The 144,179-nt window shown below is 42.5% G+C and overlaps 1 protein-coding gene and 2 non-coding genes across 3 annotated transcripts; 2 read left to right on the forward strand and 1 right to left on the reverse strand.

Annotated features, from left to right (window-relative positions):
- Positions 1-6,231: 6,231 nt before the first annotated feature.
- LOC126458142 (nanos homolog 2) lies at positions 6,232-69,858 on the reverse strand. Its single transcript, XM_050094994.1, has 2 exons — positions 69,732-69,858; positions 6,232-6,694 (listed from the first exon to the last, which is right to left on the reverse strand). Exons 1-2 carry the CDS (start codon positions 69,835-69,837, stop codon positions 6,267-6,269), a joined length of 534 nt encoding a protein of 177 aa, XP_049950951.1. The 5' UTR covers positions 69,838-69,858; the 3' UTR covers positions 6,232-6,266.
- A 27,483-nt stretch (positions 69,859-97,341) lies between these two features.
- On the forward strand, positions 97,342-97,414 carry Trnav-cac (transfer RNA valine (anticodon CAC)). Its single transcript has one exon. It is a non-coding gene; the product is annotated as a tRNA-Val (tRNA).
- Positions 97,415-97,572: 158 nt separating this feature from the next.
- On the forward strand, positions 97,573-97,645 carry Trnav-aac (transfer RNA valine (anticodon AAC)). The gene has a single exon. It is a non-coding gene; the product is annotated as a tRNA-Val (tRNA).
- The last annotated feature ends 46,534 nt before the right edge of the window (positions 97,646-144,179 follow it).

Genomic DNA, 144,179 nt, shown 5'->3' on the forward strand with positions numbered 1-144,179 from the left:
AGTCTGCACTTATCTGTTGTGGTATTGGGATCTTTAACAATATGCTTGCTGTAATATCTGGTGTTAATTGTTTGATCCTGTATCGCAATCATGAATCCTTCCATCTCACTGTATATATTGCCTTTTCTTAGCCATGTGTTGGATGCGTCTTTATCTATGTGTTGCTGTGTTAGATGATACGGGTGCTTGCCATGTAGTGTTTTCTTTTTCCAGTTTACTTTCTTCGTATCTGTTTATGTTATGTGATCTAAAGGGTTGTAGAGGTAGTTATGAAATAGTAGTGGTGTAGCCGATGTATTTATATGAGTGATTGCTTTGTGTATTTTGCTAGTTTCTGCTCGTTCTAGCAAGAATTTTCTTAAATTGTCTACCTGTCCATTATGCAGGTTTTTTATGTCGATAAATCCCCTTCCTCCTTCCTTTCTGCTTAATGTGAATCTTTCTGTTGCTGAATGTATGTGATGTATTCTATATTTGTGGCATTGTGGTCATGTAAGTGTATTGAGTGCTTCTAGGTCTGTGTTACTCCATTTCACTACTTCAAATGAGTAAGTCAATAATGGAATAGCATACGTATTTATAGCTTTTGTCTTGTTTCTTGCTGCCAGTTCTGTTTTCAGTATTTTTGTTAGTCTTTGTCTATATTTTTTCTTTTAGTTCTTCTTTAATATTTGTTTTATCTATTCCTATTTTTTGTCTGTATCCTAGATATTTATAGGCATCTGTTTTTCCATCGCTTCTAAGCAGTCGCTGTGGTTATCCAATATGTAATCTTCTTGTTTAGTGTGTTTTCCCTTGACTATGCTATTTTTCTTACATTTGTCTGTTCCAAAAGCCATATTTATATCATTGCTGAATACTTCTGTTATCTTTAGTGATTGGTTGAGTTGTTGCTGCCAGTAGTTTCAGATCATCCATGTATAGCAAATGTGTGATTTTGTGTGGGTATGTTCCAGTAATATTATATCTATAATTTGTATTATTTAGCATGTTGGATAGCAGGTTCAGAGCAAGGCAGAACCAGAAAGGACTTAATGAGTCTCCTTGGTATATTCCACGCTTAATCTGTATTGGCTGTGATGTGATATAATTTGAATTTGTTTGTATATTAAGTGTGGTTTTCCAATTTTTCATTATTATGTTTAGGAACTGTATCAATTTAGGATCTACTTTGTATATTTCCAATATTTGTAGTAACCATGAGTGGGGTACACTATCAAAAGCTTTTTGGTAATCAATGTATGCGTAGTGTAGCGACCTTTGTTTAGTTTTAGCTTGATATGTCACCTCTGCATCTATTATCAGTTGCTCTTTACATCCTCGTGCTCATTTGCAACAGCCTTTTTGTTCTTATTTATAATTTTGTTCTGTGTTGTATGTGACATTAATTTCTGTGTAATGACTGAAGTTAATATTTTGTATATTGTTGGTAGGCATGTTATGGGGCGATATTTAGTTGGGTTTGCTGTGTCTGCTTGATCTTTAGGTTTCAGATAAGTTATTCCATGTGTAAGTGTATCAGGGAATGTGTATGGGTCTGCAACGTCGCTGTTAAATAATTTAGTTAGATGTGAATGTGTTGAGGTGAACTTCTTTAGCCAGAAATTTGCTATTTTATCTTTTCCAGAGGCTTTCCAATTGTGAGTAGAATTAATTGCTTGGGTGACTTCATGTTGCAAAACTATCACTTCAGGCATTTGTGGTATCATCTTGTATGTGTGTGTTTCTGCTTGTATCCACCATGCATACCTGTTATGTTGTACCGGGTTTGACCATATGTTGCTCCTGAAGTGTTCCATGTCTGTTATGTTTGGTGGATTGTCTATTTTAATGTGTGTGTTATCTATTGTCTGGTAAAATTTCTTTTGGTTTGTGTTGAATATTTGGTTTTGTTTCCTATTTTCACTTTTTTTGTATCTTCTAAGTCGTTTGGCCAAAGCTTGTAGTTTCTGCTTCTTTTCGTCTAACTGCTCTATTGCTTCTTGTTGTGAGATTTTACCTAACCTTTTTCCTTTTTTGTCTGATATTTCATTTCTTATAAATTGTGTTAGCTGTCCGATGTCTTTTCTCAGTTTTTCTATTCTGATCTGTAGCCTGTGTTGCCATGCTGGTTTTGTGGGTTTCTTCTGTGTGTTGGTTCGTTCTGATCTCTGCCTAGTGTGTATATTTAGTGTAGTGAGTGCTCCTACATAAACCAGTAATTGTAACTCTTCCGTAGTTGTGTATTCATTTATTTTGTTGTGTATGATTGTGTTGATAGTTTTTATTGTTGTTTCGACTTGTGGGCTATTTGGTGGTCTATGCAAGAATGGTCTAATGTCTGTATTTGTGTCTTTGTATTCTATATATGTCAACTGAAATTTTTCTTCTATATCTAACATGTGTGTCACTTCATGTTCTATTTGTGCTTGTGTTGGTGACTGTCTTAAGATTTCGTTTTCCTCTGATTGTTTAATTGATGCGTGTTGTTCTTTGTTTGTTTGCTCTGGGATGTTTGAGTCAATTACTGTATTTTCTTCTTCTTCTGATTGCAAATTATTTTGTTCCAGTATTTGTTGTACTTGTTGTTTGATGTTTTCTAATTCTGACTGGGGTATCCTGTTATTTTTTATTATGACACGAATCTGATCAGCTAGACGTTGTTCTGTTAAAAATTTTAATTCTGGGTATCTGGTAATAAATGTTGTGTATACTTGTGATCTGTATCCAGTTGTGTTGGTTCCTAGGTTTGTTGCTTGGTAATAACAGAACATGAGGTGTCTATTGACTTCATCTGACCATCTCATCCTCTGTCTGTTTTCCTTCTAGGGTGGTTGCAGGAAGCATATCCTGCAAAACACCTCTATTTGGATTTAAATCATTTTCCGTGTGGCTAGTAGTGTCGTTACCATTGTGGGCGGGCATAGGGTTCAAGCGTCGTCCCCGACCATGACGGCGCTTGTCCGAGGCTTCTTTCGTTCTGTCCTGAACCAAGTAATCACACTAAAAGGGGGGTTAGCCCTATTAGTGGTTTGTTCTTTTCGTCGCCTTTTACGACTGGCAGAACATACCGGAGGCCTATTCTTTTCCCGGGCCTCCACGGGATTTTTTATTATTATTATTATTATTATTATTATTATTATGTGTGAGGTTCACCCACCTAGTAGTCCAACACCGTAACAACCAGGATGCCATTTGTGTTCCCAGCTGCTCTATATTATACTTTTTATTCTTGAACTGTTCACTATTTCTCTTGCTTTTTTCCCCACAGTCCAGTACATCATCTTCCTGTTTTCGTAATTTACTGGTGTTTAGTTTTTGATGGGCTGTCCACTGGGCCCTCTTACCACCAAATTTGACATTGTTCTCCCTTCAGGCCCATCAAAAGGTAAGCACAGTTTGCATTTAACTGGCAGAGCGCAAATATCGAGTTTTGCAAGAAACTTTTTAACACCCTATAGCAACAGCAACTATATGATTTTTAACACCCTATAGCAACAGCAACTATATGATTTTGAACAAACCATTTCAACAGGTCATGCATGACAAACTTTACTTGTAATGGCAAAAACTACACATTTACTGACCTGAAAAAACCCTCTTCAATTGTTGCTACAAATGGACTATTGCAAAGTCCCATCTCTCATTCTGATTCGAATCAAAATATACCCTTCATTTTGGGACAAAGACAAGAATTAATTGGCTGCCATTTATAGTGTAAATGGCAATACACAATAAAACCAGCGAGACTATTGTGCAATTCAAACACTTGTCACCACAGAAAAAAATTTCAACACACTTGGAGATTCTGTCTGTTGAATTATGCTAAACCTACATTAAACAGTAATCATTTTCTATCCTGTTACATTGAACCCTCCATGTACCATGTGGACTTGCAGCCCTGGCAATAACACCATTCAATAGCTCTTCTGAAAGAAGTCTTATCAGTGCCACTATCAATTTTGAAATACTATTCTACTTTTAGCTATATTTCACTCTCAATAATGTGTGCTCTAAATCATCACAAGTGTTACGATATAAACAATTATACTTTTTCAATTAATGTTTGTAAATCGATCTCGACACAAAGTAATATTCCGCGATGACTTCATTAGGTTAACTTTGATATGTTTGAAGTTAAGGTACACTCCGATACATAAAAAAATCAAGTTACCTGACCCTTGTCTTGAGGGATGGGGGGAGAGAGAGAGAGAGAGAGAGAGAGAGAGAGAGAGCGCAAGCATCTGCTGAAGCTGGCCAGTGTAACTGGCAGCTGGCCTAATCAGTCAGTGAGGGTACGTTATTCTGTGTACCCAATTAGTTCACACTATGTGAAACTGCTGAGATGAATAAACTTAGCTATGTGTGCTTGGTGCTACATTGCTGTCACACATATGAGTTACGCTTCAATTTTACTGTCAGTTACACTTACTCCATACAAAAGTAAGTACAAACAATTGAAATCATTGCCCTTTATTCACCTATTTATTACAAAACATCCCTCCAGTTGTGTAATGGGATAATGTTTTAGACTGACTGAGCAGTTTAACACATTTTAAAGCTTCACATTCAGCGACAGCTTGTCTTCATTGGAGATCACACCAAAACACAAATTCAAGACAAACAGGGAAAAAGAAAAACATTTTTAACAATTTTACTTTTTCATTAAACTGTACACAGTATTTTGAATTTGAAAAAAATTCTAATTCACAGAAAATTTTATAATAAAAGAGAAATTGAACATTCTTTTTACTTAGCACAAGCAGAAAAGTTTAAAACCCTGATCTATTCTCCAAATAAGTGAGGTGTAACATTTTGAAGGCTTCTTTTATTCCAGTCTATTTTGAATTATTCACAGGACTTTAGACCTAGACTCTCATGTGATTGTTGCGGAAGGGAAATTACATTTCATTAAACGAAAACAGGCAACAATAGGAACACAAAAAATTGCATTATCTTACAAAGCCAATTTCATTGTACTAAAATGTTTACCAGTCAGTAGCATTCATGCCTAAAAAATTATTTACATAATACTGTTTAAAACTTCGTGACCTGTGAGTTATATTCATACTTGCACGACCAGTTCTAGATTTTAAGTGCAACATCAGGTTTTACAAAATGAAATTCTAAACAGATCAGAAGCACTTTGAATAATTTAAGTATTTTAAGCATGAAGAATAAGTTTAGAACTAGTGGCCTAAGCTTACTTTCATGTTCATCACTATTTGGATAGTTTTATACAGCTGATGACACATGTGGAATGGCAATCTCTCTTGAGAACAACAGCAATTTTGGTAAGAAATAACTTGTCAAATTCAAAAACTTTGGTGAAAATTTGTTGTAACATTACAATTCATGTCTCATCTGACCCAATAGTAGTGACTACTCATATCACCAAATTTCGGAGCATTATGTATACAGCATGATTGAATCTACAATTTGCTTCCGATATTTTAATCACAAAGGACTTCCACATTATCAACAGTAAAATATTAACAGTATTTCACAGGTACACTAACTTTTTTCATACAACTATAAAAATGTTATCAATGTCAGAAGTTAAATTCAAACTCCGTTCTTCCTCAAATGAATCAAAAAGTGGTCAAAAATTTAAAAAAATATGATTTCTGTCAGCAGCAATTATTTCTTAAAGTCTACCATCTGAAAAAACTTCAGGTGAATTTATTTCACTGTTACTGCATGAAACATTTAAAAACTGTTTCCAAATGACTGCATAACAGCAAGAAGATTTTTGCCTACAAATAAATGTACAAAAACTAGCAGTTCTGGTGAACTAATACAAAAGCCCTATACAAAACTGTCAAATTTATAGGAAACTGGCTGCTGTTAGGATATGAGCTACTGTACCTGTTATCTCACTCCATATGAAGCATTTAAAAATAATAAATTTCATAACGGATAACTACATAAAAACACTTAAAATACGTTTGTACAAGAATTTTCTTCAGTGATCACTATAAAGCACTTCATGTTGTCATTAAATAGTAATGTTAACCTAAAGTTAACAAAAGCAACATTTTGTCATGTAGTTTCCAATATTCAAGGACGCTTTTTAATATATTTGCATGCCTACTACAATGCACAAATCAACAAGTACAGCATACTTATAAAATTAAAAACAAAATTAAACATTTTACTTCAGGCTAACAATCTTGATATTTTAATAAATATCTTATCAGTAACAAATCTAAAAATAATCCATGTACTGGTGTTTAAACACGGCCAGTACATATAAAAAATAAAACAATACAGTAAACATCGAGTGACTAGTATCGATTTCTCTTTACACGAGCTTTGCTTGTTTCTGACCTTTGTGCTTTCAAGACATTCATGAGTGCCACAGGAAGAGGATTGGGGTTTTTTGGACAGTACTTCACTGTATGAGCCTCAGGACCGGTTGCTTTACAAAGTGGACATACATACTTTTGAAGAATGGGACAAACTGTTTTACCATAGTTATCCTTCAGCTGATGGCTTCTAAAAATCTTATCAGATTCACCATTATTCCTACAAAATGCACACCATATGCCTTTCTTTGCATATATGCTTGGTGAACAATCTTTCTGCAAACAATATTGTGTTTCAATGTGTCTACTATGTGCATACAACAGATTAAAATTAGACTCCCATTGCATAGGTGAATCATCAATAGGAACCTCTCTTCCATTTCTTCGGAATTCTTCCATGACATCACCTAAAAATATTTTAAGAAGGATTACTGAACAATTTAACTTTAAAGTATTTTATAGTACTATCTTTGAATATGCTTCTTGTTATTAAAATGCGAATGACCTAATTAACATAATACTACCTTATAGCACCTTCGATATTTCCTCAATATTCAAAGCAATACCCAGAAAGAAACAATCACTCCTCACGAAAGAATACTCTCACACAGATTCTAATGACAAATTTGAACTTTCTGCTTGAGCAGGATTACATTCTACATTGATTTTTTAATATAATATGCTCTACCAACAATCATTCATAACAGTAAAAGCATGATGGCTAAAAATGTAATGGACATCATTTGTAGTGTCAAAAATGACGGAAAGATGAAGGAGAGAGAGAAGTCAGCATGTGAGCATCCCTGGTGCTCCACATGCAACAGGAAACATCCCACCCACAGCTGTCACACTCTTAATACATTACAGTCAAGGGCACTCATTATTCAACAAAGTGGAACCCAGCAGAGAAAATTGGATGCAGCAGAAAGGAAGCAAACTGAATCCAAAAGCAATTAGAACAATAAAAGGATGAAAGAGTAGGCCAGTCAAGGAAGTAGGGTCAGGAATCCCCCAGAACCTGCACACAGCAGGAGATGCCCATCCCCAAACACACTGGACCTGCTCCAGAGGTAGATTGAAACTGCTCCAGAGGGAGATTAAAAGCTACTGTCTCTAGGGCTCCACAACCACAATCTGAGAGGGGGGTGGCTCCATGCTGTGTAGTTGCTCAGCACCAATGATAGAGCCTAGCACAGAATTCTGTACATTTTATTAAGAGCAGGAAGGGACCATTAGGTCCCTATTACAGGATGCTAATTATATAAAATAGTATCATAGAAAGAAATGTCATCAACAAAAGACAACATAGGGTTGTGGATTCCTTCCAGGAGGAGTGGAAGGAAAGCACCATGCTGCAGCAGCCTCTCTGACTGGAGAAAGAGTATTAGATGGGGCTGTAGCCCATCAGATATTCCATTTCCAAGCAAGTGTAGTCTCTTTTGCACCCACATATCTGCACCTGGGGTCGGTAAAGTGACCAGTGAGCAACTAGGTGCTCCTCTAGCCAAACCATTTGCCAGTTCAATCCCAGGATGTCCACATAATTTGAGACACAAAGAAAGACAACTGAGCAGGCAGCATGAGAAACGTCAGCAAGAAGGATAGATAGCACTCGTCAATAGCCTGAGACTGCTCATTGAGACACTACATATTAAAACATGGTGAAGACACACCCATGTAATAAAATGGTGGGCCATACCGACATCTGCTGCCTCTGTGTGAAAACACTAGATGTTACCGGCAGTGAGTGGCATTCCCTGCAGCAGGAAATTTAAAAGCACACCATATCTAACCCACAGTTCTACAGTCATCAGTGTATAAGAAGATGATAAATTGGAACCCATAGAAGTGGACATAACAGATGCTGAAAAAAAATGGGGGCGACCAACTTTAGGAAGAAATCAGTCCTAATCCATGACCTGGGCACCATCCAAAAGGTGAGAGCATGAGAAAATAGGGAACACAATCTAAGGAGGGGAGATGGGGATTTTGACAGAGGGAAGCTAGGCGCATTCCAACTGCTAGGCCCACCTGTGGGCAGGTAGCAGGACGATGACACCTAATATATCAAGAGAATGAGGCACAGAGTGATCAAGGAATTGTCAAATGGGGACTGCATGTAGGACTAAACACTGGTACTGTCAAATCTGAAGGGGGATTTTTTTTTTTTTTTTTTTTTCCGGTTGGGTTTAAGGGCGCTCAACTGCTGAGGTCATTAGCGCCCAGTCACTGTTGTTAGAGCACATGGAATCTGGGAAAACTCAAGGGGATGGGGGGGACACCAGAAGGACCTGACAAAGATGCAGATAAAATAAGTAAAAAGGTTAAATGTCTTTGGACAAGCCAGTTAAAGTTATAAAACGCAGAATACAAGCAGCTGCTCGAGCGTCATCAGCTAAAACATCCGGTAAAGTAGATGGCAGGGACAGGACAACACGAAATTGACTAAAACGGGGACACGACAATAAAACATGGCGCACTGTTAATGCCTGACCACAAGGGCACTGCGGGGCTGGGTCACCAGAGAGCAGGTAGCGGTGGCTAAACCGGCAATGCCCAATCCGCAACCTGGTCAGAAGGACCTCCTCGCGCCGAGATGGTCGGGAGGATGTTGTCCAAGCAGTTGGGAGCGGTTTTACTGCCCGGAGCTTGTTTCCTTGGAGGGATGACCAAGCATCCCACCACAACGACACGAGCCTCTTACATACATCCCCACGACCGTCAGATGACGGGACACAATGGGAGGCTGGCCGAGGCAGGAGGACTGCAGCCTTGGCTGCAACATCCGCAGCCTCATTCCCAGGCACTCCTACATGCCCGGGAACCCACAGAAAGCTGACAGAACCACCATTATCAGCAAAAGAATGGAGGGACTGCTGTATCCGTTGAATCAAGGGATGGACCGGATAGGGAGCTCCAAGGCTCTGAAGAGCACTGAGTGAGTCAGAGCAGAGTACATACGATGAATGGCGGTGGCGGCGGGCATACTGAACGGCCTGATGGAGAGCAAAAAGCTCAGCCGTAAAGCTGGAACATTGGTCGAGGAGCCGGTATTTAAAGGTGGCGGCTCCGACGACAAAGGCACAGCCGACACCATCGTCAGTTTTGGAGCCATCGGTGTAAATAAAGGTGTGACCGGCAAGTCGAGCACGAAGTTCGACAAACCGTGAGCAATACACTGCAGCCGGAGTACCCTCCTTCGGGAGTGAGCTGAGGTAGAGATAAATATGAACCGGAGCCTGGAGCCAAGGTGGTGTCGGGCTCTCACCCTCTCTGAAGGTGGTAGGGAGAGCAAAATCCAATTGTCGAAGCAGGCGACGGAAGCGGACTCCGGGGGGCAGCAGGGCAGACACATACAACCCGTACTGACGGTCGAGAGAATCGGCGAAGAAGGACTTGTAAGAGGGGTGGTCGGGCATAGACAACAGCCGGCAGGCATACCGACACAGCAGTACGTCGCGCCGGTAGGTCAATGGTAACTCGGCAGCTTCAGCATAAAGACTCTTGACAGGACAAGTGTAGAAGGCTCCGGTCGCAAGACGTATCCCCCGATGGTAGATGGAGTTGAGCCGGCGTAAAGAGGGATGGCCGAGCGGACAAGTAGACGAAGCTCCCATAATCCAGCTTCGATCGGACAATGGACCGATACAAGCGAAGCAGGACAGTGGGATCCGCTCCCCAAGATGAACCGCTAAGAACTCTGAGGACATTAAGGGAACGTGTACAACGGGCCGCCAAATAAGAGACATGTGGAGACCAACACGGTTTCCTGTCCAACTTGAGCCCTAGAAACTTAGTTGTGTCCATGAATGGGAGAACAACGGGACCGAGATGTAAGGATGGCGGAAGGAACGCTTTATATCGCCAAAAGTTGATACAAACCGTCTTCTCTTCAGAGAACCGGAAGCCATTTGCCACGCTCCATGAGTAGAGGCTGTCTAGACAACGCTGAAGGCAGCGCTCCAGGAGGCATGTTCTCTGGGCACTGCAGTAGATCGCGAAGTCATCGACAAAGAGAGAGCCTGAGACATTAGGTGGAATGCAATCCATAATTGGATTGATCGCGATGGCAAAAAGGGCTATGCTCAAGACGGAGCCCTGAGGCACTCCGTTCTCCTGGAGGAAGACGTCTGACAATACAGAACCCACACGTACCCTAAACTTTCAATCCGTTAAAAAGGAATCAATAAAAAGGGGCAGGCGACCGCGTAGGCCCCACCTGTGCATAGTGCGGAGGATACCTCCTCTCCAACAGGTATCATAAGCCTTCTCCAAGTCGAAGAACACGGCTACCGTTTGGCGCCGTCGCAAAAAGTTGTTCATGATGAATGTCGACAAGGTCACAAGGTGGTCAACAGCGGAGCGGCAGCGACGAAAGCTGCATTGGACATTAGTAAGTAGTCGTCGAGATTCAAGACTCCAGACTAACCGAGCATTAACCATGCGCTCCATCACCTTACAGACACAGCTTGTAAGAGAAATGGGGCGGTAACTAGAAGGAAGGTGTCTATCCTTCCCGGGTTTGGGTATAGGAACAACGACGGCGTCACGCCAACGCATGGGGACCTGATCTTCGGTCCAGACGCGATTGTAGGTATGAAGAAGGAAGCTTTTGCCCGCCGGAGAAAGGTGTGCCAGCATCTGAACGTGAATGGCATCTGGCCCCGGAGCAGAGGACCGGGACAGTGCAAGCGCACGTTCGAGTTCCCGCATAGTAAAGGGGGCATTATAAGTTTCCAGATTCAGCGAGTGGAAGGAAGGTCGCCGAGCCTCTTCTGCCTCTTTCCTGGCAAGGAAGGCAGGGTGGTAATGAGCGGAGCTTGAAACCTCCGCGAAAAAGCGGCCAAAGGCGTTGGAGACAGCCACAGGATCAACAAGGACCTCATTACCTGAGGTCAGGCCAGGTACCGAGGAGTGGGCCTTAATGCCCGACAGCCGGCGCAGGCTACCCCAAATGACGGAAGAGGGAGTAAAACTGTTAAAGGAGCTGGTGAAAGAAGCCCAACAAGCTTTTTTGCTGTCTTTGATGACTCTACGGCATTGCGCTCAGAGTCGTTTGGAATACAATTCGCCAACGTAGGATGGCGGCGAAAGGTGCGTAAAGCACGTCGTCGAGCACGGATAGTGTCCCTACAAGCCTCGTTCCACCAGGGGACGGAAACGCGACGTGAAGAAGAAGTAGTACGAGGAATGGAACGTTCGGCAGCATTGATGATAACAGCCGTGAGGTATTCGACCTGACTGTCACAACTGGGAAAATCGTGGTCCGGAAAGGTCGCCAGGGAGGAGTAAAGTCCCCAGTCAGCTTTCAGTATGTTCCAGCTCGAAGGACGTGGGGATGGGGTGTGGTGCAGGAGACTAACGACACAGGGGAAGTGGTCGCTCGAATAGGTGTCAGAAAGGACATACCACTCGAACCGACGGGCAAGAGTGGTAGAACAGATTGAGAGGTCCAAGTGGGAGTAGGTATGAGTAGAGTCCGAGAGGAAAGTCGGGGCGCCGGTATTGAGGCAGACAAGATTGAGATGGTTGAAGACATCCGCCAAGAGTGAGCCTCTTTGACAGGATGCAGGAGAGCCCCAAAGGGGATGATGGGCATTGAAGTCGCCAAACAATAAAAACGGCGGGGGAAGCTCAACGATCAGGTGCATCATCTCAGCCCGACTAACAGCAGATGACGGTGGAGTGTAGATGGTACAAACTGAAAAAGTAAAAGCAGAAAGAGTAATGCGGACAGCTATTGCTTGGAGTGGGGTGGTCAATGGGATGGGATGGTAATAGACATCGTCCCGAACGAGCAACATGACCCCACCATGAGCTGGGATACCGTCCACAGGGGTGAGGTCATACCGCTCCGGGGTATAGTGGGTAAAGGCAATATGGTCAGTCGGGCGCAACTTGGTTTCCTGGAGACCAAGGACGAGCGGACAGTGCAGGCGGAGGAGCAGTTGTAATTCCTCCCGATTAGATCGAATACCTCTTATGTTCCAATGAAACAATGCCATCGCTAGTCAAAAAGTTGGGGGAACGAGACGGGGGAAGAGCTGGTCACCTCGACGGCCGCGGAGGGCCAGGTTTCGAGGGAACAACGTTACAACCGACGGGAGGCGGATCCGGTTCCATCGACTCGTCACCAGCTGCGGCCGCTGTCCCTGGTTGTGTAGGAGGGGCAGCATCATTTGCCGACGAAAGGCCAGCTGAGCGCCTGGCAGCAGAGCGTCCCAGCGAAACTGAGGACAGCCGGGAGCAGCGACTCACGGATCGAGCGTCAGACGAAACGCGCCGGGGTGGAGAGAGGGATAGAGATTTCTTCTTGGAGGCCTTCTTGGAAGGCCGAGGAGGCACAGGGATGGTGGGCTGGACCCGAAGAAGGTCCTCACGCACAGGGTCCGTTTTGGAACGCTGGACCTCGGAAGCTGGGGTCCGGAACGTTTCCCCGATGGACGCCTGAGAAGAGGATCGCTTCTCAGGTGGCGTGGGGGAAGGAGGAGGAGGAAGGGTGGCCCATGGGGCAGAGGGGGTGGGGGCCACCGGGGAGGAGGATTTGGAAGGGAGGGATTTGGGAGGCGGAGGCAGAGCCCCCTGATGGGCGGAGGAGGCGGAGGGGGGGGGGACAGGATAGGGGTGAGGATACTGCGGAAGGAGTGGACACAACTGAGGCAAACGAAGTGGTCAATGGCACGGGATGGAGGCGGTCATACTTCTTCCTGGCCTCAGAATAAGAGAGCCGATCCAAAGTTTTGATTTCTTGTATCTTCTTCTCCTTCTGATATGCGGGGCAGTCTGAGGATCTAGGCGAGGACGCCAGGACAATTAATGCACCGAGGTGGTGGGGTGCATGTATGTTCCTCACGAAGAGGACGTCCACAATCGCCACAAAGAGGCTCAGCCTCACACTGTGACGACATGTGCCCAAAGCGCAAACACCTAAAACAGCGCATAGGAGGCGGGACGTAAGGTCGCACGTCACACCGGTAGCACATCACCTTTACCTTCTCCGGGAGAACGTCCCCCTCGAAGGCGAGGATAAAGGCCCCGGTGTCGATGCGACGGTCTCTGGGGCCGCGCTAGACTCGCCGGACGAAATGCACGCCTCGGCGCTCCAGGTTGGCCCTGAGCTCCTCATCAGATTGTAGCAGGAGGTAACGATGAAAAATAACCCCCTGCGTCCTATTTAGTGCCAGATGTGGGACAATGGATACTGGGATGTCTCCTAGGCGGTCGCACGCCTGGAGGGCCGCTGACTGTGTGGCGGAGGTGGTCTTGATAAGAACGGACCCTGAACGCATCTTGCTGAGAGCCTCGATTTCCCCGAAGATGTCCTCAATGTGCTGAACAAAGAACATGGGCTTGGGGGTGGCGAATGTCCCCCCATCGGTTCGAGAACAGACCAAATAGCGGGGGACGTACTTCGCCCCAAGCCGGCGGGCCTGTCCCTCCTTCCATGGAGTGGCCAAGGGGGAAAGGGCAGGAGAACCAGAACTAGAAACGGTACCTTTTCTTTTGAAAGACTCGGCCGCAGAGCGACCTGATACGTGTTGACGTTTCATCTGCGAAACGTCCACCCCGATACCACCCACCCCGACCAGGGGCTCTCCCCACGGGCGCCACCCAGCCGCAGCAAGGGCCACCTGGCAGGATGACCATTGCCGGGAGTCCTGATGCCCCAAGGAGACGGGCATCTACTCCTTGGCCGACGTGGGGAAGGTGCAGCTCAGGTATCGGCAGTACGATCCCTGTGTTGTCAGGGGGCTACAACCTAGAGGGTACATGACAACCCCACCACAACGGGCTGGCTACCGTGCTGGATTTCTGGTGCCATGGGAAGTCCATCATGATCGTAGGTGCAGATGGAGACGCACTATGGGTGTAACTTGGACAACCCATCAGGCATTTAGGCCCAATTTGAGGAATAGTGGGTATGGTTACAACGCCGGTACAATGCTGAGTGCCAAGGTCTTAGTGCACTTAGGACCAGTGGCACACCACGTAAGGTGTCCTTCCCCAAAAGGCTCGTACTTCTGTAGAATTTTGAAAAATGGAGGTCAGACCCCAAGGGGGACCATCACATGGAAGGCCGAAACGGTTGAAACTCCTTTTAGTCGCCTCGTACGACAGGCAGGAATACCTCGGGCCTATTCTTACCCTGGACCCGCAGGGGGGCTGAAGGGGACCCTGGACCCGCAGGGGGGCTGAAGGGGGAAGATCCATGCTTCAGCAAGAAGGCTATCTACAGGATTAGTGTGAAAGAATCTAGTGGACAGATGCACACTAAGGTGACTAACTGGGTCAAACAGTTTTAAAGCTGAAGGGAACTGCCAAGCGATAAACCTGGCAACCATAGTCCAGTTGGGATGAAACCACGGCCTTATAAATCTACATCAACATTTATACTCTGCAAACCACCCTGAGGGGCAAGGCAGAGGATACATCCCATTGTACCAATTATTAGGGTTTCTTCCTGTTCCATTCACGTATGGAGTGGGGAAGACTGACTGCCTAAATGCCTCTGTGCATGCAGTAATTACTCTAATCATCCTCACAATCCCTGTGTGAGCAATACAAGGGAGTTATATTTTTAGAGTCATCATTTAAGCCCGGTTGTTGAAACTTCATTAACAGACTTTCCCGGGACAGTTTACGTCTATCTTCACGTCTTCTATTTCAGTATCTGTGACTCTCCCACACAACAAAGAAACCAGTGACCCTTCATGCTACCCCTTCTCTGTATAATAATAATAATAAAATAATAATAATAATAATAATAATAATAGCTTTATTCAACATCGAGTGGTACACTGCACATGTACAAAGAAACAGTAATGATTAAAAAATACACAAGACACATTCTTCTGAATAAGTCATTAATTACAACAAAATTACAATAAGGTGTGTACTTATTTCTATTCACATAATTTCACAAGCATTTGTTGTTCTTCATATAAGTATGGTACAAGAGCCATGACTGCTCTAGGCAGTCCATTAGCTAATTTCATACCTGCATACTGAGGCCCCTTTTCGTAAAGTGCTGTTCTGTGGCTGCCAATGTAAAATCTTTCTTTATTTCTAGTATTGTACTGGTGGAAATCTGAATAAGTGTTTGGGTGCAGTCTTTTCACAAGCAATATGGATTTTAGAATGTATGTGTTTATAACAGTTAACACCTCCGTTTTTGGAAACAAGTTGCGACAAGATTCCCTATATTTTGCTCCACAGATTATTCTCGCACCCCTTTTTTTGAAGAATGAGTAGCTTATCTAGATTAGCTTTGGTTGTTGCCGCCCCCCCCCCCCCCCCCCCAAATTTCAATACCGTAGTTCAAGTGAGAGGAGAAAAGAGCATGGTATGCAGTCTTTAGGACTACGGTGTCTCTACAGAACTTGCTAATAGTACTGATTGCAAATATATTTTTTGACAACTTAGTTGCTAGAGCGTCAATATGTGTGTCCCATTTGAGGTTGCTTTGGATTGTTGCGCCAAGGAATTTTACCCTAGACTCTTTCTTTACCAATTCGTTGCCCATGTATAATTTAATTTCATTATTCAAACTACTTTTGTTAAACTCCATCAAACATGTTTTACTGGTGCTTACTTTTAAGTGGCTTTCATTAAAAAACTGAACAATTTCTTTTGTCACATTATTACACTCAGTCTCTAGTTCATTACACAATTCCTTTTTACATACAATGGACTTGTCATCGGCATACAGAACAATTTTGGAATTTATAGTACAGTATTTAATATCATTTACATAGATCAAGAACAGAAGGGGGCCCAATACCGAGCCCTGGGGCACCCCATATTTTATGCAGGTGATCTCTGATTTGTAGACACCACTTTCTGTTGTAAGTAGAACAAACTGCTTTCTATTGCTCATATAACACTTTATTAGGTCATAAGCAGCGCCTCTAATGCCCATGTTCCATAGCTTGTCTAATAGGATGTCAACATTCACACAATCAAAGGCTTTTTCCAGGTCTAGGTATACACCTGCCACATGTTCCTCACTTTCGATACCCCCAACACCTCTTCAATTAGTTGAGCAGCTGCAGTGCTAGTTGATTTACCTTTTACGAATCCATTTTGATTTTCGAACATCAGGTTGTGTTTGTTAAGAAAGTTTATAATCCTGTTGTATATAACTTTCTCAACTATTTTGGAAAAGACAGGAAGGACTGAGACTGGTCTGTAGTTTTCTATTTTGTTGTTGTCACTTTTCTTAAAAATGGGTGTTACCTGTGCTATTTTTAGTCTGTCTGCAAAGGTGCCTGATTGTATTATATTGTTGACAGCTGCAGACAGAGGTACAGAGACATTTTGGCTACAGGCTTTTAAAACATCAGTATTTAGGCCTTCATGCCCAGCTGAATTAGAGGGTTTTAGAGAGCTAATGATGCCCATTATTTCTGCACAGTTTATGGGGGCTAGATATATACTATGGTCACATGTATTACCTTTAATACTGTAGTGCATGTTTTTATGTTTGTCATTTGTGGCTTCCCCTACAGAAGAAAAATATTCATTAAAAATATTTGCAATTTCCAGTTGGTCTTTTATGAGCATGCCATTGTGGTTAATAGTCAAGTCCATACAGGATTTGTCATTGCCGGTTCTAAAACTGTTTATGACTGCCCAGATGCCAGTAGTTACGCTGTGAGAGTTTTGAAGCTTATTTGCAACATAGTTGCTCCTGGTCTGTGTAATATGAAAAGCTATTATTTTCAAACCATTTTATTTGTGCTAGCATCCAGTTTAGTCTATTTATGTTGTCATTATACATTATTCTTTTAGTTACAAACTGTTGCTTTGTGGTGACAGTGGGGGCCTCATGGCGTTCCAATTTAAGCTGTACTGCATGGTGATCTGAGATGGCTAGTTTTAAAACCAATGCACTGTGGGATAGGTGGGTCATGTTTGTTATTATGTTGTCAAGACATGTTTTACTATTGCCAATTTCTCTAGTGGGTTCCTGAATGAGTGGGGTCAGATTAAGTTCATCACACAGACGATGTAACTTTTTGGCGCTGACATAATTTGTTAATAAATCTATATTTATATCCCCTGTAACTATAATATTTACGTGACCATTTGGCCCAGAAAATGTTGTGTCTATGTATTCAAGCAAGTCAGAAAGATTTACAAAAAAGGTATCTGTATTTGCTGCAGGTGGCCTGTAAACACCGATAACTGTTATCTCTACCCCATTTCAGGTTTATTGCAGCTAATTCTGAGACTCCTTCCAAGCAGAAGGCACTCATCAATAACATTAAAATTACTTTCATTTACAGTGAAAATTGCTACACCTCCCACAGTCTTGTCTTTTCAACTGAAGGCTGTGCAGAATTTCATACACAGTGGTTGACTAATGATTATCAGAGCTTCATTATACCAATGTTCAGTTACAATTAATATATCGGGTTTGTCAATCCGTGAAATTACAGCTAGATCATTATGCTTATTTCTAAGACTACCAAGATTCTGGTGTATGATTTTAAGGCTGAGTTTTACCTGCTGGACCTTAGAGGATAATTTCGGACTAGCAATGAGGCCAGCAGGCTTCACAAGTTTCCCTAGCTTGCCAGCGGTGGCTGGTGTTGTGGCAGATTTTGTTGAGGTGGGTTGTACCACCCCATGGCAATGGACTTCTTTTCATCACTTTGTGAACAATGTCGCCTGACTTCCTCAATAATTTTGCTACTAATGATCTTTTTGCCTCTTTTGTTCATGTGCAGACCATGAGATGTGTGCAGCTCCCTTTCTAGATAGCTGACATCTACTAGAGACACATTCTGAAATTTACTACATAGATCTTTAATCCTGTAATTTGTTTTATGAACTTCCCGGTTCACAATAGACTGTTTCATAAGATCATGCCTCTGTGGAATGTTGGTTGGTTGGTTGGGTTAAAGATTAAAGGGACCAAACTACAAAGGTCATCGGTCCCTTGTTTCATAAAAACACAAAGCACAGGGGAACTATCCACCAGTCAAGCGAAGCACTAAAAGAAAAACTCCAGGGGAAGAAAAGCCCCATGGTCCATTGTAAGACAACATGGAAAACAGAGCACAGCAACAAAAACAACATAGAGAACAAAGGCAGATGGAATTAAAACTGCACAGCAGAGAACTGTGGCTGGCTGATCACGAAAATAATAGGATGAGCCAGCCACTCTGCAACACGTTAAAACCTCCAGCCTAAAAGTTTAGGGCGGAGTCGAATCACAACACAAAACTAAGTAAAAGAGAGAGCTCAAAAGAGGGTGATGTTAAAAAAAATTTAAATGGACCTATAAAAGCCGCTTGCGCGAATAAAACTTAAAACCCGATCTGCCATAGAGACATTGTCACCTAAGAGAGATGATAAAGCACCCTGGAGATTAAAAGTTCGCCTGAGGGCGGTTAAAAGAGGACAGTCCAACAATATATGGGCCACCGTCATAAGCGCACCACAGCGACAATGAGGGGGGTCCTCTCGACGCAGCAGATGACCATGCGTCAGCCAAGAGTGACCAATGCGGAGCCTACAGAGAACCACAGAGTCCCTCCGAGAGGCCCGCATGGAGGAACCCCACACAGTCGTGGCCTCCTTTACACGCCGCAGCTTGTTGGGTACAGACAGGGTGCGCCATTCGTCGGCCCACATCCCAAAGACCCGACGGCGTAACACCGATCGGAGATCAGTTGCCGGGAGGCCGATCTCCAACGGCAGTTTGCGGGTGGCTTCTTTAGCTAACTTGTCGGCGTGTTCGTTGCCCGCTATCCCAACGTGTCCCGGGGTCCATATGAACACCACTGAACGGCCACGTTGTGCAAGAGCATGAACGGACTCCTGGATGGCAACAACAATGGGATGGCGTGGGTAGCACTGGTCAAGAGCCTGGAGACTACTGAGAGAGTCACTGCAAATGACAAACGACTCGCCAGTGCTGGTACGAACACGCTCAAGGGCACGAAAAATAGCTGTTAGCTCTGCAGTGTAAACACTGCAGCCGTCCGGCAAGGAGCGCTGGTCGACATAGTCCGCATGAACATAAGCGTACCCCACACGGCCATCAACCATCGAGCCATCGGTATAGATAACCTCCGAGTCACGGGATTCGTCGAGGAGAGCAAGAAATTGGCGGCGCAAGACTGCAGGAGGAACTGAATCCTTTTGCCATTGGGAGAGGTCCAGCTGAAGCTGCGGCCGACGGATACACCAAGGTGGTGTATGTGGGCGGACCTGAAAAGCAGATGGAAGAGGCAAAGACTCGAGTTCACTAAGCAGGGACTGAACACGGATCCCAATTGCATGGCCTGATCGCGGCCGCCGGCGTGGAAGATGGACTGCCGCATCAGTGAAAAGGAGACGGTAGTTAGGGTGACGGGGAGAACAACGGACGTGGGCAGCATAGTTGGCTAGGAGTTGTTGACGCCGAATGTAGAGCGGAGGAACCCCAGCCTCAGCAAGTAGGCTATTAACAGGACTGGTGCGGAATGCTCCTGTCGCCTGTCGAACCCCACAGTGGTGAATGGGGTCCAGCAGTTGCAACGCTGAGTGCGACGCTGAGCCATACGCCACACTCCCATAATCCAGTCGGGACAGCACAAGGGCTTTGTAGAGCTGCAGCAGCGTGTTACGGTCTGCACCCCAAGTTGTGTTGCTGAGGCAGCGGAGGGCATTCAGATGCTGCCAGCACTGACGCTTGAGCTCACGAATATGTGGAAGCCAAGTAAGCCGGGCATCGAACAGCAATCCCAGAAAACGGTAAGTGTCAACAACCCTGAGCTTAGCATCCTGAAGATAAAGCTCAGGGTGGGGATGGACAGTGCGACGCCGACAAAAGTGCATAACACAAGTCTTCGCAGGAGAAAACTGAAACCCATGGGCTAGGGCCCACGCCTGTGCCTTGCGTATGGCTCCCTGCAACCGACATTCTGCAACGCCAATGGTGGAGGAGCTGAAAAAGATGCAGAAATCGTCAGCATATAACGTGGGCGAGACAGACGACCCTACTGCTGCTGCAAGGCCATTAATGGCCACAAGGAAAAGGGGCACGCTCAATACAGAGCCCTGTGGAACGCCGTTCTCCTGGATATGAAGTGAACTATGGGATGTGCCAATTAAAACGCGGAATGTCCGAACAGATAAAAAATTCTGAATAAAAATGGGGAGAGAGCCCCGGAGACCCCACCCGTGCAACGTGGCGAGAATATGGTGCCGCCACGTCGTGTCATATGCTCTGGAGAGGTCAAAAAAGACGGAGACGAAGTGTTGGCGCCTGGAAAAAGCAGTGCGGATTGCAGACTCAAGGAGGACCAAAGTATCGGCGGTGGAACGGCCCTGACGGAAGCCGCTCTGGCATGGAGCCAGGAGACCCCGAGACTCGAGACTCGAGCAGCCAACACAGCGTCGACTCACCATGCGTTCCAGCAGCTTGCACAGAGTATTGGTTAAGCTAATGGGCCGATAACTATCCACAGTAAGCGGGTCCTTACCAGGCTTCAGCACCGGAATGATGGTACTTTCTCGCCACTGCGACGGAAAGACACCATCACCCCATAGGCGGTTGAAGATGGCAAGAACACATCGCTGACAGTCCGGGGACAGGTGTTTTAGCATCTGATTGTGGACGCCATCTGGCCCAGAGGCTGTATCGGGGCACTGTGCCAGGGCGCTCTGGAGTTCCCACAAACTAAATGGGGCGTTATACGCCTCAGGGTGGCGAGAAGCGAAAGAAAGCCGTTTGCCTTCCTCCCGGCGTTTGAGCGCGCGAAACGCAGGCGGGTAATTCCCCGACGCAGAGGCCCGGACATAGTGCTGAGCGAAATGCTCGGCGATTGCATCGGCATCGGTGGATACTGCCCCGTTGATGGTAAGCCCTGGGACACCTGTAGAGTACTGCAATCCAAAGATGCGCCGAATCTTCAGCCACACCTGGGAGGGGGAAGTACGGGAACCAATCTTGGAAACGTACCTCTCCCAACACTCCTGTTTCCGCTGTTTGATAAGCCTCCGTACCTGAGCACGGAGACGTTTGAATAAAATGAGGTTCTCCAAAGACGGGTGCCGCTTATGTCGCTGAAGAGCCCGCCGACGTTCTTTAATGGCGGCAGCGACCTCTGGAGACCACCAAGGCACCGACTTTCGCCGGGGGCACCCGAAGGAACGAGGAATGGTACGTTCCGCAGCGGAAACAATCGCTGCAGTCAGTGTCTCAACCGCCACATCGATGGTACCATGGGGGAGAGAGTCAACAGTGGCAGCAGAGCAGAACGTGTCCCGGTTTGCCTTGCTAAATGCCCATCTAGGCGAGCGCGCAAAGGAGTGACGCTGTGGTAGTGAAAGGAAGATCGGAAAATGGTCACTACCACACAAGTCCTCGTGGACTCTCCAGTGGACCGATGGTACAAGCCCTGGGCTGCACAACGACAGATCTATGGCCGAGAACATGCCATGCGCCACACTGAAATGTGTGGCGGCGCCAGAGTTTAAGAGGCAGAGGTCGAGTTGGGAGATGAGATTCTCGACCTCCCTGCCTCGGCCAGTAACCTTCGTTCCACCCCACAGGGGATTGTGGGCGTTAAAATCCCCCAGGAGAAGAAAAGGCGTGGGGAGTTGGGCGACAAGCGCAGCCATTTCGGTCAGGGAGACTGTACCACCTGGAGGGAGATAGACACTGCAGACGGTTATGTCCTGGGTAGTCCTTACACGGACAGCCACAGCTTCCAATGATGTTTGAAGGGGCACAGGAGCACTATATACAGAGGTAAGGACATACACGCAGGCTCCACCTGACACACAATTGTAAGTGCTACGGTTGCAGTAATAGCCCCTGTATCCACGAAGAACAGGGGTCCGCATTGCCGGGAACCAGGTTTCTTGGAGGGCAATGCAGAAAGCAGGTGTCAGGCTTAGGAGCTGTCGTAGCTCAGGGAGATGGCTAAAATAACCGCCACAATTCCACTGGAGGATTGTACAAAGCGTGTCCGGTAGGGGCATGCAGGCACTGAAAAGGCAAATTACTTGGCAGGGTCACATGCTGCCACCGACTGAGCGACGGACGTCACTACGGCCATCGTTTCTGAGGAGACGGCGAGATCCAGGTCATCAGGGGACGCAAAGAGCTCGACCTCGTCCTCAGAGGCTGAGCTGACAGGGAGCGTTGGTGCGGGAACCACTGGGTCCTTATCCTTCTTGGAGAGCTTCCTTTTCTCTCTCTTGTCTTTGGGAGGAGGGTTGTCATGCTGGGAGGGCTTTCCTGACGCATCATCAGGAACAGAGGAAGAGCGTGAAGCCCTTCGACCAGCAGCTGGTGGCTTCTTCAGCCACTGGCTAGTGTCTGGTGAGACACTGGGGAAGTCCTTGGAAGGGACGCCCCCAAGGGATCCCTTCCGAACAAGTGAGGCCGGAGGAGGCTGTTGCGTCCCCGGCTGAGCAGCCGGAGGGAGCTGTCGCTTCCCCGGCTGAGGAGCCGGAGAGGGCTGTCGACGCTCCGGCTGAGAGGTGGGGACCAACGTCCCCGGTTGCTTGGGGTGCACTGCTCCCAAACTCGGTGTTTTGGGAGCAGTGGAAGAGAGAGCGGCCTGTCCCAGCGGTGGGGCAGACGTTACCTGATTTCTCTGTGGGCCAACAGAGAAGGGAGTCTGTGTAGGAGCTGGTGGTGGCAGTGTGACAGTAGCATAACTCCTCAACATAGGTGTGGGGTTGAGTCGTTCTAATTTCTTCTTCGCCTCTTGGTAACTTAAACGGTCCAAGGTCTTAATTTCTTGTATCTTCCGCTCTCGTTGATAGACTGCACAGTCTGGTGAGCAGGGAGAATGATGCTCCCCACAGTTAACGCAGGTGGGAGGCGGAGCACATGGAGCATTAGGATGTGGAGGTCGTCCACAATCACGACACGTGGGGCTGGAAGTGCACCTGGAGGACATGTGTCCGAATTTCCAGCACTGGAAGCATCGCATAGGGGGCGGGACATAGGGCTTGACATCGCACCGGTATATCATGACCTTGACTTTCTCAGGCAAGCAGTCGCCCTCAAAGGCCAGGATGAAAGCACCGGTAGCGACCCTATTATCCTTCGGCCCCCGAAAGACACGACGGACAAAGTGTACACCTCGTCGTGCCAGGTTCTCACGTAGCTCGTCATCAGACTGTAGCAGAAGATCTTTATGAAAAATAATCCCCTGGACCAAATTTAAGGACTTATGGGGAGTGACAGTGACGGGGATGTCACCGAGCTTCTCACAGGCGAGTAATGCCTGGGACTGCGCAGATGAAGCTGCTTGTATCAAAATGGCCCCGCTCCTCATTTTGGAAAGAGATGCCACTTCCCCAAACTTATCTTCGAGATTGTGCACGAAGAAAAGAGGCTTAGTCCCCAAAAACGAATCCCCATCAGTTCTGCTGCATACAAGGTATCGTGGCGAATACGGCTCCTGTCTGTCTGCAGCCCGACGTTCCTCCCATGGTGTGGCTAGGGAAGGGAACGACTTCGGGTTATATGTCACAGCGTTAAATTCCACCTTACCACGCTTAGAGACATTGGCGGTCGGACGACCACCAGATTGAGATTTCACCCGCTTCATTGCGGGGCATCCGCCCCGATGCCACCCACTCCGACCAGGGGCTCTCCCCACGGGCGCCACCCAGCCACAGCAAAGGCCACCTGCCGGGAGTCCCGATGCCCCAGAGAGACGAGCATCTACTCCTTGGCTTACGTGGGGAGGTGTCAGCTCAGGCATCGGCAGTACGATCCCTGTGTTGTCAGGGGGCTACAACCTAGAGGGTACATGACGACCCCACCACAACGGGCTGGCTACCGTGCTGGATTTTGGGTGCCATGGGTAGTCCATAGTGATCGTAGGTGCTGGTGGTGACGCACTAAGGGCGGTACTTACACAATACATCAGGTGTCTATGCCCAAAATGAGGGATGGAGGGTGCAGGTATGACGCAAAGACGATCAAGAGTGCCAAGGTCATAGGGCACAGAGGACTGATGGTGCACCACGTAAGGTGTCCTTCCCCAAAAGGCTCGTACTTCTGTGGAATTTGGAAAAATGGACGTCAAACCCTAATGGGGACCATCACATTAAGGCCAAAACGTTTGAGACTCCTTTTAGTCGCCTCTTACGACAGGCAGGAATACCGCGGGCCTATTCTTACCCCCGAACCCGCAGGGGGGCTGTGGAATGTTGACAACTGTTTTAGTGTCATTTAACTTACCCAGTACCATTTTCATATGTCTAATTGCATCATTTGCTTGATTTCTTGCTACATCAAATTAACCTCCCATAACAACAACACAGTCATTGGATGAGAAGGAGTCACACTCCTGCATGCACGGCTTCACCACAGCAGAAAGAGGGGCTCCAGGCTGGATGTGGCCTACAGCTGCAAAGTTGTCTTGCATGTTTGCGATGTTTTGCGCTATTTCACGTCCATGGCTGTCTCCATATAATAGAATCCGGCCCTGCTTGTGTTTCTGATTGTCATCGTTTCTTCTGTTTTTCTCTAGGGACGATTTCTTGCATGTAATTTCACAGATTCCACTTCCTTGGACGGTTTGTTTACGTTCAGTTTAACATTTTGCACACGAGTTTGGGACTACGTGTTTTCTGAACTTATCACAGACAGTTTTTTTGCTGCTTGAAGGATTACTTCTAGTCTGCATGGACTGAACTTGTTCTTGTTCCACTAATTCCTTCAAGAATTTGAAACCTGCTTTGAGTATTGACGGCAGGAAAGCTTTCCTTGGTTTTTAGTTTAGGCCTGCAGTCGTTCATCAGGCGCTGTTGTTCAAATTCACTCACCTTCTTATTTAAGAGAGTAACGTCAGCCTTTAGGCTCTGGATTTCACTTACCATATCGCCGACTAGAACAGATAATTCACACCTACAGTCACAAATTTTTGCTTTATGATAATTATCTGAGTTCTGAACGCAGCACTGACTACAGTTTCAGCATGTTATAAATTAATTATTTCCTTTCACAGATGAGTCCACTTTTGCACATCGAAAATGATACAAGTTATTACATTCCTTGCACGTGATTCCGGTTTTCAGTACTTTTCCGCATTTTTTACACTTTTCCGCGTCAAAACAAGAGTTTTTACGTAAGCTAATAACTTTACCACTACTATTTGCCACCCTGTGATTCCTATCTGTTACAGATTCCACACACTTGAGCAATATTCTAGAAGCAGTTGCACGAGTTATCTGTAAGTAATCTCCTTTGCAGACTGATTGCACTTCCTCAATAATCTGCCAGTAAACCGAACTCTACCACCTGCTTTACCCACAACAGCCCATGTGATCATTCCATTTCATATACCCAGAGCATCTTACAACTGCGTACTTATACGAGTTGGTCGATTCCAGCTGTGTCTCACTGATGTTGTATTCATAGAATAGTAGGGTTTTTTGTTTTGTGAGGTGTAAAATTTCGTATTTCTGTACACTTAAAGCAACTTGCCAGTCTCTGTACCACTTTTAAATCTTCAAAATCTGACTGAATATTTATGCAGCTTCTTTCAAATAGTACTTCATTATAACTGCATTATCTGCAAAAAGCCTGATGATACTATTAAATGGATAAGAGTAGCATGAACCACACCCCAAAATGATTAGATTAGATTAGACTAATACTTGTTCCATAGATCATGAATACAACACTTCATAATGATGTGGAACGTTTGTGAGCAAGGTAGCAGAAGATATTAAGCTTCTGCATGCAGCTAGTCTTCAAGTGACTAATACGGGGCAGCCAAGTCAGCTTTTTATCAAAAAGGTCCAACAAGCAAGACACTACTACAATATCCAAGTACTAGGTACTGAAGTAGAGTTATAGGTCAGGATGGACTGTAGTAAGCCAGCACATATGCATGAGCCACATTTTTGTAGGAGAGAATTGGATGGAAACCATGGGAAACATCCCCTACAGAAGCCTGCCAGATGGCACTTTGGAGCTGACTTTCAGCAGAGACAATCAAGTGGGAGATGTACTAAATAGAAACATCGACATAACAGTTGTGACCAGTACCCCAACAGAGGTACCCCATTAATGGTGACTACGAAAAGAATGACACCCAACAGCACTATGGGATACCAATCTCTTGGACTTGCAGGGAATTGAGTGAAGTGCTGACTAACCTGCCAGTCGGATAAAAATTGACTAATAAAATTGGTAGGGTGCACTGAAAGCTCCGTTCATGCAGGGAAAATAAAACGTGATGAAGCCGATCGGTGTCATATGCCTTATGCAGGTCGAAAAAAAGACTGCAACAATGTGATTGTTTTTAAAACAAGCCTGTTGGATTCCCACTTCTAACCTAAGCAGATGCTTAGTTATGGATCATCCCTCCAGGAAACCACACTTATGGGGGGGGGGGGGGGGGGGGGGGCACAAAGATGTTAGAACACAGTATAATCTGTCAGCAACCATCCTTTCAAACAGCTTATAAAGTACATTGGTCACAATGATCGGCCAGCAGCTATCTAGAGACATTGCGTTCTTGCCTTGCTTAAGGATTGAGACAACTATGCTGTCTCACCACTGCGAGGGGAAGGCACCTTTGAGCCAAAGATAGTTGAAGACCCTGAGGGGATGTTGCCTTTGGGGTACAGTCAGGTGTTGGCTCATCTGTACATTGCATCAGGGTCTGGAGCAGTGTCATGGGTCGAGGCAAGTACTAGAAGTAGATCCCAGTAAGTGAAGGTTTCATTACAGGATTTAGTTTGGTGGGGAGTGAAACATAAGGGGATGTCTCAGCTCATCACTTCTGTAGTCAAAAAGTAGGAAGAGGACACCGAGAAGCTGGTCTATTAGAAGGTCCCTACGAGATGAGATGGTACCACCACCACCACCACCACCACCACCACCACCACCACCACGGGCAGTGTGCATTGAAGTCCCACAAGCACGAGAAAAGGGGGTAAAGTCGTTTGATTAATATCATGCCTGGAGGTATGTTAGCACTGCAAATGGTAATTGATGACATTGGAAGGTTTAGTCACCTGTAAGCTAGCAAAGCTCTCAGCTATAATTATATGCCTATTGACAACTCAGCACCTGAATTCTTGAGTTGTTACTTTCAAACATTACGTTATTTATGTTGCATTTCTGTAAGATGATAGATTTTGCAGTGTTCTTCATTCTAAATTTAATTTAACAATTCTTTTAGCACAAGCAGAGTAACCCGTTTTGATGATTATGTTTGGAGAGCCAAATTAGTGCAATACCAGAATTTCAAACTGGATCCTGGTCACTGGGGGAGGGGGGGAGGGGTGGGCTCTGCAATACTAATCATGTTTTACAGGAAAGGGAAATAGTCTATAACAAATTTGAGTTTTTAGTAAGGTAAGATTATAAAAAAGGGCAACACTTCAAAATAAATCAATTACTTTTGTTCACTGTATTCCTGACTTATGTTTTCATTCATTTTACCATAAAAACATTTATAGCAAATTTAATAAAAAGACAAAGTTTTCAAAAGCAGACACGGTAAATTAAAGGTTTCCATTAGTAACTGACAATTTTTTTATTTCCTGCTTTGACATTTAAACAGAAACCAAGATTAATGAACAATCTTCACAAATAAATATTACCTGTCTATTGAAAAGTGGTCAGCAGACTCAATCATGAAAGAGGAACAAGGGTGCAGGCCGAACCAAACTTTCGTTAACCTAGAGAAACCGTTGCAATTCTGCAGGATGTACCATATCATTACATGCTACTTTCATTTCCCACAAGCTGAATGTCGATACACTTTGGAGGAAAGAGGGCCTTTCCATGCAAAATGGTCTAATTTCAGAAAAGTTCCCACATGTTCCCTATGAACAATGGCAAAGTTTTCCTTTCACTAATTTAATACTTGCAGAGGCAGTCATTTGTTTGACCCCATAGCACAGCTACAAACCGTGCACCCATAAGTTTTCGGCAACTTTGATACACGATATCTCCAGCAACATCTTCAAAGAAAACAAGACTAGGCCACCGTGTACAACTTTTTGTACTCTCTTAAGAGAAATAAGATTTCTTGGTCAATTTTCATATTTATAATTGGAAGCAAATTCAGCCAAAAAATAGATGCTTGGAAAAAAAAAATGAAGTTTACCTTTTTATATCTCCACAAATAATTGTGATATAAACCCAAAACTTTACATGTTTGCACTCTTAAACCATTCCCATAACAAATACTATGTTCTAAACTACCTACAAACTAGATCTGGTTGTGAAGTGCAAGCACAGAACGCTCTAAAAACACAGTGATTAGGTGTAAGTGCAGTAAAAATGGGCCTACATTCCACTGGTACTCAAATCTGTCATCTTTTCATATGTTCTACAATTTCTGAAATGGCTAATAAAAAGAACAAGTCTCTGTTCGTTGTGGCTCTGATAATTTGAGGTAATTAAATATGAACAGTGCAATTTCTTTGGGTTCTGTCTTATCGCAATTTTTTGCCAAACAATCCCATCAGTGTCATCAGACCAGCAGTATAGTTTTCTTCTTTAGACTCTACAACAAACTGATGAAAACTGCAAAAAATAAATAAACAAAAAATAAACATAAGCTTAGGATCCTGAAGGAAGCTTCTTCTAGCTTTTGCCTCTGACACTTACAGAAATATCTTGGGAACCTGTGGTAAAGAAACCTGCCAATAGCTGCTGTTACACAGCTATCAGGTGGGGCCTGTATGGTGACGGCGATACTGGTTTTCTCACTTTAGAGGGAACCAGCAGTGATTAAGCCCCCATGGACCAAATCGACAGTTATACAATTTTTCATCAGTACACTAATGTTCTGCATAAACTGCAAACTATGGAAATCTAACTTTTTCCTATCTTAAACGGTGGTGCCGCTACATTATTCCCCCTTCGGAAAGACCGGGTCAACCTCTAACTACTAAAACTTTTTTGGGTCAGCATGTACTTTTGACATATTTACTACTACTATTAGAAAACTTAGATGTGGTCTTAAAACATGACATGAGACAAAATGTAAAAATTCCTTACTGGATGACCACTCCACTTAATGCTCGATCAACCCCTTACCTACCCGTCTTGTGCCCTCGGTATCCAATCCACTGGGATTTGGACTACCGCTGGTTCCCTCTTGAAATTGGCTCTCCACCTGATCAGAATGAAAAAAACAGACAACAAGGTTACGGCTGCAATGGCACTTGGCACAGAGGTGCTCAAAACGATCTTTACTTGTCGTTGCCTTTCCCTATATTAAGAAACATGTTGCACAAGCTGTTTGGCTGGTATGTGCCCCTCGTGCTCTGAAATGAACTGGTTTACGGATCTCAACAGACCTGACTCCAGAGTTTGATTTAACAAGGTCAGATTCTGCCTTGGCAAAAACACTGAAGTTGCTTCTGGCCAGTACAGCTGCGGCTATGTAAAATTCAATTGTGTGACTGCTGAAATTGACGCTAGCAGATGGGAGGTTGGTCCTATTATGTTACATGCAGTTCCACTGATTAAAATTCTGCTCCCTTTGAGCTCTATACATTCTGCTTAACTGCAAATACTCCCTTCTCAAAACAACTTGCTACTATTATCAAATCTTTGTATGTGGAGAACATCCAATGCATCCCGACCTGTTGCAAGCTCAATTTTGGCCCCATGATGTCCCTTGGACAGTCTATGTCTTTCCTCCTGGCTAAAAATAACTGCACCGTGCACGTGTCTGGATTGGTACTTATCATCCTGTTTGGATATACCGTTGCCTTCCCTCTATGGCAGCTCTGTAATTCCTCTCTTCATCTTGGTGTACCGGCTGTTAACTGCCGAGATCTGTTTCTTACTTCTACCAACTTGCTCAATGCTCCCTTTTCAGTGACCTGAGGACAGTGATCACCATCACCCATCCTCCCTCTTCAAAAAGACTGCTGTCCTCAGCAGGCTCACAATGCTCTATAACACACCACGACACACACACACACACACACACACACACACACACACACACACACACACACACACCTTATGAAAATACAATGCCTAATCTACGCAAACCCAACGCATACATAACAAGAAAACAAAAACTACAAATACTCTACTACTTTCTGGATCAAAAGGCATACGGTGCATCATGTTGTACTCTTATCTTCCTGGTTTTTCCTGCACTTAATACCTCATTTTTGCTGCACTTAACACCTCTCTCCACTCTCTTTCCTCCTCTTCCCTTCCTGTCACATGCCTGGAATCACATCTGGAAAACCCTTAAATGGTCGCAATCATCCAATGTGTTCTATCATTCTAGTTGGCAGTTAAAGCGTAACATTAACGAGGGATATGGTTTCAACTACTTTGTATGGCCCTTGATATCTCATGATCATCTACTTCGTTTTCCCTTTTGGCACATAGGGGCTGGATAGCATTACCCATTGCCCTACTCTATACTGCGGTAAACTTTCTTTCCACTTCACTGCGTCTTCCTGACTTTCCAAAGCCTTCGTATTCGCCTTTTCTACCCGTTTCCAAACATGCCGAATTGTCCTCCAAATTGACGTACATATTCACCGGTCCTTCCTTTCTGTAGCTTCGCTAAATCAAACGGTGACGGCACTTTTCGCCCGTACGCTACCAAAGTAGGACGAACTGGTACTGGTATGGACTTTTGCATTGTATGCACATACAATGCAAATACTCGTCCCACTGACGTGACGAGAACTCACATAGAAACTCAGCATTTCCCGACTGTTCTGTGTACCCGTTCTGTCCTTCCGTTCACCTGTGGATGCAATGCACTCGTCTTCAATTTCTGTATGTTAAACAATTTACACAGTTCGTTCATTAAATCCAACATGAAGTTGGTCCCTTGGTCAGTAATTATTGTCTCTGGTACACCAAAATTCAAAATCCATTTGTTTATAGACACTCGCGCGACCACTGCTGCCTGTTGATTTGGCATAGCCACCATCTCCACATACCTCGAAAAATCGTCTATTATTGTCAGAACGAATCCATTCACCAATGGTGTTCGACTGCAAGGTCCTAAGACATCAATTCCCAACATAGAAAATGGACATGTCACTTCCGGCAATCGCTGTAGCTGTATCCGTTTCCAACTCAAATCTGCTCTCTGCACTCATGGTATACAATTCTTGACATACTGATCCACATCTGTTTTCCTACCATTCCATCAATACCTCTCCACCACTCTCCTGTTCATCGCTCTACTCCCACCATGACCAGATAACAAATGATCATGTGCTTCTTTTAAAACGTCATCTCTCAGCTTTGCTGGCACTACTACCCTTGGCCCTAACTTCCGTTTCCCTGCACAGAAGACCATCATACATATTAAATTGTGGCTGTGTCCAATACAATTTACAATCTTTGTCAGCTTCTTTGATTCAGTCTCTGGGACTGTCATTCCAAGTGCATGATGTCATCTTATGCCACCACTGTCACCCCTGTTACAGCTCCATCCGTTGCACCACACACAGTCAGCTCTCAGATCCGAAGGACCAGACCTGCCCCCTTGATGGTGGTTGGGGGGGGGGGGGGGGGCACTTCCCTCCCTGTTGCCGGGACCGCAAAGCCCTACAACCAGCTACCTGGGGCTTCTTCAGCCCCTGGCGGGTGTCTGGTTTGCCACTGGTAGGAAGCTGGGAAGGGAGGGACCCAGGGATCCTTCACTAGCAAGAGAAGCAGAAGACGACTCACTTCTCTGCAGCCTAGAAGTGGGGACGGGGGTGCTGCTCCCAAGGTAGGTGGACCAGGAGCAACAGGGAGGGAAGTGCCCCCCCCCCCCCCCCACCCCCACCATCAAGGGGGCAGGTCTGGTCCTTCGGCTCTGAGAGCTGACTCTGTGTGGTGCAACGGATGGAGCTGTAACAGGGGTGACAGTGGTGGCATAAGATGACATCATGCACTTGGAATGACAGTCCCAGAGACTGAATCAAAGAAGCTGTCCCAGCAGGGGCAACCAAAGAAACAGCATGAGAAATCGAAGACCCCTAAGACCAAGAGAAATGCGGTGGCAGCCACTCCACCGCTAACTACAAGCTCTGTGTCTGAGGATGCGGTGGAGATTCTGGCGTCTGCTGAGGACCTAGGCCTCGCCGGTCCCTCAGACATGATGGGATGTCGCTCCTGTTGGTACTCAACTGGTGGCAGCAGGTGACCCAGCGGCTGCCTCCTTGGTCCCTTCATGACTTTCTCAGCCATGGACATTGTGATCATCCAGTGGGACTGCAGCAGTTTTTACCACCATCTTGCTGAGCTCCGACAACTTCTCAGCCTTCACCCTTTCCTCTGCATTGCTCTCCAGGAAACTGTTTCCTGCGATGTGAACCCCTGCCCTCCATGGCTATCGGGGTTATTACAAGAACCGGGCAGCTTATGAGAGGGTATCTGGTGGAGTCTGCGTCTATGCCCTTCTCTCTCTTTACAACGAGTCTGTCCCTCCACAAACACCTTTAGAGGCCATTGCTGTTCGGGTGTGGACGCCTCAGGCCGTTACTGTCTGCAGTCTCTATCTTCCACGGGATGGTGATGTCCTGCAGTGTGTCTTGGCTGTGCTGACAGCCCAATTGCTGCCACCTTTTCTGTTACTGGGTGACTTCAACGCCTATAACCCTGTGTGGAGTGGATCAGTGGCAACAGGCCAAGGCAGCATCATTGAGCAAGTATTGGCACAGCTCGACCTTTCTATTTTAAATAATGGTGCCTTCACACATTTCAGTGTACATATTTTGGCCTTCCGTAATTATGTGAATGTATTTTAATTCACTTGGTAGCTTCCGGCCACAGAAATCTGTTGTTTTCATTTGACGTGAGAGCAATAAACAAAGAGGAAACAGCAAAATCACTTAACGCAAACACGGGTCACGTGGAGACTACCACCTCCCCACTGCAACTCAGACTGCTCTGTGCATCAGGTCCAGATCTACGATATTTCCAAACTGGGGCAATATTAGATAGGGGCGCTCCCCCTCCCTCTATCGTTTGTGGTAGGATGCCAAAAACCGACTTTTCAAAAATATCTTCATTTTGTAGCGCACATCTTTCTGAAAATTTCTGATACATAAAACATATATGTTCGAGGAAACGTAACATTATTTGGTCTTAAGTGTGCCAAAGTGCAGTGTCACGCCTCTTCACAGAACATTCTTCCATTGCACATCTCTGATTTCGCTCTGTGGAATTCACACATGTAATATTTTGTAATGGGTGCCATCAAACTATTTTCACGCCAGTGGAAAATGTTCTGTAGTGCCTCTCTTGCTCCCAGTCAGCCAGTTTGACACCCTGCCCTTCTTTTAAAAAATCTCGCAATTAATATTGGATGGGGTTATTTGTAACTGGCAGAAAAGAACTCTTCAGAAAATTTGCAGTCGTTACTGCCTATTAGCTAATAAATTACTGTTTTGTGTGATATAAAATTAAATATAGGATACATAAAATGAGTAAAGACAAGAGACAAGCAAGACAGTACACATTCCTTCAATCCTTAAGCCCTAGCTTTTTTCTCTCTAATATGGCCACAGCTTTATAAGGCGTACTTTCCTTTCTGGGAAAGAAACTATTACCTCATCAAAGTTCGTCAACGTTTTGCTACATGAAGAAATGAAATGTCTTTGTCTAATACTAGAAAAGTTGTTAATACAAATTGTACCCTAGGCTGGTTGTGGTTTCTCGACCCGATGACGTGTATTTTGTCACTGCTGGATAAAACGAAATAGGCCTGTCTAATATTGCAGCAATTGTTACACACACCAAATAAACGAGACTGTTTTAGCACAAATGGTCATTTTTATAACACAGCAGAATATAATTCATGAAGTACCAATATCAAAATGCCTATTAGGCCTACAACAAGAAAAAGTTGTGTGTTAGGAAGTAGTTTCACATTTCATTCATACTCTCAAGCTTCTGAAGCATGTGAGTCCCCATTTCTTCTTCTTCCTCATTCTAAGAATCTTGTCACTAATTCTGTAACTATTCCTGCCAGTGTCAAAACTTATTCTTTGGTTAACTGCAATAACCCTGCCACAATCACTGTTTTAGGTATCCCGCATTTATTCTCTGGTTAGGCATTATTACATGTTCGTACAACGCGTTTTCCACACTACTCCAAGAATAGAACTTTAGCGGCTGTTAGACAGGGACTGTACAACTGGCCCTTAGTGGTGTAGTGGTCTCGTCAAAAATTTTCTGTCAAAATTTCATTTTCTCGGATACACGGAGGAAACAATACGCAATCTTTGTTGCCTGTTATTCCTGTTAGTCATTTTTTTCCACTCTGGTAGTCTGAATCTATGGAATTCGCTAGTAGTTATAACAATGCTGATCATTTGCAAACCCAGTCAACCACATAAACAGAGATTGGCATTCACCCGTTCAGCTTTATTCCGCTCAGCTCGTATAGACCCGTCCCGTTTTGTCTGCAGGAAAATTTATTTCTAGATGCGACGGGGATTCCGCTGGCAGAGACATCACATACACTATGCATACATTCAAAATTCAACTTACGATTCTTTCAGAAATCAACTTAGAATTTGTTCTAAAATGTTCAAAAACCAGCAGGCATGCGTTCAAAATCATATGAGTAGTCGATAGACCAATGTGCGCTGGACGCTAGATGCTTTGTGAAATAAGGTCTTTTACCTCAATAAAATGAATTTGGCGCCCTCCCCCACAGTTCATCAAGAGTAGTGACTGGCGTATTGTGACAAGCCAGTTGCTCGGCCACCATTGACCAGATGTCTTCAATTGGTGAGAGATCTGGAGAATGTGCTGGCCAGGGCAGCGTCTAACATTTTATATATCCAGAAAGGCCCGTACAGCACCTGCAACATGCAGTCGTGCATTATCCTGCTGAAATGTAGGGTTTCGCAGGGATCTGACGAGTTCACTTCGAGATAATAGTATCTATCTCCTCTGGTTCAAAGATTATGTAAGCTAGCCAGTATCGATTATGTCTTGCACTGGCTGGGTATATAGTGCATGTCCGAGGCAAGCAGTGAGGCTGATGGAACTGAGCGACCAGGAGGCGCAACTGCCTTGCGCTGCGGCTGCAGCACAGTGTGCGAGAGAGGCGAGTGACGGCTGGACTGCCTTGGTGTTAACACCAGACGTTGATCTGCTCTCTGGCCCTCAGACGTTGGTTATGGGGCTCCGTTTCCATCTCCTGGAGTTTCAGTCTTACCAATAATCTTTATAGTGAGCATCATTCCAACGACAACTGTGGTTTTCACAAAAATTAAAGAATTGCGCAGGCTCATTCGTCGTATAAAAACTTTCTCAGTTCAGATTATGATACTGGTGCTGCTCATTACTTGTCGTTAATTTATATTCGACTAAGCTGGGATATGCTAATTGGTTGCAAAAGAGGCATTTTGGTTTTCGTATGTGTAAATCAGTCAATGTTCTTTTCATTAGTTAAAGAGAGATGCATAATTGTTGAGGTTTTTTACTCATAATTAAGTTGCGGGGTTGTTTTCTTAATTGTATGTATGTATGTATGTATATATAAGGCCGTGGGTAGAAATGTTTCTAATAGCAGATTTCTGTGTGTTCTAGAAGGGTTTCTTGTTCTGGTTTCAATGTTTATGTACCTTGGCCCGGAGGAGTACGCGGGTCATGTGGGTCCGTTCGGAGAGCAAGAAGGGCATGTGTCCAGAGCAGGACTGTACAGTTCTAAATTATATTTTCTTCCTGTAATTTAGCACTCTTACTGAGCTACAATTGTCTGAGTTGCTTATGCTTAAATGTGTGGTAATTAAGCTTGCAGAAATTTTGCTTTGTTCAAGGTTTGCTAAGATAATGTTGAATGTTCAATAATTATATTATTGGGTAAACATTTTTTTCAAATGCAATTATGCTTGTGTCTTTAATGTTGAGTTTTTTTTAGTGTATTTTATTTAAGGGAAAAGTAAACTTTAACCTGGTTGTGAGGAGAGTTTCTTTCAGAGTTCACTTTGAAAGCCTTTGCTTAAATTTTGGGTGTTACTGAAATGGTTTAAAGAAAATTTGATAGTGATCGTATTTATTCCAAAATTTGTTTGCTAAAGGATAAAGAGTGTAATGAATGTAAATTGTACAGTATATTTTTTTGAGTACCAAGGAATGTGAACATGTGCTGAGGAACTACACGATAATACAATTTATTATATGTGCAAACTTGGGCCTAGTCCTTCCTTAATCAAAAGTAAGAGCCTGTTCTGAAAGATTTTAAGTCTTCACTACAGGATCGAATGAAGGGTAGAGCCACGGGTCTTAACACATCTGAAATGTAACGTCCACTGTTCACAGTGTCGTCAATGCCAACAAGAGGTGACCGCAACGTGTAACCAATGGCACTCCATACCATCACGCCGGGTGATACGCCAGTATGGCAATGATGAATACACGCTTCCAATGTGCGTTCACCGCGATGTCGCCAAACACTGATACGACCATCATGGTACTGTAAACAGAACCTGGATTCATCCGAAAAAATGACTTTGCCATTTGTGCACCCAGGTTCGTTGTCGATTACACCATCGCAGGCGCTGCTGACTGTGATGCAGCGTCAATGGTAACCGCAGCCATGGTCTCCGAGCTGCTAGTCCATGCTGCTGCAAACGTCGTGTAATTGTTCGTGCAGATGGTTGTCGTCTTGCAAATGTCTTCATATGTACACTCAGGGATCAAGACGTGGCTGCACGATCCTTTACAGCCATGCAGATAAGATGCCTGTCATCTCGACTGCTAGTGATACGAGGCCATTGGGATCCAGCACGGCATTCCGTATTATCCTCCTGAATCCACCGATTCCATATTCTGCTAACAGTCATTGGATCTGGACCAACATGAGCAGCAATGTCGCAATTCGATAAACCGCAATCGCGATAGGCTACAATCCACCTTTATCAAAGTCGGAAATGTGATGGTATGCATTTCTCCTCCTTACACAAGGCATCACAACAACGTTTCACCAGGCAACACCAGTCAACTGCTGTTTGTGTATGAGAAATCCATTGGAAACTTTCATGTCGGCACGTTGTAGGTGTCGCCACCGGCGCAAACCCTGTGTGAATGCTCTGAAAAGCTAATCATTTGCATATCACAGCATCTTCTTCCGGTTAAATTTCACGTCTGTAACACGTCTTCTTCATGGTATAGCAATTTTAATGGCCAGTAGTGTATGAATAGTGGGCACAAATTAATAAAGCTAGGATAGTATTTCCAAAACAAATTTCACAGAGTAGTATATGATTTAACTTAAGGAGAATGCACAAGAAACACTAGATTTGGTGTGTGATCTATAACCCATAGTGTGTGCCAGTGGGTGGTGAACTCAGCTTGGGATGGACATTATGTTACAAGTAATGGAAGCAGCTTATGATAAGGAAAATTCTGACAGTTCCCTCTCAGCTTTGTTGACTTCCTCATTACATTACATTAAATTACATTTTTATTGGTCCTTTTGATCATTTGTTGTATAAGGTATACAATATGATATTGGACAAGTTACTGATTTACAATGAATGTTTAAATCATACAAGGATATTTGTATTGATTTAGGTTTAATATTATCACAACTGAAGGTTCAGCTTCCATACATTATATTTAATCCAAGTAATTCAACGTGGTTTTTTTTGTAGTAGTATTTGGCAATAAAATTTTATGCTTCAAGATATTCATCTACACTAATATTTTTGCAATAAATATTGATGGACAGCAGTTTTCAATTTTGAAGTGTCTTATTGTTTTAATGTCTGTATGTAGCTTATTGTATAGTATGTTTCTTGTTTGCAGTGGTCCACTGTTTTAGTGTTGTGTGTACACATTGAACATGTATGTCCTGCTTTCTCCTTGTGTAATACAGATGCACTCTGGTTAGTTGACACAAGATTGTTGATATTTTCTAAGATTTTCCTTACGAACGTGATTACTTGTGAAATGAACAGACATGGTAATGGAAGGATATGTAGTTTCTTGAATAACGGCTTGCATGAGATTCTTGATGCAGCATTTTCTATGGATCCAATTCCCCTTTGGCATATAAAACAACTTTTGCTAGCAGACGCATTTCCCCAAAAGATTATGCCGCATTGCAGTAAGTATTATGCCTGGGCGAAGTACACATCTTTTGGTGCCTCTTTCGATGTGCAATCAGAAAGAATTTTGATTGCATAGCAAATGGTATTTAATTACTTTGTAATTTATTTTGTATGTTGGACCCATCTTAGACCATCTTGGATCCATACCCCAAGAAATTTTGTAGAGCTTACATTTTTGAGTGTTCTAGTAAACAATTATGTCTGGTGCTAGTGGACATTTATTTTGCACTGTGTGTATATGCATTGTAATTGTTTTTCTGTTTATTACTAAGTTGTTTCCAGAAAACCAGTCTGTAATGTGGGTGGTACAATTTTTAATCTCATGTAGCCTAGTAATTCTTCTTTGGTCCTTCCTTTTATTATCACATTTGTGTCATCCGCAGATTTTATGTAATTCTGTTATGAGCCAGTCGGTTCCAAGTCATTTACACGGAGTAGAAACAGAATTGGTCCTAGAATGGAGCCTTGTGGTACACCATACTTTATGCTCTGCTTTTCTGAGCAGTAGGACTTTTATCTTGTTGCCTTCTTGGATAGTAAGCTCAACTAATTGCTCTGTTTTGGAGATACGATTTTATCCATTCATAGGCCGGGCCCCTGATACCTACAGATTCAAGTTTCTGAAGCAAGATGATGTGATTGATGACATCGAGTGCTTTGGAGAGGACTAGAAATATGGCTGAGATATGTTCTTTATTGTCTACTGCATTTAAGGCTTCCATTTAGGAATACAAAGATAGCTGTCTCAGTAGATTTAGATTTTCGGAACACATGTTGAGTACAGTATTTGAGAAATAATTATTTTTTTTCTATGAAAGTGATTAGTCTTTTATAATAGATTTTTCAATTATTTTGGAAAAACAATGCAACAGTGAGATTGGCCTATAGTTTGATACTTCTGTTTTCATCCCTTTCTTGAGCAGGGGTTTTACTTTCACTATCTGCTGGGAATACCCCTTCTAATAAGAAACCAGTTACAGATGTTGACAAGTGGACTGGCTATGAGGGAAACACATTTCTTCAAGATATAGTCAGGGATATTGTCAGTACCAACAGAGAATTTGGGCTTCAGTTCTTTGATTATATTAAGTATTTCTTTTTCGTTGGTGGGGTATAGAAAAATAGATTTGTTATTTATAGTACATCTGGATTGATTTACAGGAGTATGCTGTAAATTTTGATTTATAAGATGTTCAGGTATCTGTGTAAAGTAGGAATTAAATTTATTTGCAATTTTCATAGGTTCAGTTATCACAGCTGAGTTCTCCATTAGGCAGTTAATGTTATGGAAGTCTATCTGTTCTGCAGTTTCTTTCCTGACAATATTCTATATGGCTTTCATCTTACTGGTGGAATTATTTATGTATGTGTCATTTGCCATTATTTTTGCTTGTTTGACAACATTTTTAAATATCTTTAGAAGTTCTCTAATAAGAGTCTAATTCTGGTGATGTGAGTTGTTTGGACAATCTGTGCAGTAATCTTCTTTTGTTTGAAGATACTAGAATCCCAGGAGTAATCCATTTATTGTTTGTTTTCCACGTGTATGTTTTCCTCTGGGTTGGAGGGAAGCACAGTTCAAAATAGTAGGAAAAATTGTTAATAAAGTTATTATATTTTCCATCTGTGTGTTCGCAGTTATAAATCTCTTCCCAGCTTTCTTTGCTCAATTAAAGGAGAAAATTATATATATTTTCATAACTGTAGTTTCTACTGGTGGTGGTTAGGCAGTGTTTAAGCTGTAGCTCCATTTCCATACTCAGTTTTTGAGCTGTGTGATCCCAAAGCCCCTGTGTTTAGTGTTTCTATTGTATAGTTATTTCTACATTTACAAATATCTGATAAATCGTGGTACGTGAAGTCTTTGTGAATTAGTTGCTGTTTCTATGGTGGATTTCATGTTAAAAGTTTGAAAGAGATTCAGTAATTCATTCTTTTCTTTGGTGTCCTTTGCAAAGTCAATATTAAAATCATCACATAGAATAACTCTTCTGTTTCTTTGTGTTAGTCTGTTAAATAAATATTCCAAACTTTTTAGGAGAGCATTTATATCACCTGTTGGAGCTCTGTATAAACAAATAACAGCTACTGTACACAATGCCACTGCTTATAATTCAAAAGTAACATTAATTTAGTTTTCAATTCTCTTTTTACACATGTCAATTTCCTGAAATCAGGAAGTGTAAACTGAAGAAGCATCTAGTCAGCATCATGTAAACACTCCCAATGACTTTTCATTGCAATAGTTTTTCTTTCCCAGCTTCAGCTTTTATCGGCAGCATATGGAAGAGCAAAAAATGCGACACCTCTGCACTCCACATAGCAGGCCATAACAGGTGGCAATATCCTCACGTATGGCCCATAGCTGCTAACGTCATCATGGACAACCTCTGATACATCTCTCATATTTTCTCGCGACCAGAAAAATGTCTGTCTCCTTCCACCATTAAAAACAATTTTGATATATTATATACAGGGAACACCCACCGTTTACTATATTCTCCTATACAAACTCTCCAAAGTACGCCTGGTAGTTTATTTAATTGTAAAGTACCATGATAACTGAACAATAGTAAGAACACCAGTTCTTTATCAAGCTGTAATGTGGGACTAAGTTGTGTAAAAAATCAATTTTGGTATCTTATTGCTGTGGTCAGTGTGGTTTTTTGTGTGGGGTTTTAGGGCACTCAACTACTAAGGTCATTAGTGCCCAGTCACAAACCTAAGTGCACATATAATCTGGTAAAACTCAAGGAGGGGCGGGAACACATCAGAAAGTTCTTACAAAGATCCAGGTAAAATAATTAAAAGAGTTATATGTCTTTGGAAAAGTCCGTTAAAGTAATAAAACGAAGAACACGAGCAGCTGCTCGAGGGTCATCAGCTAAAATTTCCTGTAAGGTAGATGGCAGAGACAGAACAACACGAGATTGATTAAAACAAGGACACGACAATAAAACATGGCGCACTGTCAATGCATAACCACAAGGTCACTGCAGGGCGGGGTCACGGGATAGCAGGTAGTGGTGGCTAAACCGGCAACTCCCAATCCGCAACCTGGCCAAAATGACCTCTTGCTGAGATGGGCGGGAGGAGGTTGTCCAAGCTGTTGGGAACGGTTTTATGGCCCGGAGCTTATTTTCTTAAAGTGACGACCAAGTATCCCACCATAATGACACAAACCTCTTACAAACAACCCCACTAATGTCAGACGATGGGACACAAAGGTAGGCTGGCCGAGGCAGGAGGACTGCAGCCTTGGCCACAGCATCAGCAGCCTCATTCCCAGGCACTCCTACATGGCCTGGAACCCACATAAAGCTAACAGGAGAGCCATCAACAGCAAAAGAATGGAGGGATTGCTGGATCCGTTGCACCAGGGGATGGACTGGATATGGAGCTCCAAGGCTCTGAAGAGCACTGAGTGAATCAGAGCAGCGTACATACGGAGAATGGCAGTGGCGACGGACATACTGAACGGCCTGATAGAGAGCAAAAAGCTTGGCCGTAAAGCTGGAACACTGGTCAAGGAGCCGGTATTTAAAGGTGACGTCCCCGACAATAAAGGCACAGCCGACACCATCATCAGTTTTGGAGCCATCAGTGTAAATAAAGGAGTTACTGGCGAGTCGTGCACGAAGTTCGACAAACCGTGAGCAATACACAGCATCCAGAGTACCCTCCTTCAGGAGCGAGCTGAAGTCAAGATGAATGTGAACCGGAGAACCAGAGCCTGGAGCCAAGGTGGTGTCGGGCTCTCACCCTCTCTGAAGGTGGTAGGGAGGGCAAAATCCAATTGTCGAAGCAGGCAACGAAAGCGGATTCCAGGTGGCAGCAGGGCAGATACATACAACTCATACTGACGGTCGAGAGACTCTTCGAAGGAGGACTGATAAGAGGGGTCATCGGGCACTGACAACAGCCGGCAAGCATACCGACAAAGCAGTACGTCACACTGGTAGATCAATGGTAATTCGGCAGCTTCAGCATAAAGACTCTCGACGGGTCTAGTATAGAATGCTCCGGTCGCAAGACGTAACCCCCGATGATGGATGGAGTTGAGACGGCATAAGAGGGATGGTCGAGCAGACGAGGCTCCCATAATCCAGCTTTGATCAGACTATGGACCGATATAAGCGAAGCAGGACAGTGCGATCCACTCCCCAAGATGAACCACTAAGAACACGGAGGACATTAAGGGAACGTGTACAACGGGCAGCCAAATAAGAGACATGCGGAAACCAACAAAGTTTCCTGTCCAGTGTGAGCCCTAAAAACTTCTTTGTCTCCATGAATGGGAGAACAATGGGACCAAGATGTAAGGATGGTAGAAGGAATGCTTTATATCGCCAAAAGTTGATGCAAACCGTCTTCTCTTCAGAGAACTGGAAGCCATTAGCCACACTCCATGAGTATAGGCTGTCAAGACAACACTGAAGGCCGCACTCCAGGAGGCATGTTATCTGGGCACTGCAAATTGGATTGATCGCTATGGCAAAAATGGCTACGCTCAAAATGGAGCCCTGAGGCACTCCGTTCTCCTGGAGGAAGACGTCGGAAAATACGGAACCCACAGGCACCCTAAACATACGATCTGTTAAAAATGAATCAATAAAAACGGGCAGGCAACCACGTAGGCCCCACCTGTGCATAGTGCGGAGGATACCTCCTCTCCAACAGGTATCTTAAGCTTTGTCCAAATCGAAGAACACAGCTACCGTTTGGCGCTTTCACAAAAATTTGTTCATGATGAATGTCGACTAGGTCACAAGGTGGTAAACAGCAGAACGGCGTTGATGGAAGCCGCATTGAACATTGATAAGTAGCCGTAGAGATTCAAGAATCCAAACCAACCGAGCATTAACCATGCACTCCATCACCTTACAGACACAGCTTGTGAGAGAAATGGGGCAGTAACTAGAAGGAAGGTGTCTACCCTTCCCGGGTTTGGGTATGGGAACGACGACGGCCTCACACCAACACATGGGGACCTGACCTTCGGTCCCAACGCATTTATAGGTACGAAGAAGAAAACATTTACCTGCCGGAGAAAGGTGTGTCAGCATCTGAATGTGAATGGCATCTGGCCCCATAGCAGAGGACCGGGACAGTGCAAGTGCACGTTCGAGTTCCCGCATGGTAAAGGGGCATTATAATCTTTCAGATTCAGCGAGTGGAAAGAAGGTCGCTGAGCCTCTTCTGCCTCTTATCTGGGAAGGAAGGCAGGGTGGTAATGGGAGCTTGAAACCTCCGCGAAAAAGCGGCCAAAGGTGTTGGAGACATCCACGGGGTCCACAAGTACCTCATTACCTGAAGTCAGGCCAGGTATCGAGGAGTGGGCCTTAATGCCCGACAGCCGGCACAGGCCACCCCAGACAACAGAAGAGGGAGTAAAACTGTTAAAGGAGCTTGTGAAAGAGGCCCAACAAGCTTTTTTCGCCGTCTTTGACGACTCGATGACATTGCACTCCGAGTCGTTTGTAATTAATATAATTCGCCAGCGTAGGATGGCGGCGAAAGGTGCGTAACGCACGTCGTCAAGCACGGTTAGCGTCTCTGCAAGCCTCATTCCACCAGGGGACTGAAACGCAATGTGAAGAAGAGGTAGTACAAGGAATTGAACATTCGGCAGCATTGATGATAACAGCCATGAGGTATTCGACCTGACTTGTCACAGCTGAGAAAATCTTGGTCCGGAAAGGTCGCCAGGGAGGAGTAAAGTCCCCAATCAGTTTTCGGTATGTTCCAGCTCGAGGGACGTGGGGATGGGGTGTGGTGCAGGAGACAAATGACACAGGGGAAATGGTCACCTGGATAGGTGTCAGAAAGGACATACCACTCGAACCGACGGGCAATAGTGGTAGAACAGATTGAGAGGTCCAAGTGGGAGTAGGTATGAGTAGAGTTCGAGAGGAAAGTTGGGGCGCCAGATTGAGATGGTTGAAAACATCCACCAAGAGCGAGCCTCTCTGACAGGATGCAGGAGAACCCCAAAGGGGATGAGGGGCATTGAAGTAGCCAAACAATAAAAACAGCAGAGGAAGCTGAGCTATCAGGTGCATCATGTCAGCCCGACTAACTGTGGATGACAATGGAGTGTAGACAGTACAAACAGAAAAATTAAAGGCAGAAAGAGTAATACGGGCAGCTATTGCTTGGAGTGGGGTGGTCAATGGGATGGGATGGTAATATACATCGTCCCGAACAAGCAACATGACCCCACCATGAGCTGGAATACCGTCCACAGGGGCTAGGTTACATCCCTCAGAGGTATAGTGGGTAAAAGCAATACGGTCAGTTGGGCGTAACTTCGTTTCCTGGAGACGAATGACGAGTGTACTGTGCAGGCAGAGGAGCAGTTGTAATTCCTCCCAATTGGAACGAATACCTCTTATGTTCCAATGTAACAGAGCCATCGCAAATCAGAGAAAAGGGGGAACGAAACGGGTGAAGAGCTTGTCACCTCGACGGCCGCGGATGGCCAGGTTTCGAGGGAACATCGCTACAACTGTTGGGAGGCAGATCCTGTTCCATCGAGTCGTCGCCAGCTGCGGCCACATTCCTGGGTTGCGCAGGAGGGGCAGCATCGTCCGCCAACGACAGGCCAGCTGAGCACCTGGCAGCAGAGCGTCCCGGCGAAACTGAGGACGGCCGGGAGCAGCGACTGTCGGAGCATCAGACGAAACGCGCTGGGGTGGAGAGGGGGATGAAGCCTACTTCTTTGAGGCCTTCTTGGAAGACCGAGCAGTCACAGGGATGGTGGGCTGTGGGGGCTGGACCCAAAGAAAGTCCTCACGCTCGGGGTCCTTTTTTGAATACCGGACCTCGGAAGCCGGAGTCCGTAACTTTTCCCTGATGGACGCCTGAGAAGGGGATCGCTTCTCAGGTGGCGGCGGAAGAGGAAGGGTGGCCCCTGGGGCAGAGGGGGCAGGGGCCGCGAGGGAGGAGGATTTGGAAGGGAGGGATTTGGGAGGCAGAGGCATAGACCCCAGATGGGGTGAGGAGGTGGACGAGGGACAGGATAGGGGTGAGAATATTGCGGAAGGAGTGGACACGACCAAAGCAAACGACGTCAACATCACGGAATGGAGGCGGTCGTATTACTTCCTGGCCTCAGAATAAGACAGACTGTCCAATGTTTTCAATTCTTGTATCTTCTTCTCCTGTTGATATGCGGGGCAGTCGAAAGATCTAGGCGAGTGGAGGCCAGGACAATTGATGCACCAAGGTGGTGGGGTGCATATATGTCCCTCACGAAGAGGACGTCCACAATCGCCACAAAGGGGCTCAGCTTCACACTGTGACGACATGTGCCCGAAGCGCAAACATCGGGAGCATCGCATAGGAGGCGGGACGTAAGGTAGCACATCACCTTTACCTTCTCCGGGAGAACATCCCCCTCGAAGGCGAGGATAAAGGCCCCAGTGTCAACGCGACGATCTTTGGGGCCGCGCTGAACTCGCCGGACGAAACTCATGCCACGGCGCTCCAGGTTGGCCCAGAGCTCCTCATCAGATTGCAGCAGGAGGTCCCGATGGAAAATAATCCCTGCGTCCTATTGAGCACCAGATGTGGGACAATGGATACTGGGATGTCCCCTAGTCTGTCGCATGCCTGGAGTGCCGCCAACTGTGTAGCGGAGGGGGTCTTTATGAGAATGGACCATGAACGCATTTTACTAAGAGCCTCGATTTCTCCGAAGATGTCCTCGATATACTATACAAAGAACATGGGCTTGGAGGTGGCGAATGTCCCCCCCATCGGTCCGAGAACAGACTAAATAGTGGGGGAAGTATTTCGCCCCAAGCCGGCGGACCTGTCCTTCCTCCCAGGGAGTGGCCAAGGGGGGAAAGGCAGAAGAACCAGAGACAGAGACAGAACCTTTCCTCTTAGAAGACGCGGCCGCAGAGGGAGCTGATGCATGTTGACGTTTCATCTGCGAAACGTCTGCCCCGATACCACCCACTCCGACCAGGGGCTCTCCCCACGGGCGCCACCCAGCCTCAGCAAGGGCCACCTGGCACGATGACCATTGCCGGGAGTCCTGATGCCCCAGGTAGATGGGCATCTACCCCTTGGCTTACGTGGGGAGGGTGCAGCTCAGGTATTGGCAGTATGATCCCTGTGTTGTCAGGGGACTACAACCTAGAGGGTACATGCCGACCCCACCACAACGGGCTGGCTACCGTGCTGGATTTCGGGTGCCATAGGAAGTCCATCATGATCGTAGGTGCAAATGGGAACCCACTATGGGCGTAACTTGTGCAACCCATCAGGTGTTTAGGCTCAAACTGATGAACAGTGGGTGCAGTTACGACACCGTTATGATGATGAGTGCCAAGGTCTTAGTGCACTGAGGACCGGTGATACACCATGTAAGGCGTCCTTCCCCAAAACGCTCGTACTTCTGTAGAATTTTGAAAAATGGAGGTCAAACTCCAATGGGGACCATCACATTGAAGGCCAATATGGTTGAAACTCCTTTTAGTCGCTTCTTATGACAGGCAGGAATACCTCGGGCCTATTCTTACCCTGGACCCACAGGGGGTGTGGTCAGTGTGAACTAGTTTTGCTGCAGTCGGTGTGAACTAGTTAAATCACTTCAACTACTTTTCTATGGATTCCACAAATGTGGTATGCTTATGCACTATACTGCATTGAATACCTTATTGCCTCAAGGAAAACGGTGCCTACAAGTCATCTCATTGCTATCCACAATAGCCACTGGTTTGTCTATTAAATAACTTCTCTCTGAGCTCTTTTGACATGAACGTTACCAAAAAAGAAGTCCTTGAATTTGATACCTGGCCCTGGCTTAGTAGGACAACTTTTAGAGCCATAGCATATGGAGTAGCACATTGTAGCTACCACTAACAAGATAACACCATAATATTCTACAACTACATTGATGTTTTCATGCAGAATATCCTGAAGAGACCTGAATTAATTGCTGCTTCCACATCATCCACACCAGACTGAATCAAAAATATATGGTTAAGCTTGCCACACCACCTTATTGCAGTGTTGTGTTCCTTTAATCAGTGGAACATATTAAAATTGTTCCCAACTTTTGTCACATTAAAATACACTGATACTAGCTAGAACCAATTTTTACTACTATTGTGAAAGCAACATATTTAGTTTTACTCTTTATGGGACAGTGTGTCTTGTATACTCCTGAATGTAATAATTGGGTCATGTTTGCCCCTGGACAGAGGTGACAGCCTCAGCCCCAGGAGACTTCTAGCTGACCAGTTGGCCTGACCGCACCTCTTAATTTTCTCATTTTAATTTAACGTTTTGCCTTATATACTCCTACCATTTTATTGTGCTGCCTCCCATAACAATCTGGGGCCTGACAATTTGACACAGGCGATGTGCCCGACAGTCCTCTGCAGTTTTTGCCCAGCACACTTTCGTGTTATACAGTACTATACCTTTCAACTTTTTTTACCCTTTGCTCCCTCATCCACTTTCCATCCCAGACACACACTAATTGTGGATTTTAGTTGCTCGCCTTCTTTCAGAAGAATTTTATTTATTTGACCCTACTAGAATAGAGGGTCCAATGACCTAGTAGTTTTGTCCTTTGAACACATTCATATGACAGTGCCATCAGATAGTATATGCTGTAACCAAACATCATAAAAATCAGTGGGTCTATTTATAAGGCTCATCCAGACATCAAATGCGAGTTTATCCCACAATTATAAACTGGATCTACTACACACAGCACCAATGATGGGACTAGACGGCGAGGTTATCAGTCTCGCAATTCCAAAGTTACACTCAGAAGAGAGAATCTGCTAATAGTGGGACTGGTCATGGGTCCCAGAATAAGAAAACACTAAGAGAGCCAGAACCACAACCACCCTGCCCCTGCTCCAGGGCTGAAGCAATACCTTGTATCTGAAAATAAAAGCCACTTCAACGGAGGAAACTGAGGACCAGTTCAACCAACAGTGAATCTTCTGCTAATATTAAATGTAAGCAATCTGGAAGACTATACTTAGTACGAAGGACCAAAAAGGAGATATTTCGCCAATATATGGGATACCATCAGTCTGGCTATACAACCACATTGTGCGAGTGGTTTGTTACGCAAGAGGGAACGAGTGAGCCTGGTATGACAAATGTGAAGACAGCATAGGACAGTGGACTTCTCCCAAGAGGAGCAGAAGAAAGAGTGCCAAACCCTTGTAGACTTCTTGTCTGTGCGGAGTTTATTATTTGGGAGCAGTAGCGCAACAGATGCCATCCCATTTTTGGGGAAAGGGAGATTTGATGTAGATCCACATATCTGCAGCTGGAATTATGAAAGGGAATGGGGGTAAGTATCTGCATCTCTAACCAAAACATCAGCCACTTCACACCATGTGATGCCCACATGACTGGGGCCTAGAGGGACAACTGACCACGTGGCATGGCCAACGACAAAGAGGAAGTCATGGATAGCAGAAACCAAAGAGTGACCAGAATGGCATCACTTGATAGCCTGCAGGCTGCTCACTGAGTTGGTATACAGGGTGTCCCATTTATCTTGACCACCCTAAATAACGGTTTGTCCAGATGCAAATTACAAAATGTTTCAAGCACATGTTCTTTAGCTGTCAGGGGGACATCAATCAGCACAATTGCCTTTGTTGTAGCTTTGTTTTTTATAAAAAAGAAATCTACAACGAAGAATCATACTGATTGATGTCCCCCTGACAGCTAAAGAACATTAGCTTTAAAATTTTTGTAATTTGCATCTGGACAAACAGTTATTTAGGGTGGTCAAGATAAATGGGACACCCTCTATACTAAAACACTGTGCAGGGAGGCCTAAGAAACAAAATTTAGGGCCCTGTTGATGACTAGCAGCTCTGCTGTGAAGACACTACATGATCCAGGCAATAAATGGTGTTTTAAGCCAGTAGGAGCATGTGCCGCCTTATCTATCATCTTAGAAACCATCATTGTGGAAGATGGTGGCACCCTGGAACTCTGCCAGAACAGAATGTACGAATCTTAGGACCCTGGAAAAGGTTGGTCCTAATCTGTGGTCTAGGCACCGTCCAAGGGGGACGGTGGGTGGGGAAACACATGGGGCATACTCCAGTGCCAACTCGAACCTGAAGGAGACGGTGAGATGAAAACTCATGGATAAAAATCTGATATCCTGACAAAGGGAAGTGAGATGCATTCCAACCAGCAATCCCAACTGTGTGTGGCTAGCAGGAAGGAGACATCCTTCATTTGCAAAGAAGACAGAGTACACAGGATGGTCAGGGAATCAGTGAATGGCGATTGCGTAAGAAACCAGGAGTTTTGATCCATTGTATTTGTTGTGGGGAATCTCCACTTCTGCAAGGAGACTGTCAGGAGGACTAATGCGAAAGGCTCGAATAGCCTGATGCATCTCACAATGGTGAACAGCATGAAACATTTTCAGAGTGGAAGGACACGCTGAGCCATAAACCTGACTACCTTAATCTACTATTGACAAGACCACAGCACAATAAAGATGGAGGAGAGTAACATGGTCTGCACCCCCAGATGTGTGGGCCAGGAGGTGGAGAGCATTAAGTTTCCGCATGCACATAGTCTTCAGGTGGCAAATATGGGGCACATGCCAGCTTTTTATCAAAAATAAGGCCTAGGAAACAGGACTGTGCTACAACATCGAGGAGCTGGTTGCCTACATAAAGTTCTTGATTGGGGTGTACTGTGGGTCACTGACAAAAATGCAAAGGAGGGAGAAAACTGGAAGCCATGGGAGACTGCTCACGCAGAAGCCTGTCAGATGGCACCTTGGAGCTGGCACTCAGCAGATGCTACAGAGTGGGAGCCACACCAGATGCACAAGTCATCGAGATACAATACCAGGGTAACCGTCATCCTAACAGAGGTTAGAAGCCCATTGGTAGCTATGAGGACGAGTGTGATACTTAACACAAAACCCTGTGGAATACCGTTCTCCTGAATCCAAGGAGCACTGAGTGAAGTGCCAACTCGAACCTGAAGGAGATGGTGAGATGAAAACTCGTGGATAAAAATCTGAAGTGGGCTGTGAAAGCCTCAGTCATGGAGGAAAAATCCTGTCAGATTGCTGTTCCCAATCTGAGTAAATGGTCAGTTGGAGATCATCATTCCCAGAAGCCACACTGATATGGGTATAAAAGGCCCCAAGATTCTAGTACTCAATAATCTGAAGCTAATCATCATCCCAAGCAGTTTGCAAACTGCGTTTGTCAGGTTAATCAGGCGGTAGCTGTCAAGAGACTTGTGGGTTCTTCCAGGGCTTAAGGACAGGGAACTATGCTGTCTCACCATTGTGATGGGGAACCACCAGCGAGCCAATTGCAGTTGAAGAACACGAGTAGATGTTGCCTCTGGGTAACGTTCAAGTGTTGGACCATCTGGCCATGGGGTCATGTCTTGTGAAGAGGTAAGAGCCTGCAAGACTTCCCATTCAGTGAAGGGTTCAACAGATGGTTCAGTATGGTGAGGATTGAAACGGGGGAGGGGGAGGGGGGGTGGCGTTCAACTCGGCGTTTCTGCCAGAGAAAGGTAGCAGGATAGGAACGCGACACTGAAGAAATTGCGAAGTGTGTTGCGAGGTGTTCTGCAAGGACCAATGGATCGACCCTGGACAGTTTACTGTTGCTGGCAGCCCAGAAAGCTACAGAGCTTGGACCAAACCTGCATGGAAGAGGCATACATCCCCAGGGAGGAAACAGAGCATTCCCAGGATTAATTTTTACTCTGCTTAATAGGGTAACGACCCTTAGCACGCAGATGCTTAAAAGGGAGGAGGTTGGTCTCTGAAGAGTGTCATTTAAATCGCTGCAGCGCCCGTCGGCAGTCCTGGACAGCGACTGCTACATCCTTAGTCCACCACGATACCGGCTGACGACAAGGGGACCTGCGGATAAGGCGACAGCAGTGCCAGCAGCATGAAGAATAGTGGTGGAGACGCCCTGCACAATCGCATCAATGCAATTCGAGATAGAGATGTCTAAGCGCACAGGAGACATAAAAGCCACTTGATGCTGCGGAATGACCAACATGGGGGCCTGTCTGCCTGGTTGCAGCAGGGAACCAATATAGAATCACCAGAAAGTGGTCACTGTCACAAAGATCCTCATTAGGTGATCTATGTATGGAAGCCACGAGATCAGGGGATGAGATAGTGAGATCGATAGCAGTAAAGGTGCCATGAGCAGCACTAAAGTCGGTAGAGGAACTGTCATTGAGGGAAGACAAATCAAAGTCTGTAGTAAGTTGGTCAATTAGGGTGGTGGGCACTTACGTCCCCACAGAGGGGAAACGAGGGCAGGAGTTGCTGTATTAAGATAGACAATTCAACATAAGGAAGTGGCCTTCCTGGAGGGAGGTAGACATTGCACACGCTGATTGCCAGTGTTGTTTGGACTGACTACTATTGCTTCCAAGTTGGTATGAAGAGGCATCAAGTCACTAACAACATCAGAGTGAACCAAAGTGCAGACACTCCAGGTGCTATCTCAGGGTGGCATGGTTCACACAGAAGCCCAGATAACCACGAAACACTGGAGAGTGGTTGTTATGGAAGTGCAATACGTAGAATAGGATGGATTGTTGGTTGATTGGGGTTGAAGGGAGCAAACAGCAAGGTGATCAGTCCCTTGTTTTAAAGGTGGTCCACTGACAGATTTACATCTCGAGTCATAATGGTAAAAGGCTAAAAAAACGTAAAACTGCAGTCGTGTTGGCAATGGTGAAAACAAAAGGAGGGAAGTCAGCAAGTGGGCAACCACAAGGAGGGGAGTCAGGAATCTCCAAACACAGCGTACGGTGGGAGACACCCCAACCCTCACCGCCCTCCCCCTACTCCAGAAGGAGATTAAAAACTTTAAAACTGAAAAACACTTTCACAGAGGAAACAGAGAACCAGTTCCACCATCCGAGAATCGTCTGCCAATATTAAACGTAAAGTGCAGGGAAGTCCATACTTAGCATGCAGAGCCAAAAGAAGGGGGCACTCCACCAAAATACGCACTACTGACTAGAGGGCCCACAACCACAAAGTGGGGATGGTTCATTATTCAAAGGAAAACCATGTGTAAGCTGGGTATAGCTGATGCGGAGATGACACAGGGTGGTCGGGTCTTTTCGGGAGAGGCAGAAGGAAGAACGCCACGAGACAGGTGTCACCTTACTCACACGAAGTTATTAGACAGGGACGTAGCCTCCCATGAGTTGGCCCATGATTGTGCGAAGTGGGATTTGATGTGAAGCCATAAATCCGCTGCAGGAGGGGTTACAGAGAAAGGGGGGGGGGGGGGGGGGTGTAAGTGACTGCTCCCCCACCAAACGATTAGCAAGCTCATTACCTGGGGGTACCCAGATGGCCAGGGATCCAGGAATGGATAGCAATTGCATAAGAAACCAGAAGCCGGGACCGCCGAACAGAAAGGGGGGAGTTCCCAGCTTCAACCAGGGGACTATCAACAGGGCTAGTAGGGAAGGCACTGGTGGCCAAACAGATACCACAATGGTGGACGGGATCCAGGAGGTGCAGTGTGGAAGAAGCAACCGAACCATAAACTTGACACCATAGTCCACGAGAGACAGCACTAAAGCCCGATAAAGGCGGAGAAGGATGGAGTAGTCCGCACCCCAAGAGGTATGGGCAAGGAAGCGAAAGACATTAAGTTTACGGAAACACCTTACATTCAGAAGTCTGATATGAGGCAGGAAAGTGAGCTTTTTGTCGAAAAGACGACCCAGGAAACTAAACTGTGGGACCACAGGTAATCGCTGTGCATCAAGGTAGAGCTCTGGATCGGAGTGGATCGTACAACGGTGACAGAAGTGGGCCACACACGATTTTAAAGGAGAGAACTGAAACCCGTGTGAGAGGGTCCATGCAGAGGCATATGCCGCACAGCTCCCTGGAGCTGCCGTTCTGCTGAGGCCATCGAAGAGGAACTAACCCAAATGCAGAAATCATCCACATACAGAGCAGGGGTGACCAAAGGACTGACAGAGGCCCCAAGTCCACCTATAGCAATGAGGAAAAGAAGTACACTCAATATGTAACCCTGTGGGATGCCATTATCCTAGGTCCGTGGAGAACTAAAAACAGTACCAATACGAACCCTGAAGGACCAATGGAAGAGGAAGTGGTGGATAAAAATCTGGAGTGGGCCCTGAAGACCCCACTCATGAAGGGTAAGTAAGATGTGATGGCACCAAGCCGTGTCATAGGCCTTGCAAAGGTCGAAAAATACTGCAACCAAATGGCGGCACTGGGAAAAAACCTGCCGAACTGCAGATACCAAGCGAAGTAAATGATCCATTGGAGACCGTCCCTCTAGGAAGCCACACTGGTAGGGGGGCAATATATTCTGAGATTCGAGGACCCAATTGAGCTGATGGGCTACCATCTGTTAAGTAACTTGCTAACAACATTTGGCAGACTAATTGGCCAATAACTTTCAACAAATAGGGGGTTCTTAGCAGGCCTCCCCGATGTTATTCAATCTGTATATTGAGCAAGCAGTAAAGGAAACAAAAGAAAAACTTGGAGTACGAATTAAAATCCATGGAGAAGAAAAAAAACATTGAGGCTCGCAGATGACATTGTAATTCTGTCAGAGACAGCAAAGGAACTGGAAGAGCAGCTGAATGGAATGGACAGTCTCTTGAAAGGAGGATACAAGATGAACATCAATAGAAGCAAAACGAGAATAATGGAATATAGTCAAATTAAGTGGGGCAATGCTGAGGGAATTAGATTAGGAAATAAGAGGCTTAAAGTAGTAAATGAGTTTTGCTATTTGGGGAGCAAAATAACTGATGATGGTCGAAGTAGAGAGGATATAAAATGTAGACTAGCAATGGCAAGGAAAGCGTTTCTGAAGAAGAGAAATTTGTTAACATCCAGTATAGATTTAAGTGTCAGGAAGTCGTTTCTGAAAGTATTTGTATGGAGTGTAGCCATGTATGGAAGTGAAACATGGACGATAAATAGTTTGGACAAGAAGAGAATAGAATCTTTCGAAATGTGGTGTTACAGAAGAATTCTGAAGATTAGATGGGTAGATCACATAACTAATGAGGAGGTATTGAATAGAATTGGAGAGAAAAGAAATTTGTGGCACAACTTGACAAGAAGAAGGGATCGGTTGGTAGGGCATATTCTGAGGCATCAAGGGATCACCAATTTAGTATTGGAGGGCAGCTTGGAGGGTAAAAATCGTAGGGGGGAGACCAAGAGATGAATACACCAAGCAGATTCAGAAGGATGTAGGATGCAGTAGGTACTGGGAGATGAAGCTTGCACAGCATAGAGTAGTATGGAGAGCTGCATCAAATCAGTCTCAGGACTGAAGGCCACAACAACAACCAGGCTTCAGGACCAAACCACAATGCTATCCCTCCACTGAGAAGGGAAGTCACCCTGGAGCCAAAAACAGTTGAACACCCGGAGAAGATGTTGCCGTTGTGGAGCATTGAGATGTTGAAGCAGTTTGTTATGAATGGAGTGTAGGCCAGCAAAAGGTTCATTGTAAGATTCTAACTGGCAAGTGGTAAAACATATGGTGGAAGCTTTGGCCTGCTGTTTCTGGAGAAGGAAAGCAGCCGGATAGGAGGTTGATGCTGACGCTATTGCAAAATGGGTCGCAAGATGTTCCACAAGAATCAATGGGTATGTGCAAAGGTGCAAACGCTATCCAGGAGGGCAAGGCCCAGCAGGGTAGATTGCCGATGGCAACTTGGAGGGAGCATAGTGTAGCCCATACCAGTGACAGAGGGACAGTCGAACCTAGGGAAGAAACAAAGTGTTCCCAACACACCTGTTTGCTTTGAATACGTATCGGGCTTTGGCACGAAGGCGTTTAAAGGTAATAAGATTGACAGCGGATGGGTGCCTCTTAAGGTGTTGCAAAGCCTGACGGCGATCACAGATGGCAATAGCAATGACCATACTCCACCACGGGACTTGCCGGCGACGAAATGCTCCAGATGAGTGTGGGATAGAAAAGCTAGCAGCACAAACAATCGCATCAGACACATCACGTAGGACATCATCAATACAAAACGTGCTGTCCTTCTTTGAACTTTTTCGATGTACTCCGTCAGTCCTATCTGGTAAGGATCCCTCACTGCGCAGCAGTATTCTAAAAGAGGGACAAGCATAGTGTAGGCAGTCTTCTTAGTAGATCTGTTACATTTTCTGTGTGGCCTGCCAATAAAACGCGTCTTTGGTTGGCCTTCCACACAACATTTTCTGTGTGTTCCTTCCAATTTAAGTTGTTCGTAATTGTAATACCTAGGTATTTAGTTGAATTTATGGCCTTTAGATTAGACTGATTTATCATGTAACCGAAGTTTAACGAGTTTCTTTTAGCACTCATGTGGATGCCCTCACACTTTTCATTATTTAGGGTCAACTGCCAATTTTCACACCATTCAGATATCTTTTCTAAATCATTTTGCAATTTGTTTTGATCTTCTGATGACTATTAGTCTATAAACAACAGCGTCATCTGCAAACAACTTATGACATCTGCCCAGATTGTTTCCCAAATTGTTTATATAGATAAGGAACAGCAAAGGGCCTGTAACACTACCTTGGGGAATGCCAGAAATCACTTCTGTTTTACTCTACGACTTTCCATCAATTACTACGAACTGTGACCCCTCTGGCAGGAAATCACAAATCCCGTCACATAACTGAGAATATATTCAATAAGCACGCAATTTCACTACGACCCCTTGTGTGGTACAGTGTCAAAAGCCATCCAGAAATACAGAATTCATGTGAAATCCCTTGTCAATAGCACTCAACACTTCATCTGAATAAAGAGCTATGATGATGAAACGGTGAGGACAACAAACACTCAGTCATCTTGAGGCAGGTGAAAATCCCTGTCCCCGCTGGGAATCTAACCTGCGAGCCTGTGCTCAGAAAGCGAGAATGCGACTGCGAGACCACAAGCTGTGGACAGCACATCTGGAGTTTTGTTTGTGTGTTGACAGATGCTTCTGAATTAATGGTACCGCCTCTTGGCATAACATCAATGAGAATCACACCTTCATTGTCCCAGAACACGGTGATCATGACCTTACTGGAATTTTTTCCTCTGTGCAGAGTGGGAATTGAGGTATCGATAGCTATGATGCCAAGGCGTAGGTGCAAGTTCGTAGATTGGCACTACGCCACTTGACACAGACACCAATGACAGCACCCTCTAGCCGGCACTGTTCAGTTCTACGAGCACCGCTGCAGATGCTACACATTTGATTCCAAGGAGACGACCTAGCAACATTGTTGCTATTTCACAGTGAGCTAACCACTACTTGTAACTTTGAAACTTTATGTACAGCTTCGCACCTACGTGCTCATCTGTACGCAAAGTTAAGTAGAGGTGATTTTAGTTCACACTGCAGTGCCAAGAGTTCTACTTCATCTGCTCCTCCTAGCTTCCTACATTCGGCATACCCTTCAGTTTTCAGGAGCAGACCCACGCACTGCCTTCCAGGCAGGATACAAAAGCTGGCGACGAGGATGGGATTTTTTCCCTCTCCTATCATTTCCTTTTTTTGCTCGGTACTGCTTTCTTTTTGTGCTAGCCTCAGCAAAGGCTTTCAATTGTGTAAACCATGGCTTCGCCACAGGAACAGGCTTCGCTGTCCGATCTTTTACGTTTTCAGGCTCAGCAAATGACAGCTGCTCACTGCTATAAATGGACTGGTCAGGCTTCACTGTCCAATTTGTACATTTTCAGGCCCAGCAAATGACGCAGCTGCTTGCTGCCATAAATGGACTGGTCAAACTACAAACTGCAGCTACTTTGGCACCTCTGACGCAAATGCCTGTACCGGCGCTGGCGCCATTTCACGTTTTCAATCCCGACATTGAACGCTGGCCAGAATACATCGCCCAGCTCGAGGCACACTTCGCAGCATACAACATACCAGGTACAGAGCAGCTTGCCTTTTTCCATTGACAGTGCGGGTGTTGTGTTGTACCATGTGCTCGTGAAATTGTTTCCCACGACCCGCCCAGAAACTAAAACTTACGATGAAGTGATTGACGTTTTGGACACCCACTTCAATGGTAGCATAAATGTGGTAGCTACACGCTACAAATTCTTTCGCCTCCGGCGTAGCCCTACTCAGTCCAATAAAATAGCGGGCCTCCAGGGACTAACATCTGATTGTGACTAATTGCTCATGTGGATGCTCATATGCAGATATAATGACTGGAGACGCTATGTAGCGGATCACCACATCTGCGAGCAAATCCTCAAATTGAAAACTCATCTTTGCAGGAAGTAGTGGACTTGCTAGACAGACAAGATACATTAGACATGGCTACTTCCGCGTTCAACATGACCCAAGCTGTGTGTACTGTTAGCGCGACACAACACGTGCCCTCCCGCCTGGCCCAAGCACGGCCAGCCACGCCACGTCGCTCGTGCGCACATAAACAAGTTTCACGCCTAGCACCTACTCAAACTGAAATCATGTTCGAACTGCTTTCGTGCCCACCCACGGGACAGTTGCCTATCCTGTCAAGTGCAGTGTTATTTCTGTAATAAGAAAGGACACGTGCAAGCTGTATGTAGTAAGAGAAACTAATTCACAACTTGTCTCCCATTCGCATGACACACACCCCAACGGCAACTGCCATGATCCACATCAGCCTATGGACATTAATGCCATTTATTCAAAGCCTTCTGCTTCATGTGTGTCAACATCTCGTCGCGCGGATCAAGTTTTGACAGACACTTCCTCTCGCATTCAGTGCGATGCGAGGAAACTGTGACTTTGCACATTCGTGGACATTCTGTTCGCATGCAGCTGGACACTGGTGCTTCTGTTTCTTTACTGAACAAATCTACGTATGACTTGCTTGGTTCGCCCCCGCTTCGTCGTTCGCATTCCACGCTGACTGCATTTACTGGACAGGAAATCTCAGTGCTTGGCGTGTTTAGTCTGCTAGCCACGTATGGTACTTTGCTCTAGTGATGCGAAGAACATTTTTGGCATGGACGCATTTAAACTTTTTGGCCTCGCAATTCAGGATAATGTACTTCACATCAATGCTAGTGACCATGCAGACAGTGTTGTTACATTGTGCAATGATTTTCCTGATCTCTTTTCTGATGGCCTTGGTTGTGCCATAGACTTTGCAGCGCATGTAGTTAAAGATAATGCCATGCCTATTTTCTGGCACGCATCCTGGTACCGCACGCAATGCGCGACGCAGATCGCTGAACTTATGCATCTGCAAGACAGTGGTGTCATTGAACCTGTTTCTGCGTCGTCATGGGCTTCGCCTAAAGTGTGTGTGAAGTAACCAAACAGTCATCTCCGTATTTTTGCTGACTAAGTCTACAGTAAATCCCCGGGCAGTGGTAGCTACATTTCCCTTACCGCATCCTGAAGACAGTTTTGATAAGCTTGGTGCAGGAAAATTCTTTTCCGTGATGGACTTGCGGGACGCATACTTTCAGATTCCGCTCAACAAACAATTGCAGCGCTATTTTGTGATCAACATCCTCCTTGGATTGTTCAAATTTCACTGCCTTCCATTTGGTTGTGCTTCGGCTCAAGCTATTAATCAGTCTTATTCGCAGCAGTTGTGTGCCACTGTCCCTGGTTGTTCCAATTATCTGGATGATACAGTTTTATCAGGTCGCACCCCTGATGAACATTTGCAGAATTTGCGTGCCTTATTTACTGTACTTTTGCAGATAGGACTAAAGTGTAACAGACAAGTGCAATTTTTTTCAAACTGAGATTCAGTATTTAGGACATATGATTAACGGACAGGGTATCCACCCCTCACCATCACATCTCTCTGCGTTTCGAGACTCGCCAGCACCCAGGAACTTGAAAGAACTTCAGTCTGTGTTGGGCAAATCACTTATTATATTCAGTTTATACCGAATACAGTGCAGATTGCACCACCTTTGCATCACATTCAGCGTCAGAACTTTCCTTTGGTTTGGTCTTCGGAATGTGACGCTGATTTCCACAAGCTCAAATCTGCTTTGTTAAGTGATCGCTGTTTGATTCCTTTAGATCCCTCCAAACCAGTTGTTTTGGCTGTCTTGTGCATCTGCTCACGGCATTGGAGCGGTTCTCTCACACCGCATTAATCCTGACGATTGCCCGGGCACTTTTGCTTCTACGCTGCTCAATTCTGCTCAGCAAAACTATTCTCAAATCGAGAAAGAAGCTTTAGCTATTGTCTATGGAGTGACAAAGTTTCAAGATTTTTTGTACAGTCGCAAGTTCTATTTGGTCACCGACCATAAGCCTTTGACATCGTCGTTCCACCTGTCAAAGCCAGTTCCAACCCATATTGCACAAAAGTTGCAACATTGGTCTGTTTTTGTCCAACTACAATTACAAAATCTTGTTTCGACCTATGGCCCAGCATGGCAATGCTGATCCTGAAAATTGTGGAGCTCTGCCAAACCACCTTCGGGTGATCTCACCCTCCGTTCCCAGCAACTAACCGTACTTATGTCGACAGCAGATGCTCCATAGACTTTGCACAAGCATTTGTGAATATTTTTGACAGTTTCTTTCTCTGAAGTGAGAAATTCAATGACAGCACGTTACTTGTAACATACATCACTTACAGACACTATTTTGAAACTGTTCTGCAGCTACGCTATCTGTAGGAAAGTGACGGAAACTTGACACGCTCACTCAGGAGGCTTCAATCAATAGATACGTAACATTCTGCATTCATAGCATTTTTTTTTTTGGCCCAGGTGAAAATGCAGTGTGTTACTTTCTGGGCAACCCTCGTACAAAGGCATGACAACCAACAAGCTGGGTGTCTGCATGAACAACTGCTTCACAGCCTGTACCATCTGGATCCTTCCTACTGACACCAACTTTTCAGAATTACACAGTTGGGAACTGTTACTGTAACAATATGTACTATGTTGCTTCACACAGCTCTCCCTTTTTACTCCACCCCCCCCCCCCCCCCCCCCCCAATTGCCCCCTGGGTTTAACTTCCCAACTGCATCTACCTGCCTTATCCTCTCTCCACCTCATCTGTGTATGCGCCACAAGCAGAACTCTACCATCACCCCCCCCCCCCCCCCCCCCCACCCCTACCCCTACTCCTCTCCACTCCAGCCGCCACCTTAACCCCACCACCCAAACATTCTCCCATTATGCTCTGCTACTTGCTGTCTGTGGCCTCAGCAGCCAGAGACTTGTTGCGTGTGCATGTGAGTGCGTGCTCCCCATGTGATTCAGAAGAAGGCCTTCTGGTTGATTGCTTACTTGTTTGTCTTGTGTGCCTATCAGCAACTCAACATCTCAGCTTTACATTAAGTAACAATATGTCCTTTTCATAATATTGTCATTCTATTCAAGGATGTTTTGTATTTTAAAATCAGAATTCCTTCTGTTTTCATCTGCACAGATCTTTCTCTTCAGTATGTTTTTTTTACTGTTGCGTGTCTTTCCTTAATGCTGCCATTCTTTTTGTTGCTTCATCTACTGCCATGCCAGAATTGCATACTAACAGCAAGCTATTGAGTTCAGATTCTAGTCCTACAATTTTATTCCCACAGATGTTCCAACTAGGCACTGATTTAGGTGCTGTCTGAGGTAACTTGCTTCTATTTGGTTGCATTCTAAAATATTTAAGTGTCCTCTGGTCGGTCCTGTTTGGTTTCTTCCTGCAGTTAAAAGGAAGCATGTAAAAAGTTGAACATCGGCCTTGCACACAATATGTATACTAAATCATCCTGAAGGATTCAGCTACAACAGCAAAAACTGCATTGAAATCGACCCTGTACCTTTTGAAATTACCTCGAAGAGGCAAAGATGCGGTTGCTAATTTTTCTTTATAATAAGTAGAGAATAACAACTGAATGTAACTGTTGTTCCATTTTTCGATTTGGCACAGACTACTAAATATACCATCTTCAAAGTGTGTTCCTTGTAGAGAATCTTTAAGAGGCCCAAAGAGATGCAAGTCCGAGAGCGACAGGTGTGGACTGTAGGACGTCCAGCCCAATTTGACGATGTGTTGCCGGGTTCTCAAGACTTGTGTGTGGGCATGCATTATCGTGTTAGAGCAAGACTTTAGCTGGATTCTTGTCCAATCGAACATGTTGGAAGCGGTTCTTGAGTATTCAGAGTCTTCAAGTATATCTCTGAATTGATGGTTGACACTCTTGGCATCACATTGTGATGAAGCAAGCTGGGATATTTTTACTTTCCCTCTTGTTTTGCCCTCTGCCTCCTTAAAATTCATTTTTTCATGTCTGTCTAATTAGCATTAACATACATGAGTATAATCTGCATTTTCATAAAAGAGGAAGGTAGGCCCTCAGTTTTAAAGAATATCACACCAGATCTAATTATGTGCTTAGTTTTAAGTATGCAATTGATTTTCTATTTATTTTGATAATTCCTAGTTAATACTTTCATTATAGGGTGAAGTCAGTGATTGTTTCGTAGCTTAAATTCTATTGTTAACATATAAACAAATAAATTCTGTAATAACGATAAACATTTGGAAGAACACCTAACAGTATTCTTAAAGGATCTATTTGTAAATATGTTCGCAAAGCCAGCCCTTAATTCCAAAGTAGTTACCAGTTTTGTCCGAAGTATTGTTTGCATAACTATACCTGTTAATTTCATCATTTAAACAAATAATTTGGCCTAACTCTTTTAGTAAAAGAAACTGTTAAAAAGACTGAAATTTTCAATGTTTTCAGTTAATTAAATCAGGTCCGTTTTAATTGTAATTTCTGTAAATTAAACATCGAACAATGTGTAGTTTCAGTGCCTATTATTGTGATAAAATGGAAATGTCGTGTGGCTAGGGCCTCCCGTCGGGTAGACCGTTCGCCTTGTGCAGGTCTTTCGATTTGACGCCACTTCGGCGACCTGCGCGTCGATGGGGATGAAATGATGATTAGGACAACAACACAACACCCTCTCCCTGAGCGGAGAAAATCTCCGACCCAGCCGGGAATCGAACCGGGGCCCTTAGGATTGACAGTGTCACGCTGACCACTCAGCTACCGGGGCAGACATTATTGTGATGATATATATAGATCTGAATTTTGATCCCAAGTCACTTCACGACCGAGTTTCAGACGCGGAACCCATGTTTGTTAGATCAACAACAATAAATGTTACTCCAATGTGTGTGTGTGTGTGTGTGTGTGTGTGTGTGTGTGTGTGTGTGTGTGTGTGTGAGATATGTGGTTAGGTTTTTACAGCTCTTAGACGTTCAACAGTTAACTATTGTAGCAATATGTTGATGTTTACCTGCAAACTATTAATGATGCTTATCAAAAGTTGAACAATAGTGCACTGACCATAACTGTATTATTGGGGGGTTGTGAACAGTGAAAGTAAAGAACTGTTAAACACAAATGTGCACCTGTTGGCTACATCATTTAAAGTAGTCAGTGTTTAACTTCAACCCCCATTTTTCAACCAATATAGGAACGCCGTACTTCGACACACAGGACCATCAATGAAGAAATAAAGCAGGCGAACATCACAACAGCCACATGAAAGATGCCATCACAATCCCAGAAGACTGTCACCATGACTTTTCCGACAGAGGGGGTCATATTTAATTTCTTCTTTTGTTGTGAATGAGGATGACACCACTCCATGGACTGCCTTTATGTTTCTGGCGCAAAGTGGTGCACCCAACTTTTGTCCCACATAACGATCCATGGCAAAAAGGCCTCTCCGTCTGTCTCAAAATGCTCCAACAATTCAGATAAAGTGGCCTTCCTTTGCGTCTTGTGGTCCACTGTGAGCATTCATGGAACCCACCAAGAGCATTTCTTTGAATATCCAAGTCTCAATTATTGCGAACGCACTTCCAATGCTGACTGACAACTGTACACAATTGTCGAGTTGTGATGCGCTGGTCGGTACGAATAATGGCATCTGCACAATTCAGCTTGTCTGGAGCAGTGGCTGTGACACGACGTCCTGAGTGTGGCTGATCATAGATCTCTGTTTCTGCATTTCCTGAGGCCGTAACTTACTTTATCCACTAACCAACTGTGCTCCTATCAACTGTAGCATCGCCATAAACTGCACACAAACGTTTATGAAATGTTCACCAGTGTTTCTTTTTCTGCACACAAGAATTCAATAACAGCTTGCTTGAGCCATGGCTGGCTTGCGTTGATGCCATTTGTTCTTTGGCAGTTTGTCGCCATCGAGTGGTGTCTTGTTTCTCCTTGAGTTGCTACCATAACAAGTTGCTGACTTGCCTGTCAGTGGCAGCAGCAGCAGCAGCAGCAGCAGCAGCAGCACTTACCTATTCTAGTACTGCTGTACCACCTTTGGTGTGACCACTATATTTCCTTGTGGTGGTGTGTGTGGCAATCAGTTGGTTGGGAAAGGGCAGCAAGGAAGTCTCCGTTGTGTGAGGTCAGGCCGGGACCGCTGGTGGCGTGCACATGCAGCTGGATGGTGAGGCGCTAGCTGTGAGAGCTACAAAGTTCATTGCCCACTGAACCTGGACATTGAAGTTGATGATCAGTTAACCTGTAAATCTTCCTGTGTGGTCTAACTATTAAAATGGTTGTTACTTATTAGTGAAGTGCACCAGCCGTATTTTCTGCCCTGTGGCTGTTAACGCCCCAGTTACCTGCCCCGGTCGTTAGCGTAGTTTTCCAGCAGTGCATTTTTCCTCGCTGTGTTGATGCTGTCAGGCATGGCGTGTAGTTCGACAGCCTTTCAGTTGTTTGTTCATTTTTTTTATTAAGAGTGGTTACTGCTTTTAGATGCCAATTTTGAAGACTTAGTGCAGCTGATGTTTTCCATTGTCGTAGCATTGGTCGGGTGGAAGGGAATTGATTAGGTTGTTGGTCAGTCCTTCAGCTGTCCCTAGGTTGGGTTGCCATCCGATTATCTAACCTTACTCTTGGCTGCCTGTCTCACCTCACCTTACGGTAGTGCTACCTCCTCAGGCGGACCCTTTGAACAATTCTGAACACCGCTGTTCTGTTGGTTTTAGATTACGATTTTCACTTCAGTCTGATGTACTGTGCAAGGCCTTCAGCCGTCCATTAATTTAGTTTGTTTTAATTTTAAGATAAGGCCTTCAGCTGACTTAAAGTTTGAACACTGATTTGCTTAATAACTAAAATTTTGAAAGTTTGTTCTATAACTTGTGTTCAGGGCTTCAGCCATTCTTGTTTTTGCTGTGGTTTTAAGCCTTCAGCCCAGGAAGTATCTGAAGTTTTCTAACTAGGCCTTCAGCTGCATTGGTTTAATTTGATCCCTTTAAGGCAATGTGTAATTAAGTGGTTCTTGGGAAAATAAAAGTAAGTTTGTTTTGTGCAAACTAACAATAAAAACCATAACCTGATCCGCTCTGTCCTGCAAAACCAGATTTCAATGTTGTTTGTAACTTGAGTCATTATGTAGACACCACTTTGATGCTGTACTGTGGTTCTGCCATCTGCCAGAACAGTTTGAAACTTGACCAGTGCACAGAACATCCAATGTGAAGCACTAACAAGGACGTCTATGACCCTCATATTTGTAGTGAGAAGGAAATTTTAAAATAATATAAAACTTACATTTATGCCCATGGGTTCTAATTGTATTGGTGAAAAAATTTAAGTTTCTTTTTCATCGGCTTTATTTGCAATTTTTTGATTTTTCAAATTAACTTTACCTTCAAAATTTTCCATTACTTTTCAAACTTTGCTAGAAGGTGTTAACTTCATCTTGTATATTTTGTACATTTTTAACAGCATAAAGCTGTACACAGTTTGTCCATCACTCAGCTAGTCACATTTTGACTGAATGGTATTAACACTTAAACAGACAAAACCAGATAAATGGCAGTTTATCTCAAAGCCTCAAAGGCAGTATTGGCTTGTGACATACAAAATAGGCAGCCAACATGTAACATCGTAGGTACAGCATGCATGAACAATCATCACACCAGGCGGCTCCACGTGCCAAACAATACTCACAAATTTAAACCTTAGTAAATAATAATGATAGAATGGGTGAAGTTTTAAAGTTTTTCATCATCATTTAAGTTGTATTGGAATACAAAACAAAACTTTACACATGTAACGTCAAGAAGCTGAAGACTCTACCCCATGTAGCATAGTATGCCCCTTTGCCGACCACCTCCCTCCCCCTTAACGCGGGAGTTATTTCATGGATGGGCCCTTGTTTGGAACTGCACAATAAATTTCTCCTTTATTAAGGATTATGATGTTTGCTATGAATTAATTTGAAGCCTGTTCCAATGTTCTCATAGCTGTGTACTTTACTGTTTGGAAACAGTTACTGTAACAGTCATATTCAACATTGGACCATTATGGACTAAAAGATTAGATTTGATTCAGTTTTCGTTCCATAGACCCAAGAAATGAGATGATACTCGTGGATGTGGAACATGTCAGGAAGTATAACATAAAACATTCGAATATAAAACTTACTACACCGATCACATTGTCGAAATAGATGACTACAATAAACTGGAACAGCTAACATTTACAGAATTAATAAACTGTCAGAATGAAACATTGTTATGCATTATTAATAAACTTATCATACACAAATTACCTATATTGACTGTTGTGACCAAGTGCTATCAAAACTGAAATCTAACAAATTTTTACTTAAGCTGGCCTAACAGTCTTTATTAAGGCAATCATCGATAGAGTAGGAGGAGTTGCCTATCAAAAAATCAAACTGTTTAAACCGTGCTTTATCTGGAACCAAGTTTTTAATGGTTCCTCACAATTTATTGAAAATTGTGTGTTCCTGGATATTGGACCAGGTAAGTGATTTTAGGTCTTTATGTGGATTCTTCTTATTCCTAGTATAGATACTATGTATTGAACTATTGGTTGGAAATAGAGATATTACTTGCAAGAAATTTTATTAAGGAATAAGTATACTGAAAAGCAGTAGTTAGAACACAGTTCCTTGAACAGGTTTCTACATTATGTTATTGAATTTACACCACAAATGATTCTTATTTACACACTTTTGCACACTAAAAACTTTTGCTCAGTTTGATGTGTCAACCCAGAATATGATCCCATATCACGTAACAGAATGAGAGTAAGCAGAGCATGGAAGTTTTTTATATTTATATCTCTTACATCTGACACCATTCTTACTGCAAATACCAACTTGTTTAGCCACTTAAGCAATTCTGTGGTATGCCCTTCCAAACTTAATTTATTATCACATTGTAATCCCAGAAATTTAACACTGTCAACCTCTTCAATCTGCATGTCTTCATATGTTATATACACTGGGAGGAAGTCTCTTACAGTTTCTGAACTGCATGTAGTTAGTCTTTTCAAAGTTTAATAACTGTGAATTAACTTTAAACCATTTGTTAATGTCAGTGAAAATTTGATTAGCAGCTGTTTCTAAATCTGTGCTTGACTTGATACTTATTGCAATGTTTGTATCATCTACAAACAAACCAACCTTAGCGTTCGGCAATGTAACAGATGAGAGGTCATTGATGTACAGAAGAAAAAGCAATGGGGCCCCAAGATGAAACCTTGAGGAACAACACATATTTATTTCCCAATCAGACGAAGACTGACTGCTTACTATACAGGTATTTTGCAACAACACCCATTGTTTTCTGTTAGATAAGACTCAAACCATTTCTCAACACTGCCAGTGACACCATAATATTCTGATTTACTTAAGTGAATGCTGTGGTTCACACAGGTCACAGAGAATGCCAATAGGCTCTAATTCATTATCTAATGAATTAATAAATTCTCACTGTAGGTGTAAATAGCTTTCTCTACATCAAAACCCTTAAGAAATCTAAACTGTAACTTGATCATCAGTACTTGCAGTCAGATATTTAAGGAGATGCTTGAACACAACCTTTCCAAATATTTTTTGAGAAAGCCAGCAAAAGTGATATTTGTTGATAGTTTAACAGTATCTCTTTATCCCCATCTTGTAAAGAGCTGTAACTTCAGCATATTTTAGCCAGTATGGAAATGTTCCCAATGATAAGAGATCGACTACAAAAATAACTTACAATAGAACTCAACTAGCATGAGCACTCTAAGTTAAGTAAAAATAAACCGTATGTTTCACTTCTTGTTTTTCTCAATGGCATGACTTGTCCCACAAACATCTGCAATCTTTAAATTCTTCCAGACACAGTCAAAGTTTCGTCCGCCTCGCACAATTTGAACATCCTGCGCGCCGTGACAGACTACTTTTGTCGGATTGGGTAGCTGGCACGACAGCATGACAAGGCATGATTAGAGGAGGAGGGGTGGCGGCGATTGACAGTCGTGTGATGGTACTAGAAAAAACCGATCGTCGGTAAGAAATTGGTCGGTTGCGCTCATACACACGTCCAACTAGTTGTTCGATCCGTGTGTGAGGCGATTATCTCACAAAGTGACTTTGTAACATATGGCAGGTGCCGCTGTCTTTGGGGCCACTACGATGAAACGAACTTGCGTAACATTACTTTTCACAACTATTTATGTGCAATTTAAATCTTCCTGGTTCAGGTGTACTAAAAGCCTGTAGTATTTTACTTTTTAGTACACACAATCACATACCGATACTTTCTGTTCGTTCATTTAATTGTACATGTAAACTAACTATTAGATAATTGAATTTTACGTTCTGAAAAATTATGATCACTATAACAATTTTTTTCCCACAAAATTAAATTCGTGAGTTTGAATTTGCATCTACATAAATTGTACTCTATAGATAGAAAAGGAAAGTCTACAAATTTCCACTCAATGCTGGATCTACACTTTCCTTTACCACAACTCAGAACATCTGATTACAACAAAGTATTTTATTGGACAAACACTCACCGCTGGCCTGAAGTTCCTTCTGTTCGCTGGCAGAATTGTTATCACTGGATATTGCAAAATCTTTTTCGTCTGTTTCCTGTTTCCACGGACATCGTCCACCCAGCGATTAACATCAAACTTAAAATCATTGAAATTTACGTTTCTGCGGAACATTTTGTATTACACTACAGAAAACAGTCTTGTTCACAATTCGCATTGTAGGAAACCATAACGGATGTTGCGATAATGCAACCAACAATGAATCACGGCAGGTTTTGCGATTTAACGGGGGTAAGGAGTTATAAATGAACATTATGCCCGCACTGACATTAGAGAGCGGGTTCGACTTTTCTCACGTGGCCCCAGAGCACATACCTCGTAATGCCCAATTTTACCACCGTTGTCTGAAAAGGAACATGTTTTAGAAAAACCCGGCCACTTGGCAGTAAACCGCATTACAGCTGGACGGAAAGGACATGATAAAAGCTTCTACCCATATATGCGCTACCGCCTAGAAAGAACTTTTACCGGCAAGACAGTACACACAATCCTAACGAACTGTATTAAAAGAAAGGCTACTTTTCTTCATAGCTACACTATGAACCTGTAACATCAGTGCCCAAGCGAAAATTATTTGTACGAGCTAATACCTTGTCACTCAAATGCATATTTGAAGTTCAGAGACGAGAGGGGCCTCTTAACTCACTTTACGTTTGTATAGTAACAGATACTGTTACTTTGGTTATGAGCCTGTGACGTTTTGAAAGCTGTGCATATTTTACCCTGTTTTCACCTTTCTGCAGTAGGCATCCGAGCTCACGACATGATATTATTCATTGCTCTGTTAACGCTCATGGTACACGAAATTTTACGCCTATTTGATTTCCTACATTTATTTGCGAAAAATTGTGAGGAGCACTAAATGAAGCCATTAAAAAAATATCAACGTAAAACTAATTTCCTGCCCTTATCTTACCCCACATTGTAAATGTTATATATTATTTCTGTTTGTGTTTGACATGTCCGATACTATTGTAAATTGGTCTATAGACGAATAAATTGTCTAATTCATTCACGAATATACGCGGTAACTTACTTTTAACGTTAAAGGCTATTCTTTATAAGACTTGTGAACGTCTGCACACGATACTGCTGCGAGATGAAGGACACGAAAGATACCAATATTTTTCCCCTTGCAATTGTTACAGAAACAAATCTTAACTGCTAACTTTCCTATTCGGGGGTACGTACCACAAACCGCACTGATAACTGACACCTGAGTAATATCTTGGCTATCTGTGGCTTGTTTTGTTCCAAGTTACACGAATATGTCAACAGACAAATTTTAGAATGCATCTTAAACCAATACTTCGTACATGCCTACCAGCCGGCGTGTTGCAACACAAGTTGCAACAATTATGGCTATCCTCGATATTTCATTGTCAATAAGAGTGCAGCAGAAATGATGACTTTAGCAAAACGGGTCCTTAATGAGAACTTTGTTTCAGTTAAAACAAGTTCCTAATCTTTCACGGTCATACTTTAATCTGTAAATGCTTACCATCACTTTGCGGCAGCTGTGTATAGGACAGAGAATTTCGTATCATGTCCATGAAGTCAAAGCTGGCGCTGTAGCAAGGATGGTGAGTTCTACTGTTGGCCCACATCGGTCAGCGTCTACACTCAAAATGCGTTGTACTGCAAGTTCCTTGCCAAACGACGCAGTTTGACGTTACAAGCAGACCACTGGAGCTGGGGGCAGCAGCGCATTATGTTTACCGAAGAAAGCCGAACTGCTACGATCCACGACGCGACGCATCTGTACTTACTCGCAAGGTTGTTACTGTATTAAATAAAAAAAATATATAAAAAAAAGGTAGCTTCATTTTTTTTGCTCGAAGTTGCCAAGTAACAGTAGAATATAGTTCTTCTAATGGGCATTTTGGGGCAAAAATTACACAATAAAATGAGAAGCTGCGAGAAACAACACAGATGGGATAATTTCAGGAAAGATATTAGTGCATTAGAGACTATTTTTGTAATGCAGTATCCTGATGCGGGCGGGACGAGTTAAGGGCTACGAATGGGTGTAAAAAGTAATGGGACACATTTTACCTTTTCTACCCTGACTTCCTGCGACAAAACTTTTTTTGCTAGCATGATGCATGAATTGAATAAACCTGGAAACTTATTTCTCCTTACCCTCATGTAGAAGGGTGTGTGAGGCCTTCAACTGAGGGTGAATTACTAGGGCATTTCACAATATTAACATACAAATAGGGCTGAGAATTGTATGTTATTTGACATTTATTTACAAAAACAAGCCTTTCAAACGGAAATAAGTCGCAAATGAACATAACTGTGCGCTTCAGATTCACAACTTCCCAAGCCGTAAAAAACTCTGAGAACTTTCTGCATTCATTTCCATGAAGTGTCTCACCATTAAACCTACATCTTGGTGCCGTGTAACACGCAATCCACACCAGTCTGAGAAATAGGGAAGTGGCGCAAAAATAAGGCACTGACATTCAAATTTTTTGCGGGTATCTAAGTTTCGATTTTCTGTGATTTTCCTAAATTTTGCTTAATGCAAATGCCAGTTTGGTTCCTTTGAGAGGTCACGGCAGATCGACTTCCTTCCCTCATCCCAGCTTCCATCTCCAATTACGTTGTCGCAGAGGGGATGTTAAACCCAAATATATCTTCTTTTTCGGACTGAACACGGGAAAGAGTAGAGAGAAAATGTATCGCACATGGAAGTGCCATCGATCTGGAAGGTAAGTATATGGAACAACTGAGCAGTGCACTGTTTGCAACTAATTTTGTGACAGACAAATTGTGTAGCCAACTTTAGGCGATGACGAAGATACAGATGACCGGCTAAATGGAAAACTTCCTTCGCAACTATAGACAGTAGTACAATGCTCCAATATGTCCCCAAGAACTTATCTCTAAATTCAAACCGAGCGAGGACTCGCATTCGGGAGGATGACGGTTCAATCCCACGTCCGGCCATCCTGATTTAGGTTTTCCGGGATTTCCCTAAATCGCTCCAGGCAAATGCCAGGATGATTCCTTAGAAAGGGCATGGCCGACTTCCTTCCCCGTCCTTCCTTAATCCGACTTACGTTCTAATGATTCTGTTAACGCTGAGAAAATACGCCTTTGTTCCAGTGGCTAACAGTAAACCGCCGATTCCTTATGGATATAAGTTTCAGACTTCTGATTACCTTACATTGATAATATGTTCTGTATTTCCCATTATGCATGTATGCGAAATTATGTTAAAAGTTTGTTGCAAGTTAAGTGCTCTCATTCTTAAATACTGGATGAGTATAATCTGGGTATCAGCACACACTGAATTATCCTGAGCCAAGTTTCTAAACTGTAATACTTGATTTACTGTGTTAAATCTTTAGCTTGGGATTATACACCTAAATAAGTGTATTATGACAACATTTTAAATTCTGTGAACAATTATGTAAAATACTGAAAATTCAATTCGGTTGACAATTATGAGAAACACTGAAAATCAAAGTCTTCCACCTGGTGTACAAGACGCTTGAGACAGGTGAAGTATCCTCTCAGGCTTTAAGAAGACTATAATAAATCCAGTTGCAAAGAAAGCAAGTGCTGACAGGTGTGAATATCACCAAACTATTAGTTTAGTAAGTCATGGTTGCAAAATATAACACAAATTCTTTACAGAAGAATGAAAAAACTGGTAGCAAGCAAGCAAACCTTGGGGAAGATCAGTTTGGATTCCAGAGAAATAAAGGGACATGCGAGGTAATACTGATCCTATGACTTCCCTTAGAAGATAGGTTAAGATAAGGAGTACCTACATTCAGTGCATTTGTAGACTTAGAGAAAACTTTTGACAATGCTGGCTGGGATACTATCTTTGAATTTCAGAAGGTAGCAGGGGTAAAACATAGGGAGTGAAAGGCTATATAAACTTGTACAGTAACCAGACGGCAGTTATAAAAGTCGAGGGGCGTGAAATGAAAGCAGTCCCCACTCTTACTCAATCTGTACACTGAGCAAGTTGTAAAGGAAATCAAAGAAAAATGTGGAGTATTAGTTAAAGTTCCATGAGAAGAAATAAAGACTTTGAGGTTTGCCGATGACATTGTAATTCTGTGAGAGACAGCAAAGGACTTGGAAGTGCAATTGAACGGAATGGACAGTGTCTTGAATGGAGGATAAAACATTAACATCAACAAAAGGAAAACAAGGATAATGAAATGTTGTTGATGTTGTTGTTGTTGTTGTTGTTGTTGTGGTCTTCAGTCCTGAGACTGGTTTGATGCAGCTCTCCATGCTACTCTATCCTGTGCAAGCTTCTTCATCTCCCAGTACCTACTGCAACCTACATCCTTCTGAATCTGCTTAGTGTATTCATCTCTTGGTCTCCCTCTACGATTTTTACCCTCCACGCTGCCCTCCAATACTAAATTTGTGATCCCTTGATGCCTCATAACATATCCTACCAACCGATCCCTTCTTCTGGTCAAGTTGTGCCTCAAACTCCTCTTCTCCCCAATTCTATTCAATACCTCCTCATTAGTTATGTGATCTACCCATCTAATCTTCAGCATTCTTCTGTAGCACCACATTTTGAAAGCTTCTATTCTCTTCTTGTCTAAACTATTTATTGTCCATGTTTCACTTCCATACATGGCTACACTCCATACAAATACTTTCAGAAACGACTTCCTGACACTTAAATCAATACTGGATGTTAACAAATTTCTCTTCTTCAGAAATGCTTTCCTTGCCATTGCCAGTCTACATTTTATATCCTCTCTACTTCGACCATCATCAGTTATTTTGCTCCCCAAATAGCAAAACTCCTTTACTACTTTAAGTGTCTCATTTCCTAATCTAATTCCCTCAGCATCAGCCGACTTAATTCGACTACATTCCATTATCCTCGTTTTGCTTTTGTTGATGTTCATCTTATATCCTCCTTTCAAGACGCTATCCATTCCATTCAACTGCTCTTCCAAGTCCTCTGCTGTCTCTGACAGAATTACAATGTTATCGGTGAACCTCAAAGTTTTTATTTCTTCTCCATGGATTTTAATACCTACTCCGAATTTTTCTTTTGTTTCCTTTACTGCTTGCTCAATATACAGATTGAATAACATCGGGGAGAGGCTACAACCCTGTCTTACTCCCTTCCCAACAACTGCTTCCCTTTCATGTCCCTCGACTCTTATAACTGCCTTCTGGTTTCTGTACAAATTATAAGTCGCCTTTCGCTCCCTGTATTTTACCCCTGCCACCTTTAGAATTTGAAAGAGAGTATTCCAGTCAACATTGTCAAAAGCTTTCTCTAAGTCTACAAATGCTAGAAACGTAGGTTTGCCTTTCCTTAATCTTTCTTCTAAGATAAGTCGTAAGGTCAGTATTGCCTCACGTGTTCCAGTATTTATACGGAATCCAAACTGATCTTCCTCGAGGTCGGCTTCTACTAGTTTTTCCATTCGTCTGTAAAGAATTCGTGTTAGTATTTTGCAGCTGTGGCTTATCAAACTGATTGTTCGGTAATTTTCACATCTGTCAACACCTGCTTTCTTTGGGATCGGAATTATTATATTCTTCTTGAAGTCAGAGGGTGTTTCGCCTGTTTCATACATCTTGCTCACCAGATGGTAGAGTTTTGTCAGCACTGGCTCTCCCAATGCTGTCAGTAGTTCTAATGGAATGTTGTCTACTCCCGGGGCCTTGTTTCGACTCAGGTCTTTCAGTGCTCTGTCAAACTCTTCATGCAGTATCATATCTCCCATTTCATCTTCATCTACATCCTCTTCCATTTCCATAATATTGTCCTCAAGTACATCGCCCTTGTATAGACCCTCTATATACTCCTTCCACCTTTCTGCTTTCCCTTTTTTGCTTAGAACTGAGTTTCCATCTGAGCTCTTGATGTTCATACAAGTGGTTCTCTTATCTCCAAAGGTAATTTTCCTGTAGGCAGTATCTATCTTACCCCTAGTGAGATAAGCCTCTACATCCTTACATATGTCCTCTAGCCATCCCTGCTTAGCCATTTTGCACTTCCTGTCGATCTCATTTTTGAGATGTTTGTATTCCTTTTTGCCTGCTTCATTTACTGCATTTTTATATTTTCTCCTTTCATCAATTAAATTCAATATTTCAACTGTTACCCAAGGATTTCTTCTAGCCATCGTCTTTTTACCTACTTGATCCTCTGCTGCCTTCACTACTTCATCCCTCAAAGCTACCCATTCTTCTTCTACTGTATTTCTTTCCCCCATTCCTGTCAATTGTTCCCTTATGCTCTCCCTGAAACTCTGTACAACCTCTGGTTCTTTGAGTTTATCCAGGTCCCATCTCCTTAAATTCCCACCTTTTTGCAGTTTCTTCAGTTTTAATCTACAGGTCATAACCAATAGATTGTGGTCAGAGTCCACATCTGCCCCTGGAAATGTCTTACAATTTAAAACCTGGTTCCTAAATCTCTGTCTTACCATTATATAATCTATCTGATACCTTTTAGTATCTCCAGGGTTCTTCCATGTATACAACCTTCTTTCATGATTCTTATACCAAGTGTTAGCTATGATTAAGTTGTGCTCTGTGCAAAATTCTACCAGGTGGCTTCCTCTTTCATTTCTTAGCCCCAATCCATATTCACCTACTACGTTTCCTTCTCTCCCTTTTCCTACTCTCGGAATTCCAGTCACCCATGACTATTAAATTTTCGTCACCCTTCACTATCTGAATAATTTCTTTTATTTCATCATACATTTCTTCAATTTCTTCGTCATCTGCAGAGCTAGTTGGCATATAAACTTGTACTACTGTAGTAGGTGTGGGCTTCGTATCTATCTTGGCCACAATAATGCGTTCACTATGCTGATTGTAAGAGCTTACCCGCATTCCTATTTTCCTATTCATTATTAAACCTACTCCTGCAAATTAGAGAGATTAGAGCGCGCACGGAGGCTTTCAGACAGTCGTTCTTCCCGCGAACCATACGCGACTGGAACAGGAAAGGGAGGTAATGACAGTGGCACGTAAAGTGCCCTCCGCCACACACTGCTGGGTGGCTTGCGGAGTATCGATGTAGATGTAGATGTACCCCTATTTGATTTTGTATTTATAACCCTGTAGTCACCTGACCAGAAGTCTTGTTCCTCCTGCCACCGAACTTCACTAATTCCCACTATATCTAACTTTAACCTATCCATTTCCCTTTTTAAATTTTCTAACCTACCTGCCCAATTAAGTGATCTGACATTCCACGCTCCGATCCATAGAACGCCAGTTTTCTTTCTCCTGATAACGACATCCTCTTGAGTAGTCCCCTCCCGGAGATCCGAATGGGGGACTATTTTACCTCCGGAATATTTTACCCAAGAGGATGCCATCATCATTTAATCATACAGTAAAGCTGCATGCCCTCGGGAAAAATTACGGCCGTTGTTTCCCCTTGCTTTCAGCCGTTCGCAGTACCAGCACAGCAAGACCGTTTTGGTTATTGTTACAAGTCCAGATCAGTCAATCATCCAGACTGTTGCCCTTGCAACTACTGAAAAGGCTGCTGCCCCTCTTCAGGAACCACACGTTTGTCTGGCCTCTCAACAGATACCCCTCCGTTGTGGTTGCACCTACGGTACAGCTATCTGTAGCGCTGAGGCACACAAGCCTCCCCACCAACGGCAAGGTCCATGGTTCATGGGGGGAGGAAATGTAGTGAAATTAAATCAGATGATGCTGAGGGAATTACATTACGAAACAAGACAAAGTAGTATATGAGTTTTGTTATTTGCGCAGCAAAATAACTGGTGATGGCCGAAGTAGAGAGAATATAAACAGTAGACTGGCAATGGCAACAAAAGTATTTCTGAAGAAGAGAAATTTGTTAACATCGAATATAGATGTAAGTGCTAGGAAGTCTTTTCTGAAGGTATTTGTACAGAGTGTAGCCATGTATCGATTAATCAAAGTGAAACAAGGACTATTAGCAGTTTAGAAAAGAAGAGAATGGAAGCATTTGAAAATGGTGCTACAGAAGAATACTGAGATTAGGTGGGTATATAACATTAACTAATGAGAAGGTACAGAACAGAATTGGGGAGGAAAGTAATCTGTGGTACAATCTGATTAGAAGAAGGGATCTGTTGACAGGAAACATTCTGAGTCATCAAGGGGTCATCAGGTAGGGAAGTGTGGGGGGTAGAGGTGAATACAGTAAGCAGAATCAGAAAGATGTACTAGGTTGCAGTAGTTATTTGAGAATGATGGAGCTTGCACAGGTTGAAGTAGCATGGAGAGCTGCATCAAACCAGTCTTCAGACTGGAGACCACAACAGCAGCACTGAACATCAAATTTTTGTTTCCCCTGGAAGCCATTAGATACACAACCTGCAAGTGGGACTGAGTAGTAAGAATCAGGTTAACCATTCAGTAACACAGATGAAGTTACTCAGGTGTCCCCCATATTTTTATACAACCCTTTTTTCACTCTGCTCCTGTAAACTCTCTTTCAAAATTTCTGCATCTTGACTTCCTAAACTTTCATTGACAGTTTCCTCATCTGAATTAACATTGATTTCTGTCCCAAGTCTTAAAATGAACTACATTTGATTTTTACCTCTGCTAGTCTATATAACCAATCCACTACCTGACATGTTCTCTAATTGTCCCCAAAATAAAATGACAAATAAATATAAACACATTGCTGGAATTAATGATGGGAACAACTGAATGAAAGAAATTTACACAAAGTCAATTTTCATATTGATTGAATTATTCATTCATTCTTCAAAAGTGAAGCCAACCTATGAGAACAGTTGAGGTGTAGTTTAAGGTATCAGATGAATTATTAATTATTCTTTTTTCCAAAGAAAGCTGTCTGTAACAACCATATGAAATAAAATGGTACAGTTTGTTGTTTTGCATGCAGACTGAATTATTATTCTTTCTTTTCAGATAAAACTACTCTGTACTTTTTCTGTCGGTTGAAGAAAGTATTCGTTCTTTCATCTGAAACCCATCAGTGTTTTTGATGACTGAGTTATCCAATCTTTCTTCTGAGCGAAGCCAGTCTGTAGCTGAACTAAAGCAGTAGTACACAACAAGGGAATGCATACTCTCACAGGGTACCCTTACCCATGAGGGATACAAGGCGACACCTCAGGGGCTACACCAAAGTTAGAGGACATTCTGAAAGTGAGTTTGGTCATTGTTTTTGAAAGAGAAGATGGTACACCAAGTGACACAAATGAATGCCATATGAATCGACACCCATTGCTTGCTGAACAACAGAATGGGAGTCAGTGGAGGAGGAATGATGCATGCACTGACCACTGAAAAAGAGAAGAGCGCCAGGGGAGGAGGATTGACACATTAGCAGTAGACTGGGGTGTCCAAGGTTATTCAAGAACATATCACAATGGCAGATGGACGTGTGCTGACAATGTGGTCACCATTGGAAATGTGTGCCAGACTTACATCACACCAATGCATTCAACAGTGAGCAGAAACAATCAATTATTTTTGTGTTGGTAAGTCAATACTGTTGACTGCCTTCCATTAGCACCTATTGTCACTGTCATTAGGATTTTGCGTTTAACGCTATGATACTGTCTGCACAATCTGAAAAACAAAATGTTTCCAAGGTCCAGTAATTCACTAGACAACTTAAAAATGAAATCTTAAACAAACATTACTTCTGTGGCTAATTTATCCAAAGATAAAATTTTATAAATATATCTTTATTTACATCTAACAATGGAAAATCCAGAATGGAATGTAACAATACGAGAGAAGGAAAGTTGCTACTCACCATATAGCGGAGATGCTGAGCTGCGATAGGCACAATAAAAAGTTCACACAATCATAGCTTTCGGCCATTAAAGCGCAACTTGCACATACATCTGCAGCAGGCGCGGCTCGTGGTTTCTATACTGGGGAAGGCTGCGGTATTTATCAATCGGAGCCAACATAGATCTCGGGTTACGCTACAGATTAGTCTGACATAAACATCTAAGTATTCAGGGGGAGGGGTTGGTCATATCACTCTCTACCCATAATTTTACGTACTGTATCTTCTATAATCAGGTATTAAATATCATTAGAAACTAACTTCGAGTTAAAATCTTTGGTTAGTGTTTTTATACGTCGTCATTACATTTTCTGACACTTTGCAGCAAATCATATGAAAAGAAGCGTTTCGGGGAGATCTTTAATGCGACGAATCTTAACTTTGCGGCTGCTTAATATTTTAGGTGTTTTCAGTTTAAACTTAAGGCGTTTATTGTGGTTTACCTCCAGAGCTCGAAGTTTACGAGTTCGCATGACGATACTGTGATGTTTTGGTGACGTCGCAGGTCTTGTGCAAGTAAAACTCACTAAAATCTTGCAAAATACACTCCGAAAAAGAAACTTGCTAATATCACACGATATCAACAAAAGCAGTCAGCACCAGCAAGCAAGCAAGGAAAGTAAAGTAATGGGACAAATTTCGCGCGCTTTGTCCTCTAATCACTTATGAAACTCTCGCTAGATGGCAGTACTGTTATGTTACTGTAGTCTAGTGCACTCTGGCGGGATATTTGCAAACTAATTCTAAACGTGGATAAAATAGCCAATGGCAGAAACAAAACAACTATGTAAAACATTATCAAAACAATAATACCAAACGTCGATTAATGACACATCGAAGCGTAGTAGAGATGTGCAGAGAGAGAGATTGGATAGCGAAGGTTCGGCCACTCTACATTCCTTTATTACATAGATAGAGGAACTTGAAAAACGTGTGGTGGTTGGTATGACACCCTTAGGCTGCTAGCTCTGAGCCTTCGGGTCGCCCATAAAGAGCAGTACTATGTAGAAGCCACGCCCCCAAACCGCTACTACATGCAGCTTACGGACTTTCCAAGGCGCAGCCTAAACATTACTAACTGTTCGGAAAACATCTATCGGTACAAACAGTTCCAAAAACGTTGACCGTCGTTATTTTAATCGGAATGGGAAATATGTGAAATTCGTCTTGATAATTTAAATTATGTAACACGTTCTTCCGAAATTTACTTTAACATATATTTTGGGGCGGCTCCGCCTCAGAGCCTTTAATTACGAGCCGCGCCTGATCTGCAGTCTCAGAGAGCTGAAACTACACTGCAATCAGCAGCACCACTGCATGATGGGAGTGGCGACTGGGTGGGGGTAAGGAGGAGCTGGGGTAGGGAGGGGGAGGGGTAGTATGGTGGGAGTGGTGGATAGTGAAGTGTTGCAGTTTAGACGGAGGGTAGGAGAGTGGTGTGGAGGGGGGAGGGGGTAAGTAGCGGAAAGGAGAGAAATAAAAATAAAAGAAATTAAAAGACTGGGTGTGGCAGGAACTTCAGCAACATGCACAACACCACCTCAAAAAGCTCTCCATCCTGCTCACTTCCTACTCCCACCTCCGAGTACCACTGTCCTCTACTTCTACAACAACCTCAAAAACCTCCCACATGCCTCGTCATAGCTGACAAACCTTGTCTCGCAGACCTACTACACTTACCCCACCCTCCAAAACTCCCTCCCACCACCACACGGAACTCAAATCCTAAACAAACCTGCAACACAGTCATGAACCTTTCCTCCAGAAGCCTTAGTCCCACAAAAATATCAGTCCTTCCCAAAGACCTCACCTTTTGCCCCACTCCCAAATTCAACAATGTAGGACTAGTTAAAGACCTTCTCTCCTTCTCCCGGTCCCTACAGCGGAAACACTTTTTTGCCACCAACCCAACCATGAGACTCAACCAAAGACCAACATTGAACCTCGCCTAAATCAGTTCACTCCTCCATCCAACCGTGATCCACCCCCACTGCCTCCAAACCACCCCCTGTTAACTTTCCAGAATTTCTTATCCTCGAACCTTGCCTCACCATCATTCCCCAAATCCCTCAACATGCATACTAAGCTCACATCCGCAGAAATAACCGCAGTCTACCATCTAAAAACTGATCCCAATCTTATAATCCTACCTGCAGACAAAGGCTCCACCACCATAGTTTTGAACCGCAAGGATTACGTGGCAGAAGGACTCCGTCAGCTGTCAGATACTTCCACCTACAAACCATGCCACAGTGATACCATTCCAGCAATCCAGCAGGATCTCCAGTCACTACTCAAATCTTTAGGCCCATCCCAGAACCTCCCCCCAGAGTCCATCTCTCTGCTTACCCCTACCACTCCCCGCACTCCCACCTTCGACATGCTCCTAAAGTCCATAAACCCAACTACCCAGGATGCCCCATTGTGGCCGGTTACTGTGCCCCCACCGAGAGAATCTCTGCTCTCATAGACCAACACCTTCAACCTATTACCCGGAACCTATCCTATATAAAAGATACCAACCATTTCCTCGACCGACTCTCCACAGTTGCTCTCCCTTTACTATGTGATGCCCTGCTCATTACTATTGATGCCACCTCCCTATACACTAACATTCCTAATGCCCACGGCCTTACTGCTATCGAACAGTACCTTTCCAGACGCCCTATGGATTCCAAACCAACAACCTCCTTCCTAGTCGCCATGACCAACTATATCCTCGCCCACAATTACTTCTCCTTTGAAGGCATTACCTACAGACAAATCCGCGGTACGGCTATGGGCACCTGCATGGCACCATCCTACGCTAACCTATTCATGGGCCATCTAGAGGAATCCTTCCTAAAAACCCAGAATTCTAAACCCCTCACCTGGTTCAGATTCATTGATGACATCTTTGCTACCTGGATTGAAGGTGAGGACACCTTATTCACATTCCTCCAGAACCTCGACAACTTCTCCCCCATTTGCTTCACCTGGTCCTACTCAACCCAACAAGTCACTTTCCTAGATGTTGACCTCCACCTCAGAGATGGCTACATCAGTACCTTCGTCCATATCAAACCTACTAACCACCAGCAATACCTCCACTTTGACAGCTGCCACCCGTTTCAGACCAAGAAGTCCCTTCCGTACAACCTAGCCACCCGTGGTCATCACATCTGCAATGACGAGCAGTCCCTCTCTAAATACACCGAGAATCGCACTGAAGCCTTCACTGACCATAATTATCCTCCCATCCTTGTACAAAAACAAATCTCCCGTGCCTTATTTTTCCAGTCTCCCACCACCTCCCAAAGCCCCACAGTCCGGCCACAGAGGAGCATTCCCCTCATTAACTCAGTACCATCCGGGACTGCAGCAACTGAATTCCATTCTCCGCCAGGGTTTCGACTACCTCTTGTCGTGCCCTGAAATGAGAAATGTCCTACCCACTATCCTTCCCACCCCTCCCACTGTGGCATTCTGCCGTCCACCGAACCTACACAATATACTCATCCATCCTTACACAACCCCTACTCCCAATCACTTAACTCTTGGCTCATACCCCTGTAATAGACCTAGATGCAAGACCTGTCCCATACATCCTCCTACCACCACCTATTACAGTCCGGTCACTAACATTACCTATCACATCAAAGGCAGGGCTACCGGTGAAACCAGTCATGTGATCTACACGCTAAGCTGCAACGACTGTGCTGCGTTCTATGTAGGCATGACAACCAACACGCTGTCTGTCCCCATGAAGAGCCACCGACAAACTGTGGCCAAAAAACAAGTGGACCACCCTGTAGCTGAATACGCTGCCAAATTGATAACCCTCATCTCAATGACTGCTTCATAGCCTGTGCCATATGGATCCTTCCCACCAACACCAGTTTTTCTGAATTGCACAGGTGGGAACTTTCCCTGCAATACATCCTATGTTCCCATAACCCTCCTGGCCTCAACCTTCGTTAGTCACTGTCCTCACCCATCCAGCCCCCTCCCTGTTCCCATTCCAGCACTACACAGCCGACATTTCACCGCCGCACCAAGTCTTTTAATTTCTTTTATTTTTATTTCTCTCCTTTCCACCTCTTACCCCCTCCCCCCTCCACACCACTCTCCTACCCTCCGTCTAAACTGCAACACTTCACTATCCGCCACTCCCACCATACTATCCCTCCCCCTCCCCGCCACAGCCTCCTCCTCCCCCCACCCAGTCGCCATTCCCATCATGCAGTGGTGCTGCTGATCACAGTGTAGTTTCAGTTCTCTGAGACTGCAGATGTGTGTGCAAGTTGCACTTGTGTGTGTGTGTGTGTGTGTGTGTGTGTGTGTGTGTGTGTGTGTGTGCGCGCGCGCGCATGTGTGTGTGTGCGTGTGTCTACTGCTGACAAAGGCCTTAATGGCCAAAAGCTATGATTGTGTGAACATCTTATTGTGCCTATTGCAGCTAAGCATCTCCGCTATATGGTGAATAGCAACTTTCCTTCTCTCGTATTGTTTACTTACATCTCCTTGATATAAGACAATTGGCAGCCCTAGTCATTGTTGGTTTATTACTGAAAAGACCGAACAAGATTGTACAAGTAAAAATACTCCTCCCTGGGGACAGAGTGAAAACAGTCTGAGCCTTGTACCAGTTGGTTGTCTCACATTAAATGAAATCACTCAAACTCGTCAGTATGGAACCCGTACCATTGAAGATAGGACTGATAGAGGAAATAGAGACGATCAGAAAAGAGCAGCACATTTTGTTACAGGTTCATTTAGCAAGTGCGAAAGCGTCACAGAAATGCTCACCCATCTCCAGTGGCAGGTGTTGCAAGAAAGACATTCTGCATCACAGTATGGCGTACTGTTAGTTATGAGAGCATACGTTCCTCGAAGAGCCAACCAACATATTGCTTCTCCTGTGTACATGTGGCAAAGAGATCATCCAGATAAAATTAGATTCAAGCCCACATGGAGTCTTACCAGCAATCTTTTTTTACCACAAACCACACATGGTTGGAACAGAACAAGGGAAGGAGGGGTGGAGGAGGTGACACTGGTACACAAAATGCCCTCCACTACTCACCGTAAGGTGGTATGTGGAGTATAGATGTACATAAATGGAAAACACTAATATACCCGACGAGGCCACAGAGACCAGTTTTATTTGACTGAAACAACGTAAGAAAATCAACAGAAGAAAAAATAATCAACTGACAAATTGGTAGTTACAACCAGCTGGTTGTCCCCTTGCTAGCTGGAACACAACATCGAGACAAAATAAACGGCACAGAATCATCAAACATAGATAAATCACAGTTGAAACAATGTTTATGAGCAGCTGCAAAACCAGATGATATACAGTATGTGAAGGTAACTGCTAAGTACATGCTCAGGTAGTATCCTGTCCCAAATGAAACAATGGAAACTCCAGGTTGGAATATCAACAGTATAAGGAAAACACAGATTGCTACGTGTTAAGTTGCAGAAAGGCGTGGCTAAAAGACACTCAAACATTACCTTTGGCTACAGCCTTTACCAGAAAAGGAAACAAATACACACATTCATTCGCACGAGCAAGCAAACACCTCTCGAACACAAGAACACTATCTCCAGCACCTTGGCCCCAACAAAGTTACTACACAGAGGCTCGGACTGGAATGCAACAATCACTTCTAATGGAAGCAGCCGTCTGGATGGGGTGGGGAAGGGGAAGGGGAAGGGGAAGCAATAGTAGCATACGGGTGGGGTGTGGGAAGAGTAGTCAGGCAGAGCATGCAAGGACTAGACTGCCAACAGGCGTTTGGGGGCTGTGGGGTAGGGAGGTGGGGAGGGGTGGAGGAAGGGAAGTGGGAAGTGAGAAAGGAGAGGAGTGCGGAAGGGGAAAGATAGGTGTGTGTGTTGCCCGAGGACTGCACCAAAAAAGGCTGGGAGATGAGAATAGGGAGGGAATGATAGTACATGGGGGATGGAAACTGGAGTGTGTGGGGACGGTATGTTATTGTAGATTGATGCCAGGATAATTTTGGGGTATGATTATGTGTTGAAAGGATAATTCCCGTCTGTGCAGTCTAGAAAAGCTGTTGGTGGATGTGAAGATCCAGATGGCTCTGATAGTGAAGCAGCCATTGAAATCAAGCACATTATGTTCAGCTGCATGTTGTGTCACAAGGTGGTTTTCTTTGATCTTGGTCACAGTTTGGTGGTGACCATTCATCCTGGTGGACAGCTGGTTGGTAGCCATACCAATATAAAAGGTTGTGCAATGTTTGCAGCAGAGCTGGTATGAAACGCAGCTGCTTTCATAGATAGCCTGGCTTCTGATGGCGCAGAATGGAATAGGAATTGTTGGGTGGGTGGATTGATCAGGTCTTGCATCTGGGTCTTATGGATATGATCCCTGTGACCAGGTGTTGGCAATGGGAAAGGCATAGGGATGGACTAGGAAGTTGTTGAGGTTGAGTGGGCGACAGAAACCACTTTAGGAGGGGTGGGCAGAATCTTGGGTAGGATGTCCCTCACTTCAGGACATAACAATAGGTAACCAAAGCCCTGGCAGAGGACGTGGTTCAGTTGTTCCAGTCCAGGTTGGTACTGGGTGATGAAAGAAGCACTACTTTGTGGCTGGTTCTTGAGGGTGGTGGGAGGATTGGGAATGTGAGGAGAAATAGCATGGGAGGTCTGTCTGCAGGCTGGGTCTGGGGAATAGTGCCTGTTTATGAAAGCCTTGGTGACACCCTCAGCATACTGGTCAAGCAGGTTCTTGTCATTGCAGATACACCATCCCCAGGTGGTCACGTTGTATGGAATTTTTTAGTGTGGAAAGGGTGACAGCTGTTGAAGTGCAGGTGCTGTTGGTGGGTTCAATGCGGACACAAGTGTGGATGGAGCCATGAGAGTGGAGGTGGTCAACATTCAGGAAGGTGGGATGGTGAGTTGACAAGGACCAAGTGAAGCAGATGGGAGAGAAGGTGCTGAGGTTGTGAAGGACTGAGGATAGGATGTCTTGGCTCTGAGTCCAGATCATGGAGATATCGTCAATGAATCTGAATTAGACCAAGGGTTTAGTGTTTTGGGAGGCTAGGAAGGTCTCCTATAGATGCCCCATAAACAAATTGGCATAGGAGGGTGCCATGTGGGTGCACATGGCTGTGGTGCAGATTTGTTTGTAGGTGTTCCCTTCAAAGGATAAGTAGCTGTGAGATGGGTAAAGTTAGTAAGGCATATGAGCAATGACATAGTGAGTTTGGAGTAATGGGGTAGTCAGTTTGGAGTCTGAAGGACATTGGAAAAGGTAGTGTTCAATACAAGACGACCATGGGCATGAGAGATGTTGATGTATAGGGAGGCGACATCAGCAGTGACAAGTAGTTATTCAAGAAGTAAAGGAGTGGGAATGGTGGACAGTCAGTGAAGGAAGTGGTTAGTACCTTTGACATAAGAGGCTAGATTATGGGCAATTGGTTGGTGGTGTTAGGCAAAGTGAGCCAAAACTATTTCAGTAGAGGCACAATAACAAACTACAAAAGGATGTCCAGGATTGTTTGGTTTGTGTATTTTGGGGTGCATGCAGAAGGTGGATGTGTGGGGTGTCATAAATAAGAGTGGGGAGGGAAATCGATTCAGGGCAGAGGTTCTAGGAAGGGCCTGAGGCTTTAAGCAAGGATTGGAGGTTAGGTTAGACTTCTGGGATGGGACCACTCTGGCAGAGTTCATATGTGGAGTAGTCAGATAATTGGCAGAGGCCTTCTGCCAGATATCAATGTGATTTATAAGCACAGTGGTGGAACCTTTGACAGCAGGTGGGATGGTTGGGTCAGAATTTGTTTTGAGATTATGTATGGCTGAAAACTTGGAGTTTTCAGTAAGTGACCTGGGGAAGGATGGAGAGGCCAAGATGAGGTAAGGAATTCCTGGAAGGTGACCAGAGGGTCGTTACATGGGAGGGAAGGAGGATCATGGTTGGATGGTGGTATGAACAAGGAGAGTCAGGGTTCAATGTTGGGATTAGGTTGGCTCTGTTTGGAATGATTGGTGGTAAAGAAGTGTTTCCACTGCAGGGATCTGGAGAAGGATAGTAGGTCTTTTGATGAGTCCAGCATGGTTAAATTTGGGTGTAGGTTAAAGGTGAAGCATTTGTATAGGACTGAAAGTTCTGTGGGACCGAAGGTTTTAGTGGAAGATTAACAACAGTGTCATGGGAATGTTTTGCCTCTGAATTTGGTGAAGAGTAGGTAAGCAGTTTTGGGAGATGGGGCAAATTAAAAAGTCAGCTAGACAAGATTTGGGAACTAAGAAGGACTGATTAGGAGGAACACTGTAACACGATACATGTTGGATAGTAGTGCCTCGAGGTGGCAGTAGGATGTCAGCAAGTTGGATAACTCATGGAGGCAGTGTATGGAAGGCTTTAACAGGTGCTGGTGAGCAAGTGATTCAATTTCAGAGATGTGATGTACATAGCAGGGCTTTCACAGCAACAGTATGTTGTAAAGGGAGCAGAAGTGATTCTGAGATGCCTCTGCTATGGAGACGTGTTTTTAAAGTACCAGGTTTGTGAGGGCCAGGGATGGGCACAATTTGAAGAGATGAAGATCATTTGAAATGCGGGGAAAGGAATTTTTTTGGTTACATCATTGGGGGTGGGGGGTAGAGGAGAGGATTTCATGGTTTAGACAGCACTTAAGAAACAGTATGTGGGACTGGGGTTTAGCCAGGGGAAGGGATACTTTTCTGAACTGCTGTACAAAGATGGAACAATGCCCACTGTGCCAGGGATGGCGTAGGGGAAATGGGAATGATTTGTAAATGGGCAAAAGTAAGGTGTCAGATGGTTGTGAGGGGAACTGGATAAGAGAAAAGACACATAAAAATATGTAGACACATGGAACAACATGCATAAATACATAAAAATAGACACAAATATGTAAAAAGTAAGCAAAAACGCATGATCTTGAGCAAAAATATGCACAAATACATTAAAAATGAACAGAAATGTGGAATAAAAGGAACAGATGGGGTATGGGAGTATGCACATATTGGTATAAGGGAAGAGAGTTCATGTGGCATGGGTAGTTGTGGAAAATAGAACACTAAAATACACGACAATGAGAGAGGAAATGGGATTAATAGGTATAAATATAATTACTGGTGGGAACAATTTGGGGTATCAGACACTGCAGCAACAAAGTGCACAGTCATGTAGCTGTGTGTTGTGCACAGATGAGATCGTTGGTGCAGGATGGCTCAAAAATGCATACAGTTTGGAAGGCACTTAATGAACACAGGAAACAGGATAAGAAGCGTATTTTTCTTCTCACGCCTGTAGCACGAATCCTAGGCCTAATTTCACACGCGCAAATCGGAAGTAAGCAGTGAATTAAACTTATAGGTAAACGTTTCCAGTTGGTATAAAAATAATATAAGTGTTGTTACATTAGTGGGAGTGTTAGTGAAGTGTTAAAGAAGATTAAACGGGGTAAGAAGGTTATTTTCCTTCTCGCGCCTACAGCACGGATTTTAGGCTTAATTTCATGCGCGCGTATCGTTAGTAAACAGTGACTTAAACTTATATGTAATCACCAGTTTTTTTAATCAGTACTCTCTCAATTTATTTATATCTGCCTGAATAGTTTCTAGGATCCTCTGTTCACGTTTTAGTACTTAAATCGGTTTATATGATTTCTGTTTTTACCATAAGTGAGAAGTGTGTGACATGCCGTAGGATCGTTAGTTCCGGGGTGTGGTGTGATGGGTGCTGTAGTTTCTTTCACTGGGGCAAATGTAGTGGTGTGGGAAATGGGGACATAAATGAGGCTCACCAGTGGTATTGTAGGATCTGCAGTAGAGATAGGAAAATACTGGAACAGGAAGGGAAAATTGCAGCTCTTCAAGCTGACCTAGACAAGGCAAGGGAGGATCTGGACAGGTTAAAGAGGGAGAAGGGTGAACAGAGGTGGGAAGTGGCAACAGGTAATAGGGGGAACAGGCAAAAGAGAGCATCAGACAGCTTTGTCATAAATCTTGAAAATAGATTTGACCTGTTGCCTCAGTCAGAATCGGATGAACCTCATGTAGCTGAAGCTGTAAAAAGGGCACAAGCTTTCAAGGACTTGAAAAAGGTAGGGAAATTTGTAAAGAGAAAGAAAGTTCTGTTGTTAGGTAGTTCACATGGTAGAGGTGTTGGCCAACTACCGCAGGAAAATCTAGGTCCAGAGTACCAGGTCACAAACTTTTTCAAGCCTAGTGCAGATCTGGGTCAGTTAACAGAGGATGTAGGTTCTTTATGCAAGGATTTCACAAAGGAGGATACAGTGGTTATAGTGGATGGTCCAGGAAATAGCATTGACAGAGACTCTGAATATTCCATAGAGAGTGCCCTGGTGAAGATAGCATCAGCAACGAAGCATACAAGTGTGGGATTTGTGTCTGTGTTGAGACGCCATGATCAGCCTCATTTGAACTCTTCTGTAGGGAGGGTGAACTTGGAGTTGGAGCGGCTGCTTAGGACGGATATAGAGTCCCATATTGGTTTGATTCCTGTGGATGCTATCGATAGGTGGGACTATACTAGGCATGGCCTTCACCTCAATAGGAAAGGGAAGGGAAAACTGTCTGGGTTGATTGCAGAAAACTTAAGGGGGGACACTGTCACAAGTGGTAAAATACCAGTGGTCACAGGTGTCAGAGGGATGCCTTTATTAGGATAGGGAAGGGGGAAAGAAAACGAGTTTTAAGAGAGATTGGCAGACAGACTCAGTTTGAGAAAACAGATGAACAGGAGTCAGATTTTAGCATACAGCCTCCATTCAAACAATGTATAACAGAAAGTAATCAGAAACTGCCAGTTCATCTTCGCCAAAGCAGTTATAATCCCATTAGTATGCAGTATCAGTTATCTTTATTACACCAGAACATTCCGGGACTCAGAAATAAAGTTGATGAACTACTCATTTGTATCGATGAAATGAATTCATCTAACCAAATTGACATAATCTGCCTCTCTGAACATCAAGTGACCGCTGGTATAGATATGTTAGACATTTCCGGATTTAAGCTAGCTTCCTACTTCTGCAGAGAAGATATGGATGGAGGAGTTGCCACATTTATTAAAAACTGCCATAAATTCAAGAACATTGACATTAATAAATTCTGTTTAGAGCAGCATCTAGAAGCACGTGCAACAGAAGTAGAGTTCCATAACAGATCCTGTATAATAGTAACTATTTACTGAGCACCTGCAGGAAATTATAATCTATTCATAAATCATCTAGAAGCTCTTTTGGGTTGTTTAAGAGGGAGAAACAAAGAAATTTTTATTGCTGGTGACTTTAATACAGATTTTCTGATGCAATCTTCCAGTAAACATTTACTGCAATTAGTAATGTTGCCTTTCAATCTAACTCACACTGTAAACTTTCCAACTAGGATCACTAGATCCTCAAGGACATCCATTGATAACATTTTTATAGACAAATCAAAGGAACAAAATCATATCATAAAACTGTAATAAATGGACTATCACATCATGACATGCAGCTCCTTGTTTTAGATGTAAATTCTAAGCAGATTATCAAGACTACTAAATCTGAGTACAGGAGAGTAGTCAATCAACCAAAAACTGAGTGTTTTAGAAAACTTCTCAAAGATATGAACTGGAAAGATGTTTATAGTGCTCATGACATGAATGAAAAATATAACACATTCATGAACAATGTCAGTACCTTGTTTGAAAACTGTTTTCCTCTAAAAGTTACTCAAATTAAACAGAAGTCTATAATAAAACCATGGATTACACAAGGAATAAAGATTTCCTGTAAGACAAAAAGGAAAATGTATCTGTCGACCAAGAATAGCGCCAATGCTGATGATTTAGCTAAATACAAGGAATACTATAAAATATTTAAAAAAGTAATTCAGACATCTAAACAAATCCACTACGAAAAGAAGATAGCAATGTCAGGGAACAAAATAAAAACAATATGGGATATAGTGAAAGAGGAGACTGGTAGAACCAGAAAGGAAGAGGATTAAATAGCAATAAGGGTAGATGACACATTAGTAACCGATGGGCATAGTGTGGCAAATCTATTTAACAAGTACTTTATATCCATTACTGATAGAATGGGATTGTCAGGATCAGTAAATAATGCCCTTGAATATCTGAAACTAGCCTTTACAAATAGCTTCAGGTACATGAATATGTCACTCACTTCACTGAAAGAAATAACTTCCATAATAAAATCTTTAAAAACAAAGCATTCTAGTGGTTACGATGAAATATCAACAAAGTTAATTAAGGCATGTTCTTGTGAGTTTAGTACAATTCTAAGTTACTTGTGTAACCAGTCAATTATAACTGGGACATTTCCTGACTGGCTAAAATATGCAGATGTTAAGCCTCTATTCAAGAAAGGGGATAAAGAGATACCATCAAACTACAGACCGATTTCACTTTTGCCAGCATTCTCAAAAATTGTAGAAAAAGTAATGAACAGGCAGCTTCTCAACCATCTGACCACAAATAACATATTATCAAGAACACAGTTTGGATTTCTGAAGGGTTCTGATATCGAGAAGGCTATTTACATCTACAGTGAAAATGTACTTAATTCATTAAATAACAAGTTACAAGCAGCAGGTATTTTCTGTGATTTGTCAAAGGCATTCGATTGTGTGAACCACAACATCCTTTTAAATAAATTAGAATTCTATGGTGTCATGGGCAGTGCTGCAAAATGGTTCAAGTCATACCTCACTAACAGGAAACAAAGGGTGTCAGTGCAAGGGATTAGTGGATTAAGTCATCAGTCATCATCAGAATGGGAAGAAATTACATGTGGTGTCCCACAAGGATCCATCTTAGGGCCATTGCTTTTTCTTGTGTACATTAATGATCTCTCATCAGTTACACTGCCAGAAGCAGAGTTCAGTTCATTTGCAGATGACACAAGTATTGCAATAAATAGTAAGTCGAGTGTAGTTCTAGAAAGATCTGCTAATGATATTTTCATGGATATTAATAAATGGTTTAAAGCCAACTCACCGACATTAAACTTCGAAAAAACTCACTATATGCAATTCAGAACCTGTAAGAGGTTTCCACCCAGCATATGCATAAAGCATGAAGAAGAGAAGATAGAAGAGGTTGACACTCTTAAATTCCTGGGATTACAACTTGAAAATAAATTCAGTTGGAAGGAGCACACCACAGAACTGCAGAAACGCCTTAACAAATCTGTATTTGCAATTCGAGTGTTAGCAGACATAGGTGACATAAAAATGAAAAAGCTTGCATACTTTGCCTACTTTCATTCCATAATGTCATATGGTATAATATTTTGGGGTAACTCTTCAAGTCAAACAAAAGTTTTCAGAGTCCAAAAGCATGTAATACGTATTATTTGTGGAGTAAATTCACGGACGTCCTGTAGAAACATCTTCAAAGAACTGGGTATACTAACTACTGCCTCTCAGTATATTTACTCCTTAATGAAATTTGTCCTAAATAATATATCTCTTTTTCCAACAAACAGCTCAGTTCATACATACAATACCAGGAACAAAAATGATCTGCACAAGGACTTAAAAGCACTTACTTTAGTTCAAAAAGGGGTCCACTACTCAGGAACATTCATCTTCAATAATTTGCCAGCAAACATAAAAAATTTAGTTACAAATAAAGATCAGTTTAAAAGGAGCCTGAAAGAATTACTAGTGGCCAACTCCTTCTACTCCACTGACGAATTTTTTAATAGAAACAAATGATGTATTGTATATATTCATACTATTAGTATTGTTATTTCAGCTTTAAAAAAAATTTAAAAAATATTGACATGTTCTACATCCACGAGGATCTCCTCAGCACATATCTATGGAACGGAAAAAAACCCACAGATAATGAGAACTGTGATGCTATATAAAATAGTAATACAGGAACATCATAGGTAGAGTGGGGGACACGGAAGGAGCCTCCCCGCAGGGTGTGAATATATCTGATCTAGAGCACATCCGGGCATTCCCTGGTAACGGCATAACAGCCGTCTAATCCTTCTACTCCAAAGGCATCAGCCATCAAAATGGCAACCCAGTGTGTTTCAAAACTGCGCATGTCAGGGCCAGCTTTGACTATAGTCCCTGTCAAAATAAAGGGCTTAAGCAACCACAAGGGGGGACTCCTTAAGGAGCTGTGCCAGTGCAGTCTCCTGTCTAGGAGACGCATTGGGGCTTTTAAGACATGCGCCCCCAAAGTACTTGGCATGACACTTGTCGCAGAACGACCTCATAATCAGTATGGCTGTGCCATTTTTACGAAATCCAGTTTAGATATTAAATGCCTGAAGATGGTCTTGTAAGCCGAAAACCGGTTAGCAATAAAAATAATATTGTAGAACAAAAGCAAACTGGTGCTTTTCATTTATTATTTAGATATTAACTCTACTGGAATTACTGCAAAGAACAATATTGAAATCATAACAGTTGAGCTGCTGGCGTCACGGTAACATTAGTTTATAAACCTCCCACAGAAGCCTTCATTTTTCAAGAAACACCTAATTTCCATTGCCAGCCAGCTAAGTGCGTAATAGGAGACTTTAACAGCCATAGTACCAGTTGGGGTTATAGTGAAAATGACAATGGAGATGCAGTACTAAAATGGGCAGATTCTGGGTCTATGACACTTATACACGATAGTAAGCTGCCACAATCTTTCAACTGTGCGCAATGGAAGCGTGGATACAATCCTGACCTCATATTTGCCAGCGACACCATCACACGGCTGTGCACAAAGACATTATGCTCACCGAACCCTAAATCTCAACATAGACCAATCATGTGTCAGATCTTGCCTGCAATATGTCTACATTGTTCCATTTCACTGCCGGTATAACTTTAAAAAAGCAAACTGGAAGACGTTTACAACTCTTTTTGATCAAGAGTTAACACATATCAGCCCATACCCTAAGCAATATGATCATTTTGTAAGAGCTGTGAACAAATGTTCTAGAATGTCTATCCCTCGTGGATGTTGAACTAAATGCATGCAAAGGCTTTCCCCTGATATAGCATGAGATCTTGATCGCTACTACATGGCAATTGAGCAAGACCCTTATGGTGAAGAAACAATATCTCTTGGATTGCAATTACTTGAATCAATATCAGCCACCAAGTTGGATCAGTGGATCAAGCTTATGGAGGAAACTGACTTCAGCAAGAACAGCCAGAAAGCCTGGAAACTTCTCAGATGCCTTAATAATGACCCTGCTAGAGTGGCCCTTCATGCAAAAATAACAGCCAACGATATTGCCCATCAACTATTATTAAATGGGAAATTGGATAACCGAAACATCAAGCCAAAGTCTAATAACAAACATGTACTTCTGTTACCAACCTGTCAAGACCTTTTTGCTTGGAAGAGTTGCAAAGGGCGATTAGTACGTGTAAAACAGGAATGGCTGCTGCGCTGGATGATCTTAGGAATAAGCAAATAAAATGTTTTGGTCCTGCAACACTAAAATGGATTCTAGATCTTTTTAACAACTGCTTATGTTCTGGTAGGATCCCCAAAGTCTGGTGGAAAGCTAATGTCATCGCTATCCTTAAGCCCGGTAAAGAGAACAATGACCCTAAGAACTACCGTCCCAAATCTCTTCTTTGTCATTTGTATAAAATCTTGGAGAGAATGATTCTGAACCACTTGACAGAAGCAACTGACTCTGCGCTCATACCTCAAAAGGCTGGCTTCAGACCTGTACATCACACATCTTCAGTCTCACGCAGTACATTGAAAACAGTATCCAGTGTGGCCTTTGTTGACCTGTCTGCTGCGTACGACACTGTGAACCATAAATTACACCTGAAAAAAATTTATGACATCACTAAATACTCTATTTTAACCACCTTAATAGCCAACTTCCTTAGCAACAGGAGATTTTTCATGGAATTTCAAGGATGGCGCAGTAGATGGAGACTACAGAGGAATGGGTTACCCCAGAGCAGTGTTCTGGCCCCTATACTTTTTAATATGTATATGAATGATCAACCACTGCTGCTGTACACCAGGAGTTTTCTGTATGCGGATGATCTCGCATTGGCCACCCAGGGAAAGGTTTTAATGATGTCAAAAATAAGCTGTTTGAAGCACTGGAAGAACTAGGACGGTTCTACAAAAATATTAACTTAAGGCCTAACACTACGAAAACGCAAGTCTGTGCATTCCAACAAAAAAACAGATAGGCCAACCAACAACTAAATATTTCATGGAATGGCACTCAACTTAAACAATCATTTTCCCAAAGTATCTTGGGGTGACCTTAGATCGGACCCTAACGTTCAAAATGCATTGTCAGAGCACCAAAATGAAAGTGTCCGCAAGGGATAATATCGTACGAAAATTAAAGGGGTCTAACCAGGGCACACAGCCAGTCACTATTACGGACTTCAGCTTTTACATTGTGCAACTCTGCAGGCGAATACGCAGGACTTGTCTGGCATAACTCCTGCCATCTAGGCAAGTGGACACTGCTCTGAATGAGACATGCCACGTAATCACTGGGTGCCTGAGACCCACTAAAGTGAAGCAGCTGTATCATCTAGCAGGTATAGCTCTGCCCGACATAAGATGTGAAGCAGCTGCTCAAGCAGAAGAACATGGAGACTTGGCATCTGACACTTACCCATTATTTGGCCATTCGCCAGCACCATCCTGCTTGAAGTCCAGAAAAAGTTTTGTAAGGGTCGATGTAAACAACAACAACAACACAAACAAAAGGTTAGACATGTGGAGAAAAAGAGTAGAGACTGCTCCTCTAGCCTGGAGACAACCTAAAGAAGAACTACCTCCTGGTGATAATGAGAGCTGAAGTCCTTCGACAGATTACAAACTGGTGTTGGGCGGTGTAAAGAAACTATTGTAAAATGGGGATATGCTACAGGACCCTAAACTTGTGAGTGTGCAGAGGAGCAGACGATGTCCCACCTGCGCAACTGCTGTCTGTGCCCATCATCATGCACTGAAGAAGAGTTGATGATGGCCAGTTCTAATGCCTTGGATGTTGCCCACTTCTGGGCAAAGACAATTTAATTCAATGTCTTTAGTCTATACTTAAGTGCATTTATGAATGTTCATTTATGTACAATTACTTCTAACTGTAATGCTTTGAACGTAGCTCAGTTTTGGGTAAAAGCAAGTTAATTATAGATTTCTATGTCCTTTTTCATGTTTACATGTTCATGTCCATTGTCTACTTACATGTTTTGTAACTGTTAATTTCTGTTTATTCCCTTGCCTTTGACACGAATAAAAAGTAGGTAGCGTGCTACTTACTGTAAAAATTACAGGATAAGTAGCAGACACATACAACTAAAGGACACTTACACATAAGCTTTCAATCCCAGCCACATCAGAAAAGGAAACGTACACACAAACAAACAAACATACTCCACAGACACACATGTGACTGCCATCTCCAGGATCTCGGACCAAAGGTTAATACACTCTAACTGAAATGCAACTGTCATGTAGAATAAAAGTAGCAATCTGGAGGGGGTAGGAAGGGATAGCAGTGTATGAGTGGGAGGAGAGAAGAGCACTATCTGTTCGACTGTGCAGGGACTAAACTGTCAACAGCTGTGGTGGCGGGAGTCTGTGGGGCAATGTACTTGGGAGAGGGAGGAGGTGGTGTGGGGAGCGAAAAAGGGGAGAAGATGGGAAGGGGAAAGATGGGTAGGTGCATTGGCAGAGGGCAGCACACAGAGAGGGTGGCAGATGAGAACAGGAAGGGGGTGACAGTAAAGAGGGGACGGAAACTGTTGGAAGGAGACAGTGGGGACAGTATGTTACCATAAGTTAAGGCCAGAATAATTGAGGGAACTGAAAATGTGCAGTAAGGGTAACTCCCCTCTGCACAGTTCAGAAAAGCTGGTGGTGGACAGGAGGATCCCAAAGGTTCAGATAGCATGTTTTTATGTATTTGTGTGTACTTTTTCGAAAACCTGCTTATTTTTGCATGTCTTTATGCACTTTTTACAGGTCTTCTCTCTTATCCAGTTCCCCTCACATCTAGCTAACACCTTCTTTTGTACATTTCTGCTTCATTCCCATTTCCTTATGCTATCCCTGCCATAATGGATCCATACTCCATCTTTCTGAATCAGTTCAGAAAATTATCCCTTTCCCTGGCTAAAACCCAGTCCCACATCCTGTTTCTTAAATCCCGTCTACACCACGGAATCCACCCAACAGTGCAATCATAAAAATTTATTTCTCTGGATCCCACCCCTCCTTTCACAATGATCTTCACCTCTTGAGATTCTGCCAGTCCCTGGTGCTCATAAGCTTGGTACTGCAAAAACACATCTCCATGACACAAGCATTCCAGAAGTACCTCTGCTCTCTTCAAAAGATACTCCTACTGTGTAATCCCTGTTATATATGTCACATCTCTGAAACTGAATCCCTTGCTTAGCTGACTTTTTCAATTTGCCACATTCCCCAAACTCCTACCAACACTCCACCAAATCCAAAGCCAAAACATTCCCGTAACACTGTTGTTAACCTTTCCACCAACCAAAACCCTTGGTCCCATAGAAGTTTCACTCCTATACAAAGGCCTCACCTTTAGCCCTACAGCCAAATTTAACTGTGTCACTATTTGCACACACATTTCAACAACTGATTAATGTGCTCAGTACAGGATGTGACCACCTCTGGCAGCAATATAGGACTGACAATGACGGGACATGCTGTGAATGATGTCAACAATCTCATGCTGAGGCAATAAAGCCCATTATTCCTGCAGAGCTGCTCGCAAGTGTTGGAAAGTGGTTGGTAATTGCTGACGTGATGCAACCTGTCTCCCTAGTACAGCTCAGACAGGCTCTATGGGATTCAAATCAGGAGAGGTAGCAGGCCACGCCATGCTTCCATTTACAAGAAAACATCAACCGCCCGAGCTCTATGAGGTCAAGCATTATAGTCCATCAATATGAAGTCTGGTCCCACAACACTTTGCACATGAAATCCCAAGATCTCATGATGATTCCCGACAGCAGTTAACCTTGCCGCCGATTCATCCATACGCTGGGCTCGCACTGCCTGCTGCTAAGAAAGTGATTGCTTTTGGTGATATGACTTGCAATAACGACTGCGCGAAACGCCGCTATCTTGTTGGGGGTGCTACGGCAGACGCCTTCTCGAGCACCCCGAAGACTTCTTGAGCCCTCGGCTGTGATGGGTTCCAGGCTGTCAAAAGAACTGTCGTGTGTGCCATCGCAGACAAGAGAAAGGCTGAGGCATGTTCAAGTGAACAAGGATGGGCTTCTCGGGTACATCGTTTCCGTGGTGTAGCGGTTATCACGTCTGCTTCACACGCAGAAGGTCCCCGGTTCGATCCCAGGCGGGAACAGTATTTTCCTGCCTATGTCGTATTATACTCCAGTGAGCCACGTAATGTGTGGATCTGCTGCATGTACCTTCATTATACAAGTACCACAGTTATTGAATTTTTTAGTTATGATGGCAACATCACTACAAGTTGTCTGTAAAGTAAGGTGCACACACGCAGTTTCTGTGGTGTAGTGGTTATCACGTCTGCCTAACACACAGAAGGTCCCCGGTTCGATCCCGGGCGGAAACACTTTTTCATCATTACAAACAAGACATACTAACATGCATCTGCTACCACCTGTACCCGAAACCTTCGTAATCGCCTTCTTTTAAGAGTGGTCAACATAATCCCTGCCCACACCATTAGTGATCCTCCTTGATATCAGTCTCTTCTCACAATGTTTGGGTTCCAAAATCGTTTTCCCTCCAGATATGAATCCATTGAGAATCATTCTCCAGACGGAATTGGGACTTATCTGTGAAAAGGACATTGGGCCACTGTTCGACCATCCACATGGCATGTTGACGACACAATTCTAGGTGTTCCCCTCTGTGAAGACGCATCGAAGGTAAACATACATTAGGTTCCCAACAATAAATGCCACTCTGCTGAAGCCTTCTGTACACCGTTTGCCTCTGTACAACAATTCCACTGGATTCTGCGAGGTCAGATGTCAGTTGCTGTGCAGTTCTACGAGGTGCATTCAAGTTCTAAGGCCTCCGATTTTTTTTCTCCGGACTGGAAAGAGATAGAAACATGCGCATTGTTTTAAAATGAGGCCGCGTTCATTATCAATATGTCCCAGAGATGGCAGCACCGTACGGCAGATGGAATTTTACCGCCAGCGGCGAGAATGAGAACTGTTTTAAATACTTAAAATGGCGACGTTTTCCTTACTTGAACAGCGTGCAATCATTCATTTTCTGAATTTGCGTGGTGTGAAACCAATTGAAAGTCATCGACAGTTGAAGGAGACATGTGGTGATGGAGTTATGGATGTGTCGAAAGTGCGTTCGTGGGTGCGACAGTTTAATGAAGGCAGAACATTGTGTGACAACAAACCGAAACAACCTCAGGCTCGCACAAGCCGGTCTGACGACATGATCGAGAAAGTGGAGAGAATTGTTTTGGGGGATCGCCGAATGACTGTTGAACAGATCGCCTCCAGAGTTGGCATTTCTGTGGGTTCTGTGCACACAATCCTGCATGACGACCTAAAAATGCGAAAAGTGTCATCCAGGTGGGTTCCACGAATGTTGACGGACGACCACATGGCTGCCCGTGTGGCATGTTGCCAAGCAATGTTGACGCGCAACGACAGCATGAATGGGACTTTCTTTTCATCGGTTGTGACAAAGGATGAGATGTGGATGCCATTTTTCAATCCAGAAACAAAGCGCCAGTCAGCTCAATGGAAGCACACAGATTCACCGACACCAAAAAAATTTCGGGTAACCGCCAGTGCTGAAAAAATGATGGTGTCCATGTTCCGGGACAGCGAGGGTGTAATCCTTACCCATTGCGTTCCAAAGGGCACTACGGTAACAGGTGCAACCTACGAAAATGTTTTGAAGAACAAATTCCTTCCTGCACTGCAACAAAAACGTCCGGGAAGGGCTGCGCGTGTGCTGTTTCACCAAGACAACGCACCCGTACATCGAGCTAACGTTACGCAACAGTTTCTTCATGGTAACAACTTTGAAGTGATTTCTCATGCTCCCTACTCACCTGACCTGGCTCCTGGTGACTTTTGGCTTTTTCCAACAATGAAAGACACTCTCCGTGGCCGCACATTCACCAGCCGTGCTGCTATTGCCTCAGCGATTTTCCAGTGGTCAAAACAGACTCCTAAAGAAGCCTTCGCCGCTGCCATGGAATCATGGCGTCAGCGTTGTGAGAAATGTGTACGTCTGCAGGGCGATTACGTCGAGATGTAACGCCAGTTTCATCGATTTCAGGTGAGTAGTTAATTAGAAAAAAAATCGGAGGCCTTAGAACTTGAATGCACCTCGTACGGTGGTACAACCATTCTCTTATAGCCAAATAATGGTCCTCTATGTCGCATGTAATTGACCATGCCCTGGTCTTTGGAGAAGAGTTTTGGTCTCTATAAACTGTCGCCACATCTGAGAAACTACAGAACAATTTACATTAAGCCATCAGGCCACATCAGTTTTTGGTTGTTCTGCTTCCATTCTTCCTATGGCCCTCCACCACAGAGAGCCTGGTAAGCATCTTCTCTGTGCCATACTGCACTATCTCTGACTGTATACACAGCGACTGTGGATGTGGGACTACCCAGCAAACACTATCCTGTTTGATAGGTGCACTGATGTCATAGTTGGCATGGTTGTCCATTGGCCGGAATCCCATCTCCCTGGCAGAACACGATTGTACGGATCCGTGGCAGAATACGATTGTACGGACATCCATTGACAGTTTGTATGATTATATTGTGAATTGGGCATAGGATAGGGAAATATTGGTTTGTTGCTTTAATTTTGAACACTTGTGTGTTTTGGTGTTCACCATCCCATAATAATGAAATAGTGGCATTTACAGTGGCTTCTAAATTTTATAATTTTCCCAGCAAATTTAATCAAATAATTTTTTGGGCTTGTAGTCAGTTGTTGTTGTTGTTGTTGTTGTTAACTACACTCCATGATCTTTTGACTGGGCAACCAAAAGTCATCCTCAGATGAGCCATTGAAGACTGACAATGCCTTCCCCCATTCTGCAATTTATTAACATGCTGTATGCATTCTGCATACAAATTAAGATTGTGGTCACAGACTTCTCTAGTGGAGCTGAACAACTCAGATGTCCTCAGGATTGCTGCTCCCTGACTATCCTCCATATACTACTAAGTGTTTCTAGCTATAGGAAGACTGATTATGACCTAACAGGATGTTTGGGATGGAAAACTTCTGCACTCTTGAATTCATAGCAAATGCAATGGCAAATTTCTGCACTCCTGAATTCTTCCTTATTATCTCAACAGACCATCAAGAGTTTAGAAACACATGATTGTGTAACACCCAGATGATATGGTCTTCCTAAAGTCTACCTTTACAGCCAACAGTAAATGACATTGGTGCTCCTACATATGATTTAGCCAAAATCTTGCTTCCTTGCTGAGACCATTGTTGGACCATAGCTCAAATCATATGCATAATTCGGCAGATTTTAACTATAGACTGGGGGCACTTCAACCAAGTAGTTCAGATCATTTAGTTAGCTTTCATGTAGTGTCCCTTTTTACAAAGGTTACTCTGACAGATTCATTTACACTCATAGTTTCAGGTGGACAACCAATATGATCTTTTTTTTCAACTTATTTTATGTTCAACCAAGAATATTTAGAGCAGACTAATGCTGTCGTCATGAGCCTCATCTCATGGTCAACTTTTTTAGTAGGGCATCGAGGAGAGAGCACTGGAAGCAGCAATCATTAAACCAGCTGTATTTTGGAGGTATGGGGACAATGCAGTGTGGATCTAGTTGCATCAGTGAGTACTCTTACGCAAATTGTGGAAAAACAATGAACAAATAAAAGAAAAACTAGACACTGTGATTGCCACAAACTCTAAGTTAGAAATATTGGTACCACAAAGTGAAGAAGCACCTCAATCATCAAGAAACACAGCAAGACAGTGTGCAGAGGATGTAGAAAACAACATGCCTTGTATTATAGCAGGAAATAAAGAGATAAACATCGCTAATCTGAGGCAAATTTCAAATACAGGTCTGCAGTGTGTCAGAGAAGCAGCACCTACCACCATCACCAATCACAACAGCAACAAAAAGCTTGCAAATTCATAAAGTGGTAATTTTCCAATGAGAAACAACACTGAAGATCCAAACATTGCTAGAGTGGCATATCTAATACAAATGTGTGTGTCAGTGAAACTCAACCCCTCATAAAAAACAAACCAAATACAGACGTAAACAATCTGATGGATGAAAACTCTTGGGAAGGCATCAATATAGACTGGCAAGAAGTGAAAAACAAGCGAGGAGGCAGAAGAAATTCGACTGTAGTGAAACAAGAAAATGAACTGGTCAAAACCACTGAAGACACAGAAAAAGAAAACAAAACATCTTACAAGACTGTGCTACAAAGGACGTTTCATATCAGCGCACAATCTGCTGCAGAGTGAAAATCTCATTCTAGAAACATCCCCCACGCGGTGGCTAAGCCATGTCTCCGCAATATCCTTTCTTCCAGGAGTGCTAGTTCTGCAAGGTTCGTAGAAGAGCTACTGTGAAGTTAGGAAGGTAGGAGACAAGGTACTGGCTGAATTAGAGCTGTGAGGACGGGTCGTGAGTTGTGCTTGAGTAGCTCAGATGTTAGAGCACTTGCCCGTGAACGGCAAAGGTCCCTCCATGCTGGGGAATTTCCAGACTTCCTGAAAGTAGCACGCACAATGCCTGTTTACAAAAAAGGCAGTCCACATGAAGTGTCAAGCTACAGGCCCATACCTATAAACCCAGTACCAGTGAAGGTGATGGAGTCGATAATGAAAGAACGACTATTAAGTTACTTTGAAGGAATTAGTCTCTTTTTATGACGCGCAACATGGCTTTCGGAAGGGCAGGTCAACAACAGCTGTCTTAGTTACAAACATAAGTCAGGGTCTTGAAGACAAAGAGTCTATAGCACTAGTAATCTGTGACCTTAGTAAGGCATTTGACTGCATCCCACATAAGGCCCTGCTCAGAAAGCTAAAAATATATTGAGTAGGGGGATCTGTCCTGCAAACTCTTGAATCCTACCTGAGAAACAGACGACAGATTTTCTCTGTGCAAGGAGCTAATATTGCTTGCTAATATTGCTAACAACAAACGACATTAAAGAAAATATATACTGTGAAGGCAATGTCAGAATTCCCAGACTATTGAATAGGGGTCGACAAGAGGTTCTGGAACTTACACCACTTATAGCTCGAACAGCCCGTTTTTGAGCCAAAATACCCTTTTTGAATCAGAAGAATTACCCCAAAAAATAATACCATATGACATAAGCGTATGAAAATATGCGAAGCAGACTACTTTTCGTGTTGAAATGTCACTTATTTCAGATACTGTTCTAATGGTAAATAAAGCAGCATTTAGATTCTGAACAAGATCCTGAACATGGTCTTTCCACAACAGCTTACTATCTATCCGAATGCATAGGAATTTGAACTGTTCCATCTCGCTTATAATATGCCCATTGTCTTATCAAAATATCAGTTCTTGTTGAATTGTGAGTTAGAAACCATAAAAACTGAGTCTTACTATGATTTAGCATCAAATTATTTTCCACAAGCCATGAGCTTATTTCATGAACTACATTATTTGATGTTTCAATATTAAACACAAGATCCTTCACGACCAAGTTGGTGTCATCAGCAAACAGAAATATTTTTGAATCATCTGTAATACTAGAAGGCATATCATTTATATAAATAAGAAACAGAAGTGGCCCCAGCATCGATCCTTGGGGAACGCTCCACTAACAGTGCCCCATTGGGACTGAACATCACTACCACTCTCAATATTGCGGAGAATTACCTTCTGCTTTCTGTTCTTAAAGTAAGAGGCGAACCAATTGTAAGCTACTCCCCTTACTCCATAATGGTCCAACTTCTGCAGTAATATTTTGTGGTCAACACAGTCAAAAGCCTTCGTTAAATCAAAGAAAACACCTAGCGTTTGCAACCTTTTATTTGATCTGTCCAAAACCTCACAGAGAAAAGAGAATATAGCATTTTCAGTTGTTAAACCATTTCTAAAACCAAACTGTACATCTGACAGCAAATTATGTGAATTTAAATACTCCAGTAACTTTGTATATACAACCTTCTCGATAACTTTAGCAAACACTGATGGCATAGAAATAGGTCTAAAATTGTTAACATTATCCCTGTCTCCCTTTTTATAAAGTGGCTTCACTACTGAGTACTTTAATCGGTCAGGAAACCGACCACTCCTAAAGGAAAAGTTACAGATATGGCTAAGTACTGGGCTAACATACATAGAACAATACTTCAATATTCTGCTAGATACCCCGTCATATCCATGAGAGTTCTTGGTCTTTAGTGATTTAATTATTAACTCAATCTCCCTCTTGTCAGTATCATGGAGGAGCATTTCAGGTAACAGTCTCGGAACACTTTTTTCTACAAGCGCTATATGATTCCCTGTTGGGACTAGATTTCTATTTAGTTCCCCTGCTATATTCAGAAAGTGATTATTAAATACTGTACATATATGCGACTTATCAATAACACGGACATCCCCACTACGCACTGATTCTATATCCTCGACCAGTCTCTGCAGACCAGCTACTTCCTTTACGACTGACCATATGGTTTTAATTTTATCCTGAGACTTAGCTATTCTATCTGCATACCGCATACTTTTTGCTTTCCTAATAACTTTTTAAGCACCTTACAATACTGTTTGTAATGGGCTGCTGCATTTAGATTTTGGCTGTTTCCAACGTTTTGATATAATTGCCACTTTGTTCTACAGGATATTCTTATCCCTCTAGTCAGCCACCCAGGCTGCCTGTTTGTGCTAGTACCCTGTTTTGAACGTTCACTTTACAGACACATGAATTTCTGCTAACTTTTTCTTGTTGTCATTTTCTTGTTCTTTTATGAACCTAGAGTATAACTGTCTCTGCTTCCTCACCATTTTCTGAATTTTATTATTAAACCACAGTGGGTCTTTCCTGTCCTTACTCCACTTGCTGCATACCTCTCCAGAATGCGATCAACAATCCGTTTAACCTTTGCTCATAATTCCTCTACATTCATCATACTGGAACTAAACAATGTCATCTAAGTGGGATGCTAACAACTGTTTATATGCTTTTTCCAGCAAAACTACTCTCCTAGCCTTCTGGACAGAATTATTAACTTTTTTCCAGCAAAACTACTCTCCTAGCCTTCTGGACAGAATTATTAACTTTAGTAACCATAGGCACAATGATGACATAATGATCACTAATCCTTGTCCTTAGGCTGACACTATCAGTTAAGTCAGGCCTCTTTGTAACTATAAGGACTAAAATATTTCCATTTCCATTGGACTGTTGAACTAGCTGCTCACGACAGTTTTGGAACAGCATGTTCAAAAGTACTTCACAACACTGCCTGTCTGTACCATCTGCAATGAGCCCATAGATGTCCCAGTTTTTAGCCCATAAGTTAAAGTCGCCTCCAACTAATATTGCATGATCTGGATCTTCGGCAATATTGCACATAACCTTTTTTTTTTAATGATTCTAAAACAATCATTGCAGAATCAATTGGCCAGTAAAGACATTCAACAATTATCCTGATTTCACCTAGACCTGTTATATGCGTCCAGATAACTTCACAAAATAATACAATGGAAGGTCCACATCGGAATATCAACAATATTAAGAAAAGGGTAGATTGCTATTCACCGTAAATATGACAAACTGTGTTGCAGACAGGCACAACTAAAAGACTGTTACACACTGATCCTTCTTCAGAAAGAAAAACCACCAGCTGCTGTGGCTGAGTGGTTCTAGGCGCTTCAGTCCGGAACCACGCGCCTGCTACGGTCACATGTTTGAATCCTACCTCAGGCATGGATGTGTGTGATGTCCTTAGCTTAGTTAGGTTTAAGTAGTTCTAAGTCTAGGGGACTGATGACCTCAGATGTTAAGTCCCATAGTGCTTAGAACCACTTGAAAGAAACACCACAAACATTCACACAAGCAAGCATACCTCACGCACACATGACCACTATCTCCAGTCGCTTTGGCCAGGGATGCATAAGTTGTTTTTGCCTCTGTGTGTGTGTGTGTGTGTGTGTGTGTGTGTGTGTGTGTGTGTGTGTGTGTGTGTGTGTGTTTTTTTGTCATCTTTATGGTGAATAGCACTCTACCCTTTTCTTAATATTGTTGATATTCCAATGTGGACCTTCCATTGTATTATTTTGTGAAGTTGTCTGGACGCATATAACAGGTCTAGGTGAAATCAGGTTAATTGTTGGATGTCTTTACTGGCCAATTGATTCTGCAATGATGGTTTTAGAATCATTCAAAAAAAATAAGGTTATGTGCAATAGTGCCGAAGACCCAGATCATGCAATATTAGTTGGAGGCTACTTTAACTTACGGGCTAAAAACTGTGTGTGTGTGTGGGGGGGGGGGGGGGGCATGCTCGTGTGTGTGCATGCGCTTCTTCCCTGAAGAAGCTTTGGCCAAAAGCTCCATGTCTAACATTCTTTTTGTTGTGACTGTCTGCAACTGAACATGTTGTCTTTAAAGTGAGTACCAGATGCTGTAATACTGATATCCTAAAGATAAGCTGTTAATTTAATAATAGCTGTTAATTAAGTTAACATGGAAACAGTTAATTAGTGCCTACTCTAACTTACTTATTGAAGATTCAACTTTTCCAAACGTAGTTTTCAAGAAAAGAAAACATTTTCTAAGTGCTGGTTTTCACATTTTTCAGATATAAATTTTTACAAGTTTGAGAAGTTTGTGTAAGTATTATGTACGGAATTTAAGTTGTTTTCATTCCACATATATAAAGTATAGCCTTATCAACGGACCTAGATAATGTTTAGGAAGAAACTGATGAGGTTAAAGGGGGTGGGGGGGTGAAGACAAGCAGGAAGTGGTAGCAGGGTACAGGGGCCACAAAAAGAGAACAGTATGAGACAGTTTCATTATAGGCACAAAAAATAGATTTGCCTCACTACCTCAGTTACATAAAGCAGAGGCTCAAGTAAATGTAGGTGTAGTGAATACCCAACACATTTTCATTTCGAAACCAACTATTTTAAAAAAGTAGGAAGAAAGTTCTGTTGCTACAAAGTAGCCATGGAAGAGGTGTGGGTCACATTTTGCATAAAAAATGAAAGTTTGAAGCCCGATGCATGTCTTAGCCAAGTGCTAGAGGGTGTAATAAGATCCTTGCGCAACGGTTTTACAAAGGAGGATCATGTTGTGATAGTGGGTGGAGCAGGAAACAGCACTGACTGGACTCAGAGCTACAATATTGAGAGTGACCTGGTAAAAATAGCTTCTGCAACGAACCATACTTATGTTAGGTTGGTGCCTGGTTTCGTGCAGCATAATTTGCCCCAGTTGAACAGTTCTGTAAGGCAGGTAAACATGAAGTTGGATCAGCTGCTTCGGGTGGCTACTGGATCAGACATAGGTTTGGTTCCTGTTGAGGCTATTGGTAGGTGGGACTTCACTACACATTGCCTGCATCCCGAAGCATGGACAGGCAGCTGTTAAAGATGTTAAAATATCACAAGATTCTTATAAAACTACAGTGAAAAACAATGTTAGTGTACTGCGTCAGAATATCAGGGGATTAAAAAATAAAAAAACAAAGTAAAATAACTTATTTGTTTGGAAGATTTAGAAACACGGAATGCAATAGATGTGCTATTCTTTCTGAACATCATACAGTCGCAGACATGGAAAAGGTAACTGTAAATTGATATAAGCTTTCAGCACATGTTAGTAGAGACAACATGGAAAAAGGGCGAGTTGACATATAACTAAATAATGGTAATTTTATAACTGGGTACAGGTCCTCACTACAAAATTTTCAATTATTTCTGAAAAATTTGGATTGTAGTTCTATCTGTCAGACAGGGAGAAGCAAATTATTATTTGTGGGGATTTCAATGTAGATTTTCTGAAAGAGTCTGATACGAAGAATTATCTTGAAGTATTACTCAATTCTTTCAATCTGACATTGGTTACTAATTTTCTACATAATATTTTATAGACCAAGATAAATTTGATCAAATAAACATTTATACTGTTAAAATGGTCTTTGTGTTCATAATGCACAGCTAGTTATAGTATATGACATAGCTACATACAATAATGCAAAAAGTCTTCCAAAAGCTGCATTCAGTTAACAATTTAATGACTGCAAAGTTTTGGGAAAGCTTGCAGCAGTTAGAATGGGATGAGACGTACAGGAACCTGATGCTAACTTAAAACAGAACTGTTTTTGTGATAAGTTACTGAGTATTTTTAAAAGCAGTTTCACTATGAAAACAGCCAAATACGAGGGTTGGAACTTAAATAGTGGCAACTATTTATTCACAATCAATACAAAAGAGTTACATGTTTGCACCTGTTACTGTCCTTCAAAGTAGTCACCAGCATTGTGTGGAACCCATTGCCAGCAATGTGGAAGGTATAGTATACTGTTAGCAGAGCCTGTTCTGTTGATGGTGCGAGTGGAGCAGTCTACTGCCTGTCGAATCTCTGGAACAGTTCTGAAGCGAATGCCACGAAGTAGTTCCTTCATCTTTGGAATCAAGTCAAAGTCACATGGACTTAAGCCCAGGGAGTATGCTGGGTAGTACCGAACAGAGCAGCCACAGCTTGCACTGTATGCGCCCGCACACTGTTGTGCAAAATGAGGGGTGGGCTGCACAGAAAGTGTTGCCGCTTCTTTCGCAAAGCTGGTCTACATCTACATCTACATCTACATCCATACTCTGCAAGCCACCTGACGGTGTGTGGCGGAGGGTACCTTGAGTACCTCTATCGGTTCTCCCTTCTATTCCATTCTCGTATTGTTCGTGGAAAGAAGGATTGTCGGTATGCCTCTGTGTGGGCTCTAATCTCTCTGATTTTATCCTCATGGTCTCTTCGCGAGATATACGTAGGAGGGAGCAATATACTGCTTGACTCTTCGGTGAAGGTATGTTCTCGAAACTTTGACAAAAGCAGCAGTGATGCTCCAAAAATGAACAGTAATCCTGGGCACAGACAGTCTGCTGTGGAGGAATGTAATGTGTTAGGATAACGTCATCACAGTCGTACATGAGAATCACCATAACTTTCACCATACCGGGGCTCTGACGCACTTTTGACTTTCGCGGTGACCCATAATGATGCCATTCGTTCGATTGGCATTTCAGTTGTGGCTTGTATGATGTGGCCCATGTCTCATCCAGTATTACGATATGGCATAAGAAAGTTGCTCCTTTGCACTCGTAGTGCTCCAAGTGCGTATGAGTAGCGTCGTAACCCATCCATTTCTGCATTTCCATCAAGTCATGCGGAACCCATTGTGATGCTTGATTTGATTCCGAAGATGAAGGAACCACTTCATGGCATTCGCTTTAGAACTGTTCCAGAGATTTGATAAGCAATAGACCGCTCCACTCGCACCATCAACAGAACAGGCTCTGCTAACAGTATACTATGCCTTCCACATAGCTGGCAACGGGTTCTTCACAATGCTGGTGACAACTTTGAAGGACAGTAACAGGTGCAAACATGTAACTCTTTTGTATCGGTTGTGAATAAATAGTTGCCACTATTAGAGTTCCAACCCTCATATGATAGTAATAAACTGTGTAAAAATACATGGTTTACTGAAGGGATAAAAATATCTTTTAACTGGAAAAGGGAAATGTGTCTAATAGCAAACAGTCAAATTTTATACAAAAATACTGTGCTATATTAAAGACAGTTATTAAAAGTTCAGAAGTATGTGTATTACTTCTGAGTTTAGCAACTCTGATAATAAAGTTATACAATTTGGAATGCTGCTGAAAGGGAAACAGGGCAATCATGAGCACAGGAAGATTGTATTACCATCAAACTGAATGAAAAGTTTATTAACAAAAGTCAGAGGTTTAAAATATTTTCAATAATAATAATTTTTCAAATGTCATGGAGAAAGTGGGATGCAGATGGAAGAGGCAATACCTATCCAATTTGATAAAACTAAAATTCAAACCAACTCTCCTACTGAAATTAGGAAAAAAATAAATTCACTCTAAAGTAAAAGCTTGCATGGAGTTGATGGCATCTCCAACAAAGTACTAAAAGCTTGTTCCCAACAGATCAGTAGAATTCTCAGCCACATGTGTAATAGTTCACTGGAACATGGCATTTTTCCTGCTAGTTTGAAATATTCTATTGTTAAAGCATTGCATAAAAAGTGGGACAGGTCTGAAACCAACTACTATCATCCAATCTTACTTTTGACAGCTTTGTATAGAATTCATGAGAAATTAATGTATTCAAAAGTAGTTTCACATATGTGTAAAAATAAAGTACTAATAAAATGAAAAACTGACAATTTGGTTTTCAGAAAGGCTTTTCACCAGAAAATGCTTTACATGCTTTCACTGATCAAATATTATATCCTCTGAATAACCAAACATCACCAACTGGGGTTTTCTGTGATCCCTCAAAGGCTTTTGATTGCGTACATCATGGAATTCTTCTAGATAAGTTTAAGTATTGTGGTACGGGTGAGACTGTGCACAAATGGTTTAATACATATTTAAGTGGAAGAATACAGAAGGTTGAAATAAACACTTCACAAGTATAAAAATCACACCTAACATACAAGAATTAGCTGAGAAAACTGTAAAAAATGTCTTTCAGAAAATTATGAAGTGGTTTTCTACAAATGGACTCTCATTAAATTTTGATAAACATAGAATATACAGTTCTGCACAGTATATGGCACATCATTAATAAATACAGAGTTTGTAGCTACCTACTTGGGCATCATCATTTGTTGCGGGTCGTGGTTGACGTTTCACATGTGGCTGAATACTTCCTGTTTCCTTAAATAACGTAACTATCCGGCGAACGGTCCGGACACTTGGATGATGTCTTCCAGGATACCGAGCAGCATACATAGCACAAGCGTGTTGGGCATTTTGATCACAATAGCCATACATCAACATGATATCAACCTTTTCCAAAATTGGTTAACGGTCCATTTTAACACGGCTAATGTGTCACAAAGCAAATACTGTCCACACTGGCGGAATGTTACATGATACCACGTACTTATACATTTGTGACTATTACAGCGCCATCTACCACAAAGCAAAAAAAGTGGTCCAACTAAAAAATTCATATTTCTTTACGTACTACACGAATATGTAACAAAAAAATGGGGGTTCCTATTTAAAAAAATAACGCATTTGATATCCGTTTGACCTATGGCGGCGCCATCTAGTGGGCCCCTTCAAGCTAGACGAGTTTTGTTCTTTGTAGTTTTTTCGTTTGATGCTTATTTCGTGAGATATTTGGCCCAGTCACTATCAATGGACCACCCTGTATATATTCACTTATGAAATTTGTTATTAATAACCCAGCCCAATTCAAAAGCAATAGCTATGCACTTAGCTACAGCACTAGGAGAAAGGCTGATCTTTACTACTCTGGTTAAATCTACCTTTGGCACAGAAAAGGGTGAATTATGCTGCCACAAAAATCTTTAGTCACTTACCAAATAGCATAAAAAGTCTGACGGATAGGCACCAACTTTTAAAACAAACTAAAAGACTACTCCTTCTACTCTAGAGGGGAATTTTTAGATATGAATTACAACACAGAAAAAAAGAGAAAGAAAATATTTTATGGCATGTAAAGAAACCTTTTGTTAAATGGACACATTCCACATCATTACAAAGTGTCATATTTATGATGTATGGAACAAGTATTAATCTAATCCTACAGATAACTTCAGTCATACTCAATTTTGACTTTGATAGATAAAAAATGTTTGTCAACAGCTAAAAACATTCCCCTTCCTATGGCATCTAATCTGTCTTTTCAACACACATTTCATGCTTCCCTAAACAGTTCAGAGCTTTCTACTTCAGGTTATAGTCCGCTCTCAGTTCTGAAAATAATCTAAACATATCAACTTTTCTAGAAGACAGAAATTCAGGAACTTTGTTATGAATACTTCAAAAATTTACTGATAAAATTTTGACAATCGAACTGTCTTGTACTCTGAACTCAGTCAGATTTCGCTATCTGCATGTCAACTGGCATCCAGCAGATTAACAGGGCACTGTCAGTTAAAACAAAAAGTGGGGATTTGTATAAAATTGAGAGCATGCTGCAAAATCTCTAGCTTTTCTTCCCATTGTTGGCAACACTTCATTTTAGATAGCGAGAATCCTCCATAAATTTTAGGTGTAAGTGGTTTTTGACTCGCCGTCTATAACTGCAGACCTTCTAATACCAGCAAAGGACATTTTGTTACTGCAGAAGGTGGGAATTTACAAATACAAGTGTGGTATGTATGTATGTATGTATGTATATGTGTAGGGGGGAGGGGTAAGAGGCACTCAATGGTAAGCTTATCAGTGCTCTTATGAAATTAACTGATACAAATCTCATTAAAATGGAGAAAATGCGATGAAGTAGATTAAAATCAATCTGAGATAAAATCATTTTCACTCTCACTCATGATCATCTGGACAGTCACACAAGTTCTCATTATAGAAAAAACCATTAAAGGTGTTCAGATATTCTGAAACAGTCAAGTAAAACTAAAGAAGACAAGAAGAAAACTAAAATAGATTCACAACAATGTGTGGTTGGCTGATTACCAGCCAAAAACACAGATCAGCCAGCTACCCTGATAACAAATTAAAAGCATCACTCTAAAACTTTAGTGAATAAGTTGGACAATTCACAAAATTTTAAAAGTTGTATCACATTCATTTGATTGTCAGATTAAATAGATGGCAAATCTGTCGGCAAATGAGTGGCCACCCTTTGGTCCGAAAATAAAAGACAGTCTAGTAAAGTGTAGTGCACTGCGACCTGTACGCCACAAGCACCACACGTTGGAGAGTCCTCCCACCACAGCAAGAACCATATGCCATGGGGCTGTGGCCTATGCGAAGATGAGTGAGGAGGACCTCACCCCACCTGTGTGGCTGGAAGGAGGTACACCATGGCTGCATTGAGAACTTTTACTAGATACAGCTTATCGCCTGTCACTTCCAGCCACTATCCTCCTGTTACTCACGATAACCTTTGTAGTTGGAGGAGGGTGTCTGGATATTCTGGACTAGTTTATCTTCTGGATACGAGCATTGCAGAGAGTGAAGGGCACTCAGGGAATCAGAACAGACAAGGAATTTAGCGCTAAAAACATTACTCATTGCTCCAGTGCCTGCAAGATCACATATAATTCTGCATCAAAGAAGTCTTGATGTTGTTGGCTCTTGAGGACATGCAAGGGGACAACAGCACAGCAAAAAACAGCACAGCAACCGACGGAGTCCTCCTGTTTGACTCATCTGTACATGCAGCTACAGAGTTGTTGTGCTCTGCTAAGAGTCATAAAACGGCTTGAATGACTACTCTAGGGATATATTGGACAAACCCCTGTGTGTAGCTCACGGACTGGATGTGCAGAGGCATTCAAACAAACATTGTTCCCACACTCCATACGTGAATGGAACATGAAGAAACCCTAATAAATGGTACAATGGGACTTCCCTTTGCCGGGCACCTCACAGTGGTTTGCAGAGTATAGATGTAGATGTAGAAATCACAGTTGGTGTGTGTCCAGGGCACTGTAGCCAGTATGACCTATGTGAATGACATTCTGCGACCCGTAGCCATACCCTTTCTGCACAACACCCCAGACGCCATTTTCCAGCAAGCCAATGCACGACCACATTTTGCTGCATCAACACATGCCTTGTTGGTGTCACAGGATGTCAGCCTTTTGCCCCGGCCCACCTGTGTGATATGGTGAAACGATAGATGCAGCATGGTGACCCTGTGCTGACCACCATGGGTGACCTCTGGAACCAGGTGAATGCTGCACAGATAACTATGAATGACAAAACTATTCGTGCCTTATATGCGTCGATGCCATCGCACATGGAACAAGTTATCAGGGCCCTTGGTGGACACTGTGCCTGCTATGTAACAGGACATATGCTGAACCGAGGTGACTGAAATGCTAATCACTTCTGCAGCACGTGATAATGTACACATCCTGTGAATATGAATGTCCTATCTATAGCCGTTCTGGTGGTATAAAATGCTGAAAGTGAACAACTCCTTATTTGCTCTCATCAACATAAGCCCCCACAGTTTGTAGTGTATGTTTTTGTGATTAAGTAACTTGACAAAGTGCTGCAAAACTTCAGATGATTTGTTAGTTGAGTTTCTTAAGGATCTGTCTACTCTCGCCATCATATTTACACATTATTGTGATAGTCCTGAAGTGATAATGATTTTGGACTGTCTTCCTCCAGGATATAAATTCATAATATCTTACTGCTCTGTGTCATTTTATGTATTCTAATTTAGCAGTTATCTTTGTCATGGTAAAACAGGTATTCATCACAGGTTAATACTGGTAAGTGTGAAATTCATTTGATTTTCAAATACATTTTAATCATGACAGCATATTGTATACATTAACTAGTTTAGTGCCTGCTGCTTTGCTCACATATACTGTATGGCCTGCAGAATTTTTTTTTTGTTTTTATTTAATATAATTTTTATGTTGTTCACAAATTACAAGACCTTCTACGCTTTTCACGCTAACTAAGGCCATATAAGCATGGTCTTTTCCGAATGTGCTTCTGAACGAAAAGTTATTCTGGTAGCTGGAGTCCAAAGCTTTTGTTAATCGTGCCTTTTGCGTTCTTGTGGAGATATTTCCAAAGCAACTTTCATCACCTAAAAAATATTTCTTTACGTCTAACCGAGAAGTGAAATACCAATTTTCGTAAATTTAGCTTTAAATTTTTTTATTTTTATGTAATGAAATATTTTCTTAAAAATTTTCATCCCCTATTGCACTCCCTTAGGGGTTGAATTTCAAGAAATACTGAAACACATATTTCTTTAATTTCTAACCGAGAAGTCAAATACCATCATGACGTGGCCTTAAAAATTACACAGGCCGCCAAAATTTTTTTTAACTTTTTTTACTTTGATAGCTGATCTTCATAGATTTTTATGAGCTGAATCCAAATCTAGCCTTAGTTTTTTTGTATCACCCATAGTTTTCAAGCAATATGCTTTTTATAATATAGTATAAAAATCCTATGCTATACAGTAAACGGGGAAAATAGTGAAATACTTTGTTACAGCATAAGCATGGTTTGTATTTACAGCAAGCTACTTAAAACAATGATATGTGTTAATAGAGGTTTCACTTATCATGTGGAATTTGTTTGTATTTTCTTTCTCTTTTTCTTTGAAGCTTCTTGTGTAGCTTTTTCCACAATGAGTCACTTGCTGAACTTCTCAGTGAAGTGACCAACAGTAGTTCCCCATCATGTTGCTGTTCCAGCGGCCTTGGTAGCGTTTTTCCATCACTTTAATGTCCTGGTGAAAACTCTCCTTGCTCCTCACTAACATCTCCCATATTGTCCAGAAAGTAATCAAGGTGACTGTACAAAAAGTGAACTTTCAGGCTCACTAAACATTCTAAAGTTTTAAACTTCTTTAACATTGTAGCTATAATAGAAACATATTCTGGGTCTTTTTCATGTCCTAAGAACTTTGTAATGACTTGCTTGAATGATACCCATGCTTCTTTCTCATTTACGGTAATTGAGGATTCAAGGTTAACATCAAACACCAATTTTCTAATGTCAGGTCCAACAAAGATGCCTTCTTTTAGTTTAGCTTTTGAAAGGTGTGGAAACTTTTGGCAGAGATACTTAAACATGGCCCATCTTTAGGCAAAGCCTCTACAAACTGTTTCATTAGGCCTAACTTTTTATGTAGATGTGGTAGGAGTACATTTTTTGGATCTACAAGGTTTGTGTAAAATGTTGTTCTCTTTCGATTTTAAAGACTCCATCATAGGCCAGTTCTTTCTTCACCTGTGTTGATCCCTAGCCCTTCTATCCCAGTCAGACAAGAAACATGGAAATTTGGTAAAGCCACCTTGCTGACCAAGGAGCATGCATGTTGCTTTTAGATTGCCACATATCATCCAACCATGAGCAGAATAGCCTATTTTATTTATCACTATTTCTAGGTTTTCATATCTTTCTCTTATATGTGCGGAATGTCCAACAGGTATAGATGCATACATGGTACCGTTGTGTAATAAAACAGCCTTTACACTAGTTTTGGATGACTCAATAAACAGCCTCCAGTCTTCCTTTTTGTATTAAATAGCAATTTCATTCATCAGACCAGGCAGTCCATGAGCAGTACACTAAATCACCTTCTTGTCGAAAAAACTTGGAAAATTGCTGCTCCCTCATTCTATATAAATATATGCTGGTTCCAACTGCCAATAAGTTCTTTTCTTTTAATCTAGAGCCAAGCAATTCAGCTTTTTCTTTCGTTAAGCCCAGATCCCTAACCAAATCGTTAAACTCAGTCTGAGTAAACAATCTGGACTCTAGGCTTTCTGTATTACAATGGAATTCATCATCATCTGGCTCATCTAAATCACATTGTACATAAGAAAAATCTTCTGTTGGGATAGAATTTAAATCATCTGGTGGTTCAGGAACCAGCAAATTCACACCATGCCCTACAGGTCAGATGGCGGACAGAAGGTTAGGGTAGCTTATTACCTTCTTGTTTTTCGAATTAGGACCAGTAATATCAACACTGTAAAAGTAGCAATCATCAGAATGAGTAGTTGGCTCCCTCCATATCATAGGAAAAGCAAATCTAAAGGCTTTTTTCTCATTTTCTCAGATCTTCAATACACACATATAACACACCTTATGTGGCACGCAAGATTTATCTTGATCACCAAGTTTAGATCCAAAGTATGATAGATAAACCTTTTTCACGAAGTCCGCAATGTTTCTTTAGTGTTTTTAAATCACAAATTCAGCACAAATTATACAAAAACTGTCAGCAGAGTTTTTACAACCACAATTAGACATTGTACTGAGCACATGTACAGAAAACAGGAAAGTGGGGTTAGGTTGACAGTAAACAAAACTCCATCTGTTAACACAAAAATAGAATCGACCTTTTTTGCCAGCAAATGTTTTTCAGCAATGCTACCAACATCATCTACATTCACTAACCTCCTTTTTAAATTATTTTAACTATGTAAAAGCTGTTAAATTCTTTAAAAAAATCGCCTAATTTAATAAATTTAACTGTAAAATGTGAAGAAATGGTGATAAGAGTTTTTTAAGTATCATACTTGGATTCCCACCCTAAAAACATAAGAATAAGGTACTTTCAGCAGAAAAGTTCCTCCATCATTGGCCCTTGATATTTATTAAAAAAAAAAAAAAAAAAAAAAAAAACTATTTTACCTCCCCCCCCCCTTCCATTTCCAAAAATGCTGAAACACATATTTTGTTTTATTTTCTCACTGAGAAACAAAATACCCGCTGTAGCAGTTCTACCTTCAAAATTACCTAATAGCAACATACTTTCCAAAAGCCCTTCATGCCTTATTTTTTCTCCTTAGGAGTGGAAGTTATGGCAATCCATTTATAAATGATGCCTACAGTATAAGATCCACATTCTCTCCAAACTTCAAGTGTCTATCTTTAGCAGTTTGGGCTGGCCAATGATGAGTAAGTGAATCAGTCAACCTATTTCACCCTCTTGGGGGCTGAATTTCTGAAAACAGCAAAATTGGTTTGTTTTATTTTTAACACAGAAGCGAAATACAAATGTTCGTATGTTTAACTTCAAAAATGCTTGCACAATGAAATACTCCCATAAAAACTTTCATCCCCTGTTTCAACCCCATAGGGGTTGCATTTCCAAAAACAATGAAACATATTTTATTTCTGAGACACCAAATTTAAATTTTCATAGATTTAGCTTTCAAAATGTTTCATAACAACACTTAACACTTTTTTTTTCTTTTTTGTTTGTAACCACCAAGTCAAATGTCAATGTTCATAGATGTAGCTTTAAAAATACTTTTGTAGTTCCTTAATAATGATATATTTTCAAAATAAAAAGCTTTCACCCATTGTTTCACCCCCACAGCGTTAAATTTCCAAAAATTCTGAAATGTGTGTTTTTACTTCTGATCGAGAAACCAAATACCAATTTTTATAGGTCTAACTTCAAAATTATCTTGATAATGACATTTAAATAAAAAAAAAGCTTTAGCCATATTTCATCCTCTTAGGGTTGGAAGTTCAAAAACCCCTTTTTAAATGACACCTACAGTATGAGATCAACACCGTCTCCAAATCTACAGTTTCTATCCTTAGTAATTTGGGCTGGGCGATGATGAGTCAGTCAATTAGTCAGTCACAACATTGCCTTTTATATATAGAGATTTCCTCACGCCATGTCATGCATGAGTGTTTCACTTCAATAACTCTGCCACTTCTACGTCAAAATTATCTAAGACTGTTGTTAACAGCCACAAAGTTCTCAAACAATCTGTACTAAATGAGCTATTAATGATAGTCTGGGAATTCTGACATTGCCCTCACAGTATATATTTTCTTTAATGTCGTTTGTTGTTAGCAATATTAGCTTATTCCCAAGAGTTGGCAGCTTTCACTCAGTTAATACTAGGCAGAAATCAAATCTGCATGTGGAATGCACTTCCTTGACTCTTGTGCAGAAAGGAGTGCACTATTCTGCTGCATCCATTTTCAATAAGCTACCACAAGAACTCAAAAATCTTAGCAGTAGCCCAAACACTTTTAAGTCTAAACTGAAGAGTTTCCTCATGGCTCACTCCTTCTATTTTGTCGAGGAGCTCCTGGAAGAGCTGAAAAATTAAGCAAATTCCAGTGTTACATTGTTGATTTTCTTTATTTAAACTTACGAATTGTCGCCTGAATATGTTTCTGATATTTCATTTTATCTGTTTCTACTATCGTGTTATAATTTCATGTATGGACTCGTTCCATGACCATGGAGACTTCTTAATTTGGTCCCACGGAACAATAAATAAATAAATAAGTATGGGACCTATTCTATTACTGCCTGTGGATTTAATTCCTTCTTGACACCATTTATGCACATCAAAAGTGGGTGGTCTGACTATTTCTATCAAACATAAACTGCATAGTATTAACTCAATTCCTCATGGGTGTTCAATATGGAGAAACCATACAATCACATAGCAACCAGTGCTACAACAGTAAAGCGCTTTACACTACTGAGCAGTAGCAGATACTGTAGACCATAGGCAGTCTCCACTATGCAAAAACACCTGATGGCTACTTGTACTTGGAAGAGAGATCCTTTAAAATCTCTGAAGTGTGTTGCTGAGACCCGTTATGAAAATACTTTTGGAGGAAACTTCTGGTGCATTAGAAAGTGAAGTAATTTGTGACTGCTATTTTATATACATACACATTTAGCATACAATGAGTATAAAAAATTAAAATAGTTACAGGCTGAGTAGTGTTGGACACTGAGGATGTAAGTTTATGGTGAATGGCTCTCAGCACTACTCACTACACATTAATATATACATCATTTGGCTACTAACACAACTGCATTTTGAATGTGGTCTGGTACACAATTTCTGACTTCTTCCTTTTCTTCTGTCTTTTTTGGTGTCAGATTCTTCTTGGCAAAGGAACTTTTTCTTATGGGGTAATAGAGGAATTTGATCCTGATTGTGGTTCCTTTGAATACACCGGCAAACTTTTGACTCTGGAGAAAACTAGCTTCAGCTGTGGATGTGTTGTTAAAATTATGTCCTTGTCTGTAATGGGTGAAGGCAAGACATATTCCTTGGTTAGTATTTGGTAATTTGGTGGATAAATGCTGCATATGTTCAACACCTTTGCTTTCATTATTGTTCCCATCTTTTAGGAAGCCGTTTCAAAAATCCCTTTGAACTGTCTTGAACTTGTTTAACTCAGTTTCTGAGGACAGCTTAATTTACAGCAAGCTTCCTCACAACTTGTTTGGGCTATTCATGTTTTCAGGACCTCTTTTACAGCTTCCATTGTTTCTGGACTGTATGCCTTGAGCATATCCTTGGATGAGAAGTGCAATAACTGTAACTTTCACACATGTATCTCTCAGATCTGCTGGGAAACTGCCAAAGTTAAACCTTTTGCTTTAAGATCCCATTGCAACAACTTAGTCTTTCTAAAGATGCAACCCTCACTGCTATCATGGGGTTTGCAGACAATGTCTGGGCATACAGATGTGATACAATCAATACAAATCAATCCTTAGATGTAAACAGATGAATACACAAATGGATTATCGGTAAATACAAAACATTAATACAATTTATAGTTGTAAATCAAAAAATGTATAATTGTAGTGTCTTTTAATAGAGTAAGATTTGCCTGCAGTTTAGGGAATGTAGCTGTGCTAATACGTGTTTTTACATTACTTCACAGAATAGAATAGAAATATAATGAAACCTCAGAAAATGCTATTAAGTTCATAAAACCAAGGTGTTCATAATGGAGTGTTGTTTAGAATATTTTAACCCCACAATGCATGGTGGTGCATATACGCATTGTCACACAAGTTCCATCAACATTATAAAGCAGCAGTAGAAATATCACTTTCAACTGTTGGCAGTTTTCACTGTGTCTGTCTTCTGTGGGGTGTAATCTTTGGTGTTGACATTGTACAGTCTTAGTGCTGAGTACTGAGTGTTTGAATAATCAATGATCATTGTTGTGGCTGAAGATGAGCACTAAAACAATCTGTTTTGATGCAGCTCTCCATGCTACTCCATCCCGTGCAAGCTCCTTCATCTCCCAGTACCTACTGCAGCCTACATCCTTCTGAATCTGCTTAGTATATTCATCTCTTGGTCTCCCTCTACGATTTTTACCCTCCACGCTGCCCTCCAGTACTAAATTGGTGGTCACTTGATGCCTCAGAACATGTCCTACCAACCGGTCCCTTCTTCTACTCAAGTTGTGCTTCAAACTCCTCTTCACCCCAATTCTATTCAATACCTCCTCATTAGTTATGTGATCTACCCATCTACAGCATTCTTCTGTAGCACCACATTTTGAAAGCTTCTATTCTCTGCTTGTCTAAACTATTTATTGTCCATGTTTCACTTCCATACGTGGCTACACTCCATACAAATACTTTCAGAAACGACTTCCTGACACTTAAATCAATACTGGATGTTAACAAATTTCTCTTCTTCAGAAATGCTTTCCTTGCCATTGCCAGTCTACATTTTATATCCTCTCTACTCCGACCATCATCAGTTATTTTGCTCCCCAAATAGCAAAACTCCTTTACTACTTTAAGTGTCTCATTTCCTAATCTAATTCCCTCAGCATCACCCGATTTAATTGGACTACATTCCATTATCCTCGTTTTGCTTTTGTTGATGTTCATCTTATACCCTCCTTTCAAGACACTGTCCATTCCGTTCAACTGCTCTTCCAAGTCCTTTGCTGTCTCTGACAGAATTACAATGTCATCGGCGAACCACAAAGTTTTTATTTTTCTCCATGGCTTTTAATACCTACTCCGAACTTTTCTTTTGTTTCCTTTACTGCTTGCTCAATATACAGATTGAATAGCATCAGAGAGAGACTACAACCCTGTCTCACTCCCTTCCCAACCACTGCTTCCATTTCATGCCCCTCGACTCTTATAACTGCCATCTGCTTTCAGTACAAACTGTAAATAGCCTTTCGCTCCCTGTATTTTACCCCTGCCACCTTCAGAATTTAAAAGAGAGTATTCAAGTCAACATTGTCAAAAGCTTTCTCTAAGTCTACAAATGCTAGAAATGTAGGTTTGCCTTTCCTTAATCTTTCTTCTAAGAGAAATCGTAGTGTCAGTATTGCCTCACGTGTTCCAACATTTCCACGGAATCCAAATTGATCTTACCAGAGGTCGGTTTCTACCAGTTTTTCCATTCATCTATAGAGAATGTGCGTTAGTATTTTGCAGCTATGACTTATTAAACTGATAGTTCGGTAATTTTCACATCTGTCAACACCTGCTTTCTTTGGGATTGGAATTATTATATTCTTCTTGAAGTCTGAGGGAATTTCGCCTGTCTCATACATCTTGCTCACAAGATGGTAGAGTTTTGTCAGGACTGGTTCTCCCAAGGCTGTCATTAGTTCTAATGGAATGTTGTCTACTCCCGGGGCCTTGTTTCGACTTAGGTCTTTCAGTGCTCTGTCAAACTCTTCACGCAGTATCATATCTCCCATTTCATCTTCATCTACATCCTCTTACATGTCCATAATATTGTCCTCAAGAACATCGTCCCTGTGTACACCCTCTATATACTCCTTCCACCTCTGCTTTCCATTCTTTGCTTAGAACTGGGTTTCCATCAAAGCTCTTGATATTCATGCAAGTGGTTCCCTTTTCTCCAAAGGTCTCTTTAATTTTTCTGTAGGCAGTATCTATCTTAACCCTCGTGAGATAAGCCTCTACATCCTTACCTTTGTCCCCTAGTCATCCCTGCTTAGCCATTTTGCACTTCCTGTCGATCTCATTTTTGAGACGTTTGTATTCCTTTTTGCCTGCTTCACTTATTGCATTTTTGTATTTTCTCCTTTCATCAATTAAATTCAGTATCTCTTCTGTTATCCAAGGATTTCTACCAGCCCTCGTCTTATTACCTACTTGATCCTCTGCTGCCTTCACTATTTCATTCCTCAAAGCTATCCATTCTTCTTCTACTGTATTTCTTTCCCACATTCCTGTCAATTGTTCCCTTATGCTCTCCCTGAAACTCTGTACAACCTCTGGTTCTTTCAGTTTATCCAGGTCCCATCTCCTTAAATTCCCACCTTTTTGCAGTTTCTTCAGTTTTAATTTACAGTTCATAACCAATAGATTGTGGTCAGAGTCCACATCTGCCCCTGGAAATGTCTTACAATTTAAAATCTGGTTCCTAAATCTCTGTCTTACCATTATATAATCTATCTTAAACCTTTTAGTATCCTCAGGGTTCTTCCATGCATACTACCTTCTTTCATGATTCTTGAACCAAGTGTTAGCTATGATTAAGTTATGCTCTGTCCAAAATTCTACCAGGCAGCTTCCTCTTTCATTTCTTAGCCCGAAACCATATTCACCTACTACATTTCCTTCTCTTCCTTGTCATACTGTCGAATTCCAGTCACCCATGACTGTTAAATTTTCGTCTCCCTTCACTACCTGAATAATTTCTTTTATCTCATCATACATTTCATCAATTTCCACATCATCTGCAGAGCTAGTTGGCATATAATCTTGTACTACTGTAGTAGGCGTGGGCTTCGTGTCTATCTTGGCCACAATAATGCGTTCACTATGCTCTTTGTAGTAGCTTACCCGCATTCCTGTTTTTTTATTCATTATTAAACCTATTCCTGCATTACCCCTATTTGATTTTGTATTTATAACCCTGTATTCACATGATCAAAAGTCTTGTTCCTCCTGGCACCGAACTTCACTAATTCCCACTATATCTAACTTTAACCTATCCATTTCCCTTTTTAAATTTTCTAACCTACCTGCCCGATTAAGGGATCTGACATTCTACACTCCGATCCATAGAACACGTTTTCTTTCTCCTGATAACGACATCATCTTGAGTAGTCCCCTCCCGGAGATCCGAATGGGGGACTATTTTACCTCCGCAATATTTTACCCAAGAGGACGCCATCATCATTTAATCAGAGGACGCCATCATCATTTAATCATACAGTAAAGCTGCATGTCCTCAGGAAAAATTATGGCTGTAGTTTCCCCTTGCTTTCAGCCGTTCGCAGTACCACAACAGCAAGGCCGTTTTGGTTAGTGTTACAGGGCCAGGTCAGTCAATCATCCAGACTGTTGCACCTGCAACTACTGAAAAGGCTTCTGCCCCTCTTCAGGAACCACACGTTTGTCTGGCCTCTCAATAGATACCCCTCCATTGTGGTTACACCTTCAGTACGGCTATCTGTATCGTTGAGGCACACAAGCCTCCCCATCATCGGGAAGATCCATAGTTTATGGGGGGATTGTAAGCAATATGAATATCAAATTAGTTTCTCAAAATTTTGTGAGCTCAGGATGAAATGGTGTACTACTACAATTAGTGCTTCTGGATCACATACTGATAGACACACTTTGGAGACTCGTCAGAGAACTGTTGAAGATTTCATGGAGACACTGATTTTGAAATTACCTGTTTAGGAAGCCATCATTTTGTGACAAAACACTAAAGTTTAAACCTTAAGCAGCTAAAAAGAAATCTTGCAGGAAATGAATTAATTATATTGACATATTTTGCTGAAAATTATTCATTTATTGTTGAAGATGTAGTGCACGGATTTCATTGGGAGAATAGTCAGGCCGCATTACATCCATCTGTTCTCTATTTTGGTGGCAAAGAATGTAAGAGTATTAGCATTTGTATGATCAGTGACTGTAACCATCATGATACCACTGCTGTCCATGCCTTTCAAATAAAGTTAATAGCATATTTCACATGAACAAGAAGCTCATCAGCTTTATGCACCCACTTGGTTCGCTCATACCTTCTACTGGCCAACTACTAAAGACACCTGCTGGATTCCTGTGCAACATATTTTCATGACTTCATAAGCACCATCACATCATCACCAGGAAGACAATATGGTTTTCCTCAGTCTGTACTTGACAAAATTGTAGAAATATTTAATCAAAAAGGGAACTGACTCTTTAGTGATTTTTTTGCAAATTTGGGGTGTTTTGTATACTTGTATTATGGTAAACCTTAAATTAACGTTTGCAACTGATTTCTATACTAAAAAAATAATTTTGTAACTTAATGAGCAAAATATTTCACTTTTCAATCTTCTCGAAGTACTAAAATAATAACTTTTGAAATGTATTCTTAAGCATCAATATGCTAGATCCAGAAGTTAAACAACACAGCTTTGAAAGCTTATAGCATGCTCTTTCAAGCTGTGACAATAAAAAGAGGATTGAACAACACACAATTGAGATATTGTCGCAAAATATGCCCTAAAATAAGCACATAGAAAATTTTGGCCAACTTTGTAGATGCATATCTTTTCTTCCAGGCATCCAATGTTAGTTAGCCTAACTTTGATCCATATATAAACATCATAGGTAGGAATAACACTCTGAAATTTTCGTGTGATTGGTTCATATGAAAAGTAGCAGTGGTTGGTCAAACCTTGGCTCTCATAACAGCACAACGAATTTTTTAGCAACTTTAGAGGCTTGTATCTGTATTTAGCTGTGGCTAAATCCCAAATTTTTGCCACGGTGTGATTCAGCATAAAAATTTGTCTGCGTATGTTAAAGCAAATGACCAAATGGGTGCTAGAACTTTCTTAAAAGCTTGGCAAACTTGGCATATTTGCACCTTTGTATGCGATGCGAAGATGAGTAGCCTCTCTTTAAAAGCCTATAGAAATTCAATCACTGAAGATACTGGACTGAAATTTGATATATAAGCATCAAAGACCATATAGAATCTCCTCACCAAATTTCATTAGATTTGGAGATGGTCGAGAGGGGATCCATGGACCTCTTGACATGGAATGACTCAACTGTCATTAAGACATCAGCTGTGATGGTTGTAGATTATACACAAACGCAGCGCCATAGTTTAAGTCTTTTTCCTTTATATTTTGTACCGAATTTTACCAGTTATTGTAAATACTGAGACTACAGCGCATTACAAACCAGAAAGTGAACGTCTATTCACAGTTTTCGCTATATGGGGAATGACGTGTGTGAAGAATGTAAGCAATAAAACAAGAAAATAAAGAAATAAATGCATGACTTTACTGGAGTAGCCGGGAGGAACTTAGAAGTGTCGTACCCAGGCGGGGCCTGGAGGACGCCAGTAGGTGGTGGGGTGCGCCAATAAAATATCGTGGCGCGGGCGTTACGCCACAACAGGCCTTCCATTCAGTTTATATTTTTCAGACACTAAACAGTAAATACTATCTCGTTGAAGTCTACAATCGGTGTATAATATACAGTAGTAACGCTCATAAACCTTTCCTAGCTTCATATCAACGGAAAGAGGGACAATGATACAGCGAGGAGTAATATTACCCAGTGCGCAGTTATACCCCACCTGCAACGCTTGAACTTACCCCGAATTGCAAGACTGTACACCCACACAACAATAATGTGGACACATACAGCTTTTGTCAACGCAGGAAACGCATGGTAGAATTGTATCGCAAGAATAACAATACATAATGATACATGCTGGTGTAAAGTTGAACTTCGTAATCATTATTGCCTGATATACTCTTTACTTTCGAAACACAAAACTTTATATGAAAACCATGTAAAAAATTGTTATTACCTCAGCGCGAAGAATTTACCGCCACAACAACAAATTACGGCAAGTCAGCCGCCAGTGTTGCCAAATGCCTACGAGAAAAACCTGCTCATACGCTTTCGAAACTAAGCTATTTTGCATTGAAAGAACCTATTATGTTACTGAACATTACTTGTCATGATATTCACATTTTTAATAACATACAAGACAACAGTTGTTCATTACCTTATTTAAATAAAGATTTTTGTGGGGTCAAGTTCAAATGCGGATGATGTACTCGATAGGAAAGTAGTTGTACGTACAGTCCTGCTCGAAATGTCTGTCGCTCTTGAAGATGAAGTTTTTATAACATTTTCTGTGCAGGCAAAGCCCAGCGTTTATTGTTACTATTGAGGTTAACGCTTCTGATGACATTCTGCTGCATGGTTTGCTTTTTTGCTTTTTTACAATGCATATCTGTTTCTTCCTCCCTTGCATATTTCGTCAGTTTATATTTGTTCTTTTACTAAGCAGGGATGACATGAAAAGAGGGAAATTACTTTAGCCAGACGATCCCATGAAAGATTTAGTGTTTATTTATTGGGTTTCGGAATTAGTGATTATAATAAAATGTAGCTCAAATGGTAGGATCAGACAAAGAAGTACCTTACTTACGCAACAGCGTAGGTGCGTGGGACTGGCTGGAAGACCTGTAACCATATTAAGAAAACATTAGCAGTTGATCCTGTTTAACAAAAGGATGCCGTGACCGTGTTATTTGAAACTGAAACAATGACATACTAATTTGAAGACATCGAACTTTAAAATCCCTGAACAAAACGTTCGAGTAGACGAGTTTCTTAGATATTTTGGTCGTGCAATTTACAGTAACAGCAATGACGTTTTGTTAGCCAAATGCATCTCTCTCTTATCGACATATGGTGACAGCCCCACAATCTAAAGCTGTAATGAGACACATGGGTGATTATTTAATATAGTGATGGTTAACGTGAATTAAGTTATTACAACAACTGGTTAAGTTAATTTAAATATATGTTACGATATTTACGTTAAATGTTACACATTACTGAATGGTTACCTCACCTGTAATGGAAAAAGAAGTATAGTCGTAACCAGAGGTAAAACAGAAGTGTGTCTCCTTCACAATAGCAAGGAAGACGTAAAACAATAATTCATTTATTTAAACATAATATATCACGGAGATTAGTTAACTGTTCTTAAACGCAGCTCATCGCTGCTTTATCGATATAGGCCTGTTACAAACGTTCATGGTACTTAAAAGTATTTCCACCTTTGCGTTTGACCATATTAAAACCGGTAAAGAAGTTCCTACACCCTCTAAACAATCCTGCAAATTAATTACCGGCCGAAGCACCTTTATAGTTCGCAACCTCATGCGAGAAATACAGTCTCAGGAGTTTCTTTCCACTTAGCAGTTGCTAAGTTTGGCACTGAAATTCTGCCTTTGTGGTTGCATTGCTGGGGATTTGCAGATATTTTATTGTACAAGTGATTTTCTGACTACTCGCAAGGAATTTGAAACTTACAACTCTGATATCTCAAAACTAAAATTATTAGAAAATCTTGCTTGAAGTTCGCCATGTAACTTAAGAAGGAAACTTACTGCAATCTCAGTTTAGTATTTAGTATCAAATAATTTTCCTCAGCTTCAAGTTCTAAATATGTACCATAATGTTGGCTACTAAGTGATTTTCCCACCATTTACATATTAATAACTCACTAGCACTCTGCAGACAAATAACAGATTTTATTTTCAGGATCTGAAATAATAGTTTCACAGCGGCATGTTAAACACAGAAACAAAGTAAAAAACAAAGAGAAAGTAACATCAGCTAAGTTATGTCGGAAGACCAAACAATAATATATACACTTTTAATCGTTATTCAAAGTCGATGCTTTCCATAGTGCGTAGGTTTGCACAGTACGTAGGTTTCAAGATACGAAGTCAAGAAATTTTTCTTGCGTGTCGGGGAAACAATTTCTTTGCTATGCCCTCCCCTAGAACTGTTAAATTGTCCAACAGTTTAGAACGATCACCCTCTGCACTTCGATCAAAATTGGATGAAGAAAAACGAGATTTTGATTTTTTAAATCTGCATACATGGAATATAGGACTGAGGCAGCATAATCCTTCTCCTTTGATCTCACAATGGCAAACAGAGAAGAGAGTTCGAACTATTGTTGGAGCAACTGCCCTTTCAGTCAAGGCCATCGAGTGTGGCACACCTCAACAACTTTTATAAGCTCATGCCCATTAGAGATGGGCAAACTGAAACACTTAAGTGTTTCGAAACAAATGAAACAGTACAATGTAATGTTTCGATACGCTGTTTCGAAACAGTGAAACAGTTTGTGTTTTGTAATGTAATAATCCTACACATTTTATCATCTTGAATGTCTACTGTATAAGTATGTCTACTGTATAAGTATGCGAGAGCGCTAATCATTTCGCAGAAAGTATGAAACTACCACTTGGGAGTCTTGGCAGTTTCGTATTTCCTGCAGCAAATGCGCTGCTTTCGTGTTGTGTGACTTACATACTTTTCAATTGGCTGAGGACAGCCATAGCTGAAGACAGAAGAACCACCACGAACGGAACTGGAGGTGGGAGCAAACTGCAGAAACAACGAATATGCTACTGGGATTCCCACATTCCGTTAGTATGGGTAATATACCCATCCTGCTAATTTCCATGCACACAAAGGGAATGATTGTGGATAATAGGCACAGTGACTATACACTCACAGATAACACCAAATAATTCGAATAAATAACAAAATATAACAGAAAAAATTTTGCCTTTCAAGGTGTTTCGAACCGTTACTATAAAGTCACCATGTTTCCCAGCCCTTCCCGTTCACCACTGCACTATCAGTGATATGTCAAACAGATTGCTTGCAATTATACCTGTTTCAAATTTATGTATATATCTAATAACTGTCACTCTACGCCTTTTTTTATTCAGAATGTTGTAGGCTTAAATGCGTTTCTTAATACGACTACTGTACATGAAAAGAGAAGCGTATGTTATAAAAAAAAGTGTAATTTAACCGAATGATTTTCACATATTTATTATTTTGAATGTGAATAGTATGCGTTGTTTCATTGTTTGGTTAGTGTTTATAAAGCAGATGTTACGCCATTTCGTAATAGGACAGTCAGCTAGAAACGAAGCTTTATTTTCGGATATCTTAAGCTTCCCCCCCCCCCCATGAACCATGGACCTTGTCGTTGGTGGGGAGGCTTGCGTGCCTCAGCGATACAGATAGCCGTACCGTAGGTGCAACCACAACGGAGGGGTATCTGTTGAGAGGCCAGACAAACGTGTGGTTCCTGAAGAGGGGCAGCAGCCTTTTCAGTAGTTGCAAGGGCAACAGTCTGGATGATTGACTGATCTGGCCTTGTAACAATAACCAAAACGGCATTGCCGTGCCGGTACTGCGAACGGCTGAAAGCAAGGGGAAACTACAGCCGTAATTTTTCCCGAGGGCATGCAGCTTTACTGTATGATTACATGATGATGGCGTCCTCTTGGGTAAAATATTCCGGAGGTAAAATAGTCCCCCATTCGGATCTCCGGGCAGGGACTACTCAAGAGGATGTCGTTATCAGGAGAAAGAAAACTGGCGGTCTACGGATCGGAGTGTGGAATGTCAGATCCCTTAATCGGGCAGGTAGGTTAGAAAATTTAAAAAGGGAAATGGATAGGTTGAAGTTAGATATAGTGGGAATTAGTGAAGTTCGGTGGCAGGAGGAACAAGACTTCTGGTCAGGTGACTACAGGGTTATAAACACAAAATCAAATAAGGGTAATGCAGGAGTAGGTTTAATAATGAATAGGAAAATAGGAATGCGGGTAAGCTACTACAAACAGCATAGTGAACGCATTATTGTGGCCAAGATAGATACGAAGCCCACACCTACTACAGTAGTACAAGTTTATATGCCAACTAGCTCTGCAGATGACGAAGAAATTGAAGAAATGTATGATGAAATAAAAGAAATTATTCAGATTGTGAAGGGAGACGAAAATTTAATAGTCATGGGTGACTGGAATTCGAGTGTAGGAAAAGGGAGAGAAGGAAACATAGTAGGTGAATATGGATTGGGGGACAGAAATGAAAGAGGAAGCCGCCTGGTAGAATTTTGCACAAAGCACAACATAATCATAACTAACACTTGGTTTAAGAATCATGAAAGAAGGTTGTATACATGGAAGAACCCTGGAGATACTAAAAGGTATCAGATAGATTATATAATGGTAAGACAGAGATTTAGGAACCAGGTTTTAAATTGTAAGACATTTCCAGGGGCAGATGTGGACTCTGACCACTGATTAAAACTGAAGAAACTGCAAAAAGGTGGGAATTTAAGAAGAAGGGACCTGGATAAACTAAAAGAACCAGAGGTTGTACAGAGATTCAGGGAGAGCATAAGGGAGCAACTGACAGGAATGGGGGAAATAAATACAGTAGAAGAAGAATGGGTAGCTTTGAGGGATGAAGTAGTGAAGGCAGCAGAGGATCAAGTAGGTAAAAAGACGAGGGCTAGTAGAAATCCTTGGGTAACAGAAGAAATATTGAATTTAATTGATGAAAGGAGAAAATATAAAAATGCAGTAAGTGAAACAGGCAAAAAGGAATACAAACGTCTCAAAAATGAGATCGACAGGAAGTGCAAAATGGCTAAGCAGGGATGGCTAGAGGACAAATGTAAGGATGTAGAGGCCTATCTCACTAGGGGTAAGATAGATACCGCCTACAGGAAAATTAAAGAGACCTTTGGAGATAAGAGAACGACTTGTATGAATATCAGGAGCTCAGATGGAAACCCAGTTCTAAGCAAAGAAGGGAAAGCAGAAAGGTGGAAGGAGTATATAGAGGGTCTATACAAGGGCGATGTACTTGAGGACAATATTATGGAAATGGAAGAGGATGTAGATGAAGATGAAATGGGAGATATGATACTGCGTGAAGAGTTTGACAGAGCACTGAAAGACCTGAGTCGAAACAAAGCCCCCGGAGTAGACAATATTCCATTGGAACTACTGACGGCCGTGGGAGAGCCAGTCCTGACAAAACTCTACCATCTGGTGAGGAAGATGTATGGGACAGGCGAAATACCCTCAGACTTCAAGAAGAATATAATAATTCCAATCCCAAAGAAAGCAGGTGTTGACAGATGTGAAAATTACCGAACTATCAGCTTAATAAGTCACAGCTGCAAAATACTAACACGAATTCTTTACAGACGAATGGAAAAACTAGTAGAAGCCAACCTCGGGGAAGATCAGTTTGGATTCCGTAGAAACACTGGAACACGTGAGGCAATACTGACCTTACGACTTATCTTAGAAGAAAGATTAAGGAAAGGCAAACCTACGTTTCTAGCATTTGTAGACTTAGAGAAAGCTTTTGACAATGTTGACTGGAATACTCTCTTTCAAATTCTGAAAGTGGCAGGGGTAAAATACAGGGAGCGAAGGGCTATTTACAATTTGTACAGAAACCAGATGGCAGTTATAAGAGTCGAGGGACATGAAAGGGAAGCAGTGGTTGGGAAGGGAGTAAGACAGGGTTGTAGCCTCTCCCCGATGTTGTTCAATCTGTATATTGAGCAAGCAGTAAAGGAAACAAAAGAAAAATTCGGAGTAGGTATTAAAATTCATGGAGAAGAAATAAAAACTTTGAGGTTCACCGATGACATTGTAATTCTGTCAGAGACAGCAAAGGACTTGGAAGAGCAGTTGAATGGAATGGACAGTGTCTTGAAAGGAGGATATAAGATGAACATCAACAAAAGCAAAACAAGGATAATGGAATGTAGTCTAATTAAGTCGGGTGATGCTGAGGGAATTAGATTAGGAAATGAGGCACTTAAAGTAGTAAAGGAGTTTTGCTATTTGGGGAGCAAAATAACTGATGATGGTCGAAGTAGAGAGGATATAAAATGTAGGCTGGCAATGGCAAGGAAAGCTTTTCTGAAGAAGAGAAATTTGTTAACATCCAGTATTGATTTAAGTGTCAGGATGTCATTTCTGAAAGTATTTGTATGGAGTGTAGCCATGTATGGAAGTGAAACATGGACGATAAATAGTTTGGACAAGAAGAGAATAGAAGCTTTCGAAATGTGGTGCTACAGAAGAATGCTGAAGATTAGGTGGGTAGATCACATAACTAATGAGGAAGTATTGAATAGGATTGGGGAGAAGAGAAGTTTGTGGCGCAACTTGACCAGAAGAAGGGATCGGTTGGTAGGACATGTTCTGAGGCATCAAGGGATCACCAATTTAGTATTGGAGGGGAGCGTGGAGGGTAAAAATCGTAGAGGGAGACCAAGAGATGAATACACTAAGCAGATTCAGAAGGATGTAGGTTGCAGTAGGTACTGGGAGATGAAAAAGCTTGCACAGGATAGAGTAGCATGGAGAGCTGCATCAAACCAGTCTCAGGACTGAAGACCACAACAACAACAACACATCTTAAGCTTCATTCTATTGTTTGTCAAAAATATTTCGCCACTCTTGAAAGTGTTTCATTAAGTGTTATGTTGTGTTTCAGTGTCTGTGCCGAGCCCGAATCTCGTACGACACAGAGCGGAATGAAACATCACTGTTTCGATACAGTTAGTCCGTTCCAAGCGCAGGTGGACTGAAACAGCCTTATTTTGAAACAACGATACAGTTTCTGTGTCTGGCTCGAGATCGAATCTGGTGCGGTTATCCGAGACAGGGGCGGAATGAAACACCACTGATTCGAAACAGTGAACCACAGCCGTTCCAAAACACTGAAACAGTTCCACGTATCGATACACTGTATCGGAACATAGAAACAGTGGCCAAGTCAAATGCCCATAATTTATTGCGAGAAACAGATCTTTGTACATGCATTGACCTACATGTAGCAGAATGGGCAAACCAGTAGTAAATAGGCTTATCATACAACATTTAGAACAAGTTTTACTTCACTTCCGTTTGGGGTATCTGCCATTACTGTTATTATGAGCTACAATGGCCAAAATAACATTAACAACAATTGTCTTAGTTTTTCTTTCAGCTGAAGAAACCAGCTCAGATGTACAGTCTGTGGGAGTAATAGGGCAAGGGTGGCACTAGCACATTTTGTTAGTGCAGGCTGCATACATTTAGGGGCAAGCATACATTCAGGGGCAAACATATGCCAATTGATTAATGACCACCTTCCCCTCCACCTACTCTAGCTCTCTGGGTAACCTCAAACCATCCACCCCTCCCCCTTGCTGATGCAAGCACACTTTCAGGCATGGGTTATTCGAATAGCCGCCTGGCGCTCTATCAATTTGATTGGCTAATTAATTAAGTCATTAACTTCTGTGTGGCAGAGTTTTTCTAGGTGGATACTGCCTCTTCTGAAATATTGATTGATTGGCTATTTCACGAGATATCGATTGCAATGTGCAGAATTTTCTTTAAACAATTTTTACTAAACAAGACAATGTGTTGAACATTGTTTATTTAAGCAATTTATGGATGCAAGGGATATAAGACAGTGTATGGAATAGAGTTTGTTTATTTATTTAAAGATTTTGTCATGAAGTTGACTACAATGTGTGGAATACTGTTTATTTAAACAATTTGTGCGTGACAGGGCAGTATGGAATATTTAAACAATTGTAGTGCTTTTTTATTCCAATCACATAAGGAATACCATCATGAAACATTCGCCGCACCTAATAACACTGTCACAGATTGCACTAAATATATCAAGTGAAAAAAACTCCCTATCACTTCCCTGACTCCCGGACTGATGACACTGCACCGTGTACATTACTGGGCAGGGTCCACTACAGCTGCTGGACTGTGCTAAACTCCTGCAAACAAAGCATCATGTAGCAGCATCCGTTTGAAATTTGACACCAAACTCACTTCCTGCCCCCCCCCCCCTCCCCCTCTCTCTCTCTCCTTCATTCTGTCTCAAGTGGTTATTTCCTGTTTGTGTGAACCAAAGTATGTAAACACACACAGACCAAGATGTCCTCCCCACCCTTCCTCCCTTCCATCCCCCTCCCCTGCTCCCCCTTTACCACTCATACAGACCTGACACTGGTAGTTGTGTATCCCCTTGTTGTCACACTTCCACTGTAATGGAGACCTGTAGTGGGTGTTAAAAAGACATTTGAGAAGAAGTAGGTAGTGTCTGCCGTGTGCCACATTAACCCCTCCTTTGCCTTTGCCTTTGAGCAAGGCAGCGAATACCTGGGAAATTCCCAGCCTTACGAAAACACAAGGCTGTGGATTCTTGGAAATATTCCCTCACTCTACTTGATTGATTTACTATAAATAATATATAATATATTATATTATATATTTATATATATAATATATAATTTTTGTACAATTTACAATAATTTAATTTTTATAATTAATTAAATCAATGCCCTTTGTGTGCAGGTAGATTTTTCTTGCATCCTATTGGTGGATAGTAGGACGGGTATATTTGGTGGAATTTGATCCTGTGAGAAACGAATGATGAGAAACTTTGAGATGATAAAACTACTATATTCTGCACCAAACCACCAAAAAATAGTAGATCCTTTGTGACCCATGCACTATATATCTTTCTGGAGGTATATAGCATCCACTGTTCACATCCAATTACGGTTTGGTAATTATGCTATGCTTGCATTAGTCCTATAAATTGGTCGTCAGCAATGGAAAATGCATAAAACAATGACATCTTATGAGATCGTGATCTGTCACAGACAGAACATGCAGTTGTATATGAGTCTGACACAGGTTTTTCCACACAACTGATACAACATGAGAGAACAACAGAAAAAATGTTTAAAATGTGTGATAAATGACCTGCTGCAACATCTCCTTCTCTCTAGAATACATCTTCTGTCATCCATTAATTTGTGCCTCATTACAATCCATCTCAACCAATTAGTCCATCTACTTTCTATCATCATTTACCACAGATCAATGTCAGTTTATTGGCAGATGGTTCTCTTTTGCAAGAAAGCATCAAAGACAGCAGTCAACTTGTATGTATTACCCCAGTAGACATACAGCAGAATGTTGTTGAAAACCATGCAGCAACTGTTCTGTAAGGTATTTGTTAGCTGACACCTCATGGTAGAGTTGCTGTGGCTTATGTTCCAATATATCACCAGGTGTTTGTGGGAGGTGAGTAGACTACTATTCATGTAAAAAATTAACTGTGTCTGTATATAAGGGTAGGATAGACATGAGGAACTGTGATTGCAATGCAGGGGTGATAGATTCATTTTGTAAACACCTGCACAATACACCAAAGCAAGAATTCAAATGGATCTGCTGTAATGTACAAACAGGATGGCCAATATGGCTGTAACATAATGGATACACAGAGCGTCCTCTCATTGGCTCCCATAAGTAGATCCTCACATGTTCCTTGTCGCACTATTGACTGCAATGTTTATTACAGTACACCAACCGGTATCAGTGATGTCTTTCCAGTGCTTACATCCACGAGAGCACTGTTGATCATCACATAGTGTGGGACGCCCATGATTTACAACACTTGTTTGAGAGAGTCTTGGTGAGATGCAGGACCTTCCAGAAGTATTGACTGAAATTATCTGCAGTCTGTTCTCGAATCTGATTGGCTGGAAGTCTTAATTGACAAATAATGCCCTAGAACTGAGGAGACTCCTATGTAAGCGTGGACATATCATAATTTTTTCGGATTCTATACAGACACAAACGATAATCAGAAATGTGTATGCATTAGAGTGTAAACTTACTACATCTGCTCATAACAGAGATATAGGTTTGACATGGAAAACTGCTATTTCATTGCATCAATAGCCATAAGGAGGATGAAAGATTTTACAGGGAAAATTATGTCCAGTCATAAGAATGGTATAGATATTGGTATTTCCAGAGCCACAGTCCTCAGGAGGAGGTGTTTATAATACTTCATTTATCGTTGAATATCACCAGCTTGGGGCTGCAATCGTAATATTTAATTTTAATTAAAATGATAAATATATGGCTTGTTTCCTAGGAGACTCTGCCTACCATCCTTTCGTGTGGTGGAGGTAGCTGATGAAAAGAAAGAATGGACATTTCCAGCTTAAGATGCAAGTCATCACTGAGCCTCCTGAGCCGGTAGAGCAGGGTACAAGCGTGCAGGTGACCTAATTGTGTCGCCCTCTGGACGGGTGAATAGCAACCTAATTCTTAGTATGTGATGGGCAGCTGTCATGATCGCGTGTGTTGTGAGAATTCTCCGATTTTTACAAAGATATTTGAGAAGATTCAACATCAATCACTAACAAGTGTAGACGCTGGCATATTGATCTCATTCAAATTCCTATCACTCCAGTCATCCTGGAAACCATCCACAGCAAGGCAGTCCTTTCTGGTGGGCCAAGTCCGGCTGCAGGCCTGGCGCAATCACTGAGACATGCATCCACAGCAGTGTGTGCACATCGGGACATGAGTGTGCATGGTGTGAGAGTGTTTCAGTGATCTTGGACATCTAATCATGACAACTATTACTATGGAATGGAATGTGGTTTAAGTGTGTGGTGTTTACTGCTTCTCAATATAATCCAGTGGACTCTGTCTTGCAGCGGGAAGATGGGAGTGATATTCATTGCCGTTACTATCTGATCACCTCTTCCTCCTCCTCATTCTTCGTCCTGATGTAGCTGAGGGAACGAACTTAGGGATTACACAGTGCTTTAAAAAACATCAAATTCCCAATTGATCATTCTGATACCAGTACTGTGAGGACACACATCAATCCTACCACTCTGCAGATTGTTTATGGACATAGCATTCAATTGAGTTGAAATTTTAAACTCTCAGCTAGCTCCATCATAATGGACTTCCTACCACTTGACCAAACTGTACCAGTATCCACTGATAGGAGGTAAGGGTTTGGAAACCAGGTGGTTGTAGGATCAAATCCCGTCAAATATACCAGTCCTAGTATCCACCAGTAGGATACAAGGAAAACCTGCTTGTGCACAAAGAGTACTGATTTAAACTTCCTGGCAGATTAAAACTGTGTGCCCGACCGAGACTCGAACTCGGGACCTTTGCCTTTCGCGGGCAAGTGCTCTACCATCTGAGCTACCGAAGCACAACTCACGCCCGGTCTCACAGCTTCACTTCTGCCAGTATCTCGTCTCCTACCTTCTAAACTTTACAGAAGCTCTCCTGCGAACCTTGCAGAACTAGCACTCCTGAAAGAAAGGATATTGCAGAGACATGGCTTAACCACAGCCTGGGGGATGTTTCCAGAATGAGATTTTCACTCTGCAGCGGAGTGTGCGCTGATATGAAACTTCCTGGCAGATTAAAACTGTGTGCCCGACCGAGACTCGAACTCGGGACCTTTGCCTTTCTCAGGCAAGTGCTCTACCATCTGAGCTACCGAAGCACGACTCACGTCCGCTCTCACAGCTTCACTTGTGCCAGTATCTCGTCTCCTACCTTCCAAACTTTACAGAAGCTCTGCTGCGAACCTTGCAGAACTAGCACTCCTGAAAGAAAGGGTATTGCAGAGACTTGGCTTAGCCACAGCCTGGGGGATGTTTCCAGAATGAGATTTTCACTCTGCAGCGGAGTGTGCGCTGATATGAAACTTCCTGGCAGATTAAAACTGTGTGCCCGACCGAGACTCGAACTCGGGACCTTTGCCTTTCGCAGGCAAGTGCTCTACCATCTGAGCTACTGAAGCACGACTCACGCCCGGTCTCACAGCTTCTGTAAAGTTTGGAAGGTAGGAGACGAGATACTGGCAGAAGTGAAGCTGTGAGACCGGGCGTGAGTCGTGCTTCAGTAGCTCAGATGGTAGAGCACTTGCCTGCGAAAGGCAAAGGTCCCGAGTTCGAGTCTCGGTCGGGCACACAGTTTTAATCTGCCAGGAAGTTTCATATCAGCGCACACTCCGCTGCAGAGTGAAAATCTAATTCAGTACTGATTTAATTAATTATTAAATCAATCTGGTATAGTGAGGAAATATTTCCAAACATCCACATCCTTGCTTTTTTGGAAGGACTGGGGAGTTCCTAGGTATCTGTTGCTTTTCTCAGGACAAAGGAGGAGACAGTGTGGTACATGACAGACACTACCTACTTCTTTTTGAATGTGTTTGTTCCATCCACTACAGGTTTCCATAGCAGTGGAAGTGTGAGAAAAAGCGATATATTGACTATCGGCGCAAGGTCTGTATGAGTGGCGAGCGGGAGCAACAACCACCTGAGACAGACAGACAGACAGACAGAGAGAGAGAGAGAGAGGGGGGGGGGAGAGGGAGGGAGAGGGGGGATATGGGGGAGAAAGGGAGGATGTGAGTCTGCTATCAAATTTCAGAGGGATGCCGCTATCTGACGCTTAGTTTGCATAGGTTCAGTATGGTCCAGCAGCTGCAGCAGTCCCTGACTGGTTGCGTACACTGTGGTGTGATCAGTCCGGCGGTCAGTGATGTGATGGGAGTTTCTTTTCACCGAATATGTTTAGTCTGATCTGTGACAGTATAGTTACGACTGGTAAGTGTTTCATAACTGTATTCATTGTGCAATCGAGATAAAAAATCATCATAATTGTTTAAATGTTTCATACTGCCTTGGCACCCACAAACTGTATAAATAAACAATATTCCACACATCGTAGTAAATTTCCCAACTAATTCTTTAAATGAATAAATAAATTATAGTCATTACACTGCCTCGCATCCCATAAATTGTCTAAATAAACAATATTCCACACATTGCCTTGCTTACCAGATATTGTTTACACAATATTCCATATACTGCAAAACGATGTCCCACCAAATATTTAAATAAATAAATAAACTGAATTCCACAAATTGCTTTGTACCCTATACATTGTTTAAATACACAATATTCCACACATTTGCTTGCCTACCAGAAATAGTATAAACAATATTCCATACACTGCAATCGATTTCCCGCCAAACATTCAATCAATTAATATTTCCAGAAGGGGCAGTATCCACCGAGGAATACTGTCCCACTCAAAGGTTATCTATTTAATCCAAATGTCCAAATGTGTTTGAATTCCTAAGGGACCAAACTGCTGAAGTCATCGATCCCTTGACTTACACACTACTTAAACTAACTTATGCTCAGAACAACACACACACCCATGCCATAGGGAGGACATGAACCTCTGGTGGCAGGGGCTGTGTAGTCCGTGACATGGCACCTCAAACCGCGCAGCCACTCTGTATGACTTCTATTTAATTAATTAGTCAATCAAATTGATAGAATGGAAGGGGGCTATTCGAGTAACTCAGGCCTGAAAGTATGCTTGTATCAATGAGTGGTAGGGATGGAGGGTTGCAGGTTTCCCAGAGGGGTTGGAGCAGGTTTAGGGGAAGGGGGGTGGAAGCATTTCTCAGAATTAGAGATTATCCCCAGGGGGTCATAAATCAACCTCTATGGGGTCATAGATCAATTAGCATAACAATATGGTTGCCACTGAATGTATGCTTGCCCCTCCATGTATGCAACCTGAACTAACAAAATGCACTTGTGCCGCTCTTGCCCTGCAACTTGTGGGGAATACAGACTGCTAAGTAGTCGAAAACATAAAATTACACCTCTGACAAAGTACACTTTCTCATGTCTGCCTGAAGTGGGTTAAGACAGATATTCTTTGCTTCCAGCAGACAGGACCTGGCTACTGAATAGTAAATATCTGCTTTTAACTTGTGAAGTGTTATTATCAATGAAATCTCTTTTGTCAACCATTATTCTGGGTTCATGCTCTTCAGTTAACTTCCCTATGGTGATAACTACAGTGGTGATCCCAGTGTACGGCAAATTTTGTAAGTTTTCACCTGTGAAGTGCATAAAACAATGTTACACTGCATTGACACTGCGGCAACCACAAGTACAGCAGAATGTTCGGCAAGTCATTCAAAACAGTGATCTTCAGTGCAATCTGTGAGAGAATTTATCATATGCTCAGCTGCAGGACTAAACAGTGAAAGAGTAACACTGATGAGTCATGTGTCCAACACACTGTCTATGCTGTTAGTGAGTGTGAACAATACCCGCAACAACAAGACTTACTCAGTGATTTTATGCCATACAATCATGGTGCATCAAAGCAACAAGGCGTTACTCCTGCAGTGAATCTGGTTTCTTATGGTGGACAATCAAACATCTACATGGAAACTCTGCAAATCACGTTTAAGTGCCTGGCAATTGGTTCATCGAACATGTTATGAGTTCCATCCTTGCTGGACACTGGATGTGTCATTAATTGTGAAGCCCACCTTTTTGGGCGCGAAATGTGTACCTTGGTTCCTACCACATCATTAACACCTCACAAGCTTTCTTCCACCAAGCTTGTGCCCATGCAACAGGGACATGATATCTGTGGGGTTCAGTTCAGACGTGGACCAATCCCAAATCTACCAGTTTTCCAATCTAACCGCGTGGCCACATAACTCCACATCGCTGAAGTGATACTGCAGAGCCATGGTACCACAGACGACACATCAAAATCCACAGGATTGCTGAGCATAACCTCTGAGCACATGTATTTGACCAGTGGTGTCAGAAGTGCACCAAACATTACTAGCAGATACGAGGCAGCTGAAGCTGCACTCTTACAGTACTTCACTACAACACCAGAATAACAGCCATGCAAAATTTTGTACAAAAAGAAGATTGGTCCGCAAAGACTACGACAATTTTGGGGACATCTGCGAGCATCGGTGGACCCAGATGTTGTAGTCTGGTCCATTTGGATGCTGCAATTACCTCCTTCACTACAATCAATGCTAATTTTCAGTGAATAAGTCCCTTTTGATATAAAGATAAATTTGGCAGATCGATGTTTACAATCCAACAGAGACAACAAGAAGCAATTGCAATATGCAACAATGCCTTGGATTTTAATCCAGCCCCCCTGCCATGCCAGCCACGACTGTGCAACGACACTAGACACCAAGCCAGAATGAGCACTGCCGATGACAACCGACCATAGGATGCTGACCCACAGATGCCCTCGACCTCCCCTCTCAGTTAAACAAAAACAGAGCGAAAGCTGATGCAGGGCAGGTCTCGTCCTTGCTGGTTTCACACACACTTCGGCAGCAGAGGGCGCAACTGCTCGACTCCTTGCGATTTCCCAAACTCCAACGTAGCCCACGATAAGCACACTGGAACACAACGAAATCAAGATGCCTACACAATGAGAAGAAACGCCAATCCAGTTTGGCTATTCATACACTCGACTCCCGACTCCAGATATTGATCACATGTTGAAGAAGTAGTTCTTGTGAATACAGGATCGGCAGTCAGTGTCATCTCAGACAGAGCACCACCATCGCAGCAGGATCTTTGCACACAAAACTGAGAGCAGCTAACGACATACCAGTGGAACAGCTCGGAACTGTCAAATTGCCAGTAGATCTCAGACTGACGACACAGTGAATATGGCAGTTCATAATAGCAGACATGTGTGAACCAGTCTTAGGAGCGGATTTCCTTCACCATTTCCACCTTACGCTGGGCCTAGTGATTACTTGGGCAAACCATTTCAGGTGAAATTGTACACACATGTGCCAGTTTCATGGAAGAAATTCACACATCAAATCTACGAACTTCTCCTTTCACAGGCAAACTGAACAGAGAACTGCTACACAAAATCATGAGGTACGAAGCGGCCAAGTGTGAAAGAACTCAGCTAATGGAGGAGAATGCAGCACCTAAAACTTCATTCAAGACAGCAGAAGAAGAATTATGCAAGATGCAAGAACACCTCACGAAACTACAATGTGGACAGAGACAGCACCACACACTTACGCATCAACAGCACTATTGTACATCACATAAACCACATCAACAGCTGCAATCCAGCAAACCATGCTGTGAACAACAGCCATGGGCCTCACAGAATGTTCGTGACAGTCAATGTAGTATTCAAAGTGTGCAAGAGTCCCCATTGTGTGATGCTCATACAAAACAATTGATACATGGACAGGTTCCATAGCAGAAAATAAAACATGATGTTGCGCTTCGTATACACAGCACAACTGAACCACTGGTGCACTTTAAAACACGACACCTAGCACTAGATAGCCTGTGTGCAGCGAAAACTGTATCAGATGAGGTACTACATGCAGAAGTAGTGTGGCCATCAGTACCAAAGACGGGGAAGACGCAACAAAAACGGCTGTCATCGCCCTATTTGGACTCTGTTGTGCAGTTTAAAAAAGGATGCACAAACCTTGCAGTGCTTCATTGACAAGTTATTACTCCTCCATTTTGATTTTCTTATCTAGATGGCATCCTTGTTTTCTCGGCTTCCCCAGATGAGTACTAGTATAACCTCTGCATCATTTTTAATGTGCTAGAACATCACATCATGGTAATAAATGAAGACCAGTGCCAGTTCTGATTACCTGAAATCATTTTCCTAGGCTATTATGCTTCTCGATTATGGATATATAAGAACCCATGAGTAGTGGGGCTACCTTCGTTCTGGCTCATTTTGTTAGTGCGGGTTGTCCACATCAGGGGCAGGTGTGCACTCAGGGGCAAACCTATTGTTCTCCTTTGATTGACAGGTACTTAAACTATTGTTCTGTTAAGTGCTTCTCCATGTCACCCACATTTCCGTTTGATTGACAGGCACTTAACCTATTGTTCCCTCTACATCCTCCCCGTCCCCCAACCCCCTCCACCTGTGCTGCTACAGGTAAACTTTTAGGTCTGAGTTATTGGGATAGGCCCCCCTCTCACTCTTATCAGTTGATTGATTACTTAACTAAACTGAGCAAGTAATTAACCTCTCTGTTGGGAAAGTGCCATGCCTCCCCCCCCCCCACCCTGAAACGCCTCCCAGGCGGAAAATTCAAATTTTGTCTGATTTTCGCGAGTGCCACACCCACCTGGACTTGGAAGGAAATAGTTGGTCTTCAACATGATCCTCAACCGACTGCCACATCCCTTTACCAACCCATATTGACGGGCTAACGTGTACTAACTTGTACTACTGTGCACAGTGAATGACCTCATTCAAAAGGCAGCTGTGACGTCAGTTGATGACGCAAGTGCCACGCACACCTGGCTCGAAGTTTGAATTTTGGTGTGAAAAATGGGCATCTCCACTAACTTAAGTCATCCGGCCGCCACCTCTTACTAGGAATTGGCGGGAAAAAGACTCGGTTGATCGATCATCTGGAGGGAATTCGATTGCTCTATGTGGAATATTGTTTAAACAATTTAGATGTTGTGCAGCATATTGTTTATTTAAACAATTTAGGGGATTCAACGCATTGTATGGGATATATGGAAATTGTTGGAGAGGGATGATCTCATAACAGGAAATCCGAGGATATTGTTTATATATAAAAATTCAGTTTTTGGGGTGTTGGATTATCTCTTGCTCATCATTCTCTGCTGTTTGGCAACATGTAGGTCTTGCAAGAAGCAATGCCATGGGGTAAACATGCTGCATAACCTAAGGTTTGGTACTGTACTCTGTGTGTCTTACCCTAATGTTTGGGCCTTTGTCGGTACTTAACCTATTGTTCTGTTAATTGGTTTTCCATCTCACCCCCATGTCCTTAAACTATTGTATCACCTTTGATACCATATTAAGTAAGCAGTTACGTTATCTCACCATTTTCTGGTACACTTATCCAAGATGGCGGCTTTTGGCAGGAAAGTGTCATGCCCCCTTCCCCCGGAAAAATGGCAGGAAGTTCAGATTCCAACAGAACAATGCAACCTTTACTAACCTAAAAAAATGGCTTTTCAGTGCCATTTCTGGCGCATTCTTCTTTGTCACCCACCCCCTTAAACTATTGTACAGCATTTTACATAAAAATTATGCAAATTAACGTAGTGTTCTGCACATAGCCTGCTGTTCTGCTCCATGCCACCCACTCACGCACTCCCTCCCATTAACTACTGTACCACTAACACCACACTGATTAAAAAAATTATGCAAATTAATTAATCAGTATTCTTCAGGTGTATAGGGTACTTTTTCTTAATTCGCAGTATCCTATTGGTTGGTTAAATCGATGGAATATAGTTTAAACAAAATAGTGCTACTAAAAAGCACATCCTGCGACTCGGTGCCCAACACCAATGCTGCCCCCGCCACAGCCACCCCCACGAGCCACCAGAGGGCGCAAGCCAGTGCGAGCCATCGCTATCACACCACTGCAGGTGAAAGCTGGATCTATTTTTGTGTATACAGGTAGAATTCTTCGAGTGTTATACTGACGTCATAGAACGCCAAGGCTCACTCACGCTGGTCCCATACGCAATGATGCATAGCTGTGGTATGTTCCAGCACCGAGAGAGATGGTGCAATGCTTTCCAGAATAGCACAGGGTGCATTGTTCCTAGCGATACTTTCCCCATTGCTTTCTGCAGATGAGACTTCCAGCGGTAAAATTATTTTGCACAGATCGCTACATCGCACTGATCGTTAAACACAGAAAAAGTTATGTACAGATCATCAAATACATACGAGACTTACAAGAATATTGAATGCCAAGAACATATTTACCAGTGTAACTACAATTAAATATTACGATTGCTCCTGCAGTCTGACACTGATCGATGTACAGGTAATGTCTCGTCTTGAAGGCTGTGGTTCTGGAACGAATCTCAGTATCTATAACGAACTCACGCAAATTGCATAGTGTCCCAGAAATACTAATATGCGCTTTTGTAGGATTTTTCGTGATGTCTCGACTGGTATGCAAGGAAATTCGTGCCCTAACAGAATCTGTTTACGAAAATATCGCAGAATA

Source organism: Schistocerca serialis, chromosome 1, assembly GCF_023864345.2.
Source record: "Schistocerca serialis cubense isolate TAMUIC-IGC-003099 chromosome 1, iqSchSeri2.2, whole genome shotgun sequence".
Lineage (NCBI taxonomy): Eukaryota > Metazoa > Arthropoda > Insecta > Orthoptera > Acrididae > Schistocerca > Schistocerca serialis.

What these genes read in the sequence shown, in the direction of transcription:
- LOC126458142 (XM_050094994.1), bottom strand. Translation starts at nt 69,837, where the DNA reads ATGTGGGCCAACAGTAGAACTCACCATCCTTGCTACAGCGCCAGCTTT. An exon ending in ACAGCTGCCGCAAAGTGATG is followed by an intron (nt 6,695 to 69,731) that starts GTAAGCATTTAC and finishes AAATATTTTTAG; the next exon opens with GTGATGTCATGGAAGAATTC.